This window comes from Apus apus, chromosome 2 (assembly GCF_020740795.1).
Source record: "Apus apus isolate bApuApu2 chromosome 2, bApuApu2.pri.cur, whole genome shotgun sequence".
Lineage (NCBI taxonomy): Eukaryota > Metazoa > Chordata > Aves > Apodiformes > Apodidae > Apus > Apus apus.
The window spans coordinates 115,175,417-115,305,215 of record NC_067283.1 but is presented as its reverse complement, the minus strand read 5'-3'; the positions used below and the strand labels follow the sequence as shown (position 1 = coordinate 115,305,215).

The 129,799-nt window shown below is 37.9% G+C and overlaps 1 protein-coding gene across 6 annotated transcripts; it reads left to right on the top strand.

Moving 5' to 3' along the window:
- Positions 1 to 26,768: 26,768 nt before the first annotated feature.
- On the top strand, positions 26,769 to 72,250 carry PCMTD1 (protein-L-isoaspartate (D-aspartate) O-methyltransferase domain containing 1). Of its 6 annotated transcripts, none has more exons than XM_051609373.1 (7): positions 26,931 to 27,022; positions 29,061 to 29,177; positions 47,251 to 47,677; positions 51,679 to 51,781; positions 63,121 to 63,292; positions 64,694 to 64,817; positions 69,612 to 72,250. In XM_051609373.1, exons 3-7 carry the CDS (start codon positions 47,371 to 47,373, stop codon positions 69,980 to 69,982), a joined length of 1,077 nt encoding a protein of 358 aa, XP_051465333.1. In that variant the 5' UTR covers positions 26,931 to 27,022; positions 29,061 to 29,177; positions 47,251 to 47,370; the 3' UTR covers positions 69,983 to 72,250. The 6 variants fall into 6 exon arrangements, with proteins under 6 accessions (XP_051465336.1, XP_051465332.1, XP_051465333.1 ...); XM_051609370.1 differs by lacking the exon at positions 26,931 to 27,022 and adding an exon at positions 28,463 to 28,621; XM_051609372.1 differs by lacking the exon at positions 29,061 to 29,177 and having other exon boundaries at positions 26,925 to 27,022.
- The last annotated feature ends 57,549 nt before the right edge of the window (positions 72,251 to 129,799 follow it).

Here is a 129,799-nt window from a genome sequence, read left to right as displayed (position 1 = left end):
TTTTTCCATGCTAATCAATAGCTGCCTGTCCTGCCACCAGGCCAGAGGTGTTCACTAAGTTGTTCAGAGGCACTCGTTGAATTTAATGAACATCTAGGAGGTGTGTGGTAAGCAAAAGACTTCAATATATTTGGCAGGAACAGCCAGTACAAATTTTCCAGAACTTAATTCAGTTTGCTGTTCATCAAGTTTGTGTCTAATGCAATAAAGAAATTGAATATATTAAACATTTAGAGCAGGGCTACTAAATTGCCACCTAGTGGTCTTGTAACAATGCTAATGTCTTTGGCATGCTGATCTGGGTAAAAAAATACCAGAGTGCTTTTTGCATTTTTATCAGGGTGTTAGTATCAGGGTGGAGGGATGGGAGAGCACCACTTCCCAGCCACGGCATGACTGGACTGCTGGGACTGCTGGGGTGCCAGGGGCATATTGCACAGGACTAAAAGGGAATTTCTAGGCCAATCAGCTGGCCTGTGCACAGGGTCAACAATGCTGCCAGGTAGCAGCCTTGGCCTATTATCTCTATTACTTGTTTATTTTTATTTTTTAACAAAAAACCAAACCAAAACAAAAGAAAAAAAACCCCAAACCAAACATCAAGTAAATTTTTTTATACAAAAGGAAATACAAGGTTTTCTGACTGTTGGTAAATGAGAAAAATGTTAGTATTTTTGTCCTTCCTAGGCTCAATCAGCTCCACTGTAGGAAGCACTTTGCTCTGCTGTGGTACTCTCCCACCTTCTAGTCTCACCTCGCCTGAGCCATATGTTCATCAGCACATGGTGTTTACACAGAGCCAAGCAGATGGGAAACAACGAAGGTAGCACAAGTGGAACAATAAGTTTTGCAGTTCTGGTTTTGTGATGAGTCATGAATGTCTGCACAGAAGCAGACTAAAAATAATTTTCAATGTGATCAGCTGCATAAGCAAAGTCTTTAGGGATTAATGCATCATCAGTCATCTTATCATGTCAGCTTGGGGTGCACCGGACCGCATGTTGACAGAGCTAATGCTCTCAGGTGGAGACAGTAGAGGCCTTGTGTTGGGAAGCAGTCCTGGAGTGGAGGCTGCAGGCTACATCTCTGAGAGGACACACCAGTTGTTTCAGAGATAAGTCAGAGATAAGTCAGTCCAGGGCAGCAGAATTCAAATTCATCTTCCTTCTCCACCCTGTCACTTGCTGGGACTTAGTGCAGTTAGTGGCTGAAGGAGAAGGATCAGCCCTGGGAGACAGACCAAGAAACCATACTGCACCTTCACTGAGGCCAGAGAAGGCCTCACTTGAGTCATGAGGCATCACATGAATATGACATTGATCTAACGCTGAATTACCTGAAAGTTTAACCCTGGCCAAAACACACCCCCTTGCAAATCACTCCTGTCTTCTCATGATAAACTGAAAGCCCTGTAAGCAAGGGCCATCACTTCCCACAAAATAATAAATGAGACAGGTCAAGAGAACTAGCTGAGGAAGAGAAAATGAACAGGGCTGGGGCAAGGGATAGGGCCTGGGTAGCAACAAAAATATTAAATTGGTGACAGGAACATTGTCTTCCTACACTTCAGCTTTTGTAACTAAAGTAAAACTCAGCATATCTAGTGCCATAGTGCTGTTTTTCCTCTCTTATCACTTTCAGATTGGTTGACCTTAATCTCCTTAAAGATACAGTCTGATTTTTATTTTAGTATTTTCCTCCTCTTATTTTGTTTTGCACATCACCTGTAATTCTCTTCATTTGTTTCACATTGTACTTTTTTGTTCTTCAGGATTGATTCAGGATTGATTTGCACCTTGTTTCTTTTTGTTTTACATACTTGATTTGCACACTGTTTTGTTTTAAACACTTATTGTTTCATCAGTGTCTGACCTCACTTCATTAGCTTAATCATATTTTATTTCAATATAGCTCTCTGTAGAGTGAATAGCTATCTCTAAACTAATTTACTTTTTGGTTTTTTGCAAGACCATAGCTTCCCTTTTTTTAGATATTATGGAAGTACAGTAATAGAGGAAGATGTAAACACACTCTGCAAACTGACACGACACTAATCCAAAGTATCAAGTATAATAAAAAGGAATGCAATTGAAAGTCAGTTCACTCTTTAATATACTCGAGGTGATTTGATCTTTATGGAATATACAATTAAAGGTGAAAGGTAATCAATACAACACTGTCTGAGAAACTGCAAGTTTAACCACATACCTGTCATTGATAAAATCATCCCAGGACAGAATGCCCAGCTTTTAAAAAAAATCCATTACTAGTTCCAAACCCCAGAAATTGGTAAGCCACAAAATAACATCTAGATGGCAATTACTCATTTGAACTGTAGTGTGTGGCATGAGTTTCTTTTTACCCCAGCCTTTCCTGAGCTGGTCTCCTCAGGGTTTATCAGGATTGGCTTTGACAAAGGGATTTACCACAGAGTCAATTTGTCAGTTTTCTGCTATCCCAGTAGCCTCCTAATTTTTCAGATCCTGTTCAGATTGCCATGCCAAATGGCATCCACACAACTCTGGAAGACATGCCTTCAATTTCTGGGGCTTCATGCCTGCAGTAGATAATATTGTATGCCTCTAAATACATCTCTTAACAGCTTCTGCTGCTGTTTCCAGGCAGGAAATCCTAGATCCTCCTGTTTTCATCCCCACAAATAGGCAGAGTTAATGACTTGAGATCTTGTTAGATGGATGAGCAGGTACTCACAGATACAAGGCAGTAGTTATATAAAAGAAATTGTTTTCAATTTATAGAATGGTTTTCAGTCAAAGAGATTTAAAAGTTCAAGTAATTGGGATGTTGGGAGTTTAAAAAATAATTTTCAATAAAAATTGTGTGGATGAAACAAGTTTGACCCTTTAAAAGATCAAGTTATTTTTATTTATTAATTTTTTATTGTCCCTGTGCATGCGTGTCACCTCCAGGAACAGTGACAGCTGGGGATACTGAAGTTAATTCCCTTCTGTCTTTCTTTATATGGAGCTGGTATTTATAATGAGCCTCCAGTAAGCTCTGTCATGTTAAAATGAACTACCTGAATTATTGTTGTTCACCTGACTTCAAAATCAGCCCTTTGCAACCCACAATACTGTCACTAACAATCTAACCAAAGGCAAAAACTTCTTTAATATCTAGATAAATTTATGTTGGATAATCTCAACACCTTTCAGCAGCAGTAGCATCTGAATACAACAGAAGTGGAACAAACCGGATGTCTGAATTTTTGAAAAGCTTTGTGTATCAGCTCATCTTTCTCTCCTGCTGAAATCCTGTAATAACTGTTATGTGCTTTTTTTTTTTTTTTTTTCCCCTTTCTATTTCTTGCTATTACTTGCTGTCTTGACATGGATGTAAAGGTTATCAAGTTTTAAGACTGCTTGTCCTTTTGACACTGGAAAGTGTCTTGTTAGAAAGCCAGTGGATTTCCAAAGCTATATAGAAATTATATGTTTAAAAACTTTGATCAAGAAAATTTATCAATGCATCTATCATGTGTATCTCTGTTGTCCTTTTGATGTGGATAGAGCATACAAACTAATTTCTTTTGGAACATGACAGGAATTCAGTATCTTGGGGCTTGAAGTCCATTTCCACTACCATTTAATATATATTTTTCTTTATTTTTCCATTACCACCTCTGCTTACTGTTTTTTAAAGAAATACAGTATGTGCTAGATGGGATTGGAGGAAGGAGGAGGGGTTGCCTGTGCCCCTTCTCCATTCATCATCTTTTCAATCATCTTTTCATTCCCTCTCCTACAAAAATGAAAACCTTCACAAATCACTAGCTAGGTAATACCCCTTCCCATATGTGTACCTGTTGGGGTAAACTAAAAGATAGATATAGATTCACAACAGTTCTTTTTAATAAATTGCATTAGGTATGCAAAACATTAATCATATTTAAAACATAAAATAAAAATTATCCTTATCTCTAATAGCAACAACTGGTAGGGTCCAGGTTGAGATAAACTTTGAAAAAATGCTAGAAATAGGCCTCTGATGCATCTTACCAGGGTAAATCCTTTCTTTACTATCTACTCTTCTTTGTGCAATAGTGATACACAGGCCTAAATTCTGAATAAGACAGGTGATTTCTTTCTATTCCTGTGATAGTGCAGTTCAAGCTACAATCTGACTTCAGTTCTGCTTCAGCACTCACAGGAGTTTTACCTGTTCGAAGAGCAGTACAGCTCATCCATGACAGGACTGCAAGAGCTCTGTCCACCTTTGAAGCAGCTCTGAATGCAACCTCACTACTAACCTCAACTGCTTGTCAAAAAATTAACAAAACTGTAGAACAGCTCTGTCACTGAGCTAGAAATCAGAGGTGAATAAAGGATGCACTCTCAACTGCTATTTCCCCCTTTTAGCAGTACTTTAACTTGACATAAAACATGTGCACCAGCAGAGGGCATTACATGCCTCAATAAAATGCAGCTTGATATCAATTTGAAAGGAAGGGGAAATTATTTTGATAGCCTTCTTAAGATATTGGACTTTTTACATAACTAACCAACAGCTTAATACAAACTGAAAGACGCCAAACACAGGGTCTGTCAGATATTTTTCAAGTGCTCATTCATTCCAGTAGCTCCTTCACTGGGAAAAAACAGTAAATTAGTTCTCACTTGTAAACAAAGGGTGAAACTAAGCTGAACTGAACACATATTTTTCCTTCTAAACAGATGAATCTAAGGAAAAATTAAGAAGAGTATGTTTATTTTTAACCTAGTCATGGCATAGTTTTTGTTTTCATTTCTTCTACCACTTAGTTAACACACTGCAGCCTTTTCCTTAGTGAACTGTGTGTTTATCTGGATTTTGTTTTTCCAGAATCAAGAAACACCGAATTCCATCAGCTGAGGAGCCAGACTTTTGGATGTCATTAGTTGTAGAAATACAGCACAGCTAAAGTAGATTTGTAATATAAAAATTATATTAGAAAAATAAACTTTTCTTGCTTTCACTTTACACGTCTGAAATCTTGTAGAGGATTCTCATCTTTTTTTTTTCCAATATCGAAGAGCTTAACATTTAGACAGGCTCTATACGTATACCTATAAACTATATTCTTCCATTAAAAAAAAAAACAAACTGACTGAAAGACAATGACTGGGGAAAACAAAGGAAACAGCATTTGTAATTTCTGTGTTTTCATCGCAACTGGCTTAATGTTTGCATTTAATATTTTTCAAAGCCTGAGAGTTTTAGCTGTAGTTGAAATGATTTCACACATGAAAACAATTTTGCCATGAAAAAAGAAGTTGTCCATCTTGAGATTAAAAAATAAGTTATCTCACAAACATTTTCTACCAAATAATGTCTTGTTACTTTGTAATACTGTTGCATATCTGTTCTTCAGGTAGAAGCAGGGTCTTTAGGAAGGCAGTACAATAGGAGAGTTCAAATACTAATGCATCAATGCATAATTGCGTGCTCAGACACACGTATACAAATGACACACTGACATTCTGTATACGTTTTCCCTCTATTTCTTTCGGAATTCAACAAAACACTTTGTTGGTTGTAGATGAGAAATGTCCTTGTCCGGCTAAACCTAAAATGCTCTTAACATTCAGAATCATCTAGACTGCTTTACAACGTGGAAGGGCTGTGCTGGGAAGCAAAAGCTAGTTGGTCATGAAAGCAGCTGTCCTGACAAGAATATATATTTGTGAAAAACTATCAGACAATATTAATTCAAACTGTAAGGCTATTATGGCTCTTATTTGAGATATAAAATTAATGCAAACAAAGAAGTGCTTTGTCTTTAAGCGGACTGATGGTCAGGGACTTCTATCCATAAGGTGTCAAAGTCAGCGAACTAGAACACAGCCCAAAGACTGTTTCTGGATATGGGCCCAGCAGTCCCATGCTATCCTGCTGTAAAAGCTTACACAGGTGGCTCTGAAATTTGAGCTATCAAAGTCAAGGAGACTGCTCACAGGATTAAAAAAAAAAAAAAGTGTGTGTTTCAAATTGGAAGGAAGAGGAGGCAGGGAGCCTTAAAAATATCTTACATTTCCTACTTTTTTTGACACTTTTAAAAAAAAATATCAACTCCATATCACAAACACTGTGTGACCCAGTTGGCATGCAAAGAGCTTAATTTGCCTCATGTAAGCCAATGCTTCTTATCTATAAGCTTCTGCAGAAATTATAAAAAAAGACTAAGGATGTATGTGGTAAATTTTCATCCATATTTTAACCAGTAATAAACTTACTGAAAAGTTGTGCTCTCTAGCCCAAAGGTTGGTTTTCAACAAATGTTCCGAATAGTTATTCATACTACACCATTACCAGATCACTGATTTATGAATGTGTCAGGGGGGGAGAGGGCTTTTGTTTTTCCTTTTAACATGATTTTTCCTTTTTTTATAGACAACAGATAAAAGGGAGTTGCCAAGAGTCATCCCAGATAACAGCAAAGCCCAAAACAAAAGAGAAATTTAGCCTAAACCACATGGGGAAAAATACACTGTCACTACTACTGGTACCAAGATTAGAAACTGCAGGTCCACAGTAGCAGCTGGAGGGAGTCTAAAAAAGACGTGAGAGGATATAAGCCACTAGTATGATCAAGGGAGAGATGCCTCTGCATCACTTGTAAACAAGGACTTGAATCATGTTTGCTACTTCATTAGCCTTTGAACAATTCTTAAGAAGCTGGCTTGAGATACGAAAGATGGTTTTAGCTCTCTTCTCTTTTATGCAGGTCCTGGATGGCTTTAAGCAAAACACTTCTCATTTGAATAATAAGGATAAGAATAAAAACATTTATCTATCTATCTATCTATCTATCTATCTATCTATCTATCTATCTATCACAACTGTGAGAATAAATTAGATGCTCAGATGCTATAGTAATGTATCCCAGTAAGTTATAAAGAATTTTCAAATTACTCACACAAACTATTTTGTAGATACCTACAATTCAAAAATCTACTTTTGGCAATCATCAGCTGTTTGTATGTAAGCAAGGAATTTTTGGATGGTTAACCCCAGAAATGTGAAGAACACTTCTCTGGAAATAATTCAGCTAGTTGACAGCAGAATGTATAAAGAGACTATTAAAATATTAAATGACCTACACTACAGCTTGTCATATGCAATTTTGCAGCTGGAGGTGAAGTCACTGCAAAGATGCTTAGTTTGGTCTCCTCAAAATGTCTACAGAGAGGCTCTTGTTTGAGAAGTTATTATGTAAAAATAGCACTTCCTACTCAGCAGATCTGTTCTTGTATGCTTTACTGGGGAGAGGGGAAAAAAAAATCACTGCATGTCTTCACTGCTGAGCCACCATATCTCTGAGGTAAGAAACTGCATTATACTCAGTTTATGCAACTTCATCAAAATAACCAATTTAAAGCTACAGTGTACCTAAGCAAACCTCATCATTGCAAAACTGTGTCCTTTGAAATCAGACCTGTGTAACCTCATTACCTTCAGCTGAATGGAAATGAATTAAATGAAAGGAAATAAATCCTTCAGACTGAAAAATCAGGACTGGATTTCCTCCAGTTTCCTATCATCACCCAAACTAATCAAACAATTTCTCCCTCAGGTGGAAAAAAGAAAAGAAAGAGAAAGGTAATGTTTCTTTTTTATATGTATTTGGCAGGTAGTCTCAAGAGTGTGGAGCCCATATAAGTTTCAAGAGTTTACATGAGGACCACAGAAGGCTAATAGTATGATAACAGCTGCTAGCACAAGGGTGTAAGCAATGCAAAAACCAGACTCATGCAATTTGGTCTGCCTGTTGCCGTGGATGTCAGACTCTGGAGTGATGGAGCAGGTTTTGCCACTATCAGCTGCTTCCAAAGGATCAATATATCACAACAAATGTTCCTCTTTCAGCCTTTCAAAAGAAGACCTCTTTAACAATCAGTGTGATTTTTTTTCCCCAAAAAAAATAGCACACGAAGAGGCTCTTGTAATAATAATAATAATACAACTCTTAACACTGGAAAATACATACTTAGTATCTGTCTAGAGATTTGAAAGGATACTTTGATCATTCTTGCCAATTACATACCTGTTAGAGGCGAGTATATTTACATATTTAATATTCAGCTAATCTCCAAAAACTCCTTTGATCAAATAGACATGCTATTTATCCTCAAATGCTGTGCCAAAATCTCATCTCTAGATAGCCTAATGTGTGAAGTGATGAATTTGTTTTCAAGTCTTTTGCAGTATGCCTTCCATTTTTCACTTCAGATTAAAACGCCTACCCTTTTAACACATGTATCGCCTCTCCTGAACACTATCTTTAAATTTTAAAAGAAACCACACCAAAACGGTTCCCTTAGGGTTTTGCCTTTTGACATTTCTCTACTTAGAAAACTTCTGAGAAGCAAAACTAGTGGCACTATGCTTGCAGACACAATCCTTTTCTAAATGAACAGAAATGTCTACATATTTCTTCTTCCCATATACAACACATTCTAGTGTGCCTTACAGACATAGATCCTGAATGACCTTCACCAACTCCCTGAAGCAGTGGACTTCGAAGCGTGACTAGCCCTAAAACTGCAAGTTCTGAGTTAGGGCTTCTGTGCTCATTCCAGGTAGAAAGATTACTTCAGAAGTTGGCAGGAAAAAACACATGGGTTCTGACAAGTCAGACCAGTAACGGAGGTTTTGCAACAGAATCTGGACTCAGGTCTGTTACGTTACAGTTAGACATGGCAAATTCCAATAGCCACATATTTTTGTGATCAAATTTTGTTCTTAGAGAATACGTTTCCAAGCAATGTCAAAGCTTGTAATTATTTTCTCTTTTTTTCTGTACCAAGCTTTCTCTCAAATCTCTTCAAAAAACTTTCCCAGAAGGAAAATCCACCTAAAAATGTTTTATTCAGCAAAGAAAAGGGATGCAAACACAGCATTGCAATTGCTTTATGTTTTTATGCAATTTGCTTTGAACCTCAGACTGGGTTTTGGAGACATTTAAAAATGGTCTTCATGTTTATTGAGCAAGTACTGGGCATTCCTCTCCTTACAGTACTAGACATTCTAACAACAGAGGGTTAAGACCTCTGGCCAGTGAGGCATACAGTCTGCTAACTAAAATGCAACATATATGGAGTCACTGTCAGCAAAGCATTCCTTTTTTACAGTCCTACAACTGAAGCACCAGGACAGAGCCTGTAAGGAAAACAAAACAAAAATAAAAATAAAACAAAACAGAACCAAAAAAAAACAAACCAACCAAACAAAAAGAACAAACCAAAACAACAACAAAAAAACACCCTGCAAACCAAACCAAAACACACTGTTAGAGACACAGGAAGGTTTTTTCTTCAAGAACTACCAGAATTCCTCTAGTATTTTTGCAGAACACTCCCTAGTGTTACCACTTTGGGCAGCAAGTGCTATAGGCTCTGCACAGCTTTGGTCTATCACATCACAGTAAGCTGGGGTCCACCATCAGCAGTACACCTCATAAGAGGCATGCAGGACTCAAAGGAGTAACTGATTATCTACTTAAGAGAGCTCAACTGAGGCCTACAAGGATGATTAAGGGACTGGAACACCTGTCTTACAAGGAAAGGCTAAGAGACCTCGAGCTGTTTAGTCTAGAGAGGAGAAGACTGAGGGAGGATCTAATTAATGTCTATAAATACATGAGGGCTGCACATCAAGAAGGCAGGGACAACCTCTTTTCACTTGTGCCCTTTGATAAGATGACGGGCAACGGACTCAAACTCGAGCACAGGAAGTTCCACCTTAACATGAGGAAGAACTTCTTTACTGTGAGTGTTATGGAGCACTGGAACAGGTTCCCCAGAGAGGCTGCAGAGTCTCCTTCTCTGGAGACTTTCAAGACCTGTCTGGATGCCTTTCTGAGGCATCTGCCCTAGTTGTGTGTGGTTTTTTTGGTCCTGCTCCAGCAGGGGGGTTGGACTGTATGATCTTTGGAGGTCCCTTCCAACCCCTAATATTCTGTGATTCTGTAATTTTATACAACTGTTTTCAAGGTGTGAGATGTAACTGTATTGACTTATTTAATCACGGACCACAGAAAAATAAAATACAGGTAAAATGCTCTTTTTTTAAAGTGTAGCAACTGTTTTATCCTCACCTATCACAAAAATATTTTGGAGGTTGTGAAGTATTTTTTTCTACCAATTATGAGATCAATAAACAGTAGAACTTACTGTAGAGCTAGAAATAATATTCTTTAAAATTTACAAAGATAAAATCAAGTAGCCTTCAGAGATAAGGCTTTTTAGGATTTTCTCCAAAATCTCTCTCTGTCCAAAATCACTACATCCTTTTTTTTTTTTTTTTTTCTTTTCCCCTTTAGTCAGAAGACTCATTTTCTTTGCAAAAATGTTTTTTCTACCTGGGACAAATGTGTAGAAACAGATTTACTGAGAAGAATTCTGACACTTTCCTGGCAACTGGCAGTGATGTCTGGTGAAAGTAGCTAAATTTTGCTGTAGAAGAAATTTACAAAAACTCATGAAAACAGCTTTTGAACTCATCCAAATCTCATCTCCCTAAAGACAAATCTGAATAGAAATGTCAGGATTATAATTTTTTATTCACTTCCAGAACCTCATTTGGTATATTGCCTATACAGTTTAATATCAAATTTTTTTTGGGGGGGGGTTGGTTTGGTTGGGGTTGTTTGGTTTGGTTTGGTTTTTTAATGGAAAAAGCACTGACTTTTAAGTGCTGGTTGTATTTTTCCTTTTAAAGCTGCCTAAACTGGATACCTATCATATACTTTCACCAGGAGACTGTTTTGCTTCTAAGGATTTCAACTTGAATTTTCCAAAATTTGGTAAGATCTATCAAAGAATGAAAAAAAATAAATAAAAAAAAGACAAGTGTCCCTGTTTTGCCAAACTTCTCATAATCAGACACAAGCAAGTAAAAAGGGTTCGAAGAAAAGCTAAGAGTTCTGTCTCTGCCTGTCATGTAGTACATCTCACTGCCTTCACCCTGTAAGGAATGTAAGGCTTGTGGTACAAAACCTACCAGATGACATCTCCAGTATTTTGGCCTCCTTACAGTAACTGAAAACGTGTTCTGCTCAGAGGAGCCTAGCAATACCACAAGCTGGGTCCTTTTGCTATATAGTCACATTTTTTCTTTTATTTTGGTGAGTGGTCCAGTAACGAAAAGAAAGTCAAAGAGTAATCTGCATCCAATAGAGCAGCATGACAGGGACTTTAAACTGTGCATACCTAACAAAACTAATCTTCAGTGCAATGCTTTTAATATCCCCTGTCTTAATAGTTCATCTCCTAAATGAACTTTAGAAGCCTTTCATTTAAATTCTTCATGGGTATAACCTGTTAAAAGGTGCTTCAGATGACAGCTTAATAAAGGCTGATCTTGTGAAAGCAGAACAGAACAAGATGACAAGAAATTAAGAGTACTATTCTTGGTTTTCCCTTTTTTTCCTAATTCTAAGAAATTTGTTTAACCTTGCTGTGCTTCATTGTACTTTATATAAAATAAGGATAATGATACATGCCTATTCTACAGAGTTCTGGGAAAACAATTATCTTTACATTGAAAAGCTATGGAAATGAAAAGTATCATTACTTTACTGTCATTTAATTGTATTAAAAATTATCCTTCAACTTCCATTAAAGCCTTTGGTATTAAATATAACAAGAGTGGGCAGAAGTAATGAATATCATAGTTCTTTATTTTCTCTATGGGTAAAGTTATTTACTTGTACAAATTGATTGGCACATCTAAGTCGTTTTAGAGAAACAGAGACTCTCTTCTCTTTGAAGGAGGAAGAATCCTTATCAAATTCATATCACCTGTTTACTTTGGGTTTTCCCCAGCCATTTGGTAGTGTTTCAGGTCTGGAAGCCTTTTTGGTTTTGCTAGCATTACAAAGCTGGTCTAGTAATTACACTGTGAAGAAAAATTATCTAAAAATAAGCTAAAGAAATCAAGCTCTCTGGTGTTAATGTCCCAGAATGGAGGAGAACAACATTATGATGCTGACTAAACACAAATCTCTCTGCAGCTTTTTAATAAGCTTTCTGCAATACAGTTTTGACATAAATAAGGTGTTTCAGATAATTTTTTTAAAATATGAAGCTTATTTTAACACGTATCCTACGTCCCACTGAATATTAGTAACAAGTAGGAGCAGTGTGACATACCTCCCTCCTCTCTTTGTGCTGACTAATGACTGTGTTTCTGAAAGCAACTCCAGCGAAATCAGAAGAGTTCTCAGCAGAGAGAGTACTACATCAATATCAGAAGGTCAGAAGCTATTTGATCTATTAAACTGGAGCATTGTGGTAGTTGAGCTACACAGGTGAGACAGACTAATAAAACATTCCATATTCACTAAGAATTTTCACTCTATTATTAGGCAGAGGAAACAATGAAGATTTTGGATGTTACTGACCTTTGAAAAATTCCACCTTCAGGTGTTACTGACTTCCTGTGACCCTTGCAAAAGCAAACACACAAAAAAATGTGCAAGAATAGTCCTAAGAATATTTAGAGGGTGCTTAAATAATAATAATCAAGGAAGAACTTCACCAGAGCTAATTTAATTTTTACTTTTTTTATATATTTGTATTTATAAAGTCTTTATGGTTTCAGATCAAATGTAGATATTGAGTAAGTTAGTTTGAAATTTTGGAAACTGGTTATAGCAGGTCAAATTTATATTCTAGCATACTGGAAGGTTTACATCATGTCTTACTAAGAAAGGAATTGGCATTATTTGAATGCTGGGTCTTTTTCTTTCTGTGAAATGAAGTGCATATTGACTCTCTTCCTTTAAATTTCTTCACACATTACAGTCCCCTGCAGCTCTGAGTCACAAATCAAGCACTTATTACAGTCAGGACTCTCAGTACCTGATCGTGTTTTGATTCCCAAGTTCTGACTGAGATAAATGATGTCGCTCTTCTGCACCAGCTAAATTAGTTTTACAAAGCCACACAAACACTATATCCATTTACTTACTTTGTTTCTGTTGCAGAAAACTGGTTAGGCCATGACAAAAGAAATTAATTCTAGCATTTGAAGTCAGTCAGCGACTGAATTAAATGAATGTTCTGTAAACTTCTCTTATATTTAATCACTAGAACAAAGACGAGCTGTTATCTTCTGAAATGATCCTTCCTGGCTGCAGGGTAGAAAGTAAAAATAAAAAAAGGCAATACATTGACTTTATTAATGTCAGTGATAGCAAAGGTAGTAGCAAATTAAAGGCCACGAAAAAAGCCTCAGGGTCACTTGACTACATGAACTTGGAACAGCAGTGTATCCACGTTACAAAAGCAATGAAGCTACACAGACAGTCAAGGTCTAACGGGTTCTAAGGAAGAAATTTCACATACATTTTTAAGGATCTGGGATAAAGTTGGACTGAAAAATGTCTAAGGCTGCTTCTGTGTCATAACAGAAAGGAAAAAATCCTAAATTAGAATCCAAGAAAGTGTGTAATTTGTAAAATTATTCAGAACAGCTCTTAGATGTCTAAGATGCATCTTTCATTGTGGCTTTCTAAAATCTGTTTCTAGTGAACTCTTCCAGAAAATGAGATGTTTCTACCCTCTCCTCCTCACAGCTGAGCTTCTGGAAATTACTGCAATTCCTTTTTCCTTTATAATCCTAAATATTCCTCTAAAAATTCTGGCAAATTTGGAAGGTAAAAACTATAATAAAAAATATAAAGACCTATGCAGTAGCCTTCATGCAATTATATTTTTTTATAATGTTAAAAGGTGAGTATGAACAAAGTGGAGCGTGAATTAATAGTCTTAGCTGTGTGGGGTCTTTCTCTTTTGTATATATATTTTATATATATCTGTGTAATTTTACCCTTATTACAGACTTATATGAAGAAACCCTATGAAACCAGATGGATACCAAATAATTTCATGTGTCACGGAAGTTTTACTTACTTGTTTATTTACATTTTGCATAGTCTCTAGTGGCTTCTACTGCCATAAAGACTTGAAACCATTTGGATGTTACTCTGTTTGTAGGTATTAATCATTGCTATCTTGCTATTATATGCCAAAAATATAAGTGGCTTTATTCACATGAATTAAAACACAGTGAGAGAAAGTATCAGTTACCTCCTTAGAGACAGGAAAGCTCTTGAGTTTTATTTCCTCTTCGGCAGCATAAGCCCTCTTCCTAGAGAACAAGTGTTAAATCAGCAGAACTTTGCAATACTGACTACTTAGAACCCAAAGTGAGATTTAATTGTAAAATTTATTCATTGATCTAAGTTGACACTGGTACAAGCTAAATATGCATGTTTACCTGCCACAGATAGATTTACCTGTAATCTAGAGTATGCTTGGAGTTCTACTTTTTCAATAGGAAATGCCATTTACAATAGTAAATGGCACAGACACAACTGAATATTAGCTAGATACAGACTTTAAAAACAGGAAAGCCAACAGAAATAATTAGTGGGCATTCTCCGATATTAACACATTGCTGCTTATACACAGTAAAACATTTTCACAAGCGCAGATTCTGATCAATTATATCCTAAAAAATGCAAAAAAGCACAGCAATTGAGGTAAATACAGTTAATCCCTTCGGGAGGAAAACCAGGTCTCTATTATTCTTGCATTTTTCCCTGCTTCAGTAGCAGTGTAGTAAGTCATACAGAGGCAAACTTAGCATATAAAATAAAAAACGGTATTAATTTTCTTTAATATACTGAGATTTTAGTTGTTTCTGGATCAGATTCTGCCACTGTTGTAACATAGGGCATGATGTTGAGAGAACACTTTTTCTACCTGAGTCCAGTACAGACTCTCTTGCTGTTGAAAGGCTCAACACACACACAAGAAATGCCATGTAGGTATACCCTCACACTTGCATGCACTCCCATTATTTTACTTGAGAAGTTGAACCATTTAGCAGAGTAATTTTCACACTATAAAAAACAACAAATAAATCTTCTCTCTCATACCTAGGTTTTCTTCAATGTATTTTTTCTTTTCATGTAATTGCATTAAAAAATCAGAAAGAGATGAAGTGAAACAGTTAAAGGCATTAATTCCCTATGAAGATTATAACTTTTTTTATTGCCAAATACTGGATTGTTTAGTTTTTCTTATTTCTTTCGGTTAATAGAAAGTTGGAAACTGGCAGGAATCAGGATGAGACAATCTTTCACATGATTTAAAGGATGGAGACTTAGGCACTTACTCAGACCTTCTGAGTACAAAATGCTCAGTCCTGTAGTTACATGTAAGAATGGGTTGGCTTTAACAAGACCTTCCACTATTATCAATAAACAGAAAGGGGAAAACACTAGGCTTTGGCATTTAATCAAGGCTTAACACAATCACTGGTCTGATTACTTGTCCTTGCCTTGCACCTTACGATATATGCATTAGGCCAAATAAAACAAATTAGAAAGATCACAACTCTATTTCTTATTACAACAGTTAGCCATATAATTTTTACAAGAGACCGAATGCCTACCCACTGTAACCTGAAACAATCAGAAGCTTTATAAATTGGCATAACTTAACTATAACTGATCAGTGCAGTCCTAATCTGGTTATTACACCCTGCACTCCTGTACTCACTACAAAGTTTGGCCTGCCAAGTGATGTCATGGAACCTTTCTATTTGGGCTTAGTCAGCTGAAAAACTCGATGTCAGGGCTGAATGCACCAACAGTCTGTAACGGCCCTGAGGAGCCCCACCTGGGACCTCCTGTCAATGGCCCCAGAGGATCCATTTAGCCTCAGGTTTCTCTATGCTGTAGGTGTATCTACCATCACCACCCCTGCAATGCTGTTTGGATTTCCTGGATTCACCTTAGATCTGGCTTGTTGCTTTGCTTTTGCCTTGTGATCCCTGGACTGTTCATGTGATCTGTTGCTGTCACCACCCTGCTTTGCTCATCCAGCTCAGGTGCTAGTGAACTGTCCCCTGGCAATGTGAGCACTGCTCATCCTGTGCTGTGGATGCTCTCAGCTCTTGGTTCACATTAACCTCAGAGTTCTGCTCTTGCTCCTCATCCCTGGTACTCAGTACTCATCATTCCTACCAAAAGTGAATCTCTCTTAGGAATGAGGCACCTGAAAGCACACAGCGTATCATGCAAATAGGTATGCATGGAGGAGCCCAAGTCTCACTACCAGCATACTTAGAAGATCTGCCTTCAGTATATTTTTTCTTTCTCTTCCTTCTTTAGCTGCTCTTGTTTTTCAGAACCTTTCTAAAATGTGCTAGTGAAGCTTCCTCCATGATGCAGACACTATGGTCTAGCTGTCCTTCAATCTCTATGGCTTTTTATGAGAACATCTGAAAGCAGGAAATACCTTGCAGTAAGTTCTAGAAGAAACAGCTGCAGAAATGGCCAAAGAGAGATTTGTGTTTGGAAAAAAAAAAATATTAAAATACTGCTTTGTTTTGCACTATTCTCATAAGCTATTTTATGCAACCTTCTGTAACTCTTAGATCCTAGTTTCATGTCACAGCCTTTCTTCTCTCTCTCTTATCCTTTGTTTTCTGCCTTGTTCTTTTATCCATCTTTCTTCATGCTTCACTTTCAACTTCCCCTAACTACCTTTACATGCATTAGCTTGCAAAATTAACATAATACTTGCTACTGCCACATAGTTCACTCATATGCATATTGTTCCCCATATCCATATTAAATGGATTAACTGCAATAGTAGTATCTTACCTAGCTAACCAACTCACAATTTTTACCTTTCTCACCATTGCTTCAAGAATCCGAGGAATAAAAAAGGAGAGAATATTTAGGACACTTAATTTCTTCTACTATGTACTGAACAGTGTGTTGTCCAACTACAGATGAGGGATTCTACGAAAGCACCTTAATTAATTGGCTGAGAACAGACCTGTCCCAGAGACCCTTTACATCTCTCCTAAAAATCTAGTTTTGTGTAACCTACTGAATTATGTGCTTCTCAGACACAGTTAAGAACTTTCACTTTTACTGCCCCAGCTATCTGCAGATGTTCCAAGGACTTAACAATAGTCAACTGCATAATCCAAAAAGCAAAATCAAGAAAAAAAAAAGAAAAGAAAGAAAGAAAAAAAAAAGGTGTAAAACCTCTGCCAAATTTGGAGAGAAATATCAACTGCTTTTTTGGAAACCATCAAGAGCTTGGAGGAGGCTAGAAGAAAAGAGTATGTTCTGTTAGAAGACCTTTAAAAAGCAATCTGCATGTTGAATATTAAGCACAAGAGGCTTAACTGAAAAGTAAAATTGCTAAAAGAAAATTGGTTCCATCCTGACTCAAACCAGGACAGTCTGTTAGTTCTAATGTATTCTTTCTCCATGTTTCATAAAAATTACTTACAATATAGAAAATTATATCCTACGAACTTTAAAAAAAAACAAACAAAAACAACAAACCTTAATTTTAATGATCTCTATACAAAATATTACTGTTTCCTTTGCTTTTTGGTAGCCTGTTGGTAAAGGACATTTTTATACCACTCAAAAGAAGACTAAATTAATGTTTCCAAAAACTTAATCCTACCAATTAAAATATTTAAAATCTCTTAGGAAAGAATAATATAAAGTTAACTTTCTTATTTAGCCAAAATATTAAATGTGTTAGAAATGAGACTAGAGACATTTGGATTTTTGACATATTTACAACTGGCAGCCAGCTGTCCTCATCTTTCCTACTTAAAGACAAAAGCAGCATGTAAGAAATATGTACCTAACAGATTGTCACTCTCAGTGGATGGTTGTTCTTGAAAGCCTCTCAAAGTATTACACATAGGACAGATGACTATCAGTAAGAGGACTAATGATAGTGTATTATCAGCCCATTTACAGAAGAGGTTCTGCAAGTTAAATGTTAAGTCCTGGAAAAATAAATCACATACTGTTCCATGTTTGAGTAACAAAATCAAGCAAATTACCAAAATGTATTAATTTCAGCATAATTTTTTTGCTATTATTTAAGACAAAAAATACAGTAACTTCCTTTTAACATGACTCAGTCAAGGGAAGCTCATAAACTGGCTTCTAACTATTAATCACGGTGGCATATAATTTTTCTCAGTTTGGAGGACTGTGCTACTTCTAAAGAAAATAGCAATATAAACTTAGAAAAACACCCTATTGAATTAAACAAAGGATGACACAAAGAGTCTTGTTGTTGACTCACTGTCAGTTACAGCCAGAAACAAATCCACATATTTCCATGGTGAACATCTCGTGCTTGCAGCTTACAATCAGTGAGTAGGACAGAGGTGATAATACATGTCACTTTATGTTGACACATTCATTTTGTATCCTAATATACCTCTGAGAAAGTTACAAGTAGTTGAAAGCAGAAACACCGGAGGAAGACATTTTTCCCATCATGGGTCATGGAAAGAAAAGTAATGTGAGTAGGTATCTATAACCTTTTGAAAGAGAAGAATGGCTTACTATGCCATAATAATTGCAAAATATCAGTACAGATGAATAGGTTACTTCCGTATATAAAAACTAAAATACAAACACTTGGTACCAAATGATAAATATTTTTTTTTTAAACATTTGATTGTGTGACTAGATTTTATTTAATAGTATGTCAACCGTTACCTAGATGTGATCAGTTTATAAACAACGTTTGGTGACTACAGGCCACTTGAACCCTTCTATTGCTGCAATCTCAGGCTTGTTCTTAACAGAAGAAAAAAACATGGAGGCACAATCAGTAAATGGAAAAGCAATCTTAAGAAGGCTGCAGTTAATCATGAGAGAGACAACCCTGAGACCACTGTCTATGGCCACAGATTTAATTTAATTTCTAAATCAATTTCAGTAATTTTCATCTTTATGTTTTTATATATAATTTGTAGCATCTGTTTTCAATGTTTTAAAATATGAACTGAACATAACTTATGTTCTAACAGTTAAAATAATACTTCTGGCTCTGTGCCACCCTTTGCCCGCAGCCAGCAGCACTCCAACAAGCCAACTCCAGGGCGCCTGAGAGTGCTAACGCTGCTCTTAATAGAGGATTTCATGGCAAGGGAAAAAAAGTCTTCTGCACCTTCCTAACAAGAGGTATGCACATATATCACTTTTGATAACTATCAATGCTATCCCTGCTTACTCAGGGCAACAAAAGAAAAATTTCTGCAACTGTTGTATCGCATTTCATTTGATAAGCCATATATGAGTTGTGATCACTTAAATGGGGCATGAGAGCTGGGATGCATGGATAGATTACAGGCATCTCAAATAAACGCATGTGACTTGAATCCCCAAAACATTTTAATTGGAACTGATTATTTGTGCTTCAGAGGAGCACAATTGTAATCCACAACCTGTGTAATACTGTTCAACTGCTTAATGCAATGCATCTCCAAGAAGAGTGTACTTCAAAATCTACAGCAATGAAATTCTCTATTCCTAAAAATTACAAATGCCTTATCAAGGTTGCAGTGCCAACTGTCTCTCTGAAGGGGCCAAGAAAGAGACAAGAGTGTGCAGTACTAAAAGAAACTGAAGTGGCAAAGAAGTCTTAAAGACCAGTAGGAATATTCTGTGAAGTAACCTGGCACACAGACATGGCCTTAAGTAAATTATGATTTACTCCTTTTAAAGATGCCTTTTTCAATCAACAAGTTCTGGAGCTTTTTGGAGATGTTACTGTGACTTAAATCTTGATTAACAACCAACCACTTTCTCTAAAACCATTATGCCACAATTGACCCAAACTGTAGATTAAGAAGGCCAAACATGCAGAGACACCAGAGCTTGCATACAAAGACCTTACCAGTCTTACAGGTGAAATCTTTCAAGTCTCACCTGTCAAAGCAACACCATACAAATGTGACTAAACCACTTCCAGAGCCAGGCCACACCTGAAAGCAGTGAAGCTGCATTCCAGTTTCAGAGGTCCACATCAACAGCATACTGAGCCAGCTGGATGTTTCACTGCTCATTGAAACTGTGGGTTATGATGTGTCGTGTGACTGCGCAGGCAGACGAGTCAGTTACAGCTTAACTATCGGCTTCACTGGGTCGGTGCTGTATGTGCAACTGAACAGACTCAGCCTGGGTTTGGCACCCTGTGGGGGCTGTGCCAGTTCCTTTCCTGGGAACTTGAACACTATTTACTAGAAATCTTTGGAAAAGGTATGCTGGGGTACAGATGAGAGCCACTGAAAGTACACTCCATCTATCTGGGAGCGAAGAATGGAAAAATAAAATACAAGTATGACAGGCAGGCCGAACACTAAAGATAAAAGAAACTGCTTTCCAGCAGTCATTTCATTATGTTTCTCTTTGTGCTACTTTTTCAATAGTACAGTATTTTTTTGCTCTGAGACAAGGTGTTAATGTGGGCAGACCAGGCCTGCAAGACAGGAGAAAGCCACTGTAGCACTTCTCCATTTCAGAGCTCTCTTTCTGCAACAGGCTACACCAATGACAACCAATGTCAACAGTGTGAAGTACGTGCTTCCGGTATCCAATTGCCAGAAGTAATATCTACCATAGGGTGTAGAGCACAATATTGGAAACCTGTAACTGCTACTTCTACAGCACATGCTTTTTGTGTTCTACACCCATAAAACCAGGTAGTCAAAGCTACTCAAGAAAGAAAATCCACCAAAAATAAAGGAAAAGAAAGAAGATAATGAAAAAAAATAAAAAGACAAAGAAAGAGCTCGGTGCATATATTGTATGAAGGCAAAAACATCAGGAAAATATCAATGAGAAGTTATCCGAAACAGACGTAGTACATTAACTACAATTTTAAAATGCATTATAATTAAAGATGAAAGAGCAGAATGAGACTAGATTGGAGGAAGGAAGTCGAGTAAGATTGTGGAAACTAGAGAAAAAAATGAGTCACATGTAAAACAAATGAGAAACAGGATGTTAGACAAAGACTCACCAGATGTTGGAAGTTTTATAAAAGTATATGACTGTTCAGTGCAGTTACTGCACTAATGCAGTTACTGCATAATACAATACCACATACATTTTGCAGAATAGAAGGAAAGCCACAGCTTCTGATCTTCTTATCAGTCTAAATATTGGACTAAGGCTAAGTTCAGAAAGCAATGAATTCTTCTCATCCTACTCATGGCTGCTGCCAGTGAAACTCTGTCCAATTCTTCAGCTCCAACATTTTTAGTTTCTAATGACTGGGCTACATTGGCCATGTCCCTCTCATGAAAATAATAAAAGAAACAGAAACAGCAACTACCATTAACTCTGAAAACTCTGGTCCTACCAGAGAAAAATTATTTGTTCCTGCTTCATTGGCATAATGGAAGATGATGGGTATTTTCAATGCGTAAAAATATGCGAAAAAAAAATATGCAAGAATTTACAATATTTAATCTTTCACAATTATTTTATTCAGTTGAACCACTAACAATTCAAATTATTTGCTAGATTAGAAATTTATAATATTAAAATTTCTCAGAGTTGCTTTAAAAATTAGTTTCAATTTTTGCCTGCCTATGATGTAATACCAGGTACTACTTGTATCATCCCACTCAAGCCAGTTAAGCTGCATATATAGAGAGGGTCTATGCTTTAAACAGAAATTGAACCTTAGCTTTATGGATCAGGTTATCTATTTATATTTCCACATTTTGATTGTAAAATATTCTACACTGGTTCATCACTATTTTACTACTACTCTATTGGGGCATTTTTTTACATGGCCTTTCCAGACGACATGGAGATACAACACTACATCCTCTTTTATTTTTTTATTTAATTTTATGGCCTTCAAAAAGCATCAGTTGAAAAACTCAGGTAGAAGTAAATTCCAATAAAGAATGGATTATGATAATTTAGATCTCAGAGCCAACATCAGTTACTTCTTAATTATATTTTCTGAAGCTGACTTTATATACTATTTACAACAAATGTGGTTGAAAAAGTTAAGTGCTGACATTCAGAACACATATTCAGATGTTTGTCAGCAGTGAAAACAAATGGCAACTAACCCACAGAACAGTAAATATCCATAATTAAAACAGCTACATTAGTATTTGTTTTGATGTCTTTGCACACAATGTCTTTTTCACCCATCTAACAAAAGGGAAAGAATGAAAAATTACCAGAAAAAAACCTTATTTCATTAACTACAGAAAGAAGTAGAATCAGGAGATTACCACTTTTTCACAATGCTAGGAAGTTATTAATATTTTCTAAAAAGTTGCGTCAACATTCAAACACATGCACCACAATGTGAAGTAACTGTGGAGCACCTCTGCCATGAGGACAGGGTTAAAGAGTTGGGGATGTTCAGCCTGGAGAAGAAAAGGCTCCAGGGAGACCTAATAGTGGCCTTCCAGTACCTGAAGGGGCTACAGGAAAGATGAGGAGGGGCTTTTCACCAGAGAGGGCAGTGACAGGACAAGGGGTAATGGTTTTAAACTGGAAGAGGGGAGATTTAGGTTAGACATCAGGAAAAAATTCTTCACTGTGAGAGCCAAAAGGTGCTGGAATAGGTTGCCCAGGGAGGTTGTGGAAGCCTCCTCCCTGGAGGTGTTTCAGGTCAGGTTGGATGAGGCATTGTGCAGCCTGGTCTAGTGTGAGGTGTCCCTGCTCATAGCAGGGAGGTTGTAACCTGATGATCTTTAAGATCCTTTCTAACCTTAACCATTCTATGATTCTATGAAACAGGTGTAGGTCTCATACCCTTCTCCTTGAATTAACTTTTCATAGCTATACAAGGGAGCAAAGAAATTATTACTGGGTATGAATAAAAAAATTAAGAAATTACAAAATCCAACAAAATGGTATACTGTTATAACTTTATTAAAATTAGACTGTATTGTGGAACATAAATATTTTAAACACTGTCCGCTACAGCTCTGACAAAAATTTTACAAGCTTAATCTTTATTTGATTACCAAAATGACACGTATCTCTAAAAATAAAACTTAAAAAAAAATACTTGTTTTATACATATACTTCCTGTAGCATTTGAAAATATTTAAAAATGCTTATTCAGTGACATAGAACATAAAGTTGAAACTGACTCAAATTAAGCCAATTTAAATGCAGGGACATGTAAATGGTTTTCATTAATCTGAGATGTGAAAAAAATATAAACAGTGTCAATTATACATTATTTGTTAGTTCTATGTTCAACAAGGGCAACTGTAAGAGTTTTGTATCTGGGGAAGAACAACCCCATGTACCAGTACAGGTTGGGGGCTGACCTGCTGGAGAGCAGTGTAGGTGAAAGGGACCTGGGGGTCCTGGTGGACAGGAGGATGACCATGAGCCAGCAATGTGCCCTTGTGGCTAAGAAGGCCAATGGCATCCTGTGGTGCATTAGAAAGGGTGTGGTTAGTAGGTCAAGAGAGGTTCTCCTCCCTCTCTATCCTGCCTTGGTGAGGCCGCATCTGGAGTATTGTGTCCAGTTCTGGGCCCCTCAGTTCAAGAAGGACAGGGAACTGCTTGAAAGAGTCCAGCGCAGAGCCACAAAGATGATTAAGGGAGTGGAACATCTCCCTTATGAGGAAAGGCTGAGGGAGCTGGGTCTCTTTAGTTTGGAGAAAAGGAGACTGAGGGGGGACCTCATCAATGTTTACAAATACGTAAAGGGTGAGTGTCAAGAAGATGGAGTTAAGCTTTTTTTCAGTGATGACCAGTGATAGGACAAGGAGTAATGGATGCAAATTGGAGCATAGGAGGTTCAAGGTGAATATCAGAAAAAAATTTTTTACTGTGAGAGTGACAGAGCACTGGAACAGGCTGCCCAGAGAGGTTGTGGAGTCTCCTTCACTGGAGACATTCAAAACCCTCCTGGACATGTTCCTGTGTGATGTACTCTAGGTGATCCTGCTCTGGCAGGGGGGTTGGACAAGATGATCTTTCGAGGTCCCTTCCAACCCCTAGGATTCTATAATTCTATTAATGGAATTTGCACCACTCTACTTTTAAGCTAATGCCATTTTAAGGAAGGCCAAAATACTGTTTTAGTCTAAAGAACAACTTTTTTCTATATAAATAAGAAATAAAATATACCTTACTACTCAACATATATGACATCAGCTTTATTTGGCAAAGTTTTCATTATAAATTGCTGTGCATACCTGATTTTCTTTTCAGTATAGTAACAATTAAGACCAAATACTTAACCTTATTTTTTCTAGTAGCAAATTTCAAATAATCTAAAGAATGGCAGTCTTGAGTACATATTTTTCAATATATACTTCACCAGCTGCACAGAATAAAGACAAACTGGAATCTTCCACCTAATTCAGACTTTCTGTATTTGCATGATCATGAAAAAATAACATAGTATCAGAAAGAAATGAAGTACAAAGAATAAATAGTGGTTAAATATGCAGAGACAGTAAAAAAAACCACCAAACTTTGGCAGAATAACGAAGTTCTGGGGAGCATGTTAACCTACACAACCTATTGTTTTATGAAGGTGAAAGAATGTTCACTGTGCTTCAATCAAGAAGAGCTCCACATGAGTTTTGAACTCAGCTAACTTACACAGAGCTTTGACAGGCCTGTCGTCTAAAAGCTGAGATATATTTTTTTGAGAATATTAACTTACACTCAAATGAAAAGTTATGCACATCTCACATATAAAATAATGGGGCAATAAGTATCTTACACAACAAGGTGAAGAAGCTACACACTGAAACAGAAAATATGTACCTTACTTCTGGTTTGATGACAGACGACATGAGTTAAGAGCAGATTTGAAGAATCATACATGCTTGAGCAGAATTTTCTGCTAGACCTGAATGCTGAAGCTTCTTTTAAGCTCTGAAAGAAGACAGCAGAATGACTTTCTGAACTGGATGTCCATGTGTGCTATAAATGGAAGAACATGGTATTGGTTCAAGCATAACATAGAAAAAAAGGGAAAACGATATCTGAAAAATTTCCTTAAAATTAAGTCAGTAAATATGGCCATAACTTCTGTCCTGAGTGAATACTGATTAAGTGCAATTTGTCTGACAGGAAATTAGTATGTGTTGGTCATGCATCAAAAGATCTAGGATGTGATGGAAAGATAGGGAATAAAAATCAGGAAACCATCACACATGCAATAAGCAAGAAATTATGCACACTTGCTACAGCTGCCTAAAACTTCTCAATAAGAAAAATATTCAATACAAGCAAACATTATTTAAATTTACTATCAGGGCAAGCCATATTATTTATTTCTCCTCCCCTCCACTTCTCTCATGCAAGGGTTCATCAGTTACAGCAGTAATAATATGGCCGTTTCTAGCACTTTTTGAATCCCTCAGTCCAAATAACAAAAGACAGAATTGTTGGCCAGTGGTAGCCTAGCAGAAACTCTCCCTCTTATGTTGCCAAATTCCTCCACCTCAGTTGTTGCCATGTATGACCACTGTGAGATGCAGGTATTAACTAATTCCACCCCTCAACAGAGTAATACTCACTGCAGGCTTCTTACCAGACACATTTTGGTGTCCAGACTTGGAAATCCTGTTCCACCAGTACTCAGACTTTGTCTAAAGCTCAAAACTTTATGTCTCTCAGCTGCATTTCACAAAACTCTCCATGCTTAAACCACTCCAGAATAAATTATTATTGTAAATGTCACCGAGTTACCTAAATTGCTGTTTTTATTGTTACATCCACTCTAGATCTTCAGGTTTCCATATCCAGCAGCCTGAAAACATAAACACTACACCTTTTGTCAGATTATTTGGTGAATATCAACTTACTGCTCCACAAACATGACTGTCAACCATTTTCTGATACTCCACTGTTTCTCATTCTTTTCCTTAATGACAAACTGATTAGCCAAGTTACTGCAATTCCTAACACCTGTGCATTTTCCATTCTTCAAAATGCCAGAAGCAGCCTACTTTCCTCCGACTCCTGAAACGTCACGTCAAATCTCCAGTCTCCACTGAAACCCAACATGAGACTTCACTTGAGACCAGGCCTCAGAATGATCGAATAACTTTGAATCACCTTGGACGTCACCACTGGGGGCCCAGGCTGTCTTGACCTCCACTTACTCCTAATTGTTCAATTCCACAGTACTTCCTCCTCGCCCGAATTCCTCTTGAGCTTTCTCTGGGATCTCTCTTCCTCCCTGTGGTTTTTCAAACTATCTCATCTTGCCGAGCACCGGCACCACCAGAGCCTGAAGCCGGTTCTCTGGGCAGGAGGCGGTGCCACTTGCTGACTCCCCTTCGGAGAGGCCCTGCACGAAGGGGATCTGAGGAGGCGCCGGCCACCCCCTTGGCGCTGCTCGTTGCAAGGCGAAAACGCCATAAAATCAGGAGGCCCGGTAAAGCAGCGCAGTTTCGGATGGGCATCGGGCACCTTGAGCATTTTTTTAACAACCAGGCCGGAGATGTCCTCCTTCGCCCTTCGGCGCCGCTGCTGCTGCTGCTGCTCCTCCCCCAGCGGCCTGCCCCGGCCCCCCGCGTGCCCCTGCTCTGCCAGAGCCGCTCCGGCTTTCCTTCCTCGGCGGCTCCCGGGAGACAAGCGGGCCGCCTGCCAGAGGCCGCGGGGACACGGCCCGACCCGGCCCCGGGAGGAGGTTTCCAGCCCGGGGGGGGGAAGGGAGAGCCGGGGACCGGGCGCTCGCGCGGGGACCGGAGTCCCCACCACCCCAAGCGACTGGTGACGAGGCCGCGGACGCCGGCCTCCCATTGGCTGCCGGGCTGGCCAAGGGCGGCCAATGAGGGCTGGGAGCGGGGCCCGCCTCCACCCTCCCCCTTTCCAGCCGCCCCGTGGCGCGGAGGGGGTTTGGCCGCCCGCGGAGGCAGGGTCACGTGACCCTGTGTTTACATCCTCTCAGCTGTTGCGGCCCCTCCCCCCGTCTCACACCGGCACCAACGGCCGCCGCGACCCGCGGGCCCCGCGACGTACGAGCCCGGCGGCGGGTGACGCCGCGGGCACGTCTTCCTCCCTTGGCGCCGGCTCTCGCTCCCTCAGTGATCACCCCCACTGCGCTCCGGCCGGGCGACTGGAGCGCTTTTCCGCCTGTGTTTCCCCCCCCCTGCCCGGTCTCGCCGCTACTGCCCCGTTCAGGGTCCGGGGCCCGCTGCAGAACGGGTGAGTGCCCCTGGGGAGAAAAGGAGGAGGCCGGGGGGCGGGAGGGGGAGGAGGGGGTACAACTGCCGTCCTCGTCCGCGCTGTGCGGCGTGGATGCCGCCGTCGGGCGGCCGGGAGGGTGAGTTGCTGTGGGGAAGGGGCAGGGGGGAGCGCGGGCCCTCTGCCCCTCTCGCCTCCCCGGGCGCTCCGGGTCCCATTGTCCGTTGGCCCTGCACGCAGGCGCGCGCCCGGCCGGAGCGCGGGGGGGTGCGGGGGGAGGTTGTTTTCCCGCAGCTGGGACAGGGCGAAGGCGACTGCTGGTCGCGGCTGCGGGGAGGGACAGGACCGGGAGACTCTGCATGCGCCCTCGGCAGCCCATTCCTCCTCCTCCTCTGCCCGATTCACCCCCCTTTCGCCCCCTTTTCCCGTGTCCTTTCTCCCACTGCGTAATAAATAATCTCTGCCAAAAAGGGGTGGGAGGAGAGGTGGTTGATGTAGCTGCCCTGAGCCCGGGGCAGGTGTGAGGGGACGGGGATTTAAGGGGGTGTAGGAGGGAGGGACTCGGACGGGAACAAGAGAGAAGGTTCCAGCCTTGAGATCCAGGCGAGTGGTGGTAAAGGCAAGGTGAGGGCAACGCTGGTCTCCCGCAGTGGCTCTGCGGCCTGCCTTCTCCCTGTCACGGCTGGGTTGTTTTTTTGCCTTTGACGAAATGCAGGGAGAACGGGAGCTTACATTTCATATTTTTGCCTTCTTCCTCGAGCCCTTATAGCCTCAGGGTCTTGTGGGTGCTGCGTCTTGCAGGCCGAGAGGTTTTGGGGAAGGCAAAAGAGGGTGTCAGACAACATTTTGTTTTGTTTCAAGAAAAACCTCTTAGCTAAGACAGGATATGTCTCCTATCGGGATACGAGGTGGTGTGGCAGCAGCGAAAGGAAAATACCTTGTTTACATAAATGAAGCGTGTAAAATGCCCAGTAACTTCGCTTTTTGCCCCGTGAGCCAGGGCGGGTGGGTGGCGGTAGGAATCGGTGAGCGTCCATGGCGGCAGCCGGGAGGGACGGTGGAGGTGGCCGCTGTCCCCAGTTCGCCATCAACGCACATTTTGTCTCTGTTTACATTGTGGTCTCTGTTTTGGCTGGGAGCAGTGTAAGGGGGAGGAGCAGGAACTCACTCCGGGGCAGCCACCTCCTCCCCTCTCTGTTTTCTTTGTTGTTATCAGTTTGGGGGAGACGTCCTGGGGTCACGTCTGCCTGTAGCTGAGCTGCGGTCAGGGGTTTATGTGATTCCATCTCGGCCCAAAACCTTGGGCCTTCTTCTGCTGTGCGTGTGCAGGTCTTGTCCGTCCTCCGTCTTCGCCCTCCTCCCCCTGCCTTCGCAGTTGTCAGCGACTCGCAGTGAAGTTGGAGGAAGGGGAAGGGAGGGCGGAGGGGGGAAGGAATCTTGGCATTTATTTGATACGCAGTCAGCAGCTTGGGCCTGCTTTGTGCAGCCCTGTCGTCTTTGACAGCAAAAAGGAAAAAAGAAAAATCTCATATGGTGGAAGCGGGGTGCGTGTGTGTGTTAATTTTTCCTGGTGGAAGACGAAGGGAAACTTTTAGAGTCTGCACTGGAGACGAAATTGAGGTACTGAACTATTGGCAATGTGTGGAGAATGCTTATGTCTTGGCAGTACTTAGCAGTGCCCATGTAGCCACTTTTCTCCTATTGGGTGTTTTTTACTTCTGTCAAATAAGTCAAGAACAGTTGAATTGCAGATTTTAGCATGGCATTAAGTTGTTAGTTTGTTGTTTTGTTTTTCTTTCTGGTGATGAGTAAAAGTTTAAGACACACACACAAAAGAGACACAGGTAAGGCTAGTTGCACTTCAGTGAGTTAATGAAGTTGCCCAATCCCTCTTGGCCATATGTCCACTGTATTGTAGAGAATGCTTCTAAGATGTAAGATGCAAAAACTCTAATGCTTAAAGGTAGTAAATTATGAGAGTGTGTTGTGAGAATTCCTTTGTAACCATAATTCTCTATTCTTGCAAATAAATTGTGTGATACATTTTTTTCCCCCACAGGACCCTTATCTTACTCTGAACAGACCACCTCTGGAAGAAACAGGCATAGATAAATGGAGCTGTCTTCTGCAGAACTCCTGTCTGACTTGTTGGGAAACTGAAAAATATTTTGGATATGTAGGTGAACAAATGTGTGAAAGATCTGTTGGTATTTATCTGACTTTGTATCAACAAATCAAATAATAGGAATCACAGAAGTACATGAATGAGATCAGAGAGCCACAATGAGGGAGATGGATGCTTAGACAGATGTTCCTTACAACAGTGTCCCTCAGAAATGCAAGGAAAAACAATTAGATTTTGTTTGGAGGTCTGCAGTGGGGAGAATGTCACGAAGTCACAGAAACAGAAAAAAAATATGTAATATTGGACAGCCCTGGATAATCAAATGTTATCACTGAGTCTGTGAGCGGTTCTTTCCCTGCAAAATCTCCAGTCTTCATTTCAGAATTCTTTCTGCCGCTCCTACTTGGCTTTCTCTCTGGGTTTTATTCATCCAGTCTGAGACTTCATGTTGTGACTTGCTTTAGATACTTGACCAGCCAGTTTCAATTTTACAGTACTCTTATAAATAAATTTATGAAATCTTGCCATTTTTATAGTCTCTATCTTAGCAGATTGGTGATTTTTGTTGCCTAGTCTTCTGTTTGCCTCTCAGTGACTGCCCCAAGCTGCAGCAGCTCATTTTGAAGAGGCTTCTGCCTAATGGGAGACTAAGAATAGGACCTGGTTGCAAGACGTGTTGTAGTTTTCCGTGCCTGTGCTGCACCATACCAGAGCAGTCACTTGGCTGTGTTTCTGTAAACTTGAAGTGCAGTTGCTTTGAGAGAGCATGTATTCTGAAGCTAAAGGCAGGCTTAAGCATGATGCCAGTGCAGTTGGAAGTCTCTGAAGTCCGTGTTGGCTGTCACTTCTGGGTTTTTAGGCAAACTTGAAACAAAAAACAGTTACACAGAGATCAAATTTGAAGTTCCTACTGCAAGACATTGTTAGTAATACAGGGGTTTGTTGTTTTTTTTTTTGCAAAGATGCTCCCAAAACTCAATATAGTCAAGGTAATTTTTTCATTTCAAAAACGTATGTGCCAGGAAAGTTTTAGGAGTTCCCCAAAACAAATGCATTAAAACAGCAATTCTGAAATAATTGAGCAGTATAGGAATGCTCATCTCAGTCTTAGCACATGGAGAGAAACAGCTGAGAGTACAGTCATTGTTTCTAGATGAGAAGTGTCTTTACACATACCTGTTGTTTTTATTTCCTGCTTTGTCCCCATTTTCAGCAGGAATGTCTCGAAGATCTGCTGTTTTGCTCTGAACTGAAAGTGTTGCTCTGTACTGATAATTAATTAGTTCTCTGTGTAAGAAAAGTGCCTTGAAGTCTATGGTACATGGCAGTCGAATGCAAACATCATAGAATGTTATTTTGTTTATTTTATTTATTAGAATGTAAATTCCTTAAAGCAAAAGCACAAGTAATAGATGTGCCATCTTGTTTTGCAAATGAATAATCAGGTATGTGACTGGCCTGAAGGCATGTGAGGTATCTTCCTGAAGGGTCAGAAGCTGGAGCTGAATGCTTCAGCTTCTCTAACCAAGGAGTCTGGATTTTTTTTGATGGAGAATTCTTTTTGTGTATCTGCTTTGCAGAATTGTCATCACAGTGTTACTTTTTTTTTTTTTTCTTATATTGAGTTCTAAGGAGTAAAGTGAAGTAGTTTATATTAAGTATTGCAGGTATAATTACATTAAAACATCAGGAAATAACTGCTGTGCTCCAGTTCCTTTGGGACCTGTTTGTATGCAGTGGATGTTAATGGGAGCCTTCGGGTCTGCTTAATGCAACCTATTAAAACAGTTGCTGCTGCTAGCTTAAGGAAGTTGGGCTGGACTTGAAGATAAGATAGAATTTATAGCAGTTTAGGATGCTGAGTATTATTTTTTGCAGGACTGAAACATTAGCTGGCTGCCATTCTAAATAGTGTTAGCTGTCTGTCATTCTTGTTTTGGTACATCATGTGGACTTCATGTTTTGGAATTAGTGTTGCTACTTTGAAGTTGACAGTGATGTTAACTCATCCTAAGGAGCTTGAAATCCTGTCAAATGTAATTGTGGGGATTCTTCTAAGCGTACTCCTGATTAGAAGCTTATTGGAAACCTTGAAATTAAGAAGTAAAATAGAAGAAAACTGGAAGTAAAGATTTATTTAAAGATGACAGATAGTCCTAAGAAACTGATTTCTTAAAACAAGAGGTACTGGAAGTTATCTAGAGAGCAACTGTGCCATCCATTATACATGTGACTGCAACTGATATGTGACTTATTTCTCAGTGAAATTTATCTGCCCTTTAAATTGAAGTGGAAAAATACAAATTGTATCTTGTTCTGAAGAGAAAATAAGGGTTTAGAAGTCATAATAGAACAGTTAAAAAAAAAAAAAAAGAGAAAACGCCGAACTTCACTGTCTTAAAACAGTTTAGGGGTGACATCAGGAGCCACTGTGGTAAGTCTCAGGCTACAGGTTCTAGTGTGGAGGAGTTCTAGAGTGACTGTGGAGCTGGAGCTAACTGCTCTTCTGGTTAGAGGGCTGTCTTGTGGCAGAAAAAGAGTAGGATCCCACTGCTTAGAAGATGAAAGCTAATTTTGGAGTCTGTCTTTGTTTTGTATATTGTTTAGCAGAGAAAGGATATAAAGGTCTAATCTGTTACAGGGGCAGATAATTGAGTTCTATGAGTTTCATGGAGCTGGAGATGCTGCAAGTGTTGTTAAGGAGATATAAAATATTGAGGCTTAGAACTTCCCTCAAGTGTTGAATTTCACTCCCGATTTTCTCCAGATAGTATTTGCACAGCATACAGTTGCAAAAACAAATTCTGAATTTGGATTTGCATTGGTTTATGATGTAAAATAAGGCAAATAGAATAAATGTTTAAAAACTTGAGGAAACAATCCAGAGCTTGCCAACAAAAACTTAAAATTTGGTTTAAAAACTGATTTAAAAACTAACAGGCTTAGAGCAAGTGGTTTGCTAGCAACGTGGGATGTTTGGAATCCTATGGGATGGACATTTCTATGAAGGTGTTGTAGGGCATCTTGTCAGCATGGAGCTGCTAGATATGAGATGCGGTTTACTGAAGGCCGAATTCTTCTGAAGTTAAAAGAAGATGGCAAGCAGGATAAATTTAAGTAGAGGTAGCTGAGCAGTTAGAGGAGGAAGTCTTTGTCTTGCATTATAACATGCATGCTTTACTGGTGTTTATATACACACATGCACAAGGAATATGTGCATAACCAGTTGTGTAGCAGCACAGTGACTGTGAACAGGATCTCTGTCCTGAGAGTTCTTAGAACCTGGTGATGACAGACTGCACCAGTTCTAGTTAAAAGTCAGGTGTCTTCAGGTTTGTTGTTTTGGTCTCTCTTCTTAGGAGACTTTTGGCTGGTGATGCCTTAACTTTTATCTGGTTGCTTTTCCAGTTTCCAAATGTTGACTTCATTTCAAAGGACGTGTCCCTGAGCTTGATGTGGTTTCTGCTTTGTCTTAAATCACACAAACAGCAGCTCTTCTTGCAAGGAAGCAAGGACAGGATGTGGGCAGAAGAGTTTTCTGTTGTGTTACTTCACACTAATTGTTACCATATAATTGGCCAAGTAGTCTATAGTTAGCATGAGCGCTTAAAATGGCACTAGGGTTCTGTGTTTAAGCACCTGAGTCACATAGCAAGTATCAAAGGCTTGGTGTTACTATTACAAAAACATTTTCTTTGCATGCTTTCTAAATAGATAGTGCTTATTAAAGCTGTCAGTAATAATGATTATTTCTTCCTTTTTAAAAAAAAAAAAAGCTTGTTAAAGTCTTAAATGCTAGGTGCAAATTTCTAATGCCAAGCAATCTTGAAAACTATTTTCAGGACAAATAGCAACAATTTTGTGATAATGGGTCTTGTTCCACCAGGAGGCATCTGACTGTCATTGGGAACATTTTTTTTTCTTTTCTTTTGTAGACATCAGCTGGGAAAAAAAAGTTTTTATAGATGTAGTGGTAGGGGTTGGAGTCAAGTCAGAGTTCTTATACAATAATAGTTTAAGATATAGTGAAAGGCAGTAGACAATAATATAGTAAACACAAAATACATGTGCTCCTGAACGTAATTATTAAAAAAAAAATTGTTATCAGGTCCTGTTTTCTTCCGGATATAAGGGAACTAAATTTCAAAGAGAGCATCTCAGAAATTACCTTACTTGATTCATAGTTCACATATTTATTTATTTTTTCAAGTGTCAAAAAAGCTACTTCTCCAGAAAGATATACCTGCATTAATGTATGGCTTCCATAAGTCAAGTGATAAAGTTATTGGAAAATTATGGTAATAGTCAGCTAGTGAGTCAAATCCAGCCATTAAGGTGCCTGTGGTGCCCCTGTCCCAAACAAAACGCTTGATTTCCTATAAATGGTTGTTTTAACATTGAAAGAGGACTTACAGCCATGTGGTTGGGACAGAACGAGAAGTGGTTACTATTCTGAGAATTTCTGTTATTTCTGTAGCAAATGTTTTCAGTGGATATTCAGGAATTACCATGTGGTTTTCTTGACACATACTTGAAAGAAAAAGCCGAGTAATACTCCTCAACCCAGTCAGGACCACTGGTGCTGTGTAATGGTCTGTGTATGTTGAAGTTAGAAGAGAGTTGGAGCCACTCTTCTGGTAATCGTATTTTCAGCGCAGTTCTTCTTGCATGATAGGTATGGTTAAAATGTGTGCAAGTTAGCAGTTTTGAATGAACTCTGAAGTTCATTAAAGGAGATTATTAATTTCAGCAAACAAAAAAATGAGGTTAATACTCCTGCAGTAGTAATAATTTCAAGTAATCAGGGAAGTTGTATTTCTAGTATGACAGCAGTTTGCCATTAAAGAATTTGATTTCTATCCAAAATACTTTTCCTGAGACCCATAAACTTCTTGTTTATTCTTATTGTTCATGTTGGATTCTGGCAGATGGGACTGTGGTGGCTCTGATGCTGGGGCATACGACCCTGCTATTTCCTTGCAAAACTCTACCCTTGTGAGAATTAACTGTGATTTTTTTTTTTTTCCATCCAGTGCAGACACCTGCTCTCCAGTTTCTTAAGCTTTGCAGCGTTCTTCCTTCACAAAACTCTAAATTTGGCATTATACAGTCAGGAGGTCAGTGAAACCGGAAGAACACAGAAAAATTTGAATTGCTGACTTACGTTGAGTGGACAGTTACAACATTACAAATCCCATAGGCTTTAGTCTCTTCTTATTTACTTGAGTTAATTATGTATTCCTTATGACTAAGACTCATTACTGCTGAGTTTCTGAGATTCTTTGATGTTTTCTGGAGTAACTCAATTGTCAGAAAATGTCATTATAGGATTTGACTTCTCCATTCAGGGATGGTCTTGATAAACTGGAGTTCATGATGCAACTACAGCAGGTTATGTGACACTAGCAGCCTCTTGTGTTTGCATCTATAAACTACACTTCTCTCCGGTGAAAACCCTGTGTTTTACATGACTGAAAAAAATACGGGTGGGGTTGTAAGGATGAATATACATTTATGCTGTGCAAGTGCACAGCTGCTGCATCAAGCCATGGTGGGGTCTCAGCATCCATTTGGTGAAATAGTTGTATGGATATCTCGAAATGGTCACTGTCACTAAAGCTATCCCAGATGCTCCAAATCCCTTCTAGACCACATCTGCTGTTGTTTGTACTTTAAGTAGGACTTTGGAGCTGTCTTTGCAACAGTACTAGATTCATACCTGTAGACAGAAAAACAACAGTGCAGAAACATTTTCAAGTTAAAAAATGTGCTTATGTAATTTAGTTTTGACTTTAAAAGAAGTCCCAAAAGGAGTTTTGTTCAAGTATTTCTAATTTGTAGTTTAGGCATGTATGGCTCAGTTCCAGACACTAGCAAGGCTAAGCATGTATTTTCAGTAGCAAAGAAGCACACAGATTCAGCATGTGTGAGTACATAGTTGGCCACCACATCAATACGGAAAATGCGGGACTAATGCAAGCACAAAAACAGCGCCATTGTCTTTACCCTGTTGCTCTTCTGAATGGTGAAGCTGTACGTCTGCTAGTGGCAAACAGATGCATGTATATAGTATGGATCCTTGCAGTTACTGTGTTTAGACACCCATTCTGCTCTGAAGCTGGCTCTTGGATCTATTTCCCATTGCCTCTTGCACACCCACACTCATGTTCAGGCACCCTCCAAACACCACAGGTTTTCCAGTAGCTTGCTTGGACCTCCCTTTTCCTCCAGCAGTCAACTCCTTCAGTTGTTTCAGTCAGTATGCCCCATCCCTGGTTCCCAGGCCATGCTGCTAGTTTGCTGGCTTGGTACTCCCTGTGATTGCACCCTGACCTGCAAAACTTCACTCTCTCTTTTGATGGCACCACAGACCCATGGGCCCATGTGGTCCGTAGTCTGACTCTACTTGTCAGGTAGACATGCATGCATACTGAGTAGAGCCCCAGAAAGAGTAACAAAAGGAGATTAATGAGTAGACAGGACAGACAATGGTGGTCTGGGGCAGAGCACAGCTAGATACACATAGTGACCTGCAACCTCTTCACAGGTGACCTATGCCTCTTGTTGCTGTAGACCTAGTTTTCCCCTTGCTGTTCCTCCCCAAGCCACCTCGGTCGGTTCCCCACTTTTGCTTCTTCCCCTAAACATGCTATGACAGAACATGAGCAGTCTCCAAGTTCCTTTCCTCTGCATTCTGTGGCAAATCTGGTAGCCCTGTAAGCAGTCATACCTCTCAGTCTGAAAAGTGCCACAGAAAGGCCTGGTGGTGATGGGGATTTGGAGAATGCAGATGGTTCTCCTAAGACAGCCCTGGGCGCAGCTGAGTCAAGGGTGTTTAGGTGGGTTTCCCTATCTGCAGGTGTGCCTGTTGCTCCTTTGTCCATGTGCAGAATAGCTTTTTATTGCAAAAACCAACAGGGTTAACTTTGATATGTGCTGGCAAATCTGTTTAATCATCTGCAAGCACAGTTGAAAATTTATGGTAGAAGTTACTGGCTGGCAACAGGTGTGAGTTAAAGGGATACTGTTACAAAAGCAATACTTTGAAATGTTACCTCAATGAAGAGTATTTTAATAGCAGTGGGAACAAGGAGAATGCTAGAATGATTGCATGAAGCTTTGTGGAAGAGGCTTTGATTATAAGCTTTGATAGCAGTATTTATGCTGTAGCCTTTTCAGTTGGAAGATGAGGAGCTGATTATTTTTTCCTGGGTGACTTGTATTTGTGTAGAGACGACTTTGGTAGATTTTTTTAGATAAACTTAGTTCATATTTGATATGTGTGTTCTGAAAGTTTTGATAAATCCTCACTTTCCTTCGGTAAGAACCATGAAGGGATAGTTAATATCTGTTTAATATAAAGTAAGCTTTGGATGTCTTAAGAAATAGGGTGGACAAGGTCATGTAATCTTGGGGTTTGCTGTTTATGTCTGGAGAATGAGGCAGATTATGACATGGTCTTAAAGTGTGAGGTGCTTGGAGATGCAGAGTTGCTTCCCTCTGTGAGAGATCAGGTTTCTGACCACCCTAGGAGCCTGAATATACATGAGCTGTTGAGATGCATCCCAGAGTCTTGAGGGAATTGGCTGATGTAGTTGCTCAGCTGCTTTCCACGATACCAGAGAAGTCATGGCAGTCAGGTGAAGTCTTGGGTGACTGGAAAATGGGAAGCATTGCACACATTTTTGAAAATGGAGGAATGAAGGACCCTGGGAACTTGGAACTTGTCAGCCTCAAGTCTGTGCCTGGGAAAGTCATATAACAGATCCTCCTAGAAGCAGTGTTAAGGCACATGGAGGACAGGGATGTGATGCCAGCCAGCATGGCCTCACCAAGGGCAAGTCGTGCCTGACCAACCTAGTGGCCTTCTGTGAGAGAGTGACTACATCAGTGGACACAGGAAGAGCAATAGATGTCATCTATCTGGACTTCTGTAAGGCCTTTGATATAGTTGCCCAACCCGTCCTTCTCTCTGAATTGGAGATACGTGGAATTGATTTATGGACTGTTTGGTGGACAAACTTCAGAAGTGGGCCTGTGTGAAGCTCATAAGATTGAACAAGGCCAAGTTCAAGGTCCTGCACATGGATTGGGGCAAACCTTGATATCAGTACAGGCTGCAGAATGAAGGGATTGAGAGCAGCTCTGCAGAGAAGGACTTGGGAGTATTGATGGAAAAGCTGGACAGGAGCCGGCAATGTGCCGTCACAGCCCAGAAAACCAGCCCTGTCTTGGGGTGCATCAAAAGAAGCACGGCCAGCAGGTCGAGCAAGGTGATTCTGCCCCTCTATTCTGGTGAGACCCCATCTAGAATACTGTGTCCAGCTCTGGAATCTCAGTACAGGAATGACATGGACCTTTTGGAGTGGTCCAGCGAGGGCCACAAAAAATGATCAGAGGGATGAAAAACCTCTCCTATGAAGACAGGCTGAGAGAGTTGACTGTCGTTCAGCCTGAAGAAGAGAAGGCTCTGGGGAGATCTTGTTGTGGCCTTTCAGTACTTGAAAGGGGCCATTAAGAAAGATGAAGACAAGGTTTTTAGCAGTGCCTGTTGTGCTAGGATAAGAGGTAATGTTTTTTAACTGAAAGAGGGTATATTCAGACTAGATAGAAGAGAGATTATTTTTTTTTTTTTTTATGATGAGAGTGGTGAAACATTGGAACAGGTTGCTAAGAGTGGTGGTGGAAGAAGTCCCATCCCTGGAGACATTCAAGGTCAGGTTGGACAGAGCTCTGAGCAACCTGATATAGTTGAGGATGTTCCTGCTCACTGCAGGGGGGGCTGGGCTAGATAACCTTGAACGGTTCCTTCCAACCCAAACAGTTTTATGATTCTATCTGCAGCGTTTAGGGATTAAAAATAAGGAGGATAGGTACAAGTAGATAAGCATCACTTTTTTTGACAAGATTAAGTGTCAGTGTATGTGTGTTCTAGTAAACAAGTTATACTTGAAACAACTGGTGAATCCAGTGTAATGCTTCTGGAAGGTTACATCAGTGAAAGAATTTTCTTTCATGGTTCTGAGGAAGAGAACTAGGAAACAGGAGTAGGCCTTACTCATTGTTCCCTCTTGAGGATTACAGGCCTAAGTATAAAACTTCTCAGACTAAACCGTTGTATTGCACGGGACGATTTTAAGAATCTAGTAAACAGGATGAGGACTTAATTTTTATTTTTTTTAGTTTTGTTTAGCATCTCATAAGAGGATGCATACTAAATAAAAATTGAGATTCTCAGGTTGTAAAAGTAAACTTTTTGATTATGCACTATTAAAAACTTGTTTATGCTGTGATTATTGCATGCTGTTTTGATGCTTTTAGATATATTTCTCAAGATCAGAAAACCCAAAGGTTATAGTGAACTTGGAGCTTGATAAAGTCGGTTGATATTTTTCGGTTTTATTTGGGCCTTTTTTGTTGTTTTTTTAGAGACTGCATAAATGCATAGCTCTAAGATGAGGTTTCAAGTGTCAGCAATGTAACCATCTCCTATTTTTACACTTGACCTCGTTTCTATTTTCTTTTGCTAAAGGCAACAGGCATATGTTGTTCTGTTGCTGCTGGGAGTTATTTAAATAACTTGAAATGTTATTCTGCAGTAAGCTTTTGAATTTTAGCATTGTCTGAAATAGTGAATATTTTGCTGTGGACCACATTTCACTTTTATTAGTCAAAGTTACTTGAAGTCTCACTTGATCTGTTTCAGAACTTCACCTGCAGAAGCTACATTTGTGGTAAAAGGTTAGGAAAGTATGCTTCAGTTCTTGTACTAAACCTGCTCTGCGTTTCATTATAAAAGAGGATTCTCCCCCTCCTCCCACAGCTGTTACTGCTTGCTCTCTGAAGTAGATACCGAAGGCAAAGGAACATCATATTTTTATGTTTTGTTACCTTCTGGTCATCGCAAACTAAATTAAGCCTCTTATGAAGAGAAACAAGTTTTCTTTTAAAAATGTTGAGTATTTGGCTTATGCTTTATGTCAAGTTGTCTTAGTTGGCTTATGATCAGGATAATGTTAAGATTTGCAGAAATGTTAGGGTTACTTGTATGTCTTCTGACTTTTCAGACTAAGCAGGATTAGATGGTCTAGAAGTGGTTCTTTTTGCATATATCTACAGCTCTTCAAAACTTAACATTTGACTGTTATGCCTTATGTAAAACTGCTTGAAATGAGTATTCTCTTGTTAAATACCATTGTACAAAGCTGTGTATTGTGGCAGTGAGTTTTGCAGCCTAGTTGTTCTGTAGCTCACTAATTCCTGTGAAATATGTGCACAGACAGCAGTTTCTCTTTTGAAAAACAGGTGCATGATACAGATTTAATGATTTATCAGACATCTCTATGTATTAAGCATCACTGTCTTGTGAAGTCCTGATATTTCAGTCTTGCTAGTGAGCAAGCCACTGTTACCAGATACCTCCTGTTTCTGTAGGTCTGTTAGGCTCCCTAAAGAAGCTTCTCACCTTTCTGTTTTCTCCCAGCCAGTGATAAAGCAGAACTCTTCAGCCAGTTTATACACTTATAGTTGTAGCCTGGGAATAGGCAGAGCTGTAGGCATGCCTCTCAGGAGCTAAGACCTTTAAAAAGAGTGTGCTGTGGCTACTGCATTCTTTCATGGACACTGCTGTCAGAGGAAAGATAGGGGATCTTCTATATGCTGGACATTGGGTTAAGCTGACATCCTTTGCTTATGAGATCTTTTAGTGGAATTTGACAGGAGCCATCTTGGGCTCCCTGGAGACAAGACCATTTTATGGACTGTCTTACAAATAAGCAGCACCAAATAAATGTTTTGGACTGGTATGGGTAGAGAAGCAGTATTAATTGTTTTGAAATCTACAGTTGATGGGTTACTACAGGGTACACAAAATAAGTCAGAGCTAGTATTCATTTACTCATAAAGTTATACATACAACCTTTTGAGATGTAATCACCAGTTCGCATATGGGTGACCTCTAATGGTAAGCAACAGACTGGCCTCTTGTTTTGTTGACATCTTACCACTGTGTACTGTGGAAAAAAGCATGTTGTTACGCTCTGATCAAGTGCTATTACCAGGACCTGTTTAGTTTTACCACTCAAGCTGTGTCATATGCTGCCATAGATATCAGTTCTTACCATTGTCAATCAGATGTTCAAACTTTAATTAGCAGTTCACACTGCTCTCTGAAGCTACTGAAATAATTTATTTTTTTTAGTCTTGTAGACAGTATCACTGGACTGACACATAACAAAATTGAGGTTTTGGTTTTCTTTCTGTTTATGCTAGCTAACAGTATCTTGCTGCTTTGGGAAATAATTTTCTGGGCATGTAAGAGGCTGTTTTCTTATCAGCACTTCAGTTTATCATCTTCAGAATATAAGGAGGAACTGTTTATTAATGCTGTTCAGTAATATAAGAGCATTTGTTAACAAAAGTGTTATGGCAGATACTGGCTAAATTAAAACTTACTGTGACATTAGATATTAACAAAACTTTATAAGAAATGAGTGTTTCTGTGCTTGGTCCCAATTTAAGGTTTTTTGTAACATGAATGGCTAGATTCAAAGTTCTCATGCATTTGATGTGGGAACTGGGGGGAAAGTAATCTTGTGTAGATGATCAACAGGTACTCGTTACTAGTGGTTAATGAATCAGTAAACTAGGGCAGTGAGACAGCTGTTGTGTCTCTCAGGAGGGTGTTTTTGCAGGATATGATTAAGAAAGGTCAGTTAGTAGCCCAGTGGGCATTCTAGGATGTGAACACTGAAGCTGGGTATGTGCTGACCATAGCGACAGCTATTGGAGAATCAAGCACAGCCCTAAATAGATAAGAGACCACAGCTGAGGACTTGCTTTCTGAGGGCATAGGGCTCCTTCAGAACTTACTGGGCATAGTTCTACACCTTTACATTTTAGAAATGTAACTGATAACTCTAGGTTTCACCCCAGTATGGCAAACTACACTGCTAGCTATATGGGGTAGAAATAGTGAACTCTTATTTATTTTGAAGTAGGCATTCAGAATGTTTGTGGTGTCACAGGTATGACACTTAAGAGAGCGAACTGATTGTGAACCTGGGAGGCTCAGCTTTGCAAACATTTTTTTGTTGCCCAGATTTTAAGCAATAAGGAGAACTGAGTTAGGATATGGTGTTAAGCTATGCATTAAAAGTGCCATTCCAGAAATATCTTGGATTGTATTGTTTACTTTGTAATAAAAGATAATGAATTTTAAAGTCTTTATCAGCATACTTGAAAATAGGTCTGACACGTAGAACCAGTATATTGAAAATTATCCTTTCAGCTTCCAATTGTTCCTACAGCTTGGAGGGTGTGGAGAATTTCAGATGAGAAAAACTGTTTCAGCGCAGAAGAAAACATAGACTCAGAAATGAATGAATCCCAGTCCACAGAAAGAAAGAAAAAAAAAAAAAGCGGGTTGGTTTGTTATGTTTTTTTTTTTTTTTTCCAGGAGTGAACAAGCAAAAAATGGTGTTATTTTTTACTTAGTTCCTCTGAACTGTCTCTGTTAATTGATTTTTTAAATTTTCTTCCCTTAAAAAGAAAAAAAAAGTTTAGATGTTTGCATGATTTGTCCAAAAATTACAGCCTTCTGGAACTACCAAGGTTAAGGTAATTTGATTATGAAATCTGTACTGAGGTGCTTGTCACTTCTCATATACTGATGGAGTGCTGTAAGCTTCAGTGCATAGAGAAATGCAGTACCACGTACACTGTTTGGTGTGTTGAGGTGACTGGAGGTGGAGGAAGAATGAGAGCAAGCCCACACCTGGAATCTTGTATAAACAGCTGTTGAAGGCCTGAACAGGAGGATCAAGGCTTAAGCTTACATCAGACTTGACAAACGTTTTCTGCCCAAGTAGGTCAATTCAATTCAGGTTAAGTCAGTAGTTGTAGCTGTTTACATTCATTTGGCTTAACTTTAATCCTGTGATCTGTTCCTTGTTCCATTGCTATATTAACAAAGAACCTTGAAGTATGCTTTGTGGAGTGCATTATGTTGGAGGGCTGACTGTACTTGTTTTAGTACTTGGTTCTGTTTAACTTGAAAAGCTTCTTGAAGTGATACACTGAACAGTAGGTTAGGATTTAATGTTTTTGGGTGAGGTAAGTCTGTAGAGTACAGACTTCAAAAAGGTGTTTCAAAATAAAATTTTCCTAAATAAACCAAGTAGTATGTTACTATGTCCTGAAAACAAGTTTTCTCTCTTTCTAAACTATTTGGAGTAACAAAACATAGCTGTAGAAGAGAAGGCAGTTCAAGTAGCAGCTGATTTTCCAAAGTACTTAGACTTCTGATTGCCTGTAGTAGCAGTTTAGCAGTGAGGCATATGTATAAAAGTTTAAGAAAGGTAAAGACTTCATTCTGAACCTGTGTCCCACAGTTTATTCTGATTTTTGTAGTCACCTACTACAGTTGCCTCCAGCACACACTTCATATTTTGTTTTGGTTTTTTTCCAGCCTTTGCCTGGTGAAGCTAATGGTACAATCTCTCTTTTCCTTACATAAAGCAATCAATCGTTCTTTTTATCCTAAAGGTCCTGATGAAATGTTACACTCAGCTCTGCAATTGGAGTTGAATTTCCTCTTGCGTGACGGTCTTACAATACTTGGGAGAAAAGGGGAAGCTAAACTAAAAATGAAGTCAGTTTCTTTTAGGAGTTGCTGGATGGGATGAGGACAGGCAAAACATGATCTTGAGTTCATTATGGCTGCAGGAGTGGCACAAATTGAATCTGAACAGAAGCAGATCTAACACTGGAATGTTGGCCCTGGAAACTTTAAACCTCTGCTGAGCAGAGGAGCGTTGCTGATTTCTTCCATGAGTAAACTGTTAAATGGATTTAAGTGTTTCAGGCCCTCCTGTGCTTTGGTGGTTAATTCCCTCCTATAGCCAGTCACAGAATATTCCTTTTTCGGAAAACTTAACAGCTGACTCTTATGGCTGTATTAATGAGTGGATCAGTGGTTTATTGTTCTCTTCCCCTTTTTCCCCTCCTGGATAAGGGGTAAGGTTCACCAAGCAGTTTTGCATGCCATTTATGAGATAAAAGTAATATATCACAGTCTTGAATCAGTGTGGTGTATTCCAAGTCAATCTCTTAGTGAGAATAGTTCTGAGGAGACTTCTATTAGTTCTGAGGAGCAGACTTGAAGTATGGCTGATCCTATTTTATTGTATTTTCTCTTCCATTTTTCATAATTTGAAACAATGCAAGTGTCAAGTTAGTAGGCTCAGGTAATTTGTATTTTTAAGGAGTCATCTATTTAGTCAGGATGTGTCAGTATTGCAAGATACTAGATTTGTAAGATACTTCACATTGTATGAATTTAGCAGAGGCAAGGTTTTGTCTGTCAGATTAACTGGATACCTTGCTAGCATGGTATTTAGTCTGCAAGAGAGAGTGCACGTCCTTAGTAGCCCAAGGAATTAACTTGATAGGCACATGTATTTGTAAAAAATCTGAAATGTGCAAAACTTGAGTACCTTTGAGAGCGAGAAAAAAAAACCTTTGCAAACCTTACATCAGGTTACTAACTTCTCACATAAGAGTTGTACATAGCTCATAGCATGGTGAAGAATTAAAACACTCAAATTGTCAGTGCTTAGATTCACATTCACATAGTGAAAGGTACTTGTTCAATTGATGTGATTAAAAAAAACCAACAACCCAGAAATTATTCATGATTGGGAATTACAATAAAATTGGTTACAAGTTAGACCAGAAACAGGTTAGAAGTGTTGTGATGCAGTTGTGTGTTGTTTACAGAAATTGGAAAGTATATTGACATTTTATTGTGAATATAAAAATCTTCAAGATAAAGTGTTCCAACTTAAAAAAATATATTCATCAATAGTGTGAAATGAGAAACTAAAGTTTTTTAATTGTAGTTGGCTTTAATCAGTGAATTATTTTTTATATTCAAGAGTATATTGAAATTTTAACTCCTGAACTACAATTTCCGTTGGGTTCTGTATTCCAAAGATTCCTAAGGCTAAAGGCAATTGCTGCATTTTGTTAACATTGTGCACCCTCCCCCTTTCTTCTGAAATACCTGTACTTCTTGGTATAATAGGCATCAGAATGCTTTTTATACTCTTCATGAGTATGTATTTCAATGTAGGTATTGGTGCGCTTCACAGGATGCTTTCTGTGAGTTTTACAGCTATAAAAAGTTTTTTCATACGGTCTACTGTCTTTCTTTCGGTCCTATCACAAGGAAGCTCTGACTAACTTGTCCTTTTTCTCCAGCTGTGCTAAAATAGCTTGTGGAGTGGTTTCTTCTCTGTGTTTGAAGTAGTCCAAAATGTATCTGACTTCATACATCTGCTGTCTGTTAGAAGCAAGTAGCTTTACTTTCATAAGATAAAAGCCTACAAACATAAAAAAATTGCTGGAAAGTTTTCTTTCTTTAACTTTCTAGATGGCTTTTTGTTTTTTAAGCAAAATACTTTCCACTTGTAGCATTTTTGTTTACCTGTAGCTGTAGAGGCCAGAGTAGAGTACCACCATAGTCCATAGTCAAATAATGAAAGCAAACCAAAAGTAGGATAACTAAAAAGTAAACAATATCATTATCTACCTAATGTCACCTTTATCATCCTGAGCAGTGTATCCAGAATAAGATACAACCTTTAACCCCACTTCCAACTAGCAGCTGTGCTCTGGTTTCTAAGCTTTACTTTCTTGAGAAGAGGCACCCTGTTTTCTCTCCTATTTCCCACAATGTCATGCTTTGTACCAGGCCTTTTCTGTTCTTGCCTTTTTGTAATTCTATGTGATAACCATTAATGAAGGTGAAGCACTTGGTGGATGTCATGAGTAGAAAATTTTGTAATGCATACAGTAACTGTAGCTCTCAGATAATACCAAGAAAATAAAACTTAAAAAAAGCAGAAGAAATTAATTTTGTTTTAGCATAGTGACTGTATTGAAATTAGCAAATATTATATATGGGCACGAAATGTATGTGAAATGAGTGAAGACATCTTGCACGAGAAATGATAAAGCTTTAGGTTGGAGGATTGTTTTTTTCCGTCTGAAGGGTTTGTGTATTTTTTTTGCTCATTGGAGTGTGGATAGTTAGTAAAGCTCTCCATCTGCTGGTGTGAGGTGGTGAATGCACTCTGCAGGCAGTGCTAGAAGTGATATTTCTGTTTCTCGGATGTAGCAGCTGCATTAATCTTCAAGAAACTTAATTATTCTATTTACTTTTTAATTAAAATTACTTCCAAGCATATCTCAAGACAGTTATGAACTTTAGGCTAAAGGAACGGCAAAAACCATTGTAGTTGTAAGCTATTTAACTGTTGTTTGTTTTAATAGTTCATTGAACTTTTAGGTTTGATGCAATTGCAGGCAGGTGAGCAGGGCTGAAATATTTTTGCTAATTATTTTTTTTACTTAAAAAAAACCCCAAAACCTTCCTCAAGTTCCACATTTCCTATCTAAATTTCTAAATTCTTCTTTTTTTTTTCTTTTTTTTCTTCTTTTTTTTTTTTTCCCCACAAATAGAAAGGAACATTCCTGTATGATTAAACACACAAGGGTGTACTTATTCTTCTGTGGATCTCTAGGATGTTGAGAAGTGCAGTTTTTCTACTTTCACCAGAGGTTTTCCTGCTGATTGATAACTGTGCCTGGTGACTTTTTTTCCTCCTACTCCAGAATGTCCGTGACTGTTTTGCCTCAGAAAGAAGCACAGAATTTATTGTGAAGTCATAGCAGCCCATAGCATTTTCCCCTGCCTTTTATTAAGTGTGTTTGTAGTTAAGGAGAAGCATTGTGACTTTACGATCCAACAAGTTTGAAATTTTGTGCTTGAAATTAACTACTAAACTGATGTTTAGTAGTTCTAGTACTCTCTTGATTCAGAGCTTGATCTTCAGAAATGTGAATTTACTCATTGGGTTACAGTCCAGCATGGGACCACATTTTTTGCATTTGCAAGGATGCTTCAGTGCTCTACTTAAGAATAATTGCTGTTTGCAGTTTAATTCTTCAGGAAAACGGTTCAGACTCTAAAATTTTTTGTTTAATGTTGCAATGAGGGGGGAAAACTATAAAATTGCTACAACTACAAGTTGCTTGTAGTTTCTGGCAGTTTCCATTTAGTTTTATGGAAAGGTTGATTAGTAATGTTGTGTTCTGAGAAGGTTCTTCATTTAACGTGTTTAACTACAAAGATTTGTGTTGTGGTGATCTGCATATAGTCTAGAAGAGGTGGTTTAAATTTTTTTGTTTTTTTTCTTCAGGCTTCTGTTGCCATTTTACTGGTAGTTCATGCAACATTAAAATGGTAACATCTGGATCTTACAAGTTTAGTGATTAATAATGTAATAGCTGCAAATAAAATACAGATCTGCAGGAATTCTTTTCAAGTGATTATGCTGTGTAGATTTAATGAAACTTGCTAGTCATGTAAGAGCTGGCAAGCTCTTAAAAGCATCTAGGTACTTAAGGAATTAATACTTCTCTAGTGGATATGGCAGACATTAGGAGGAACTCAGATACTCAGAGAGGCTTCCTGTGCTGAATCCAGAACAGAGCAACGGGTGATTGTGTGTGCGGTTGTGTTCTGTTTCAACTCAAAAGTGAATATCTGAAAAGCATTTCCAGGACATCACTACTGACGTGACATCTCCCACTGTGGGGTGATTTCAGAGCATGTGAACCTGTTGCCTTTCAAGTGTAGCTTAAGTTGGTACGTGAGCTAAATTCTGTTGAACATGTAGTTCTCAGGAGGGGGCTAGAGATAGCCCAAAAGTAATTGCAGTTTGTGTTTGTGTCATCATCATCCCAGGTTCCCTCTGCCCCAAGTTTATAATACAGGAGATAAACTCTTAGGACTGTTTTCAGTGCCTGTGTAAACTGTAACATTTCATCACTTGCTAACGTAGGCAGCTCATGTTGACATATTAAAGCTAAGCTGAAAAATGTTGGATTGTGTTAAAATCTGAAGGGCATAATTTTGATTAAGTGCTAGCTGTCCTGACTCTTAATAGTTCTGCTTCATAAAGTGATCCAATACTAACAATTATTTCATCACCCTCTAATAATTGTTGGTTTGTTCCTCTCGTGAAACTGAAGTTATGTAAACATATCTATTTTCCAGGAGTCGTTTGTGATGTGCTTCTGAAAGAAGAACTGAAAATCCATTACATACTAAAACATTTGGGAAAACTCTCCTCCTAATGTATTTTGCAAACTAATTGAATTGTCATAGAAATTCAGCATGGGAGGAGCTGTGAGTGCTGGAGAAGACAACGATGACCTAATTGATAACTTGAAAGAAGCTCAGTACATTCGCACAGAGAGTGTGGAGCAAGCCTTCAGAGCAATTGATCGTGGTGATTATTATCTGGAAGGATACAGGGACAATGCTTATAAAGATTTGGCCTGGAAGCATGGAAATATACATTTGTCAGCACCTTGCATTTATTCTGAAGTCATGGAAGCACTGAAGCTTCAGCCTGGATTATCTTTTCTAAATCTGGGTAGTGGAACCGGATACTTGAGTACAATGGTGGGATTAATATTAGGTAATTTGAACATTTTTATTTTAATATAGTGTTTCTCCATATTTTTGGAAGATTATAAAAGCCCTGTAAAAGTTTACTTCTTTAAAAATGATAGTACCATACTTAAGACTGGGTGTGTAAGATATTCTGTTAAAATACTCTGTTACCGACAAGCTGTTCACTGACACTGCTGTTCAGTAACATTTCATGGAGTGTTTTGGAAGAGGCAGTTGTTCCTTCTTGCCTTTTTGTAATCTGAAATTCATGTCTGAAATGAAGCAGTCCCTTTGTTGTTTAAAAGGAAAAGGCATAGGGGAACAATTTTTGAGGACTAAAACTTTAGTCTTCATTTGTGCCATGTTCATGTTGTTACTCTAGGTTATTGTTTTGATATTCAGCTTATGGAAAGAAAAATCTAAATTGTAAAGGCTAGTGGCTTGAAGAAACTTAATTGAAAAATCTCTACCAGTGTGCAAACAATTTTTTAAAAATACATTTATATAACAATTTTATTAGTGAAAAAGTTTTGGCATATAGACTGATAAGACCATTAAATATTGTAGGTTTTTTAAACTATTTTAACAGCACTGTGTTTCTTTCTTCTGTTTCAAATACATTTCCTGTATGGAAAAGCAATGGAATAAAATATTGCTGAAATTTGAAATTTTAAAACCTACCTTTGGAAGAAAAATATTTAATTCTCTCCCCCTGCCCAATATTTAGAATATGGAGTATGTGTACCAACAATGTTATTTTTTACATTCATTTTAGTATGTTGTTTTCATAGATACAATTTCATTGGCTGTATTATGTGAAGTTTTAATATTTTCTTGGTTAGAGAAACATTGCTGACAAGTAGTATACAGATTGTGGATGCATTGATTTATATACACACCTGAAGTGTGAAGAGTTGGTTTGTTAATTTTCAGTTAGTTTAGCTTTCTTGTAATCTGTTCTAATTTATTAAAGAGTAGAAATTATCCCTAATAGTAAATAACATCACTTGTTGGCATCTCCAGCTGTGTCTTTTGTTCCAGTTAATACCAATACATTCAACAGATTCTACTGATCTCTTGTGGAAACAGTAATTGTGTTCATTCACAGGTATTTAAAAAAAATAAAAATAAAAATGACTCTTAGAGTTGCTTTTTCCTTTTGAATACTGTTTCTGTTTAAAAGATTAGATATTTTTATTTAGATTATAATATTTTAAGTTCTGTATTCTATTTCAGTATTAAAACAAACAGATATTGCTGCATTTTCTTCTTTTAAGTGTTTGCTCAGGGTAGTGAGTAATGTATTTATTTATCTGCCTTGTGGAAAACTTTATTTATTCTTTCTTAACCATGATGTTTAAAAAAGAAATTGTCTCATGTAAATTGCACTTGTACTTGTGTATTTATCTAACCTATTTTGAGTAGCTGTTGGTTGGCTATTGAATGCACCTGGGCTTGATCTCTCCTTATCAAGCAGAATTCCTATCCTTGAGAATATTATATACAGAGTTAAAGAAATTAAACAAGAAAAGACTTGTCCTCTACAGAGGGTGAGGTTAGCCGACAGCCTCTGAGAAGCATGGTTATGCTGCAGGTGTTCCCACAGAGCCAGCTCTGGTGCTCATACTTCTCTAGCAATGCCAAGGAGCCTGGAGCAGTGACTGCTCAGCTACCTACAGAAGCAAACTTTCCATGTTTCTGTGGTGCTGTACCTACTCTCCAAAGTCTGCCTAGTGTTGTAACGTAGTTGAGTGTTAGACTGAGGCATGGAAGATGTAAGCGCAGTTTATGTGCCTTTATTTTCTTACTCTGCTCCCTTTCATAAAATAAGTCGTTACATATAATAATTTTTCTTTATTTTAGTGTTTGTTTTAAACTAGGGAACAGCTGCTTTAAGAAAGAAAAATAAACAGACGAAATTTTCTGACAAAAAATAAACCATATATGTTTTTAAAAGCTCTCAGATCTTTTAAACTGTTTTCAGTGTGCACTGAAATTAGTAACAGAGCCATGTGTTTTCTGACAGTAGTTGGATATCTATCAATTTGACAATGTAGTGAGTAGTATTTCTGCCATGTTGACAGTGTCAAAATGACTAGATTAAATTAGCAAATAATTTCAAACTGGTAAGCACTTAAGTATAGTAACATACTGAAAAATACCCCTACACCACTCCACAGAGATGCAAATTAACAGTTGTTACTGGTAAAATGTAAACATAGTTCAGACTACATGGTGTAATTGCTAGTTTGTTATGCTGACAGAGGCTAGTCAACTTTGGAAACTACCAGAGAAGTTGTTTTCACTGACTCTTTGAAGTATACAGCTGTGACTTTTCTGATGAAAGAAGAGGACGTAGTTCTTGTATTTCTGTTTGAATTATGAATACTATGGTGTATCATGGTTGGTGTCTTGCATTCATAGAAGTAATTGCAAGCTGTTGGAGCAACTGATACTTATGTGTTTGTTGTTTTTTTTTTTTAGTTCCTAGTATTTAAAAATCTAGTATTGAAAGGAAAGTTTCTGTGAATTTTGGGAGAGAAGATGTTGATGCATTTTAAATTTATTTTAGATTATGAGGACAAAGGAATGGTGATTAATTTTTAATTAAAGAAAACATACCTTGGATGCTGCTGCATACTGCAGCACTTTAACTACACTGGTTAGAAACATAGTAGACTATTACTGTGCAAGATAATATTAAATTATTAAGCAGCTAGGAAGGAATGCTAATGCATTTCTTAATGTGATAGATAATACATTTACAGGAGGTGTGTGTGTCAACAGGAGGTACACATTTTCACAAGGTCTAAGAACATCCCTTGGACAATTTACTTACCTCTTGCCTGCCATCAGAGAGGTCTTACAAGCACTGCCTTTAGTAAGCTATTGGATTGTTTTTATTTCACCTAGTAGAAAGTGTGATAAAATATTTGAAGGATTGTAGTTGATTAATTAGCTTAGTGCATATATATATATACTATTTTTTTTTTTCTTTTTTTCAGTAAAATAAAACCTTCTTCAGTAAACCTAGGTCTGTTTTGTTAGTTGGTGTCCTAGAAAAGACAAATTGAATTATGTTTCATTGGAGTAACATTTTTGAGCTAAATATTTAGGAAAGATTTAGAATGCAGTAGACGATATAAGTGTAAGTTTTGTCTAATCTTACTGATGTTTACTTTCCCTTCTTCCCCTTCCCTCTCCCTTTTCCAATTCTGTGCTCCAATGACTAAAGTCCCTGGGCTATGAGTGCATGTTAAATATAGAATCCTCACAGCAAATGTGACTATCTGATTTAGATTCCTTCCTGATGTGAATAATCCTCATAATACTGTCTCAAGATTTTTCTCATCCCTGAAAAATAGCATTAACTTTTGGTACACAGTTTGAGTTGAAAATATATTTGGATTTGACTGCAGGAGAGCAGTGTTGCAGTTGTGATTGGATTGTGATGAGTGAATGTAATGTGGTCTATTTCAATGTTCTAGATGGATATTATTTATTATATTGTTAAATCAGGAGCAGACTTGATTTTGTAACCTGCAAAATGGAAGAGCAAATGTGCTTAAGATTTACCCAATCTCTGAATTGGCGAAAGCTGAAAATTTTACCATAAGAAAATAAGGAAACTTTTCAGAATTTAAATACCAAAATACAAGCTAAATGATAATTTGAAATTGTCGTATTCCAACTAAATGCTGTGTAGGAAAGATCTTGCTCAGACTGACTTAAATGTAGTAAAATTAATTTCTTTGTTGCTTATGAAGAAAATTAATTCTTTGAATTTGTTTTGTCACAGTTCTGTCCATGTTCTTTCATTCATCCTGTGGCCTTTCACCTTCCTCTTAAGCATTGGTAATACAGACATAAAAAGTTACTTTGTCTGTCATTATTGGAAGACTTCTATGTTTTATGTGGTGTTAGTTCTTTCACATATGAAAGATGTAATGCTGTTCCTTGCAGTTGTGCGATGTAGAGAGAAAGAAAGAGAGAAAACTAAAAATAGTATGCTGTTTTTATTTACAGGACCTTTTGGGATAAATCATGGAATAGAGCTTCATTCAGATGTGGTAGAATATGCCAAGGAAAAATTGGAGAGCTTCATAAAATATAGTGATAGCTTTGATAAGTAAGTACCTAATTTGTGTAGTTCACTTTGCAGCAGTATGTTTGTTTTTAAACTAAGTGCGTCATTGCTTATGAGTTTAGAGAAGGAAGAAGAATGACATCACACAACCAAAACATAAAACTTCCAGTTTGTGACACTAGTTCATGAGGTAAGTAAAGGCTTAAGGAAGGTCCCTCTATGTGCGTGGGAGTATTCCTGCTGTGTAATACTTAACAAAATTGATTTTCCTGCATTTTGGCAGTGCGTGTACATATATACACATGTATGTATATGCATGTACATGCATATATACATATGTACTTAAGAGAATTATGTGATATGCAGGTATCTTTCTCTGCATGTATAGAGTAATTTGTATCCATTACGTCAAGTTTTATTAGATAATAGAATATCATCTTTCTGTACACTATTAACTTGTAATGTACCTTTGTTGATCTAGATATGAGTAAATTTATCTCTATTCATGTTGATTATTTGAACTGATGGTCCTGTCTGCCTCTGTGAAAGGGAAAGGAAAGTTCTAGCTAGGGCCCTTGTCTGTAAAGACTTTGAGAACTTGCTATCTGTACAGAACAAACAGTCATTATAATGTAGCCTCTGGAAATGCAGAGAAGCTCTTGAATTGTAGCAGTAGGCAAAGAATTGCGTGTTCTATACCTCTTCTCTTCCCCAACAGTCAGCAGAGAAAACTCTTTCTATCCCTTTGCCTTTGTTGTAATGTGCTTTATGAACTGCCAAGCTCTTGGTTATGCTGGCTAGAACTCAACCTGCTTTTTTTCCTACTCCAAAATTTGGGAGTTCTGGTTTGCAGGCCTTCCTCCTTATGTTCCTAAGTATCAGAAGGCTCTTAAGAGTATAAAGTTAAGGTGTCATCCTAGTGTTACCTGTCTGAATTAAATTCTGTACTTCTGATACTGCTTAGATGATTTTAGTAGTATATTCCCCCACTAGAATAAATAAAACTGTGTAAGAGAAAATATCTGTTCTTGATTGCTACTGTCTTAATTTTCATGCAGACGCTTATGTTAGCTGAGGTTAATACTTAACAGAAGATAGAATACATAAAAATGGATGCACTCTTTGATGCACTTTGTATAATCTGTCTTAAAAAAATGTGTGTGGTATATGGTCACTTGTGATCAGTAGTAATATGTCATTAGTGGCTCTATTAAGTTAGATGTACTGCTACGTGATCAATTCCTACACATACCTGTATTTTGCATTCCTGTAGGTGTGGGTACTTAGGCATACTAAAAGCTGGTTTTGATTGAAACGTCTTTCCAATCTTGTGATATGTTTATGTACAGAAATTAAGAGAAATTGAGTGAAGGGATAGCAAGGAACTGTTGCTATTCTTTAAACAAAAGCTAATAGAGATAGGGTATTTATGTAAATGAATATCAGAACATGGGGATTTACGCTTAAAATTATTCAAGAACTGGAAAAAAACCCAACAAGTTGCTAAATATGATGTAAGTGAATGTCAATGTTGTATGTATATGGTGTTTGAATGAAATAAGTGATTATATGTAGTAAATGATCTAAATATCCTTAAAGGAGGAGAGATGTATTTTCCGCTAATTCAGTGACGATTAGCTCTGGTGACAGTGTTAGAAAGGTTTTGTGCTATTTACAATGGTAGTTAAATTGATCTTTAGTTACACAGTGTTAATCCAATGAGGGGGAAAAAATGTCAGCAGGTTGGTGAGTATGCTTTAAAATTTATCACTAATTTGTATATTATTTTCTTGGCATATGCTGTTTAACAGTCCACCTTTTCCTTGCAACAGTAAAATACTAAGGAACTGCTACGGAAACACCCTTCTCACTAACTTAACAAAAATTATACTTCCATGACAGTGCTTTTTGATACAAATCTACATGGTTATAGCTGCACTGCAGCTCATGGGATACAGATTGGCTGTTTGGTGTTTGTGTTTTGTGGGGGATATTTATAACTTGTCCACATAGCTGATTCTGGCTAACTGCTTTCTTTGTAAATACTTTGTATATTAATGAAGATGGCGTGTGAGTTTTTCTGTGATGGAGTCCTTCTATATGTTTTTTTAATATCAGTGAATTTAAACTGCATGTCTTCAATTTTTGTTTGACCCAGAGCACATTATTTTGAGGCAATAAGTCTGGTTTTGATTCTTGTTTCAGTAACTTTTTCCTGCATCTTCATTTATAAGTGGAAGATATTTATCCAAAATGGTGTGGACTGTGGTATCTAAGCTTAACAACTAATTTGATCAGCTTAGTATTTGGATGAAAGATAACACAAGAAAAAGGTGTGCAGTGTCTGTCCATGGTTGAACACTGGTGTATACCTAGCAGGTGTTCTTAACTTTTTGAAAACATTTTATGTGGCAGACTGGTATGAATGAAGTTAATTGTCTGAGTGGGTGTGTATGTGTGATAGGGAAAAATACTTGACACTTGCCAGCAGCTTCTAATGAGACAACATGGGGGACAGAAGGATCACGGAGACCACAATCCATTTTCCCGTCAGTAACAAGAATTATGCAGATTGGGAATTATGTAAAACTTTGCAGCGCCACTTCTTTTCATTCATTCTTTACTGTATAATGTTCTTAAGTCTGGTCTGAATATTTTAAGCAATGTTGTTTTGAAACAAAAACCAAGGATTTTAACCTTAGTGGTGGGTATTTGGAGAACTTCAACCTAGATCTTAAATAATTTGTAACTGTGGTGTTCCTTTGCTTGGAGCAGTAGGCCATTGTCTTTGCATCCGACTTTCATGGAGTTGGTTATGATGATTTAGGTGGGTTTTTGTCTGATAAATCAGGATGGAATATTGCTTTTCCATTTGTATGGGGAAACAATCCAATGTTGTGTGATTTAACTTCTTTTTTCTTGGTTCTTGATAAAAATGTTGTTGAAATATAATTAAAAATTTACTTCTCTGTGATTGGGGTAGAGGATTGACTAAAGACTGGAAGCAATGTAGAAATAACATGTCCGAGATTAGAGGCACTCTTTTCCTAAAGGGAGGGTGGTCTACCTCTGGTAGCTGGACTTCTCTCAGTTTTCGCCTCTTGAACTGTTCATCAGATGAAGAGCTTTTCAGATACCGGTTTCAGAAAAACAAAGAATTCCAGTAGTTACTTGTGTCTGTATCCATATCTCACCAATCTACAAAAATCGCTTTCCTCTAAATGGAAGTGGAATTGTTCATTCTGAGAGGTAGAATGTTGCCTTGATTTTGCTTGACGATGTAGAATTGCCATTTGAACGTGTCTGAAAGTATCATCATGGTTGAGGTGCAAAGATTTTTTTATAAAGGCTAAAGGAAGTTCTCTGTCTGAGTCTGAAATATGTCTAAGGCTCTCTTCTTAGAACCTTCAGGGAATGCATGTGAATTAAAGGGGAAAATAATTCCATAAGAAGGCTCTATCTAAAACACATATGTGCAAGTACCAGGCCCCGCTTCATCTGTTTATTGAAGGGGAATGTGTTGTCTTTTCTGCTCCCAGTCAACTTCTAGACCTAGAATACCCAGCTCGGAGAGAGAGCCACAGGGCAAGGCTAGGTTGCCCATCATCTAGCACCCTATCAAAAACCAAACCTGGGTAAGCTGGTGAAGGCTCTGCTGTGAAAGAAAATCACGAACCCTTCTCAGGATTAAAAGAAACCACTTCAATGGTAAGTGATAAGAACCCTAGTACTACTTCTGGGATAACTGTTATGGGTGAATATTCTTCTGAAGTCCTGTAGTAGGTTGTGTTGGCATCAAAAACATTGAAAAACACTACAGAATACTTGTCTTCATGAAAATTCAGGGCTTCTATGAGGACTGAAGGCTCATTTTCTTTTCATTAAAGCAAATATAAGATAGCAAGTTAAAAAATGTGCAAAGGAAATAAAGCTCCTTCCTGCCTGAACAGCTGGTTAACGATTGCGGTAAAAATCTAAGCAGAGAAAGCAAAAGGTCTCCAAAACTCTCTGGTGGCTTTCTGAGTTTAAATCTTACTGATAACTTAGTCTTAGTTTCAAATAGTGTAAATTATGGTTTGTTTTGCTTTTCTTTTTTAAAAACCTCTTGTTGAAGTTTAGTCTAACCAGAACACCACAGGGACTACAAGAATTCTGGTGGGATTCTTTGATGCCAGAGGTTATGTAAAAAAGAAAAGGAAGATAGACTTTTGGAATTTAGATGTAGTACATAATGAAGTTTAAATTTTGTAAACCACTCTTGAAAGGAGAGTGACATTAGTTGTATGTATATTTACAAACTAGTGTTTAATTTTTTCTTTAGAAATAATTAAGAGTAATGTGTTTTGGTCCACTTTAATGAAACTAACAAGAATGTCATAAGTTATAAACAAGATAGCTGGGTTTGCATAACAGGAGAATCAAGACAGTTTTACTCAAAAACTGGAGATGGCAGATACAAGCAAAGTAGAGATTTAGGTTTCTCAATACCCTAACAACTGAAAAAAGTTTAAGACAGAATTACTGAATAGAAGTTTTATTGGCATCACTATTACATAAAGCCTTGTCAGTATTGACCTTCTTTTTTGATTTTCAAAGAAGTTAAGTTTTATATTAGTTTAAAAGTGAAAAAAAAGACTAAGTTATCTGAAAGGTTCTTCAGAGTTTATTTTATAAACAGGTTCTAGGAGTACTTTGAGTAAGATTATTGCTTTATGAAATTCTTGTTTGACATAGGAGAAGCTTTGAGAGGATTGTCTTTTTAATGCAAATGGCAGAACCTCCTAGATTAAATTATGTGTAGGTGTTTGGTCTGTGTCTTAAAATATTCACAGGAAACATCATTTTTTAACTGCTGTAGCTGTATTTTGAAAAGATAGCCATGGTTTTGTTGGTGAAAAGAGTAAGAAACCAATCTGCCAGAACTCTTTTTCCCTTCTCCATTCTTACCCCTTTTCCTGAAAATATAGTCAGCAGTATATTAGAATTAAGACAGCAGTATATTAGTATAGGACAAAAGTAAGTGTTAATTACTTGTCACAGTAGCTAAAAAAAGCTTAATGTTTTGTCATATGTTTTCAGAATCTACACATTTTGCAGATTAATTTCAACGTCTGGTCATTAATGTATTTGATGGTTTAAGGGAAGTTTGATACAAAGCTAATTTCATGCTATCTTATGCTGGATTTACTGTTCTATTTTGAAATATGTATTTAAACCTGAGATTTTTTTCCGTGAGGAGTTAGGTGTGAAATTTACCTTGCAGTGCTTTTGAATTCTTAGTTCCAGTGTAGTGTCAGTGTAGTTCAAATGGCAAATGCTGAGAACTTCCCAACCTTTTCTAATGTCTTATTGAAGAGTAGTCTCCTTTGTGCCCTAAATTTAAATACATTTAAATAAATTTTCCATTATAAGAGAATTACGTGAATTATGTGAAACAGCTTGATGGTACTGAATGAGGGTTTGATTTCTTGTAACATATTTTACAGTTTTCTTCAAGACAAGCCTGTGGACACTGAAAGTTGTTTTTCCTTCAAATTATTTTATTTTTCTCCCAAAGTTTATTGAACTTGTTCCTTTTTAAAGAATCAGGTATGTATACCACTTGTCACAATCCGATGTTCAGATACGTGGCAATTTTTTACAATCTTGCCAGGACAAAACAAAGGTAACACAACCTCGGGTGCACAGACAGGCAGCAGGGCTGGTGTGCAGTCTTATGAGAGATTGGGCAGAACCCTCTTGCTTTCTAACACTCCTCACCGCAGTGGGAGGCTGGGTGTGCTGGATTCTGCCGTCCCTCTCCCGGTATAAGCCGCACAGCAGCTGCACCCTTTGTTGTCTGGCAGGATCTGAGAAGAAGTTTAAAGGTGATCCCAAATGGTGAAATTAAGATGAAAGGAGGTCAGATTTCACACGCACAACAAGCTTTTATTAGAGTAACACAGCAAAGTCCCTAGAGCGGATAGGACAGGGAGAAAAACAGAGACAGAAGAGAAAGGAGAAAGCAGAGACACAGAGGACAGCAAGCGGGAGCATAGTTACCACCACGGTCCAGCAATGTCATCAGTGGGGAAGTGGTTCCTGGTGAGGAAGTGCTTCAAGTGCACCCGTAGTGTCCCAGATTTTTATACAGTTCTTTTCCACTGCACCCCCACTTTTCTCCCTGAATAAGGGAGAAAATCCTTCTATCTTCTCCGTGCTCCTCCGAGATAGCAGGGGGGTAGGTATGGCTCCAGGGCTATGTCCTGCAGACAGGTTTAGTCTTTGTTTGGCTAAGTGTTAAGACCAGCCATTTCAAAGAGGAGGTTGAGACAACTGGCACCACAGGATTAGTTTATTGCAGTGGAGTTTCGGTCCTAGGAAGTGGCTTGAGACCGGCAGTGTTTGTCTTGTCCTGCTAAGTTGGTGGTTTTCATGAGATATCATATCAAGGCCTGGTTATCACTGGATATTCTGTTCCTAGCGCCAGCTGTAGATCTCCTTTTTCTCCAAGCTCAGCATGTCCCACGCTAAACTCCCCACTTCTCAGGTACTCGTCGCAGGAGGGGAAGCAAAACAGTTGGGTGGGTTGCTGAGACATCTCTTTAGTCCATCAACAAATGTTGTTTAACTCTTGAACGCCACAAGACAGACAACAGATATCCTGAGTGCCAAAGTCCATCACTTATCTCTTGGATTGTTCAAGACAAGCACTATACATCCTGAATGCCACACCACTATAGGAAAAAAAAAAGACAATGCCTACTTGCACCTACTTTTGTATTCAAGAGACGTCAGGATAACATCTTGTACATCAGGATAAAGGTTGTACAGATAGAAGACCTTAGCCCAAGGAGCATCCTGTACATCTTCAAAGTTGAAAGTAATTAAAGGGTAGGTTTTGTGGGAGGGTACTATGGTAGGATGCCAACCAGTGAATCCCCTTGTAAAAGGACCCCTGCTATTAGGGGAGTTTATCTTACTGTGCTCTCTTATTTTTCATTAATATCTTGCTATCACAAAAATACTAGATTGGTGGATATGGATACAAGAGCAACAAACTTTAATCTTAATTCTTTGCTATAAATGTTCGGTTTTGTTGTTTTTTTTTTAAATAGGTGTTCCTTTTATTACAATAGTAGATCTTAATTGTGTTGATATCTCTGGGGAATCTTACTTAAAAGAATACGGGCCAATAACAATCTATTACTTGATAATTTTCTTAAGTTGTTTCAGTGGAGACAGAAATGGACTTTAAATTCTACAGAATTTTTTTCAACATTTAGCTGGAAGAAAAAGAACTGCAGCTATGTTGAAGATGAAACACCCATCTTTGATGGATAGATTACAAAAGTGCAGAAGATGGAAGGGCAGAATCAGGTCAACAGGTGTTTTATGTGCTTGAAACAGCTTGATTGTCCTGGGCCATTGGTAATCATGACCTGTGTGTCCTTAAGTTTATCCAATGGCAAGTGCTCATGTAAATAGACATTTTCTGTTGCTATGATATCTATAGTGGGAGCTCTTCATTTCTGTTACGTTGGCTGTTGGTTCTCTTGTAATCAAGGTACCAGATTGAACTGAAGAATGTGATACGATCCAAATGTATCCTGATTGTTCCAAAATTTTATTTTTTGCCTTTTTTGGTGTCTGATTTATTAAATAACCTAAGTTTTTTCATATTACCCATATAATTTTCTGTAGAGCCGCTTTTGTTGCTTGGTAAAAGTGAACAAATGGTAAATAACTCTTGGCATTTCTTAGTTCCATTTTAACTTGGTAACTGAAATAAAAAGATTTAAGTAAAGTACTGTCTCATATTCGTAGGTAGCTTATGTGATTGTCAATACTGCATGTTAAAGAAATAAACCACTTATTTTTAGCAGTGTCTGTAATCTAATAAAAGATAATTCAGTGTAGCACAGAAGGAAATGAAATGTCTGATCTGTTTTGATTTTTGAAAGGCAATAGGAATAAAAGAAGCTTGGTGGACGTAGAGACAACGAAGACTATAAGAATTTGGGTTTGATTAGGTCAAATTCTGTTGTAAGGCAATGTAGTTGATAGAACTTTCACACTGTAACGCTAACAACTTCCTTGCTTATTTTGAAAATAACTTGGGCAACTTAGTAACACATTCTCCAAATCACACTTTAATCTCTGTTGGAAGGTCATCAGAAATTGTATTGCAGAAATACAAGAAAATGGTACATGTATTTATTCTTTCTGATGTCAAAGTGTGTGGAGCTTTTTATGAAAATAGAATCAACTGAAGATTCGGGCTGCAGGGAACAAGACTTGTTGTGTCACTGGTGAGGTTTACTTTACGTGGGAGTGTGGAGGAGTAAGGTTGATTGTTGTACAACTTAAACTTTTCAAACCTAGCTGTAATTCTTTACTAAGTGTTAACTTTTGTGCCTTAATTTCTGGTATTTTGTCAGTGTTCATACCATAATATATGAAGCAGTTTGTTCTGTGGGCGGTCCAAATGAAGAGTTTTGGCTTCTGAGCTTGGATCTTGCAGTGACCAGACACCATTTTTAACCTTTTCCTCCCATTTCTTTTATATACTGCTTCAATTTAGCTTTCTGGGAAACAGGAAGCTACATATGGCAATTCTTGAATTGCCTATGTTAGAGTGAGCAGCCAGCATACCAATGCAGGCCAGAATGGTGTGTGTTACCATTACATGGCCAGGTGAGCAGAGTAGACCCACTTGTTTTTCCTCTGACAAGGACTGAAGAGATTTCTCCAGGAATTACGTGTACTCTAGTCCATACAGTGTTCAGGTTTGCTGTGGGAAATTAGTCTTTCAGGAAACTCCTGCTGTTCACAAATAGGGTTGAAACTAACTGAAGCTATGTGAGGGAAGAAGGTGTTTTTGAAGTACATGGCCTAACAAATGACTGCCTATTTTGGTCTTAAGCCGTGTGTCTCCACAAAACTCTGCTAATAATGTGGGGCATAGTCCAGCCAATTTAATGTTCCTATAGACAGAGTTGTTCTCTAGTGCTTAACCCATTTCATTTTTGTAGATATAATAGGAAGTTGCTTCTGTGTCTTCATTTGCACTTTGTACCCTTCTGGTCGCAAGCTATGGAGCTAAACAAGAAATTCTCTTCAGCTTTTACTATCTTTGTAAAGACCACTGTGCATTTTCATCCACAGTTTACGTATAGAGTATTGATTTTTTGCATTGTATTGTATATTTGATGTCTTGGAGAGTGTTTCTCTTTGTTTTAAGAGGGAGTGACCAGAGGCGTCATGAGCTTTAGGCTGGTTTCTATAGAGGAAGTAGGTTGGTGCTTGTCATCTTTCAGAGGAGCATTTGGAGATCAGAAGAAGTTGTAAAAGTTTCCAGGTTAGGCAGGCAGTCTGTCTTCATTTTTGTAAAACTAATCTAGGACTGTCGCAAGATTTAAAACTGCATTTTAAAAAAGGACTGTGTTCTTTCTCTCTTTCCACTTGCACCACCACCTCCTTTCTTCCCCTTTCCTCCCCCACCCGTGTACTTTTGAAGCCCACAAAGGTACTTTGCTTAAACTTTAAAATTAAATTGTCTTGTACTGTAGGCAACTTGAAATTAAAACTACAGCATGAACTGCCTGATTGACCTTCACTGACTCAGTATATTATAGTCCAAGTGCTTACAATATGAGGTCTCTTCTTCAGCGAAGTGATCAGTGCCTTGGGTTTCATTTTCTTCATAGAATTTAACCTTGACTGATGTGTTTCTAGTTCTTTCTGTATTAATCTGAAATTATTTCAACCACAGTTCAGGCTAGGCTGCTGCCCATTTGTGTGCAACAAGGCAATCTTTCTCCACTCCCCCTCCCTTTCCTTTTTTTTTTTTTTTTTTTCCTATTTAATCTCCTGTTGGTAGCGTTCAGTTTTTCCTCTGGATTTGGATGAGGAAGCCACATTATGGACTGTTTGGCCACATACAGCACACAAGAGAATGTGCAGTAGTTGGTAAAGAATTCTGGTGTCTTTGAGAAGGAAGGATTGCATTATTTTCAAGATCAAGCATTCCATCTTGTAGAAAAAAAAACATACTTCAAGCAAAAACTTCAGCTTAATAGAATTATGATTTGTTAATGGCAGTGCTATAGATAGGATTCAGCCAAGCCTTATAGGCAGCATCACTAAGCACTGAAAGCTGCCAACCTTCAATGTTAACTGAAGAAACATGGATTTGAATGTTGTTGGCTCTTGTACTGGGATTTGCTACTGCTAGCCAAGTGAAAAAAAAAAACACAAAAAAACAACCAAAAACCAACAACCAAATTTTCAATGACAGCTCTAAAGTTCAGAAAATGGCTACATGTATTTGAAGAAGTTTCTAGCAAAAATCATTGCTTCTGGATGAAGTTTGAGATACCTTGGATTTTAATATTGCCAAATTATTTTTTTATGAACTGTTTAATGTAGCAGCAACACATGACGGTTTTTTTCAAAGACAACCATAGATTCTTTCTATAAGCTATGATGTGACAACCTCTCAATTTTAAAGTGCTCGGGGAAAATGTAAAGTTACTTGCTAAAGCTGTTTTTATTACAAAAAGGTAAATTACTTTTATTATGTTGTGAGCAGATGAAGCAATAAGGTGATGCAAACATTTTTCAAATGTCAGAAAATACCAGTGTAATAGAAAATATATGCAGCTTTGGCAATAAAGCTCTGTCCTGTTATGTCTTTCCTTTGGTATTTTATGCAGTGACAAAGAGTACTTAAAATCCTTGCAACTTCTCCTGTAAACTTAGATACACTTAAAAGTGGTTACATAACTTCAATTTCATGATGAAAGTTAGAGCAGATGCTTCTGACAGTCTTTTTTTTTTTTTCTTGCTTTGAGTGTGACCAAAAAATGGTAGACTTCTTGATTAAATTCTTTTTTGGGGGACATGTGGATTGGGCTCAAGGTGGAAAATGGGGTGACAAGAATACTAATCTTTTAAAATACTATTTTCAAAAACATTTCTAGATGCTACTAGGAAGTTAACTGTTTCAATATTTATTTAACAGCCTGGATACTGCATATTGTTGATAAATGTACTATTTTAAGGGCACTTTTATTCTATGGCTTGTAAGGTTTTTTGAGTCAAATCTGTTTGCATGCTATTAGGAAGTCTGGTCATGCTTTGAGGCCTATTCTGTTTTGCGTAATACATAATTATAACTGCTTAACAGTTCTTCTTTGGTTTGTGATGTGGCAGAAAAATACAGTTATTTTTCAAAGTAGAATTATCGTAATACAGATTTTGGAAGTATGTATGGTAATATTTCTTCATTACATAAGGGAAGTTACAGAAAATATTTTTCTGTCTTTATTAGGGCTAGCTTTTCTTAAAAATCCTATTTTTAAATGTGTCCCCTCTTCTTTTTATTTTCTTTCCTTTAGATTTGAGTTCTGTGAACCTGCCTTTGTGGTTGGTAATTGTTTGGAAATAGCCTCAGACAGTCATCAGTATGACCGGATTTACTGTGGAGCTGGAGTCCAGAAAGACCATGAAAACTACATGAAAATTTTATTGAAAGTTGGAGGCATTTTAGTAATGCCGATAGAAGACCAGGTGACCTAATGAGAATTTCCATTTTTTATCTTTCAGTATGAGAAATACATAAAGAATGTTTTTAAATGTTTATTTGACTAAGTTAATGTTCAGTGATATCTTGATACTGTATTGCTGCAGTTAAGCAGGTGTCAGTCTTTTTTAATTAAGTCATTTTTCCCTTAAAGCATCAATACCCTGCTTCCAACAATCTGTGGCAAAACTGTGTCTTCAGTGAAACAAGAATTCCATTCATAGTATTTTCAGTATATTATACCAGTCCCAGAAGTGCTTTGAAATCTCCCTGCAACACAGATGTTTACAAAACAATGCAACCACCCTCTAGACCAAGATGATTTATTCCAGAGAAATGTAAAATACCTGAGATTAGTGGGACATTTTAAGAGGAGGAAAAAACTGAAGGAAAAAATATGCCGTATTTCCACGGGGTTTCAGTGCTTTTTTTCCATGTTAGATTAAGTGGTTTTCAGACGGATGTATTATTTTAATTATACTCGGCAGTTTTACAACTTCTAATCCTTAGATGTCGAAATTATCACATTATTTATCTGCGTTCTCAAAATATCAAAGTGATTGAAATGTAGCCTGTGTGATTCCGTTCCGTAAATAGTTTAATTGGATTAAGATACTGTCAATTGAAATTGCTGGAATCGAACTGAAAAGTAGTCAAGATTTGAAAGCAAAATTAAAATGGAATATTTGTACTTTATATACAAATGGTTAGGAGACTAGAGCATGTAAAACATAAGGAGCAGCTAGAAGGTCGGATTAATCTAGTCTACAGAGAAACAGCTAAGGGAATATTTATTTCCTTACTTGGTTTCCTAAAGGGGTGGAGAATTTACTTCATAGACAGGAGTCCAGTTTTTCTCACATGTGCACAACAAGCTGAAAAAAAAGTTACAGATGGCAGCAAGAGTGCATTCTGCCTGTATATATAGAGGAAAAAGTTCATAATGCCAGTGCAGCAAGTTGCCTGGACAGGTTAGGCAATCTCAGTCCTAGGAGGTCTTTAACTTCATTGAAAAAGCTTCTGAGTTGCCTGATTTAACTTTGAAATTGGTCTTCTTCAAGCAGGAGGTAGGACTCCAGAGATTGCTTCCAATCTAAAGTATTCTGTGATCTGTGATTCTGTGAAGAATCGGAAAAAAAGCAAAACTTACCTTGGGCCTTAATTTTCCAGCTGCATTTCTTCCCATTGCCAAAGAACTTTATTCGGTACTCTAGTGACCAAGTAATATTTCAAGGACTGTGAACATATCTTCTGTTAATTAAACAGCCTTTATAAATGAACTTTTAAGCAAATCAGAGTAACAGTGTTTTTGAAAACAAGCCTGAATAGTATTGAGTATGACAAAACTGTAACTGCTAATTTGTCATTTTGGTTTTGTTTCTATGCAGCTAACACAAATCTTGAGAACAGGACAGAACACATGGGAGAGTAAAAACATCCTTGCTGTTTCATTTGCTCCACTAGTGCAGCCAAACAGAAATGACAATGGCAAACATGACACTGTGGGACTGCGTAAGTGTAATTTTGTGTTTGCTTCCTTTGGCCTGCTGGTAGTGGTCTGGAAGTGGGGAGATTATGCTATACAGATGTACTATGAAGAACATATAGTTAGCAAAGCAGTAGCTCACTGTTAATTTTTGTGATCCTGGCACATGTTCAGTATTGCTAAACGACTAGTGTCCTTAATTAAAATGACGGTGTTTCCAGCTTATTCTTCCAGACTTATTTTCCTTGTAGGTTCAGTTTCTCTTTTTCTAGTGAACTATAGATAAAATACCAAACTAATATTAGGTCTGTCAGGAGTGCCAAGTTTCTGATGGCATCCCAGAGAAAAATATTTCTTTTCTTCCACCTGAAATGGAAGGAGCAGGTCTAAACTGCACCTGTGGTATGGTTATTAATAACTGAGTGTGCTTGGGTCCATCTGCAACTGATACAGATGGTTTTTTGTAGCTATTTGGGTTGGCTTTCTAGCTGCAATGCTTCGAACTACGTTAGTAAAGATACTTAGAAAGTCTCTGAAAGTAACATCTGTTGCCAAGATAGCATAATAAGAAGAAGGGGGGAAAAGTGGCCAAGAATTGTGTAGTGCTGAAATTTTCTGTCAAAGTAGTCAGGACTAGGGAGTAGAATAACACAGAGTTTCAGTAGCACGTGGGAACTTAAAACCAGCAAGGAGCCTAGAAACTAACAGCTTTTCTTCTCCTGTTTTGTTCTGTTAACATGTAACCAAAGGAACCAATCCCTCAGTTATAGTGTTTCTTACCTCCGTGCACATTTTTAAACTGTGAAACAGGTATAAACCATTCAGTAGTCCAGGATGTCCTATGAGGTTGCATTTTCCATAACTGCTGATCTGGCTATTAATTTTGAGTGGGTGTGTGAGCTTGCCAAAGATAGTTCCTTATTATAGTTACCTTTACTTTCTTTGTCCAAAGTATAGAACGTCCTTTCCTTCTAGTTCTTTTGTTCTTCAGTTCTTTTATAGAAATTACTAATTTTCTTTATTTTAACAATCGCTTTTTGAGATCTCACAAGTTGTTTCCTGAAATTACATTGTTAATACAAGTTTGGTTTTTGTTTTTGTTTGTTTTTTGTTTGTTTGTTTGTTTTTCTGTTCTTTGCTTTAGATGTAGTCTGTAATGGACTGTATCATGACTAACAGTGAAGTACAGAGGTGACTTGTCAAACTTTCTGGTCTTACTAAGATTTTATATAATTTAGTTTGGTAGAAGATACAAGAGAATCTTTGGATGGTCTCTACCATCATTCCTGAATTTTCAGAATGAAAATAGTGCAAACCAGTAGTGTTCAGATCTAAACTGTAGTATACTAAAGGTGTTTCTTGTAAGTAGGTTAATCATAATTTCAATATTACTTTTTAATAAGAATTGGAAAATAAGTTGGCTCTGTCTTAAAAAACCCCACAACGCTAAGGGCTTGAAGTTGCACTGTGAACTGAAATCAGTAAGATATGCTTCTTTCCACTGTTCAGTCTGGTCTAGTTTTATCATGAAGTTAAAAAAAAAAAAAAAGTGGGGTGGAGGATGTGAAAGGTAATGATCCGAAGCTCAAGAAATAAAAATTCTAGCTAATTTCTCTTTTGTAGTAACATTGTCTATTTGTTTCAGATCCACACACCTATGAATTATCTTAAACATTCAGAGTAGTCTAGGAAACATGATCCTTCTGGAAACTTCAGGCAGAAATTGCAGATATCACTACTGAGTAAACATGGAGTCTGTGCCATACTTCAGACAACCTTTCAACAGCCCTTCTGACACATATATGATGTTATATATAGATTTACAGTTGTAACTCTCATATGTACATAGGACTTAGCAAAATATCTGTCAGCCAATCATTCTTGAAGTAGAATCTTTTTCTTACAGAAAACTACAGAGGTCGTGCTAAAAGGATCATTTTACAAACTTTAGATTGGTTATGACACAGTTCATTTCTACTAGATGACTGGAAAGAAGTGGACATGAAATATACAAAAATTAAATCCTGTTCCTCTCATTAAAAAAAAAAAAAAAAAAAAAAAAAATCCCTGATGTGAATAGTTTGATTAATTCTTTGAGGAGGAAAACTAAGATTGACAGTAGACCACATTAAGATTCCTAAATTACATGTGAATTTAAGCTGTGTTATTCAGCATCAGAGAGGTTACACCTGTATGGCATGTTGCAAGCAAGGATGAACTCTCTTTGGACTCTAGGCTATGTGATAGGATCAAGCACCATTAGTATTGGTAAAGGAATTATTCTGCATCTCAACCATGTTACATTTGAGCAGAATGTTAACATGGTTGCATAGCTTCATGCTTACCTTTGTGTGGGAAGTAAACTTGTGTTGACCCACAGAATAATGTAAGTACTAAAAACTTGATTGTGAGTCCTGTATATCACTGATAAGACAAAATTATCTAATTTTCATTTTTATTTATTCCTAGTGAGGGGGAAAAGATGAAACTTCTTAAATGCAGTTAAATTTTACTGTATGTTTTATGTTTCGTTAGCCTCAAATGTAATTTTTAGACATCGAGCAAGTTTGGGCAGTGTTGGGTCCTGCACTTGGGCCATAACAATCCCATGCAATGTCACAGGCTTGGGGAAGAGAGACTAGAAACCTGTCCAGCAGAAAGGGACTAGGGGGTTTTTATTAATAGGTGACTGAATATGAGCCATCAGTGTGGTCAATTGGCCAAGAAGGCCAATGGCATCCTGGCCTGTTTTAGAAATAATGTGGCCAGAAGGACTAGGGAGGGATCGTCCCTCTCTACTCGATATCGGTGAAGCCACACCTCGAATCCTGGGTCCTGTTTTGGGCACCTCAATACATGAAAGACATCAAGGTGCTGGAGTATATCCACAGAAGGGCAAGGAAGCTGGTGAAGGGCCATGAGAACAAGTCTTACCAGGAGCCTCTGAGGGAACTGGGGCTATTTAGTCTGAAGAAAAGGAGGCTTAGGGGAGACCTCATCACCCTCTACAACTACCGTAGAGGATATTGCACAGAGGAGGTAGGCGCTGGTCTTTTCTCACAAATAACTGGTGATAGAATAAGAGGAAATGGCCTCAAGCTGCTCCAGGGGTGGTTTAGACATTAAGAAGAATTTTTTCACTGAAAGGGTTGTCAGACATTGGAACATCCTGCCCAGGGAGATGGTTTGAGTCACCATCTCTGGATGTGTTTAAAAGTTATCTAGATGTGCTGCTTGGGAATATGGCTTAGTGCTGGGCTTGGTAGAATAGGGTTAATGGTTGGACTCGATGATCTTAAAGGTCTTTCCCAACCTAAATGATTCTATGATTACTTAAAAGAGAAGTGAGTCATGTCTTGCTCTTTTACTACTTTTGTTTGAATTCTTCCCTAGATATCCTCCTGAGAAGTTCTTTATTACTCATTTACTTTGCATTAGAAAGCTTTCTCACTGTCTTATTGTAGGACTTTCTAACTAACCTTCCTACCTATTGACATTTCTTTTAAATAAATAAATATAAAAAAACAGATCTTTGTGTCTGGGATTATTTAAAACAAGTACAGGAGCTTTAGGTCTTTGTTGAAGCAGTATGAATGGTTGGCAGCTACCATTTATAGCTTATGATCTGGGATATGACTGTGAGTAGCTTACTTTTAAGCTTTTACATGCTGATTTCAAAATCAAATAGGTAATATGATTGATTTTTATTGTCTTGCAGGATAAGAAAGCTGAGAGCTTACTGCATTTACACCTTTTTCAGGACAGTGTTTCAAAGTTTTGTTCTGTCTTTTGAAGGAAATTTTATTTTTTCCTTTCTGATTTTATTGGGTTTGTGCAGCCTGGTCTAGTGTGAGGTGTCCCTGCTCATAGCAGGGAGGTTGGAACCTGATGATCCTTAAGGTCCCTTCCAACCTTAACCATTCTGTGATTCTGTGAAGATTCTTTATATAGTTCTGTATATGGGATGAATGCTTGCCATCCTTTACTTTGCCTTCAGCATCATGCAGCTTGGTGCTTGGATTTACCATGATAACCATTCAATCTGCAATAATGTTTTTTTTAGCCTGATCTTATAAATGCATTTGGAATTACTAGGTACAGTTTTGCTGTTGGATTTTGAGTTGGTTTTACATTAAACAAGTGGGGATTGGTTTGGTTTTGTGCTGGTTTTTTTTGTTGTTGTGGGATTTTTTAGTTTCTGTTTGCATTAGCTGAAACCAGTATTGCAAGTCATATCATGTTGCTGATCAGCTGTTAAGTTTACATGGCCCTCCCTCATCATTTAGGTTCAGTAGGAAGTAGGAAAAAGTGAGTAGAAGACAAAGGTAGAAGAAGGGCACTTGCATAAACAAATGTGACATGGGGCTAGAAATTCAGTCCTAGCAGCAGGATCTCAAAACAGTGTCAGCAGTAGGTCCTGAGATTTGCCAGGTGCTAAAAGGTGACAGTATTTGTTTTATGCTTACTTAAATTTATATTAATAATCTTTTCATGCTTTTTGCTTCTCTTGCATATCTGTCAAAAGAATTATTAATTTATTTGACGGTGTACATTCTCTAGAAGACTTACTGTGTTCCAGAAGCAGTTTTGAGCATGAATGAGTTGTTCATGTATGTCTGAGGAACTGAAGTTTTTCAGTAGCAAATATGCCACAGGGTTTGTCAAGATGGCACTATTGACCCTTGTTTCATTTGTGTATTGAATCACATATGAAAATCTTGGTTGTTCTTGAACATTACTCTTGTTGCATAGCAGCTTATTTTTTTGCTAGAAGGAAATTTCACTCCATGGTTAAAACTTAACGCTCTCTTTCCTTTTAGCTCCATGTGCCGTTAGGAATCTACAGGACCTTGCTCGAATATATATCAGACGCACCCTTAGAAACTTCATAAATGACGAGATGAAAGCCAAGGGTATTGCTCAAAAGGCTCCTCCAAAACGAAAACGGAGGAGATGTCGTAGACGCAGGATTAACACCTATGTTTTTGTTGGCAATCAGCTCATTCCTCAGCCTCTAGATAGCGAAGAAGACGAAAGAATGGAAGATGACAACAAAGAGGAAGAGGATAAAGATCACAGTGAGGCCTTGAAGCCAGAAGAGCCTCCTCGAAATCTGTTGAGAGAGAAAATTATGAGTCTACCATTACCTGAATCTTTAAAAGCATACTTGACCTATTACAGAGAGAAATAACTTGTTTTAAGTAGAAATAATGCCTACTGATAGTTCCTTTATTCTTGAAAATGTAGCATTTATTAAGAAGTAGGTGGACAAATTATTATTAGTCTTTCATCAAGACTGAAGTACAGCTATAAATCATAACTTGTCTCTATCTTGTATTTGCTACAAGGAAGACTTGCTTTCAACAGTAGAATTCCTTTTTAAAAATATATTTTTCTTTAATTTTTGAAAATGCTGTTCTAACGCTGATAGAATTATATATTCCATTATGCAGCACTAATCAATATTTTGCATGGTAAGTCTTTTGATCCCTAACAGATTTGTATTGATAAAAGGATGAGTGAAATTTTATATATACTAAATAATTGTTAAACATGTGCATCTGACTTGATGAGCAATTTGTCTGTATTTATTATTAGGGGAACATTTTAAACATGCAGACACTTATCCTCTAATGTCAGAATCAGACCCTTTTAAAGTTTATTTTACTATGGCTTTGTTGCAATCATTATTACTTCGTTGGTACAGATGTATTCCAACAACACAAGTGCAATAAATGTATTCAGACACTGAATGAGCTGGCTTTAATGAAATATGAAAATACAAGTTCTGAAATGTCAGATTACCCTGCTACTTCTGCATTTGTCTTTTGCCAAAAGATCTTGAGAAAAGTAACAGCTTCTCTCAGAGCCTTAAAGAAACATCATATTTGATAAAGCAATGCTTACTTCAGCTCTGCTTATATTTAACTCCATTCTACACTTTCAGTATTTCTAACTAGAAGCACTTCCTTATTTGTGGGAAGTTTAGGACAGTACATCTTGTTTATTTCTACAGCATTGAGTCAAAATGTTTGGTAATACACACTTGTAATTTAGATTTCAGTCATCTATATTTACTGCTTTTAAGTAGAGGTAGAATTTCCATGAAGTTTAGTTTATATTGCTTATTGAGATAGCTATAATAGTAGAAGTTAGAATTTGTTCAGCAAATGCACTTTAGTAAGTGAATTTTATACTTAACATGCATCTCGGAGAAGGTAGACTTATGCTAGCCTGTATTTTGTTTCTGAGCATGGCTCTTAGCACAGAAACATTTCTAAAATCACATGCATCTTTTGGAAAGCTAAGGGTAGCAGTGAAACTGTGGGGACCCACAATAGTGCTGATTTAAATCCTTCCATAGTTTTTCCTCTTCTAGTTGTGAAGTTACTTGCAGTTTTCATTTTTAACTTTGTTTGCGCTTACCATCTTGATTTCTTCATTCTGTTGTAACATAACCATGAGGGAAAACACTGTTCATAAAGAACTTGGCATGATATGCATTGAAAGCCACAATCGTTGAAATGCTTGTTGGACCCAGTGAAAAACATTCCTCTTGAAATAGGCTGCGGGATTCATTTTATAATACTGATAACATTTTTTGTGTGATAACAATAAAACAAAACCCCCCACATCTTTCTAAAACAGTAAATCTTCCTAATCCAAGTATTTATAACCAGCCAATATTCATGCGGTCTACTAGTCAAATACTGACTTGAAAATATATAAGGATTTTGTTGCATCTGAGAAGGATAATAATGCATAACCCCATGACACTGACTGTTGATGCTGCATTTCATGCTGTAGTCCTTGTTTTTTGAGGTACGTAATAGTACTGTGTAAGCAGAACTTCATGAAGGCCTGTTGTACCAGCATGTGGAGTTACTTTCCGCAATATACTCACAGTATAAGTAAACAAAACTATTTCAAATAATCTGACTGTATTTTAAAAGCAGGAAAAACTAGTTAAGAAATAGTTTTCCAAAATAAACATAGTAATAAAGTAATTGTGATGCTTCAGCTATAAGAATTAAACATAACCTTGATTTAAATCAATTATTTTAGATGGAGTTTAAATAATCTGAAGTTTGAGATGTTTTTTTGTCTCCTTTTCTTGGAATCTACATGCATAAGCTCGAGAGTATGAAATTACTAAATATTAAATACTTTAAGGACTATACAGGATGCTCTTGGAGAATAAATTTCACCATTCTTTCATGCCTGTATACTTGGAAGAATGGACAGCGTATGACTTGTCATGATTCTTTAGTATGTAAGTTTTTTTCTGGAGTCACTGAAAGAGAATGTTTCTTCTGTGTTTTATATGTGGATTTATTTTACACTCTTGAATTTATATTTACATAAATAAAAAGGTAGAAACACGAAATGGATTGAAACTTAATTTTTGCCATCTCAATTGACGATGGGGACATTGTTGCAATAAAACGTTTTTGGGTTTTTTTGTGGTTTCTGCTTGCTTGAATTTCTGTGTTCCTGTGCAAGTATTTTCAGTTGTTTGGAAATTCAGATACTAGTTTTTTCATAGATCAGTAACTTCCTAATAAAAGCTATTCTTGAATTTCAGAAATAGAGTAAACATGTTTTTGCTAACTTTTGGATTTTTGCAAAGGTAGGAAGACAACTAATAACACAGGGAAGTTGTTTTGGGCTCAGCTTTACTTTTGAAGTGCTCCTGTGGGAAGTTAGTTTCTTCTGGAGTCCAGAAGCTGTACTTGAGCTATATACTCAATAATGATTTCATGGAGGTGTTTTTTTTTTTCTTAAATACTGAGATTTCACCCTCAGCAAAGCCACTATCTAGTTCAAAGTAAATAAGGAAACCTTTGATGTAAGAACAGGGAGGGTGGTGAGCAGCTAGCAGCTCCCACTTCCTATTGAAACTCCTCCTTGATGCAACCCAATTTTGTTACCAATTAGAAGAAAAATAAAATGTGGGTAGGCTAGGCTGACTAGCAATGCTGTAATTGTGATCACTCTGAAATGTGTCAGGAAAGATGTAATTAATTTAAACTTCCAGGGGTTTTTATTTTCTTGGTCTGGAATAGGACTCGAGACCAGTGCAGTTGTTTTCAGGAGACCAGGAGATTTTAAACCCTTGTTGTTTGGGAGCAGCTGGACAGCTGCCCCTCAAAAAATTGGGAAACTGTTTTCATTGAAATAAGTATGAACAGCTCTGTTCGGCCCAGCACTGTCTCTTACTTAAGTGCTTGAAACTTAGTTAATTTCATTATTTTTATTAATCCTATCATTTTTTCCTCTACTTTTTTAATGCAGCTTTGCCTGTCAGTTTGAAAACAAATAGGGAATGTAATTGAATTTGCTGCTCTGACTAAAGCTGTTTTAACTCATTAAAAATTAATCTATATCTCCTCAAAAGTGTCTCCTTCTGTCATTAATGTAATTGAATAAAACTGAAGACTTCCACCTTTGTGTGATTTATTAACCAGTTGTAAAAGATTGTATACATAAGATGTGTATATATGTAAGTTGTGCTGCTTATTATTTTGACAATACTTGAATCACGTATGAGGCCATTTCCGTAAGTAAGGCTTAAAAGTTGTGTTTCTTGATACTGTTTAGTAAAATTAACCAGTAAAATCTAGAGACTGGCTTGATAAATGCCTGTCTCTGGCTTCTGTAGTTTACCAGTGTACGTGTCAACTTGCTGAATTACTCAAAGTAAAATTGGGTTGTTTAGCCACAGGCTTGCACCATGCTTACAGTCTGTATGTCACCAAGAATCTAATGCTGATTTAGCAATGGTTTTTAAGAATGTGATGGTAACATTTTCAGTCTTCTGATTGTCACTCTTTGTAGTCTGTGATTCTTCAAAAAGATGTATTGGGGAGCTCAGGAAACGTAGACTTCCTTGATAAAGCTCTATCCTCTGCTGCAGTGTAACAGCTTGCCATGATATTTGGCAAAATATTTCAGTACTGGAGAGAAGTGGAAGCACTCCGTTGTTTTCTCTCCGTGTGCATTTGCAAGCAGCCATACTAATTGTAAACCAGAAGGAGAAGGAGCAAAGGGCAACAGTGTATTCGTACATGCTAAAGTGCTGTTTTTCTTTATATGAACATTTTGTTGCTGTTTTGCTGGCTTCTTCCTCTTGACTGTAAAGTAATTCATTAGGGTTTCCTGATTTAGGACCATATTGAACTGTCACACTGCTCTACTTCCTACTTGACTGCCCTGCTTCAAACATGTTTAGTACACATGGGTGATCTCCATGAACTGGGAAGTGTTCCTTGCAGACAAATAGACCCACAGAGATTTTTGTTGATCCACACTTTGGTAGTCTTTTCTCTCGGACATCCTTTTGAGTTCTTGCACCAGTATATTCTGTTTGATGATGTTTCTCTATACTTTGATTTTGAAGCGTAGTGGCTTCTATCCATGTCATTTCTGAAAATCGTGCTATTTTAAGTAAGGAAAGTAACTAGTTAAGGAGCTTTACTTTAGACTGTTGCTTCTGAAATTGTGTTGGTAAGTTGCAGTTCTTTATTACAAATTTATATGATGACCTATGTGTGTCCAAGGTAGACTCTTGCCCTCTTACACAAACCATTGTGAATGAAGTCATCATTTCTCCAGAAGCTTTCACAATGTTTCTGGTCAAGATCTGAAAGGTCACTAATCTCTGCTTCTAAGAAGGAGGTAGATACTTGTGGGTTTTTTTTCTCTTTGGAAGGTGTTACATTAAAAAGTCATTATTTTAGGCAGAAGGATATAAATATATATTAAATACACACTTGCAGAGCTCTTAACACTCCAATTTAAGACTCATGGTTAGTCTAGATCTAAATATTAGGAAATCATAGTGCAGTTAAGAGTAATTTCAAATAGAGGGGAAAATCACAGTAATACAATTAAAATTGTAGCACATGCACTTCTTTCTGTTCCATTTCTTGGAGTTACACCTGGCTTTGCTTTGTTTTCCCAGTTGTTAAATCCACACTTTGCAACTGCTGGCAAAAGTGGCACTGAGTTCTGTGCTTGTGCTGTCCTTCAAGGAAAGAAGATATTGTTGCTGGTTCCCTCCTGCTCTCCCAGGATCAGCCTGGGAATCATTCATATGTTGCACGATCTGCTTTTGCATCTTCTTTATTCATTGTTCTGTAGCTCCAGGTTGTATCCAGATTTTCTATATATGATAATCTGCATCTGTTAGATACTATATTTTGTTATTTCTGAGGCCAGTTTTATCAAGCTTCAGGTCTGCGTTACTTTAAACTGGCCCTTATAGAGCTGTGCACAGCTGAGGGATTTCCTGTACAGAGTGTGGGCTCCATCTCTTGCCATTCCATGCCAGTATTCACCTGTGTCACCTCCTGCATCCTCACTTCTCAGAGCTTCTATTCTCATACCAGAGTCACATTTGATATCACATAATTACAAATACCAGGTTTTACCACCAATAGTGGCTTATTACTGTTACCTATATAAAACTAGGATTGTACCATACAAAGACAAGTATGAGTGAAACAGGTTATCTGTAGGCACCAGGTCAGCTAAAGAGATTACTGTCACATCCAAACTGAGTAGAGCTACAAGCAGGTGAAGGAAAGCTCAGATGTATCCAGTCCAGTGTCCTTGCAAACTGTACAAAGTGTATGGCCTGCTGTTGGCCAAGTTGGTACCATATTACAGGGTTACACAAGGGTGAAATCAAGCTTTCTCTCTACTTGACTAAGTGATCAAAAATCATATATATATTTTTGGGGGTTGTGACAGGAGTAGGGAATAAAGGAGTGAGAGGGTGGAAAGTTTATAAAGGGGGAAGTGACTGGTAAATAAATAGTTCCTACATATCAGTTTATATCATTACAAAAATTAGCAAGAAGTTTTTGTTTCAAAATCTGGAATTTCTGCCAGTTCCTACGTCTGTACAGTCAATAGTCTTTGTATATGTTGGCTTGAAAGGAGGTTTTGCTTAGTGAACTTCTTTCAGTACCTTTTTTTTAATCTAACTTTAGTTTTGGTCCCAACCTTCAGTTTGTCTCTATACTAAATGGTACAATGAATATTTGTGTTGTTGCAAATATATAATTCTCTATTTTTGTACTGTTTGCTACACATCTAACAAATTCTGTAACATTGGCTTTCAATATTATGTTAACATAGTGACCTTTTTACATTAACATCCTGCAAAACTAAGTTTGTTATTGATACTACTTCATTTGTTTCAAGCTTGTCTTTTTTCAAAACTCAAAGGATCGGATTTCTACAAATTAAATAGTATTTCTGTAATAACTTCTTTTTAACCTTGCCGCGGAATGGTATCAAGAAAATTGTGTATAATAAATTAAACCAGAAGAGGGCACTGTTGCCTCACGAGAAACTTAAAGGTGTGTGCTAACAACTGATAAAAATCGCAAAATCAGATCTACACTTGATGTTTTTATAATGACATATGTCTTTAAATAACTTGCTTAGGTATTGATCGGAGAGATGTGGAATCGTTCTTTGAGCTTTTTTTTTGCTTTTTTAGGGGTATAGTCTAATGTTTGGGGTTTTGTAGGTTTTTTGGGGGGGTGGTGGTTTCTGCATGGTGGTTTTGTTTGTTTGTTTTTCTGAGCCGTGCTTTAATGTAATCTTATACTTTTCCAGAGTTTCTGGTGTGGATAAAGCCTTCCTTTCATAGAAATTTAAGGTACCATACTGTAAAAGGATCTGTAAGGGCTTGACTAGCTGTGTAATTGGGCATTAGATGTCTTCAGCTGCCAGAGTTGTTTTGGATTTCATACTCATGCTTACTTGAGACCATATGTGAGGACTGCACATTTGGGCATGTGGGGAGAGCGTGGCTGTGCAGAAAACTGCCACGCATGACCCCATCCCTACCTGTGCAGGACTTACAGACATGGGCAGCACTGTAGCCAGCTGCTCCTGTGCCTGCTCTACGCTGCTGTTGCAGACTCCTGAGTCAGAGAGCAGTGTGCATTGCAGGGACATTGGCTGGAAGGGAAGCTGTAGTTGTGAAACAAATAGGCATTAAATGTTATGTGAAGCATGTAGTGCTAAAGCCAAGCCCCAGAGGCAACATTTCTTAGAGGAAGAAGTATGCTTTGAGAGAAAGCATCTTGGAATGCTACTGGCTGCAGCAGGGGGCCCTAACAGGAGTTTTGTGCATTCCAGATCCTCTAGCTATGCCACAAACAGATCCCAGTCCTACATTCAGTGTTTGCAGGAGCAACCAAACTAGCTGTCCAAGCCTTTAGATTATGCAAACTGGCAGTTTTGCAGTCCTGGGAGTTTATAGTCTCTGGCAGTTGCTGATTTACTTCTGAAAATTGGGAAAAATATGAAATGATGGCCAAAAAAGCAAGTGTCATATTTAAAGCATGAGGCAAACAGATTTATCATACTGTTTTTACAGCATTACTGGGTTTTGCTAATGATGCCAGTGCTGAGATGAGCATTGGCAACAATCTTACTCAGATGCAGTTTCAACTTCTCCTGGAAAACTAAGCACATGTCTAAACTATTGTGATAGCAGAGGGACTACATGAATGCTGAATGTTCAAAAACCAGAGTGAGGTTTTGCATGGATGCAAAAGTTGGCAGGCTTGTTAGCACAAATATCACAAGGTACACAGAGTGCTACTAAGCAGCTTTCAGACCAGAGTTCGTACGTGCTGAGATGTGAGAAAGGGTTATCAAGAGCCATGTCTTTATAAAAACCTCTAGTGCTTCATTCTACAGCACCTCTTTTCTACTTTCAGACACTCTAAAATAGGGATTGTGTGAATACATTATATGAAGCTGTTATAGGATCATGATTTTAAGCACCTGCACTCGGTGACTTCTCCCATATCCAGAAGCTAGGATTTTAGGTTTTCTCTAGCTCTTACTAAGTCTTTTTATTAATGACCTGCACCTCCATGGCCTTATCTCACTTAAAAAAAAATAAAGAAAAGTAAAGCTTTTTTTTTTTTTCCCCCTTTGAGCACAAAAATGTGTTTTTAATTATTTTCTTTCTGTGGAGAAGGGGAGATAACTGACATTTTGGGAAATGATAGTGTTGGTGATACTAACTTGAGATTAATGATAAATTCTGATGTAACTCTTTTCCTGTAGTAGTGTCTCCTTTTACTGCGGTTAAAATCGTCACACTAACGACCTTTTCTCTGCAGTGGTGATAGCAATTGGGGCAAGAAAGAATTAATTCCATCACAGTAACCTTGCTTTTTTTATCCACTGCTGATCTTTCACCTTGTATCTAATCCACGAATTCCACTGGTCGCTAATTGCAAGACACTGCGTAAGATGCTGGGAGGGAAATGTCATATCTGGGAACTGATTACAGATAAAACATTGAACGCCGGTGGATAATGAAGTTCAGATCCTTTTCAGGCAAATACAAATTTTTTTAAAAAATCAAAGAACTTGCAAATTGTATAGGCAAAGGCCCACAAAAGAGTTCAAGTATCCACATGTGACTCAATGAACATAAAATAAAAGTTTGTGTGTCTGTATCTTAATTCAGCTGCTACCTCCAATTCCCACCTGCCTCCCATGGGATTTAATATAACTCCTAAGTCCTAACACAGATCTGTCACAGACTAGAGTGGAAGGTCTTAAGGTTGCTTTTAAAAATTACTGACAAAGTGATCAGGAAAAGGTGATTTTTAATATAGATTTTTGAAAGTGTGACTTAACAGAATTCGATGGCAAGGTTCACTCTCTTCCTATGTGGAAGGGACATGTGAGAGTTAGAAATACATGGGAGTGATTTATACAGGGATTAAGGAAAGTGATTGATACAGGTATAGGGAAGACTGAGTTGAGGATGGGCTGGAGTGATTTTAGCAGGAATCTGGGACAAGAATGAGGAAGACCCTCTTTTGAGTCACAAGGCTCAGAGTTGACACCCTTGCTTTCTAAACTCCTTCAGAGAGGAGTCTAGGTGAATCCACTCCTAGTCCCAGACTTGGTCAGTGGTTTACAGCTAAGGGATTTCAGATGTAGGGCTTTCAGTGTAGGGCTTTAACACAAAATCATAGGTGTGGTGTGATATGAAAAGCAGTAAGTTAAGATGTCTTAGCACTATTACAGTAAATCAGAAGGTTAAATCATACAATTCTCTAGTAGCTTAAGAATCAGTTATAATCAATACAGAATTAAAAAATTTAACACAGTTTCTAAAGTCAATTGTGCACAACACTCACAAACATACACAGATATTGAAGTTAATGTGATAAGATTTTAAATCTTGGTACATAATTTCATGGAAGAAGTTTCATTCATCCCCCACCAATTACCCAATGGAGTCAGATTGATTTCTGATATGATTTGATTTCCCCCATACCTAAGAGAACGGGCTGGCAACTTACTCTTTCAGTCAGATGAACCATCTTCCTTCATGACATGTATGATGCAGACCAGCTTGGTACGATCCAGAGCACTCTGAGGAGCCTCCCTCTTAATACCAGTATTTATAGGGTCCAAGATGGTAGACTTTGGTCAGTATTTTTCTGTGATAGCCACTATTTTACTTAGGCAATCTTTGGCAACTTTCAGAGTGGGCCTGTGTTTGAGCAAGCGGGCTCTGGTATGCTCTGCAAGCAGTTTCAGATATGGTTTAGTGTTGCGATGAGTCCAGCAGGAGCAGGGCCGAGTAACGACACGACAAGCAATATGGCCTTACATATCGTTCCACTTTATTGCCAGTGCGTCTGCTACTTACATACTCTAAGTTGCTGTCCACGCAGCTGTGCATGCGGACAGACACCTCATTTAATTAGCTAAGCATAACGATTCACGTGGCAGGCTTCATTTTGCTATTGGTGGTGACTACATGTGTTACAAGCACTATTTTGTTACATTCTGCAGTTTTCTCATCCATCTTCACATCCATCCTCGGGCGCCCAGCCAAGATACGCTTCCTCGTTCTCCCAAGGCTGAAGATAATCTTGTTGCAAACAAGATCAATTGTTAGTTTCATACTTTGCTGTTACAGCAAGGATTGTCAAGCCCTCCCAGGCTCCTGAAATCATGACCCTGCTGTGTCAAAAATTCCTCCACAGATTAGGGAATGCATAATTGCCCCAAATTGCTGTATTTGCAGTAGGGCAGAAAGGCACCCAGTTATGCAGGCTCACTGTTCCAGTAGGCAAGATCAGAAAGTGTCAGATGGCATCAGCCTATTGCACTTGCTGTTGAAACAAGAACAATGTCAAACCACTGCACTTGTAACTAAAGCAAGGTTGGTTAATATTGATGTTGCAACGTGGCATAGTGAGCAGGAGGGTTTGCAGCACCACAGGATCACAGAGCAGGTGTTCCCCAGTTCGGTTTGTCCTGAAAGCTCAAAGCACTCCAGATGAATTAGGCCTTGGACCTTGGAAAAGATGAATGATAGTATTGCAGAAAGCAAGAGATACTGATGCAAGTGCTTTCTCAAAACCAGGAAGACAAAGGTTTTCAGTGAAAGTTCCCCTGTGACACATATGAGATCTAACATCCATGTTGGGAGAATTTATGGAAGTGAATGACAGCCATCTTTTCCTCTCTTAGGCTTTGATACTTGTGGCTGGTTGAATTAGTTCACATGTGATCATGCTGACTGCTGTGAATCCCATGCTGTTCCTCACAAGTTACCTCAGATGTGTCATGGGCAGTTAGCAGGATACCAGTTCTCACTTAATTCCTTCTGTGGGAAAAAAAAAAAAAAAAAAAAGCCCCACTATGGTCTTGGCACCATGGAGTCAAATGTGTATTTGCTTGCACATGCTCTCTTGTTAGATTAAAATAGGGGTTTTTTTGTTTGTTGTTGATTTTTTTTTTTATCCCCAGAGGTAATAGTTTTTCTAAGTCAATTACCTTCAATGCTGCAGCCTTGCTTAGTTGCTAAATTGCTTGGAAATTTCAGAATCAATATATATACAAAAAAAGGCGGGGGGCGAAGGGGGAGATTGAAAAGGCACAAAGAAAGATAGTAAAAACATCAAGTATGCTTCTCTGACAACTTTTAAAGCTCTGTCTCAAAGCAATTTCCTAATTAGTGCTTGGGGATACAACTAAAGACAGACAATAAAATCATTAACAAAAATAGCTGAACAGCAAGCTTCTCACTGTACTAGTATGTGAGAGAACAGAAATAAATATTCTAGAAACTTTACCTTCTCAAACAGAATATGAATTTCTGACTTGGATTTTACCTATAACTTCAATGTGATACTAGTTGCAAATGTAACTAATGTATTTTGATAAAGAGCAGAAGTCTACTCAGCGGTAACTGTGAAAAAGATTAAAGCCTGTTTCCATTCAAGTCAACAGGAGTTCAGCTATAGCCTCCAATAAATAGTAGATTTCACTGTTCCAAAAAATGTTCCTGTCTGAAGAGTTTATTGTATAAGACAAAGAATATATGAAGTGCGTAGGAAAGGAATGTGGTACGCAAGTAGTGTGTAACCAATTTCATGTCACATTAGTTTTTACATTTTATTTTTTCTTAGAATAATTCATTCAATTTTAAAGTGCGGCCTTTTCTGGATTAGTTTGAAGTATGCAAAATGGATCCTCCATAAAAGCATGAAGGTTTCACTAGGATGCAAGAGGAGGAGGGTTGAAAGGTGAGCAGGAACTGCAAATAATGGGCACAAAGGATGTAGCTGGTTTGCTCTGGGATTCTACTACTAGGAGAGGATAGAGAGATTGGGACTAACAAACAGCAATGAAAGAGAAGATGTAAAATGCCGTTGGTAGTATTGTTGCTGGCAAGAGCAAGGTGCTGGTTTGCATACCCTGCTCCTGAGGTTTTGTAAGCCTCCAAAGCCCCAACAAGACCTGGTGGGTGGTGGCTGGGCTGCTATGGCACAGCCTTGCTTGACTTCTGATCTAGTCTGACCAAACAGGATACTAATTAATTCCCTCAGATCTGTCCAAGTAACTCAGGAGATGGCAAGAAAATTTATTTGGGCGCTCATACCTTTCACTTACATCCTTATATCTAGAGTAGGTCAGTCTCCTTCACATTGAAACCCCTTGGTTCTGCAAATTTCTCCAGCTCTCTTGCTTTTGGGGTTCAATCTGAAAAGTATTTAAGACCTCAAAGAAAAAAAAAACACTAAAAAATAGCCGACTGAATGTATGTAGTTCACCCTTGCACTCCTGTGCTGGATTAGAGTGTTTGTTTGAAAATCCTCTTTGTCTTTTCAATATCCTAACTTTTGAGCTGTAGATTATTCTGTGTGGAAGATTAAAAGAGACGTGATTTTTCTGAGACACTACAGCTGAGATTATTTTCATTTTAATGGAATAATTTAGTAAGCATTGGGTCAGAGACAACTAAAAAAGATGGGTTTTGTGGCTAGGGTCCTCACTGGGGAGAGAAGGGACTTGAATTTCAACCTGCCATCCAATGTATTTTATTCTAAGCACTCTCACAAGGGTGCTTAACTAAATAAATAAATAAATAAGATAGGCTTTCTATCCAAAAAGGGAGGAGACTGAGTTGGTGGAGGAACAAGGGCTTGGCTGAGACATCTCTAAACGCAGTTCCTGGGGGAGGATGGGAATGTAGTAGGAACTGGGCAGAGGCAGAGCCACAAAAATGAACAGTTCTGACTGTAAACATAAAAAATGGCAGGTTATGCAGAGACTGGGAGAAGAGGAGTAGGGGAAGATCTGTGACAGCCCCAGAAAAAGGAGTATGATTAACTCACTGGCAGCCTGCTCTCTGTGGGATCTGGCCAGCCCTTCCCCAGACAGGGCTTGCCATGACCACCCTGTTAAATACCAGTGAACCATTCCTGTAGTAATTCAACTACTGAGGAAAGAAAGAGCTGATGTTGGCACTTCTTTTTTTTTTTTTTCCTGAGAAAGGAGCAGCACAGGCATCTATTAGGTGAATGCTCAGCCCTTTCAGTCTCAGTGAAGCTGAATCATAGGACTCAATGAAATACCCTATTTATTAAACAGTAACATTTCAGATTGACCTTCCACTCCGAACTTCTCTTCAGCATTTCCTTTTAGCTGAAGACCGTTGTGGTTCCCCTGCCCCTGGCCCCAGCCTTGATTTTGGGACTCAAAGGCACAGAGGGAGAGAGAGGGTACTACATGTGCTTTTACATCTACAGTTAAACAACGGCCTGACTAAAGGCAAAGAGAGAAATATATATATTTGGAATGGGACACAAAAGGACACAAAAGGAGACTGTGAATAAATACAGATGCTTTATGCCAGTCCAAGGGAATGATACTAATTTCCTCTGAAGATGCCAGTCTTCAAAACACAAAACTGAAAACAGAGAGCCTGTCTCCAAAATTTTCTTCTTAAAACTTTGAAGCGTTGCCTGGCAATAGGAGCACTTATAATCTCTAGGCAACGTGTCCAAAAGACAGGGAACACTACACAATGTTAATACTAAAACTGTGAGATCTAAGCTGTTTTGTGGATCTAGCCATAACTGTCAAAATTCTGCCAGCAGATCTGAGGAAACACCCTTTCTTAATAAGAGGGACACAAGAAATCTAGGGAGGAATTGGAGGCTCCTTCTGTGGTCTCTTGGTGATTATACATGTCATTAGGCCATGCCTCATTTTACCCATTGGGAAAACATGCTCTGTGTCACTGAATCTCTTTGGCAAGTGCTTTTACAAGAAGGACTACTTTGATGTAAGAGGCACTTTATTATTTAAATTAAACCTTACCCAGCTGGGCCTAGATCCTGGTGCAGGACAAGCAAAGTCAGCAAGCTGCTTTCATCCTAGTTTCAGAAAGAAAGCAGTGAAAGACAGAAGACTGAGCAAGAGCAAAGGACTGGGGGTTTGCCTGCCCAGGCTGCAGAGCATGTGATGGAGCTTTTACGCTCTGCATCTGGGTAGCTTCTTGCGGGTTACAGCCTGTTATTGATATTATCTCTGAGGAATTTTGGAAGCAGACTGTAATTGACAGCTCTCCTCTTGCAAGACAGTTTGGCATCAGCAGCATTTGCCCCCTTCCCTTGTGGATATGTGCGCAGCTGAATTGTCCAGGCTGGCTTCCATTACTTTTCAGGTGAGAAGAAGCTCTTCTTCTGCCTCCTCTCCTTTGAAAAGTCTCTGCGCCTGCTGCCATGCAGAAATCTTCCTCAGATGTTACTTCAGAGTAATGGCCTTGCTCTGCCAGATTTCAGGAGAGCCCAGGGAAGGGTCAGACTACAGGTTTTTGCCTGGGTCGGAATAGTTTGAGTGGCAAGGAGAGATGGGGTTGGGGGCAGTGGGAAGGGGAAAACTGTCCCAGCACATGAGCAGAATCTCAACATATTTGAATTTCTGGAAATATCAAAGGTGAAAGTGCAGCAGCTCCAAAACACCTTGTGCTGACAGGATCTTTGAGCAGAATAAGAGGCAGCACCAGCAGGACAGAAAATTGTTTGCATAAATGAGAAGTGCTTATTTCCGCACCATGTGGCTGCATGACAAGGTGCTCAGGTGCCCTGGCAGAATAAAAAAGCTGCTAGATACTGTGATGGTAGAAGTAGTAGGAGATTACTTAATACACATGGAAGTTGAAACATATTGAATGGCAGGCATGAGGCTGCATGATGCAGTTATTGGTGGAGGAGGCTGATGGGCATTTGAAGGTTTGGGCTTTGCTGGCTCTCCTTGCTGCTGAGTCAGGGTGACTTTTTCTCAGCTCATGAGAGAAGCCTTCCACACTAGTTTTTAGAGTGAAATTCACTGCACAGCCAGTAGTGGCAGATGTTTTTCAGCTTGATTACTTCTACTGTCATTTAGTTAAGGTTCAAACATGTAATTTTTGCTCTCCTCATGTTTGTACATCAGAAGGGAATGCCAGGAAATGCTTGTTTTGTGGGAGGGTAATATGAACAGGAAACACAGGATAATTACTGCAGCCGTATGCAATTATCAAATTACTATTATTTCAGAGTGTATGCTTGCAAGTGATTAAGTTTTTGAGCTTGTCACTTCCTTGTGAGCTGTTTAAGATGAAAATTTGTTTGTAACGGATTAAAACCTATTGGACAAACATGCTCCATTTGCCTCTCCGATTCTGTGTGCATGGATGGGATGATCTGAACCAAGAATTTTGATAGTTTGCCTTCAGGAAAGAGAGATGACAGTATTGAGAACTTTGTAATAATTGTTTTTATCTTTATAACCTCAATAGCAAGATGCTTTTTGGAGCCTGGGAAGCAAGTGGCAGTTTATTAAATGGATGAACAATGGGTGGCTGGAAATCACAGGGGAATGAAAGAACTTTGGGTTGGATTTTATCACAGTTGAATTAATCTTCTCAAATACAGTGTATTACCTGAAGCTGTTAAGAAGTAAGTTTTATAGGCACAACACTGAGTGTTATTCCTTCAGATTCTTTCCTGAAGCACAGATTAATGAAAATTTCACCCTAGCTCACCCAGTTCTCCTACAGAAAGAAAAAAAGAACAATTTACAGTCACAGCACCTACCTACAGCTGAATGCTGGAGACCTTAGTTAAGAAGTCACCTGTAGGTTATATTGGAAGTAATTTATGAATTACAGCAGTGTTATAAAAAATACTGCTATTGTTGCTTGTATTCTTCAAGTCACTAAACATTCATGAAGAACACACATGTCAAGCTTGTTGCAAAGTCCGTGCACCAGTTTGCAGTCTAAGGCTGGATCCTGCCTCCATGAGGGAGCCTCCTCTGTGGAAGGCAGTGCGGTCCTACTTAAATGCTGCCGGGTTCCTGAGCAGCGTGGTTTGCTCAGTCAGAGCCAGGGACCTGGTGGGGTGCTGCCCACAGCTGAAAGAAATGTGGAAATGTAGTAAAGGGGGTGGAGTAGTCCTGGAAAAACATTATATGCACAGTATAGAAGAGAGCAGCCAAAATGTCTATAGAGAAAATCACTGAAACCTCCCTTTTCCTCAATGGATACATTTTGAAATTCTGGTTTATCTGGAGAAGATGTGACTTGCCAAAATGTTGTTTAGAATCATTCTTGTCCCAGTGCAATTTATTTTATGTCATGGATAATGCAAAAAACTATCGGTTGTTTTTTTTGCTAGAAGCTGTGTCACTTGGGAGGGCACCAGTCCCCTCCAGGCTGCTGCATGTGGGGGATTTACTATCTACCATAACAATCATTGCTGTTGCATACCTTCCACAAGAAGGAGTATGGGTTTATCTTTGTAGTTCTCTTTATAGTTTTATAGTTGTATAATTAATCAGTGTTTTCCGCAATAATAATATGGGTTCTTAAAAGAGAGTTAAGACCGTGGGCTCCACAGAAGGTGGAACATACGTAGAAAATTAAAACCTCTGGGAGCAGAAAGACTTGTTTCAGATTATTCACATTAATTTAAAGGTAACAAAGATTTCCATTGTATTACAGTCAAGGCCTTGAACTCCCACAGTGTATGGTTTTTCAGGCACATGACCTGAAAAAAGGTACAAGTGATAAAAGCTGTACTCCGGACCAGATCTGCTTATTTACTATAAGAAAAAAAAAATAATTAAAAAAAAATTACCCAGCACTGCAGATGTACCTAGAAGCACACTAGGGGAAGGTTTGTATGCATTTAATTGACCCTGTTTATTTTTATTTTAAGCTATAACCCTATTCTGTCAAAGCATACAAAACTGGGGCTGTTTAAGCATAAGCCAAACAAACTCAAGATAAATGCAGAATTATATCTGCCTGGAATCTTATCCTGTATCTTCAATATTAACTTGGTTATACATGCATATTACATACTATTGAAGTCCCTCAAAGAGCATGAATTCCTATATCAACCTAAAGGGTAAAAAATACAAAATTTCCCTCTTTTTGAAATGGGTGAGAGCACTGGGAGATTTTAAAAATCCTGACCATGAATGTAGGGTTTTTTAGATGCAAACTGACTGCTTGCTAACAGAGAGTCTAACATTGTGATAAATGTTTAAGCTGAGTGCTGTGCATCTTTGCAATATGTCATGCAATTCTCTGGTGAACTGTATGGATATGTACATAAAATATAACAAGTAAAGAAAAAGTTAAATATTTATGTGCACTATTTGGTTTTCATTTGAATATAGACACTGTTTCTCATATGTAAATCTTAAATACCTGTTAAAAATATATTTATTTTTTTTTAACATTCCTTTCATATATTGTAGGATGCATTTGTCTCACTTGGATTGTGTCAAATCTATATTTGATCTTTTATGTCATATTTTGCTTAGTGTAGAAATGAAGATTTCCTATTCCAATGAAGAAACGAAACAAACCATAAAAAGAATGAGGTTAGTAAAAAAGATACTTTCCCATCTTGAAGAAATAATTTCTACTTTGTCAAGAACAGAGTAGGGGTTTTATTGGGATTCAAGCTGTTAACCTGTGCATTTTATTGGATTGGAAGTAGCTCATTTTTCATTAATGGGAATGGTGATCAAATGCAGGGGTTTTTTTAATGTCTTGGATGATATGACTAAAGCTGTAATCAAGTGTGTGAGTTGGAGGGTTGTTTATTTCATTTTGTTTTGTTGATCCTTGAGCTGGAAGCCCTTTGATTGTGGCCCAAATTTCTTTTTTTTTTTCCTTATTAAAGCACTCAGTTGTAGAAATGTAGTGAGCTTGGACCCAATTCCATACCTGGCTTCCTGAACAAAGTCTGCATTCTTCATCTGCCCCTCTCCAGGTGATGTCTTGTCAAACCTGCCACTCACTGATAACCATTCAATAATTATTTTAAATTTTTAATATATTAATTATGTCTAATTGTGATTCTCCCAGTAACTGAGCAATCTCTCATCACAAGCAAATGTAGCGAATTTGAACTGACTTCAGAGGGAAAGGAAGCATAGATGATGTCTGTCCAGCCTATGGTCTTTTTCTTTACAGTCTGAAGTTTATGATGAACATCTCTGATGTCTTACCTCCTCAAAACTGAAAAAAGTAAAGATGACACAGCCATTTCATTGTAGGGGTAACAGATATTCAGGTTTGAGGTCCTTCAGAAAGGTCAAGCGATGTTTGGATTCTGATATTTTCTTCTATGGAACATGCCAACAAAAGTGTCATTAAATGTTCATTAAATGTGTATTTTGATATATGGTATGATGTAGCTGTACAAATTTGCTTTTGCATTGTAACTGTCCTGGACTGTGGGAGAGGTTGTCAGATATATCTCAGAAGAAGTAGCATGCTTTGGCAAATGTGTACAGAAACAAAGGACATCTATTCTTAAAACTTCTGGATGTACCTGTTTAAGTAACATTCTGTAGCCCTTAGCAGTAAGACCTGGCAGATTGGAAGTCTGCTCTTCTCTCCAACACCCTATCTCAATTCTGAGAGTTTCTGAAAGCGTTCATGAGTTTAAACGTGACAAATTGGTTTTAGAAAATATTTTGTAAAACAATCTCTTCTGTTTTTAATAATGTTTTGTGCCTTTTTTTTTTTTTTTTTTGTAAGGAATATCCTGTCCTTGAGTGTAAGGATTACTAATACTCAGAATGGTTCTATGTAAACAAGACCTAAGAGACTCCTGCTCTAGTCTTTTCCCATCTATTCTTGCAAAATATTGGGATACATGCAAGGCTTTAATCTACTGGTTTCCATTCAGTTTCCATTAATGAATGACAGCAAACCATTAGAGGAAATTGTATTACTGGGAATGCAATGAACCCACTGCATACATTAATAATCAGGTTCATAGAAAAGCTGCCTGAATCACAGGTCAAATTTAAAATGTAGATATATGAATACATTTAAGGAAACTTCAAGTATACTTCCTGCAAGCAAGTGACTCTGCGTAACCTCTCCAGATATTGTATGCTCCTGAATCTGTGTTAGATTTTCTTAAAAACCTTCACACATTCTAAAGCAAAGCATCAAGGAAAAATAGGGATTTTTCCAGAACAAACAGTTTCTCACTCTATTTTGCCCTGTTGAGAAAAGTTCCTTGTAAAGTTTCCCAAGTCTCTTAGAAATCTATTTTTCATTTATCTTTTTCTTGGCTTGTTTTCTAAAAAGAAAAGAAAAAAAAGAAATTTGTGGCTCTAGGATTCATAGGATTCATCTTTTTATCAGTCAGTGAAAACTGGTTGCTTATTTCTGCCTTTGAAAAGCCCTGTAAAACAGTAATCTGATTTGCTGCAGTTATAGCTCTAATGAACTGCACACAGCTGACGCCTGGTATGAGGAGCCTGTCATTCATGAAGAACATAGAAAATAATTCCAACATGCTCAGCAATGTTGCTTTGAAAAGAATTTCATGACACATTTCCTTTTGCAATATGCACCCAGAAAAATCTGATGCAAGGAGAGATGGATAGCAGAGGTATTTCATGACTTTGCAGGAGAATGCTTTCTGTGGAGAAAAGAAAATATTTTAGCCAAACTTTTTGATGTAACTATGCTTGTAGAACAATGTACTGCATTTTTACACTCCCTTTCTTTTATGTGTATTTGCGTTCCACAAAATTAAACTGCTAACAGTTTTTATTGAGTAGAATAGGGGCAAGTGCAGTTTATTTTCATTTTTATGTAGTTCACTGGAAATTACTTAAAGAATATTATTTCAGAGCAGCATTCAAAATTTGTCAGCTACCATGCTAGTTGGTAATGACCTATAAAATTATAAACTTCTCAGTTTCTGGAAATTTATGTTCTATTGGTTTGAATTCACTACTTAATAAATTCCTTTATAAGTACTTTTTTGATACAGACTTTGTTACTGGGTACAGGTGAAGACAGGTTCATTGAATACAGAAATAACACCAAGGCTCTTAGAATAGTTTGTATAGTCTTTTTGAGGTGGTCAGGCTGCTTTTTGGTGTAAGGAGAAAACTTTTTGTATCAGGCTGTTAATCAGTTTCTAAATATTGTTAGATGGGTTATTCCATCTATTATTAGATTTGTATATATTTTTAATAATACTGGTCCAGTTGTAGACAAATCCAATATTGATTGCACTGTCCGTCTGATCCTACATGATTTCCCATTTCATGTTTTTCAGCTACCTTCCATCCTAAACTGATGAACAGGTAGTCATTACCCGCTGCACCTGATGGTGAGTAACTGCGTACGCACACCTCTTCCTCTGAAAAACTGAAATAAAGTGATGTAGATTAAAGCTTTTTTTAATTGAAATTAATTGAATAGAAGAAAAATCACATACGCGTTTTCATATGTTCTCATTTCACTTAATGAGAGGAGTATAAAGCAGATCTAGTGTAAGTAGAGATCCCATTAGTATGTGCTACTGCAAATGGCATTAATGCTTGAAAATTCATTCCAGCTTCAAGTAACAGTGCAGCTTCCAGCCTCAAATAATAACTAGTTTATTCACACATCACTTGCAAGTTTGGGTAGGGCTTGTGACAATTGCCTCAAAATTAATTGTTATTCTAGAAAATGTGACAATTTTCTACACAGTTTTGCCTGACAAGATAGCATTTCTAATGACAGCTATGCTTACTGTTTTGTTTATTCATGTCATAATATTTATGGGTAAGTTAGTCTGGAAGAAAATTCCTGATTAAATAAAATTTGCACAAAGCTGGGCTGGAAAGTACAGAAGTAAAGGAAGCACACACAGAGGACACTGCAGATTCTGTTCCTTTGATTTCTGTAAAGGGGTAAGCCCCATATCCCAACATATCAGTGCTCATCTGTGCTAAATTACCTTGTATTTCAGAGGTTTGTTTTTTGTGGGTTTTTTTTCAAAATATAATGGCTTGTTTAATATGAAGTGGGAAATCTTTACTTACAAACTCTGCTATACTTCGCTTGGTGTTCAGCAAAGCCAAAACGCAACATGCTTTTGCTGTTGTTCTTTTTATTTACTCCTTGTGACCTTTTTGATGATGTTTTTGGAGCCTTATACAGATTTTGGGACAGTAAATATGATGTCAGACTTCTAAAATCTTCTAAAAAAGAGCAAATTACTGCTTTGTGTACATAAGCAATGCCAAGGATCACATGTCTCTATCTGCAAGATAAAAGAGTGTGGAAACAAAATAAGATAGACACTTAAGTGTCTGAAAGGGAAATAAGGGAAATATCTAACAATAGAACTGTATGACAACTTAATGTTCAATTTTCTTGAATATCTCTTAATGGAAAAGTTGTGTCTAATAAGCAAGGCTAAAATAATTTATTTTGTTATGACTAGAAACACTAAGTTTCAGAAAAAAAAATATTAGATCTTTCTTTTTTGTTTTGCTGTGTTGTTGTTTTTTTAAATAGAGAAAGGAAAAATTATTAGTCATTTGGACTGAAGAGAAAAAGAGAAAAGGCTATGGGTTTATGTGAAAGTAGCACTGACACAATAAGAGTCTTAACTGTTAATCCATCAGGGATTAACATCCCCATCCATCAGGGAGACAGTGAATTACTGGACTGAACAGATGAGTATGGACAAGGAATTAAACATTAGATTTGTGAGGCTTCAGCATGGACTGTTTTATCAGATTATTTAGGAAGACCTCGTACATAACTCACACCTAGCAACAAATATCTCTCTTGTACTTTTTACAGGAGCTACATTTCAGAGCTGTGACAGAACATTTGGGTTCTGTGATTCGAGAAATTGTCCCATTTTACATCCTTTTAAAAAAAAAAAATAGTGGAGGGGAAAGAATTTATTTTCCTTTCAACTTGAGTTTCTTTTTAGATGGTAGAACTCTGATTTAGCAGCTAGTTTAGTAAATCAATTTTCTTGCACAACCCTATGCAAGGGATAAAGTCTCCTAAGAGTGTTTAAATATTACTATTTCCCCCAAAAGAAAAAAATAAAAAGGAAAAGAAAAAAGTGCCATTTATAGGATGCAGGCATGTCCTGTTGAATCAAATCAAAGCTTTGTTAGAGACTAGCAGAAGTCATACTGGATCCCAAATAAAAATATATTAAAACTTTTCCCTGTTCTACACGAAATCTAGTCCCATTAGAAAAAAACATAGTGTTTAAAAATACAATAGTCACAATCTCTGAGGAACTCTTACATCTTCCTCTATTTAAACTGTTGACAGTAGCCAGGATTAACATGTCACGTTTTACTAGATTCTAAGGTCTGGAAGAGAAAAACACTGTGTGCACCACCACATCAGACACTCTATCCAGAGATTTGGCCATCAAAGGTCCAGGCCCCTCACAGACAAGTCTTGATTAGTTGATCTATGGCAGCTTGAACTGACCAAAGTGTACATGTCTATGCCTCAGGCTCACCTGCTGATGGCCCAGCAAAATGCCTTTTTAACTGTTTAACCTGAATAACAATTTAGGAATTGGAGTAGCTCAGGTGTTGCTGGTCATCTCTGGCAATGAGCCAGATGCCTGCCAGGTGTTTGGAGAAGATAGTCTTCAATCACTGGAATAAGAATCATCAGAGGAACTGCTGGATCTTGAGTAGAACCTTTATGTTAACAAATAACACTCTATGGGAATGAAGTGTTCCACTTGCTGGTTCCTACATGGTATTAGAATCTTAGCTGCTGGTACCAGCATAATTCCTATTGAACTACATCTGTCCAGCTTTTCTGGTAATTAGTTGGAGGCAGCATGATATCAAATTAAATAGCAGAAAGAATAAGTGGATTACTTCAGCAAAATTTGCTCTGTGTGTAGCCAATGGTATGTAAACAGACTCCATTATTCCTTTTTCTTTTAAATTATCTGACTGATTTGGAATTCTATTGCAATTTAAACCTCAGAAGAGCAAGGTATGCTGTATTTATCCAATTTAAGTACAATTTTTGCTTCTCTCCAGACAGACATTTTACATTTTAAGTAAGTTGTGGCATGCACTTTGTACAGTATCAATAGCTTTTACTTAGGAAAATTTCTGCTCCTTTTACAAAGGCTGCAAATGGTAATTCTTGTTCCTTTCATTAATGAAATCAAATATCACACAGAAGAGCACAGCTTATCCCCTGACTTACTTAAATTGTCTCATTCCATTTGCAGTGTGAAGTAGGATTAGCAGCATTAGTCCATATGGTACTTCTTTACAATGTTGTAGAGACATAAAAATGCATATTATTCAGATTACCTGACTGATAAGAATTTGATTTTTAAAATTATTTTTCTTTTTGCACATTAGGGTGCTAAATGGGAAACTTAGTTCAATATCCATACAAAACCTATTTTCATAGCACTTGCTAGGCATCTTTTTTTCTTTTTTTCTCTCCTTAATTGTTGCCAACAGTGTGAGAGACCCAGTGATTTTTCACACCACTCAAGAGGCTTATACTTACATAACCTGTCCATTATCTTAGTCAATCAGAAGGTGGGGAAAAAACATTAAGCAATTTAGAAATGATACCTAAAAAATTAAATACGACTTCTATCAGGATATTATTATGTGAGAATATGAAAATATACCTTTCATTTATATGTTTTCAATTTTTTAAGGAAGTCAATTGTATGAGGTTCAATAAGGCCCCTCACTACAAGAAGACCATTGAGGTGCTGGAGAGAGTCCAGAGAAGGCCAATGGAGCTGGTGAAGGTTCTAGAGAACAAGTCATACAAGGAGCGGCTGAGGGAACTGGGGATGTTTAGTTTGGAGAAGAGAAGGCTGAGGGGAGACCTCATTACCCTCTACAACTACCTGAAAGGAGGTTGTAGGGAGATGAGTGTTGGCCTCTTCGAATCCAAAGTAAATAATTGACAGGACCAGAGGAAATGGCCTGAAGTTGCAGCAGGGGAGGTTTAGATTGGATATTAGAAAGAATTTCTGTACTGAAAGAGAGGTTAGGCACTGGAACAGCCTGCCCAGGGAGGTGGTGGAGTCACTGTCCTTGGATGTATTCAAGAAACGTGTAGATGAGGAACTTCAGGACATGCTCTAGTGGCTGAGATTGTAGGTTGTGTGTTGTGGGTTTTATGGGGGTGTGGGATTTTCTGTTTGTTGGTTTGTTTTATGGTTGGACTCAGTGAACTCAGAGGTCCTTTGCAACCACGACTATTCTGTGATTCTGTGAATAGTTTTGGTTTATACTGACAGAAGCTTCCAAGTGAAGGCTAATTAAATGATGATAACTACATTTTAAAGCTCTGTGTTGCTGATCACATTGCACTTTTTTTTTAATGTAGTAATGACAAAGAAAGGAGAATTTGGAGGCTTTCTTTCTTTATTGCAGATTCTCATTGGATAGATCTGAAACTGTACATGAACCAGTATGTATTGTGCTGCTGGATGCCAGAAAAAAAACCCCAAAGAAATTAACAACCAGAATGAAAGAATGAGGTGTTAACAATGACTAAAAGGATTATTTGATTTCTTTCTTTATATTTAAGTAAGCAAGAAAGATTTAAGCGAGATAAGTTTAATACAAATTAAAAAAAAAAAAAAAGAAAAGAAAAAGAAAGAAAGCAATGACAACAAAAAAAAAACATCAAAAAACCACCTCTCAAACACCAAAGCACAGGAACGTGAGATTTGTAGATCTCAGAAGGAAAAAGAAATCATGGAAGATTTTTAGAATGAGCTGAAGTTATTGAAGAGATAATAATAGTACTGAAAGACAGGAACATAAGTAAAAGTGCAGCAATTCTGCTGTAGTGGATTCCTGTGATATCCAGTGTTGAGGCTTGACAAAGAAAGTAATTAAATTTGTGATAAGAAATCCAAAGCCAAAGTTAGGCTGAGCGTTTGTTTGTACACTGGAGACATGATAGTGAATTTTAAGAACTAGAGCCTAGAAGCAGAAAGACATGAGGAAATTATAGTCAGAGGCCACAAAAATAGTGTTTGTGGTTGCATATAAAAAAAAAAAAAAATGATGAGTGCAAAAGAGAAAAAATACAATCTGAACAGTTTATCAATTGATTGAATCAACTTGGAGCAGGAAGACCAGAGGGGTAGAGAAAACCCATAGAAAAATGCAGATCTCCTCTTTGAGTTGAAATATATTCTGCCTCTGAAGTAACCCATCACACACCTTTTACTGGTACATTTAGTAAAGGGGTACAAATAAGCCCTATCCTAATCTTGTAAGCTGCTCACTATCAGAGATACTCAGTCTACTGCATTCATGTTTTTGCCAACTGTATTGCCCATTTCGACACAAAAAGGAGACTCAATTAAGAGACTTGTCCTCAGCAAATTTTCTGATTACATAAAATTACAAAAGTGGCTGAAACTGCAGAAGGCTGTGCTGCCATTCAGTGTGATATGGACAGGCTGTAAAGTTGGGCAGAGAGGAACCTTCTGAGGTTCAACAAGAGCAAATGTAAAGTACTGCATCTGGGGAGACACAATTCCATGTATCAGTACAGGTTGTGGACTGACTTGCTGGAGAGCAGCTCTGGGGAAAAGGACCTTGGAGTCCTGCTGTAGAACAGGCTGAGCACGAGTCTACAATGTGCCCTCACCACCAAGAAGACCCATAGCATCCTGGGTTGCATTAAGAAGAGCGTGACCAGTAGATCGAGGGAGGTTGTCCTCCTCCTCTACTCTGCCCTGGTGAGGCCATATCTGGAGCATCATGTCCAGTTCTGGGCTCCCCAGTTCATGAAGGACAAGGAGCTACTGGAGAGAGCCCAGCACAGGGCCACTAAGATGATTGTCACCATCTGTGGATGTGTTTAAGGGTTGTTTGGATGTGGTGTTGGTGGATATGGTTTAGGGGAGAACTTTGTACAGTAGGGATGATGGTTGGACTCAGTGACCCCAAGGGTCTTTTCCAACCTGAATGGTTCTATGATTAGTGAAAGTCTCAGAGCTGGGTCTGTTTAGCCTGGAGAAGATGAGACTGGGGGAGGATCTCATTGATGCTAGTAGAATCATAGAAACATAGAATGTCTTGGGCTAGAAGGGAACTGTAAAGGTCATCTAGTCCAACACCCCTATAGTAAGCAGGTGCATCTTACACTAGATTTCTCAGAGGTCCAACAGTACATCCCTTTGGATAGAGCTGTCAATTTCTTGTCCTAAGAAGTTGTCATTGAGGCATTCCAGGAGTCTCCTGGATTGCCTACAGCTTGCTGTGCTACTTTTCCAACACGTCAGGGTGTTTGAAATCCCCCAGCAGGATGACAGACTGTGATTGTTACAATATAAATATCTATATAATAAATATAAATATCTAAGGGAGGGTTTCAGTACCAGATGGGACCAGACTCTACTCAGTGGTGTCCAGTGACTGGACAAGGGGCAATGGCCACAAACAGCAACACAGGAGGTCCAACCTAAACATAAGGAAAAACGTTTTTACTGTGAGGATAACAGGGCACTGGAACAGGCTGCCCAGAGGAGTTGTGAAGTTTCTGTCCCTGGAGAAATTAAAAACTCATCTGGATATGATCCTGTATGATCTGCTTGAGGTGAACATGCTCTAGAAGGGGAGTTGGACTAGATCATCTTCAGAGGTCCCTTCCAATTCCTACCGTTCCATGGTTCTGTGAACACTAGCCCCTGTGAATCTCTTCCCCCAGTAGCTCCCAGTACTGGTGCTTGTGGAGCCTGACAGGACCAGAGGCCCCTCACCAGGAGCTGCTGGGGAAAGAAATGGAGGCCTTGATTATACTGGGTAGATACACAGAACTGCATATGAGCTGGCCTGAGGGCTTGAGAACAGCTTTCCTGTTCCTGTTTCTGGCAGCAGTCCATTTGGCATGGTTGGTAGAGCATATACTTTAAGCAGTGTTTGGCTATTTCCGTAGTGAAGGAGATAGAAATCCAATTTTTTAACTGTCCAACAGGCTTGACACTGAAGTTTCACAAATTACGTTTATTCAAGGTACTTGCTGGTGGCCATGTGCACTCTGTCAACCAAGGTTGATATGAGATCTTTCTTTGGGAAATCTAATCACTGTAATACCAAGGCACTGGGCAGGGCAACTGGCTTGACACATAATACCTCCTCTGATACCAAGTAATGTGTTATTCCATATCATTGCCAAATTTCTGGCTTGAATTTCACATTCTTTATTTTGTCTCAAAAAAAACCTCCCAAGTATCTAAATCTGTAGCACTGCTTAAAGAGTGCAATCACCTCAATTCTCCCACATACAATTAACATGGTAATTTTTTACTGTAGTGTGGAATTGAATTGATTGAAATCACAAAATCTTATAATGTTGTAAAAGGGAGGGAAGCAACACTATCTAAAACAGCTTCACTTCTGAACAGAAATTATTTTAGTACTTCTTGAAATACATTAGTGCTTTTCTAATTCTTTGTGTGTGTGTTTGTATTTGAAACATCCAATGTAGGGTGGAGTACTGAGAGAGTTTATGAGTAATTTGTTGTAATATCTGACTTTTTGATGTAGATGTTTAAGTTAGTATTGTGTAAGTTTCAGTTTTCCTAGCCTTTTTTTTTTTTTTTTTTTTTCCCATGCCAGGTGGATGTTCTGTATTAGATAGTGTGGTTTTATTTTTATACTTTTAAGTGCTTTAAAGTTTCTTTGTTTATAAGAGTACTTCTCAGGGACAGAGCTCTTCCTTGTTTCTTACAACCAAGTACCCTCCCCTCCACCTGCTCATTTAGAGCAACATAAATGCGTGCTGCTACACTGAGGCACAGGAGAGCTCCCATCAGCAGTAATTGTTGACCTACCACAGTTCCAGTCCGTGATCAATAGATACTACTTTGCTGCTCAGCAACAACGCAGAGATATTATAGACCCCACTGAGAATTTGTTTTCAACATGCAAAGCCAGCTGATGGCCTTCAACTGTAACAGGTGTCAGAGAGTGACAGGCACCCGGGGGCACTGTTAAAGTACTGCTGGAATTTGACTGGGGAAAAAAGAACACTATCGAATTAGTAAGTGAATTCTAACCAATCACATCAAAGTGGAGAAAAAGCCTGAGCGGAAGAAAATTACTACTTTCATTTTCTTTCTTATCTTCTGCTCTGACACAGTGTGTGTGCTGCCTTATGCAATGCTATCAACTACTGTACTAATGAGCAGTTCAGCTACATGAAACGATGAAGCTTTTACAGTACTGGCAAAGGGGTTGTGTGGCAGGAGAAACTGGAGAGATTAGGATTAACATGCACTCCTAGGAATGCATGCGCTAACTTTCTTACTTCTGTATATGTAGATTCTTAAGTGTGAATATTTGCTAACATTTTATCCTTAGGTGGCTATGTGAGTTCAATTAAATATTACATTTTTTTTTCCCCTTCTGGTGTTGAACTTGCATGTGTACAATATTTGGACCTTCTGTTTTGCTTATTTGCAATGCCTTTGTTCCTGGATATGTTAATTCAGTGTCAGGACTGGTCTGGATAGTATGTTTTTTTAATTAATTGATAGCTTTTGCCATAACTATGTGGATATTATCAGCAGAATTTATGAGACTGAATGTGCATATAATTACAAAATTACAAATGCATCGAGTCCATTTATGCCCAGAAAATACTTCAAATTCAGTGAGCCAAAAAAGTATATTAATATTTAGAGAAATTTTGTCTCCAAAAGAAAGAAAAAAATCTGGATCTTTAAACAGATTTTTACCATTTCACCAAATGTAAAGAGAAAATGTTATTAAAATGTTCTCTTGTCTTTTAAATATGAAGCCCCTAATGTTGTTTATACTTATGTAAGCTCTATGCACACCTCTCATGTATGAAAGAATCATAGAATCAGAGAATCATAAAGGTTGGAAGGGACCTTAAAGATCATTAACTTCCAACTGCCCTGCCGTGAGCAGGGAACCCTACCACTAGATCAGGTAGCACAAAACCTCATCCAACCTGGCCTTAAAAACCTCCAGGGATGGGGCATCAACAGCTTCCCTGGGCAACCCATTCCAGTTCCTCACCACCCTTATAGTGAAGAATTTCTTCCTAACATCTAACCTAAATCTCCCCTTTCTCAGTTTAAAACCATTACCCCTTGTCCTATCACTATATTCTCTGATGAAAAGCCCCTCCCCAGCTTTCCTGTAGGCCTCTTTCAAGTACTGGGAGGCTGCTGTAAGGTCTCCCTGGAGCCTTCTCTTCTCTAGGCTGAACAGCCTCAACTCTCTCAGCCTGTCTCCAGGTGCTCCAGGCCTTTGATCATTACAGACAATGGAACTAGCATAGTGCTTCAAATGAAAGCCATACCTCTGTCAGCAAAATAAAAAATACATCTAGGTAGATGGTGTAGTCCTTCACATTTTTGCCCTACCACAGCCTGGGAAATATGAAAGAGGCCATTTCCCAAAAGCAGCTTTCCCAACAGAGGTCTAAAAAGGAGTTACATGCTATGCAACTGATCCTGTTGGCTGGGTTTGGGATATGCAGAGCTCAGCATTGGCCTGTGCTTGGAGTGATCTTTACTCTGAGCAAAATGAAGAGCATCCGGTTTGCAGCACAGGTGTCATGCATGTGGTGGGTATGAGGACAGTGTATACTCACTATAGTCCCAGAGTGGGCAGGGTTGGCGCCTGTTGGCCCTGCACAGGATGTTCAGAAGTTCTTCAGAAACAGAAGCAAAACATGCAGCTGGACTGAAATCTAGGGGGAGTGCAGAAGTTTCTATGTGCTTAGAAAAATGTAAACAGATAATGTGGTATGAAACTAAGCATGTATTTTAGACTGTAGTCCCAAGCATGCTCACATAACATTTATATCTAGATTTTCATTATGATATGACAGACTGTTGTTTTTCAAATAGTCATATTGTCAGAGGAAATCGTGACCTGCTCTTTTGTAAAGAGATTTGTGAATGATTTCTACTAATACTTTCTTTTGATGTTACTTATATATAAAAATAAATATAAAAATAAGTATATAGGGCAGACACATATCTATCTGCAGACCCCAGAATTTAGTGTAAGTATAATAGAAATATTAGTAGTTTAATTCAAGCACCATCATTAGCCTGTATCTAATTATAAAGAAAAACAAAGAATAGTGTAATTAGAATACTGATACAGTAGATATCACAATAAGAGTAATAATACTATTAAAACTACAACATACACTTCTTCCTCTTTTCCTGGGATTGTGCTCACTTTTCCCCTACTCCACTGCATCCAAAGGTCGGTGGCTTCAGTCTAGTGTTTGGTGTGGGGATGGGTGTCAGGGCGTGTCACTAGCATCTTGAGTCCTTTCACCAACAGGAATATGATGTTCATGTTAGTGGTTTCCTCTCCACTTGGGATCCACCATTTGTGTATTTGCTAACACTTCTTACATTTTTCTTTTTCTTCATTGCTTTGCAGCTCAGGTTTAAATCCAGATTTACTATATATGGTACTCTTTGCATGTATTAGATCCTATTTCTTTGTTCTCTTTGTTACCCCAAAGACCAGTTCTGTCCAGCTCCAGAATTTCTTTTATGTGTTTGGTTGGTTTTGGTTTTGAACAGACAGAGAGCTCTGCAGAGCTCTGGGGTCTCCCATGCCAAATGCTGGACCCATCTCTTGCCATCCCCTGCCAATATTCGCCTGTGCCATCCCCTGCTTCCCCATTTCTCAGGCCCTCTGCTCTCACACTAGGGCTATATTTCTCTGCACTACTGCATTGTGTGAGAATCATTAATATCTCATTCTGCCAACAATAACTGCTTGTTACAGCTCTCTATAGAACTAGGTTTTTATCATACAACCATACAACAAACATGAGTAAAACAGGCTTGCTGTAGACATCAAGTCAGCTGGAGAGACTGCTGAGTAAAACAAAGCTACAGACAGGCACAGCTGTAGCAGTCCAGAGCCCATGCAAACTCAGTACAAGAATGTAATCTTGCCACTAGTAGTGACAGTACCCTATTACAGGGCTAAACAGTTACAAAAATGAAAGGTGCTTTTGAATACATGTGGCCATTTTTAAATGGTCCTTATGTTTCTCAAAATTCTTGTCATCAGCCTAACTCAAACATTTGTATTGCTTAAAAATCCCCTTTGTTTTGGATGCAAAAACTGTACTTTTTCCCCAAAGAAGAACTTCAATTTACAATACATTGAAAGAGCACTGCAACCCTACTCAGATGTCTTAGCTCAAGGAAAGCTTTTCTGTTAGCATTTTAACACCCTCCACCCCCCACACGCTCTGATAAACTTTAGCTTTTAAGACTCTCCAGCTGTGCCTTCAGCAGTAATTGGAGTCATTAGTCTTTGCCTCCCCAGGCTAATTACCAGCACAATCCAAATGTTGTCCTCTAAAGAAATGGAGCTTGAACAGGTTAAAGGCTGCACCCACATGCAGGTAGAAATGAAAGGCAAGAGAAAAGATAAGTCAATGTTATTTTCTCTGCCTGTCTGTATTTTGTCTTCTGTCTTAACCAGGAAATTGTACTTTTTTCTACAGGCTCTGTTTACTTGTACGCACTCCTAAACCTTAATTTTCAGTGAGGCAAGCACAAAAGAGATGTTTCTGTCCCAACTATTTTCATACTTAAATTGTGTGCCTCTTAAGTATAGGTTTTAACTACAAAACAAATCTGTTGTACTTTAGTATGAATGGCACTACATTCTAATTCTAGTATCTAGTAACCTTGGTTCTGGCCTGGTGAAAACTAAGAGATATTTCCCAAGGTTGGCCAATGTTTAAATTTTAAGCGTGGGCTGGAAAAGCCACAAGAATGGCTAATGCACTGTGGTACTGACTCTAATTTTTAGAGTCAAGTTTTGAAGTCAATCTGTGAGGTCCTGTATGTAAAAGTAGAAGCAAAGAGAGAGATGTAAAAAGAATCTTTCCTATGCAGGAAAGATTCTAGTTTTACCTCAAAGTGTAACATGAACGTTCAGATTTTATAGTCAACTTGACGTCATACTGAAACATAAAAAGCATTTTGGCTTGGCAGGTATTCTTTATTTGTGACCTGGAAAAAAATTGAATGCTGAAGTGCATTACTCTGGTTAATGGAGAAGAAGTAAGTTTTTGCCCCAGATCCAGAATTTTCCTCTAAATTTTTGGTTACGGTTAGCATACTGGGTACTTAGTAACAGGGTAAATCAAGGGTTCTGCCTGCTTCTCAAAGCAATTCTGAGGAAGTTCAATGTTATCACCTTGTGCTTCAGATAACTTAGAATCATGGTGATAGGTGAAAATGATTCTATGATGAAAAAATGCAAATTAGTGAGTGTCTAGGGCAGGATTCCGGCTATATTTGCATTCCTTTAATAAGAGCATTAGACGGGAATGTGCACTATGCAATATGTTTTCCCTAGATAAGTATACAGGGCTCTCCTGTGTAGTTGATACTGGGGACTGGACTTTAAGGCAAGGTTTTGGTCACTGAGGAGTAGATTTAGCAAAGCTGCTTTAGGACCTTTGGCTATTTGCTGCATTTCGTAATTCAGAGCTACAGCTTCTGGAGTATGGGTAGGTTTCGTATTGCACTGTAATGAAAGGGAAAGGGGAAACAGATCTTGCTTTTATGTAGAGCATCTGAACTTTTCATTATGTGCTGTGCAAGCAACAAAAAGAGATCAGAGAGCTGGCTTTAAGCCTGCTGTTCAGGCTTGAAAGAAAAGGCTCTGCAAGAAGGTCTCTGTAAATTAAGGAGTTGTACTCACCTAACCACTTCTCCATTTGTGTTTGCAGCCCTCTTTCAAGTTTCAAGTATCTTCAGTTCACACAGTTTGAACATCCTTCACCCACCTGTCTCTGGTGAGAAATGTGGAATTTTGTGAATGGAATAGTTAAGCAGTTACGTGGGAGATGTGACAAACTCCCTATGTACTGAATGCCAGAGCTGGGAATGTATGTAGATTTGGAAAAATCTGTAGCAAGTATAGTATATTCACAGCTTGACCAAGTCCTTTATTATAGATTTATGATTACAGCTTAATCAGACTGATCTTTTTGACAGAAAGTGTTATGTATAACAGAAAGTATAGACTGTATGGATAGATGGATAACAAAGACCTGTTCAGGTCCCATCACTGCTCATATTCTAGGTGGCTGAATGGTACAACTTTTTTTGCTCTAAAATTTCTTTAGAAAATGGCTTCTCAGTAGTGAAAAAATTTCATTGGTGACTTTTTCTGTAGTTGAAGAACCACAAAAACATGAGCATGGAACAATGACTAAGGGACAAGAAAGGGGCAGGAGATCTTTAGGTGGAAGCTGATGAGTGTAATATATGGCTTATAATGAGCAAGGGCCTTGTTTATTCCCAGTGCTGCAGGTCATGGGTCTGGGAGTAAAAGTTAAGGGAGTATTTTCAGAGTCCAGGAATTCCTGAGAAACCAGGAATGTTTAGCAAAGATGAAGGTTACAGCCCATGTGCCTGTTTCTTCCTTGTTGGGTGAAAGATGAAAGCAGGTTGAGGGGCCTCCCTGCCAGCTGGGGGAGGACAATTTTTCCCCACATGTGAGAACTGAAAAGTGGAATTGATTTAAAATTTTCTGCTGGAATTATATGCAGAAGTGCATATTCTCCCAAATTAAAATTTTGTTTGAAAATATTAATGTTTTTCCCCCCTAAGATAATTGACATGGAGATTTTCCAGCCTAGTACTGCAGCTGTACTGCAGAGGAAGCAGAACACTCCATGCCTTCTCCTGTGGCTTGGATGGGGAAATAAGCAGGAAGTGTGGGAGTTACTCAAAGGCATTTGGAGCAAAAGCTTTTCAGTCTCATTTCTCAAGAAAACAAAATGGAAATGATAAAAGTGTTTCACTGGGAGTCAGCTAGTGAGCTTTGAGTTGTGTGTTGCTTCTGCAACACAGGCATTTCTGAGAAATCCTGTTCGCAGTATGTTCTGCAGCTTTGCTTATTGCTGCCCTTGACACTTTTTGAAAAAAAACACCATTTCATTTTAGAACAAACTGAGATGTGTTGTTTCATGAGAAATTATATTTTGTTTAGTGTTTTAATAACTGACATAATTTATTGTGTCTTTTTGTGGGCCACTTAGACTGTTTGCCTGAAAATTGTCATATTTTTTTTTATTGATATTGTTTTGTATATGCTTAGAAGTATTTAACTTTTCTTTGTAACAAATTACAAAAGTGCACTTTGAAACCTAGTTGAAATTGTCTGGAAATACTTTTTCTCTGTAAAGAATGTGGAGGTACAGGTTTAGTTTTGTTTTCTTCCCAACTTGAGTTTTTTTAATTATAAGTTTGACATTCATTCATTTTTCTGGACTGGTTCTTTTCTGTAATTGCAAACCTGAGAAGAGCTAGAACTGATGTTGCTGTCCTACCAATTCAGATAAAAATTTCCTGTTCAGGCATCTTTTTTTATTAGTGTGGACAGATTGTGTCACAAATGGTTCATTACCTGGAGACAATTCAAGTTTTATTTACAGGCAAATGGAGAGACTTTTCAACAGAAATAATACAAATCTTTTATCTAACTCACTTGAACAGACTAGAAGTGGCTATCAGGCTGGAGTTCTGAATGAAGTTCCAAGCTGAATGCAAATTCTGAACATAAACATCATTATGCATTTTTCCAGTTAATTTCTCTCATGTGGTAATTCTGCTTGTTACCCCTTCTGATTTATTATACAGGTCTGTCAAGAGGAGAAAGAAATTAGAAATCAACAAATGTATTAGGCATGTTTATATGTGTGTGCATGCATCTGAGACTAAATTCTTGTGAAATACTGGACCAGATCACTGAGTTCTTAAGAAGATATTGATGTCTAAATCCTTCGTTGCATTCATATGTGGCTACACACCACCAAAACAGGAGACTTTTGGTGAAGAAATCTTTTTCTGACACTTTTGTTTTACAGCAGTTGAAAGTATCACTTTCCATGACAAAATAATCTTTTATGGCTTTGTCACAACAGCTACTGCTAAATCCACCTCACTGACTCCTCTGGAACTCTCTTTTGGTGGAGAATAAAAAGGTAAAAAATTTCCAAATTGATTTCTCTGTTGCCCCTTTTAACTACCTGTGGAAAAACAATGTGTGAGCAGTGTGTTCTCAAGCTTTGATGATCCTTACTTGACCTAAATAGTATTTGAGATTGCTTTTAACTTAAACTGAGGCCTGTCTGTGGTTTTGGTGGTACTCTAAAGACACTGTTTTACCTCTCTTCCTCTGTGCTAGATATTCAGGACTTGTTCAAAGTACTGTCTGAATTACCAAAATGAAAGAGGGTAGATTTAGATTGGGTATTGGGAAGAAATCCTTGACTGTAAAGGTGGTGAGACACTGCCACAGGTTTCCCAGGTAATTTGTGGATTCCAGCTCCCTGGAAACATTCAAGGCCAGGTTGGATGTGGCTTTGAGCAACCTGGTCTAGCATGAGGTGTCCCTGCTCATGGCAGGGGGATTGGAACTAGATGATGTTTAAGGTCCCTTCCAAATCAAACCTTTCTTTGATTTCCAGATGCTTGGTGTCTTATCTTCCTAAAGAGTCAGGAGCATATCAGGCCCTTCCCTATTGATGCAGTCAGGGTGGCTTCTCGAGATAAAATTCAGCTGTTTTCATCTAGCTATTAGAAGAAAGTGATAATGGTCTTTTTAATGCAGCTTGTACCTTGAAGAGATTGCATTGCTTTTTCTTGGAAGCTCACAGCTTCTTAAGATCTCTTGGACATACGAAGAGGTTTGGCAATGAAGGGAGAAGTTGAACATTTAGAAAGGACAAAACATCTACTTGTTTTCTCTGCTCTGTTGTAAAATGGATTTAAAATGTCACTTTGAGGATTTTTTTTTCATGCTTTAAAATACTAAAAATAACAAGCAGATTGTTACTACTGCTCTTTAAATAAAAGTTTTATTTCTTTCATTAGTGCTATGTGAAAAAGCTGCAAAAACATATGACATCTTTCCTCTTCAGTTCATTTTAAGGTTCTCTTTGGTGTATTAATGGTAATAGTTTAAATGTATTTTTACTCATGTCTTCCATTTCAGAGGTAATAGTTTATAAGTAACCACTAATAAGAGGGTATTTCTGGTGAATGTGATTGCTCATTAAGTAGGCCTTCCCAAGGTGCCTCTACTAAAAACATGTTGTTGATCACTGAAATTAAATTAAGAACATTTATCAAGACTTCTAGAAGCTATTCCCCTTTTAAGGCACAAATACTTTCTTAAATCCCAGTGTTCATAGGCATGTATTATTTTTTTAAAAACTATCAGCATGTAACTTGATTATTCTTGACAGAGCTTTATTCTTGTGTAGATAGCTTCTTGTTGCTTATGAAATCACCAAGCAAGTGTTGTTGTGGGCAAGCTGTGCTTTTAATCTTTTCCTTGCAGAGGAATGGAGGAGCCTTCTCATTGCAAGGAGATATGCAATGTAAAGCAAAGTCATAGACTTATTTTTTAAGTGTTCTTGGAAAAAAATATGTTTATCAAAAATCAAGTAATTTTCTACTCCCATAACTTGTATAGCTTGGCTTCAGGAAACACCATTTTTTGGTGCAAACAAGAAAATTTACTACTTCAAAAGGAAGAGAAAGATCACAATGGCTTTAAAACTTTCTCTATTCTATACCAAGCTATGTATGACAAACTCAAGCTCCAGAAAATTTTAGTGCAATTAATTTGCATGACAAACATTCATCTCATAGGAGAGAAGAAGTGTTATCTGCATTTAAAATTCTTTCTAAACGTGTTATATTTTGGGAAACTGTTATTTTAGACATGCAAGATAAATGAGGTATAGAGAGCCTACACAAAACAATGGGAAAAATTGTTACACCACAGGATATCATATAGACCTTTTCAGGTAAGCTTCTCATGCTAGCATCCTGTTGCAGTTGAGAGTAGTGAAAATCCTCCTAGTCTGACCTATTTTTAGTTGACTGCTTTAGGATGAGATGAATCACATGCTAGAAGGCACTTATGCACAACATGGAGGAAACCTCGGCTGACTAGCTCAGATTTAAATGTCTGTGCTGTAAGATTACGGAAGAGAAATCCCATTCCTCTTACCTTTTTTCTTTCTGGTGCATGATGGTAACATTTAACAGGTAGGTGATTCTGTGGACAGCTGTTGAAAATACCCCATTTTGCAGCATAAATGCCTTGATTCTATTGTCAGTAACACTGCAAATAAAGATTGGTAGCTTACAGGCAATATGTATGTCTCTGGCAAATCACCTTCAGGGGAATGATCTTACCTACAACCTTGGAAAGAGAAATAGCTTAATGATATACTTCTGCTTGACTGATTTAATATCCTTGTTTTATGAGTATCATGCTCATCTTCTTGAGGTGGTTTTTACATTCTTACATAGCATTTGTAAGTCGACATGTTTATCCATACAAAATCGCTGGAAGAAATGGAAAAGCTACTTTTCCACTTTCTAGAAATGAGAACCTTAAGCACAGACAGACTTTGCCATTGTCAACGTCTGACAGCAAATCTATCCTGCATGAGGAAACTTGAATGCATCTCACCCAGGTCCTTGGCTTTATTTAGTTCAATTGTTTTTCTCTACAGCGCATGTTGGTAGGAAAGTTCATCTGTGTCAAGTACATGTATGTGATGGTCATTAAAAAACACAGTTCTTGATGTCAGGAACTGGATTTTGTTTATTATAAATGCAAGACCTTGCTGATGAAATTGCACTGGTTCTTGAACTGGACTCAGTTTATCGCTGTGTAACAGTCTGCCAGAAACATATATAGAAACATACTTTGCTTCAGAAATAACTCACATATCCCTAACATGGTGCTGAACTGTGAAGTAAGTCCTAAAAAGTAACAGCATGGTAATCCTTAATACTTCTCAAGGAGTCTGTACTTATAAACGAGCTTGGTTCCTTTGCTTGTGAAGAGAATTTTTAACTTAGTAGATTAAACCATAAAAACATTTAAAGATGCCTATAATTACAAACCAACCCCCCCAACATTAGTAAACAGCACAGCAGCTTTCTGCATGGATAGGTAACCCAAGAAAAAAACAAATCAATGTTGCTAGTTACTAGTCTGTCTGTGTGTTCTTGTATGTATGTGTATATATACATGTATTTATACACACATGTAGGACTTAGGACAATATTGGAGCTTTCCTGTGTTTAACCTAGCTAGCTCAGACACTGGTAGTATTCTAGCCGAAGGACTTGAATCAGTGCAGGCTGCAGACAGGACTTGCTGAAGCCGCAGAGAAAGGTTTTGGATCTCTGATGTGCTCTCAGTTCTGTGTCTGGACCTGTACAGGTGTTTGAATAAATTAAGTTACATCTGGCTTGTCATTGCTGTGCTACATCTCAGAGTAAACATCCTTTTGACTGATGCATGATAAATGTAGTTGAAATTTTCTGACAGCACATGGTAATACATTATTGAGTTGATTTTTTCTGTGATTCACACAGTCTTACAGCATCTCTCTACATTGCTTATGCATGAAGCTGTTTTTGCAGGCTAATAGGAGGTTCAATCCCAACCACTTTAGTGGCAAACGGTAAAGAAAAAAGGTCTGTCCATGTGGTTAGAGTCAAATTCTAAACATTGCTATCCTTCCAAGTAAGGATTGAGAATTTGTAAGCAGGAGACAGAGGAGTGCAGAGAATTGGTCTTGTCAATGAGAAGGTATCTCAGACATTATGACGAACCACCTGCTGAAGGGTACTGATTTGGCAGTAGGTCCCTGCCACAAAGGCATGGAAATGCATATTGCTAGTGCTGTTTTACAGAAAGACCAAAGCAAGAATGGGTTAACATGGAGGAAATGGGGTATTTTCTTCTTTATCATAATTCTGATTTTATTTTATTTTTCCTGAAGCAAGTAGAACTTCTTGTAATGACAAATCTGAATATCCTAATCTTTCCTCTACTGAAATGGAACATACCTAGTTTTCCCATGACAGCAGTGTTAGTCTCAAGAGGAGGTGTGTGTTGGACTGTGAGTTGCTTGTGAATGCAAGACAGAAGCTGTGCTTTGAGCCCAAGCCTCTGTGTGGAGAATCCCTTTCAAAATCTGTGACAGAAGCAGATTTTAGATTTCCCCCTGGAAAATGCACTTTTGTTTGTTTTGGTTGGTAGTTTGTTTGTTTGTTGTAAATATGTGAGATGCAAGACAGAGCCTTTGATAAAGATTTTTTTTCTATAGTTTCCTGACAAGTTATTTAATTTCTAGACTAGAAATCAGGTCAGAGTGGAAGCTGCCCTGGTCATGCCTTCCTCCCTAAAGAACCGTTTTTCCATGTGTAGATGTTCATATTGTCTGGGGACCTCATTGTGGGACCTTGGCATCCTGACTGAGCCATCTCTTTTTCTCTAAACCGTTGAATAACTGAGTGTTTTGTGAAAGGAAGATCACTTCAATGTAGAGCCTGAGGAGGACAGGCCTCAGACAAGTATTGCTGCATGTATTTTTGAGCACTACCAAGTCCCTAACTCTTATTCTTTCTCTCCTCCAGCTTGGCCAGTAAAAAGGTAACTTACTGAAAGTTCAATGTAAAAACTCATCTGTTTCTTAAAAAAATTGCAGTTTTGATACAAAAGTGGTTTCAAGGGGAAAAGAAAGAAAGGAAAAAATTAATTCAAAGTCAGCTCTAATTCTCATGCCCACAAGCAGTTCCATTAGCTTCACAGGGATGACTTGTGAGTAAGATCCACTCCCAAAATTAACATTCTTGCAAAATTGAGTTTTAAATCAACATTTTTTCTTTTCTAACAGACAGACACCCTGAGGAGTGAGAAAACAGTCTCTCAGGACAAATTGATAGTATAGATTTCTGCTGTAGAAACAAATACTTTAATTTGTGTTTGTAGCAAAAAACATTTTGCTGCCTGACACAAACCAAACTTGCTCATGAATGCTATATTCTATCAATAACAATCTCCACCAAATAAAGACCAGGTTTCCTTTTAATTTCATAGTGCTTACAGTCTATAGTTCTTTTATTATTATTTTTTTTCTTTCTGAATAATATTATTACTAGAACTAATTGCAAAAATTAAATAAGGTAGGTTTCGTAAGCCATGAGTTCATGCAGTTTTCTTGTTATGAGTTTAATTTGCTGGTGTTAATATATGAAAAATATAATGTAATATATATAGTACATTTTGGGATATAAATTTTAATTTTTATTTTTTTTCCCCCATTTATTCTTTCTAGTTTCAGACAGAGTCTGAGAAAGTACCTGGATGAGTTTGGGTTCTGTTTTTCCTTCTAAGGAGGTGAAAAACTGGTGTAGATAGCCAAAAAAGTTGAAGAGGAAATTTGAAAAGGAGTGGAAAACAACAGGAATCCTAAATGTGTGTGTTGGATGACTTGAACACATTCTGTGAGACAGTATCTCAGTGATAATTGCTTGAAGTTTTGCACCTGGGGGCTCTAATATGCTACACTGAAACTGGAGCCCTGAAATTCTGGATCACAAGGGAGTGCTCAGGTAGCTGCTGTTGAAAGAATTGTTCTTTTTCTGCCCAACGTAATAAGCAGCTGCTAGGAAGCTGTGGTCAGTACTCACTGACCACAGTCTCCAGTGTTTCAGAAATGGAGCTAAGGACAAACTAACACAAATAATACCTCTGCTTTTTCTGTGCCCAGCCCCCATTTTCTTTCCCCTCTCAAAGTAAAACTATCAAAAGTCTGGATCCAAATAACCTTGGTAAAACTTCAGTCTGAACCTGAATGGGCAAGTCAGGCCTTGGGGCCATGATCTAACAGTACTTTGATGAGCCGAGTGCCTGGATCCTCTGCCTGAGATGGAATGTTCCTTGAAAGCTTACAGATGTCCTGGTAGCAGGGGCAGCCTGGCTGCCTAAAGAAATAAAGATAATAATTCTCCACTAGCTCATACTAAAAAAAATTAATCAGGCAAATGTTGCAGCTCAACAGGACCATAGTAGAGATCCTTGAATTAGCTCTTAATAAGTATGGGGACTGCTCAAGCTATTAACTTACACACATCACCTTAAAAACATAACCATACTGCTTCTGAGAGGTGTGCCTGGCCACCTTCATGGGCATTAGTTATGTGGTCAGTATGTATTATCAACCAGCATAAGCTCAGGGACTTCCGCACTCTGCTTCTCTATGAGGAATAGCATCCCTAGAGAAATCAGTTACCTTCAATTATTGTGTCCCATTACCCAGTTGAGTCACCAAAACAGTTTGAAACAAACAAAAAAAATTGGGATGAGGATAGTAGTGCACATAATAGGGAACTGGAGCAGGCATTATGAAGATAAATGTTGTTTTGCTCCCTTGTCCCCAGAGGAGAGTCGTTCCTTTTGTCTTGTGGCAGAGTATGCCAGCAGCTAAAAAAATAAATGCATCTAGGCTGGCTGTTACCCTAGTGTAACTTAAAAAAAAAATGTACTTTTTCCAGTTGCAGAAAAGCCTACTAGTCTTGATCACCAATCCCAAATTCCCCAAGAGAAAAGTGCTTTCAACTAGCAAGTGGTAAGGAGGACCTGTTGAATGCAGCAAGGCAGATTGTATTCAGTGTAAGAACAAAGGACTCTAGGAGACGGGGTTCTTGCTGAAGGAGAACAACTGAAGATGGAAATGGTTAGTATCTACTGAGCGTTACATCAGTGAATGTTTTAGGAACCTGTTTCCTGGCAGTTGATTTTTCAGCAGTGTTTTGCTCAGGAGCAAAACTCAGATGGCAATTTTATGAGATCCAGTGTGGCCTTCAGATCGGGCCTGTGTGTGCAAATCCCTTGGCTGCAGAAAAAGGACCTGAGTATGCTGGTTGACAGCCAGCTGAATATGAGCCAGCAGTGTGCCTAGGTGGCCAAGAAGACCAATAACATCCTGGCTTGTATCAGGAACACTGTGGCAAGCAGGAGAAGGGGAGTGATTGTCCCCTATTCTTGGCACTGGTGAGGACACACCTTGAATACCATGTTCAGTTTTGGGCTCCTCACTACAAGGACATTGAGGTGCTGGAGCAAGTCCAGAGAAGGGCAATGGAGCTGGTGAAGGTTCTGGAGAACAAGTCTTTAGGAGGAGTATCTGAGAGAACTGGGGTTGTTTAGTCTGGAGAAAAGGAGACTGAGGGGAGGCCTTATCACACATAAAACTACCTGAAAGGTTGTAGCGAGGTGGGGATTGGTCTATTCTCCCAAGTGACCCATGATAGAACAAAAGGAAGTTGTGCCAGGGGAGGTTTAGATAAGATATTAAAAGAAACTTCTTAACTGAAAGGGTTCTCAAGCACTGGAACAGGCTGCCCAGGGAGGTGGTTGAATCATCATCCCTGGAGGTGTTTAAAAACCAAGTATATGTGGTGCTTAGGGATATGATTTATCACTGGACTGAGCAGAGTTATGTTAATGGTTGGACTCAATGATCTTAAAGGTCTTTTCCAACAAGAATGATTCTGTGATTTTGTGACTGAGCATGTTTGTGAATACACTGTGTTTGCAATGCTTGTTTACTATTGTATTCTTTATTTATTATCCCATTTTGCTCATAGGTTGGAAATGTACAGCTTTACTCCACTGAATGGCTCAAAGACCAGGAGATGAAGAATTCTTGCTCTGTCCACTAAATCTGTGCAGCAGCACAGTGGCAATTGAAATGCCACTTGAAATGTAGATTTAAATTTTGTATGGCAACTACTAGAGCTGCTCTCATTTGAGCAATTTGAGTTGTTCAACACAGCAGGCTAAAAACTCTACTGCTACTTCAAAATATGAAGTCTTATGCCTATATTTTTAGCACAAAGTTTCCAGGGAATATGTCATGGTTTAATGCTGTGCCTGTAATTAAACAGATGACAGATGCTCTCTATTAATCCCCCTCCTTTCCCAGAAAGGGAAATAAAAGATAATAAGGACAGAGACTTATGGGTTGGAAACTAAACTGCACACCTTTAATGAAACAATAACAATGAAAAAGAAAATAAATGTATACAAATATATACAAAGCCACTAATATGCTCCCCCCCAGTAGCAGTCTTGTAACCACTGAGGCTTCAGGGCAGGCCCTAAGAAAGTTCCCTCCTGGAATCAGCTACAGGTGGAAGCTGGATGCAGAAAAACATGGATTCAGGAACTGGGTTGGCCAGGTAGGACTGGCCCTTGGTGAAGCCATGTTGACTGTCTTGTGTCATTTCTGTGGGCAAAATGAAGTGAGTCTGATTATCTTGACTTAAAAACAAACAAACAAAAACAAAGCCAAACTCCAGACTGGCTATTTGTTTGCAGGTGCTTATTCACAGGTATGAGAGTTGCTCTGTGTCTTTCTTTTCCAGTTTTGTAGTTTGTAATACTGCCTTCTGATCATGTGTATGATGACAACAGAGGTCTTAAAGCCTATATTCTTGTGTCTTCCTTTCACATTTTAGAACCACAAAAACTTCTTAATCAAGGTTTTTTTTTATCCAAGCTACCTCTCTTCCCAGCACACTATACAATTGTTGAATGGGATAACAGGTCCTAATGCCAGACCTTAGGAAACTATGGGCTCTGTAAAAGTGATGCTGACCAACCTGAGATCTGCATTGCAAGCTCCCTTTACCAGGGGCTTCAGGAGTTATCCTTGGCAAGGGTGAGCAAGGACTGCTAGGGATCCCTTCAGCTGGGTTAGAGCTGTGTGCTTCAAATGACACCAAATGTAGCCAGGGAGCTAACTGGGATTATACTGACCAGAGGTTTAAATTCCTCCTCTTTTCACGTGGTGATTTTGTGGGAAGGCAATGGAAAATCTGTCACATTTTGATGTTTCATTCTCTTGTGTGATACCCACATAATGTGTGATACGTATATTTGAAACACCAGGACATACTATAGAGGAGATTGGTGTTATAACAGGATAAAGCGGGAGTTAGAAAAGAGTTGCTATTTACACTCTGCATTCTGCTGGTGAGAAAAGTTGCATTTTCTGATCCTTGTTGCTTGAGAGGTCGCGAGTGAGCAGTCTCATTCCTGGGAATCTTTTGGCTACCCTCCTGGCTAGTCCCTGCAGGGCAAGGTTTGTGTTCTGCTTTTCCATTAGAAGGGGAGCAGTGCGTCTCCCTGCTGATAATCATGTTGCTTTTCTAAGTCACAGAATTGAAAATTTGCTTAATTTCTTTGACAGTGTAAAAAATGTGTGGAAAGCCAGTGGATTTTTTTTCTCTAGGTTGCTGGCAAAAGCCACATGTTTCCATGTGGGCTGATTTTTGAGCTCAAGACTTCAAACCTGTTTGAAACTTGTCAGCACTGTCATTCTGATTCTGCAACTGCTCTCTTGCAAATGGGACTGTCAGGGATGAACAAGAAGCTGTCCAGGAAACAAAGCTGGTTTTGCTGCCTTATTCTGTGTTTCAGGTGTACCCTGTACCTGGGTTCAGCAGTGCGCATTCTGGTTTAGCCAAGATTCTCAGTTTTAGATTAAAATATTTATTTTTGTTTTATTCCATCTTCCTATGCTGCAACCCCAATGGGACAAAAAAGGCCTTTCAGTTTTCTGGCAGAAGATGCCTGCAAATGAAACAGTTGGCATAAAATGCTCATGTGTTGAACAAATGTAATTTTCCCCTTTTTAGGGCCAAGGTTGTCACCTGTGATGTGTCTAATTGCTCTGAAGCTCAGGCTTTACAACCTTTGGCAGAGCATCTACAATGAAACTCTTGTTTCCATGAGCTAAGGCAACTGTGTTATCTAGTGCCATATGTGCCAGTTGGTAGAGAATAAACACTTTCTGGGGAGTCAGCGAGATAATAAAACGTTGTTCCAAATGCAGGGAAGTATGCCTTGAAGTGTCAGGCATATACTAAATACTTGGCTAATTACTTTATTTCCATTTCAGCAATTTCATAATTTTGTTTCTGATTTTCTGTTCTCTGTGTGAGTCAGTGCACTGTTTATCTGCAATACAGATTTAAAGAAAGCTAGAACTAGTTTTTCGACACCTTGTGCTCCTTGTAAAAATGATTCTGTAGCTGAATCAGTTCTGGTTTCCAACTTTACCTTATTAATGGACTTGCTAACCCTAGGCATCCAGGAATGTATATTAAATCTTATGATTTAAGTTATATGTTTGTTGACAATCATATTTTGGAGGAATTTCCTGCTTTTTTTCTAGTTCATGAATTTAGGATATGCCTATATAATAGTATAATGGAATAATGTTTTTAAGTTTTAATATATAATAAAAAATATTTTAGATATCACTAAGGAAAGACTGAATTGTTCATTAATGTGGTTGCATAATGGGGTCCTGAGGGCTGGTCCCTCACAAAGCCCCATTTAAAAATACCTGAAATTATATTCATTCTATTAATGGTAAGTTTATCTCTCTTTTCTGCTGCTATGTCCTGCAACTTCTACTTACCACCTTTGTTTTGGAGTTTCAATTCTAGTGTCTGTTGATTTAGGAAAATAAGCCTATTCTATTAGAATTTCTATTAGAAAACAACTTTGCATTTATGTTCTGAATGGGACCAAAACTCATTTATTTTCTTAAAATGTTTTTTTCAAAGACAAAACCTCTGAAGAGAATACAAACCAAATGACAAAACAATGTGTTTCAATTTCACTTGAGTGGTACTTCTTAATATGAATTAAGAACTGGAGCAAAGTTGTGGGGTAGAACTTTTTTTCCTTTTTTTTAAGTTTGTTTTGGTTGTTTAGTTGATTTCTTGGTTTTGTTTGGTGCCCACCAAAATGTTCATAACCTCTGAAGTATACTTCTTGACTTATTTGGATCTCAATAGGCTACTTAGTCTTTTAAAAATTAAGTTATGAGACTGGTGTATGAAAAATCTACTGAAAATGTAATTTATTACTACTGTCTGGGAGTCGTGTTTCTGCAGAAACTGCTACCTCCCACTTGTTTCAGGTAATGATTCAGAGCATTAAATTAGGTGCTACTTGAAAGAATAAGATACTGGTGAAACTTGGAATAAATTTAGACAACAACCACAGTGAGAATACTTGGTAAGTTTAGAGCTGATCATGTATTCTTATTATCTTCAGTGATAGTTCCCGAACTCACATATTAAAACAGAGAAATCAGGAGCTTCTGCTCTAAAGATAAAAGTTATATATGCTTGAATGAGTGCCTCCAGGCAAGCCGGAACACTTGCCTGTCAGCTTTCTGCATTGGCACAGAAGCATTGAGATGGTCAGAAATGCGGATGCTCTTTATCAGCACAGGTGGATGAACTTTGCTAACAATTAGCACTGGGAGGTTAGGTGATGTTTTTTTCTCTAAGGAATACATTGTTCTCTCAGAATCTGAAAGCGAGCTAATGACATAAGCCTTGAGCTTTGTCTGTGCTAATGCACTTTGCATATAACTAGAGCTCTTGCAGCTGAGGTGTCTCCTTTACATTCATCAGATACCCTTTGTTTTCTTACTTAACCCGTCTTCTCAGAGCATTGATCACGTCTATTTTTATATTGCTGCTCTCTGCTTTATTCCTCAGTTGTTTGTTTTCTTCCTTCATTTCTATTTTTCTCTTCCTCCTAAGGAAATAGAAAACCAGAACCAGGTGAGTGGTCAAGTGCATCTGAAATAAAGCAAGCTGATGCATATGGCATGGATCAGTGGATGGAGCATTTTATTTTGCTTCAGAAAAAAGTACTTTCTCTGCCACTTATCTTATTTTGCAGTCCTGAGCAAGCTGTTTCATCTTAATTTAGGCAGCAGTGAGACAGGAATGATGCTATGTGCCTTCTTTTGAGCACTTTGAAATTCAGGTTTGTAACACAGTTTTTGTTATTGGCATACCTTTCACTTACTGTGGGAGAACTGAGTGGGTATGTTTATGTGTGCCTGACATAAAATAGAACGGCTAACAAGGTAATTTTTTTTTTTTTTTTAACTGCTTGTCTATGGAATATGTTCTTGTCTTTGATCCGTAATAGTTCAAGCTTGTAATGTTGCTCAGATAATCTCCCGAAGAACAATTTAAGATACGTGACAGCTAAGCATATAGGTCATAAAGAGTGCAGTACCTGTGCATCTCTCTGCAGTGCTGTTAGTCATGCCCTGCTTCCTACTGTCAGAAGTCCCATGAAACAAGTGTGCTCTACAGGACAGAACTGCAGAGCAGTGCCAGCACTGGTGCACCTTCAACATGCGACAGTCCTGCTGGAGTTGTGGACATCTTACGCATCTCACAGTCACTGAGTGGAATGTTGCAGACACATCCAAGTGACTTTACATGGAGTGAGTTCAGGCCTGTTTCGGCATATTAGGTCTGGCCTGGCCCAGCATTTGGTGGGCTGGATCTGAGCTGGTTTGTGCAGAGCCACTGATGCTCTTGTACTAGAAGTGCTGCTACGAGAAACACAGTGAAGCTATGAAGTAATTTGTAGGCTGCTAGTATGTGTCCAGAAGGGCTTGATGATTTCAGGATTTTCTGGATTACAGTAACTGCACTGACATGGTGTTCCACCTGATTTGATAAATTCAGCTGGACTTTTTTTTTGCAGTGAGAGCCTAGGTCAATGAAGCTGCTCTATAGCAGGCTGTCATTTGCCGTGCTTTAAGTTGTTGCCATAGTAGTTATGAGGGGGGCAATATAGCCTAAGTTTGGTGGATTTTTGTTTATTTTATGTTGACCATATGATTGGCTTGGGAAAAAGACAAAAAGCAACAGATAAGATTTGGGCCAGGAGCCACTCCACTTCCTTTTCCTTAAAAAAATCCAACAAAAACAACAACAACAAAATAATGTCTCTCAAGAAAGATAAAATCTGCTAAGATGAAAAAATATTATGTTGATAAAACAGTGTGCTTGAAACAAAAGAGTATTCATTCTCTCTGGAACAGATGGAGATCAGCAAGAATATTATAATGGACTACAAAACGTGGGGTTTTTGAGTTCATGATTATATAGAACTCATAATTGAGACAAAGAGTAATGAGTTGGCCTCAAATACATTCACATTGGTATAAAATTTTGTACAGAATATAATAGTCTCTGAGTAAAAAATAACTTAAATATGTTGACTTTTAATGTTATACAAGGATACTTCTCATAAAACACTTCAAAAGCAAGTATAGAGAGCTGAAGTCTAAAGAGTCAAAGAAAAAACAAAGCGAATCTGGTAGTTTTTAGTTTGTGAGATACCACTTGATGAATACTTCCTTGTAGACTGATCATGAAAAAAAAGTGAGAGAAATAGACTCAAAGTTTCAGCACTGCAATGTGTGCTATGACTCATATGTAGTGTTATGAAGGTGCTGGAATAAAAGAAAGGAACTGAATGTTCTCGTTGGAATTCCCTTGACGGATGAACAGGGAAACGGTTGTCTCAGTAAAGGATGGTATCACAAAAGAAATGCAATAAAGCATCAGACTTTTTTCAACTGCACCATCCTTTTATCTTGCAGATAGTTACAAAAAAAAAAGTGAGATCATACATTAGAAATGTGTTTTTTCTCCCTTTGGTCTAAAGGAGGTATTGGCAGATATAAAGTCTAGACAAATGTTTCAGTTCTTTTTGTTCTGTCTCTTGGTGGCTATTAGGAGGCATTCATCTTAAGAAGGATATTTTTCTGGTGTGATACTACCTGGCTTGGGACTTTAGTGTTCTGGCACAATTCCTTTTGCAGATTTGCATGAACAAGGGGTTTAGGACTTTACTAGGAAGCCCTGCTCTTATCTGAACAAAGGCAGTGACTGATGTTTTGTCTTGGGGACAGCTGTATTCAGAGCAGCCAGGTGGCTTAGAAAGGATGTATAGCTAAAGCTGCTCAATGGTGCGGAGTCTCTGGCCACCTGCACATCAGTAGGTGATTGCATTTTTCTCTTGGCAAACTGGACCATTAGCTGTTGTGAGGTGCTTTGGTTACTCTTGTGTTCTGCCAGGGTTTCTGAGTGCATTTCCTGTGGCTGTGTCTGAAATTGTTGCTCCTGGCTAGGTTGGAGAAGTGTGAATATGTGCTGGCTGATATGTCTATATGAGCAAATATCTAACAAAGTAGAGTTGTCTATGAAGAGGATGATAGCTAATTAGCCTTAGTATAACTTTACCTACCTGAACACTTCATGTGTATTTTTTAGCTTTCTGATTTTTATAGAGATGAAAATATACTAAACTGTACAAATGAAATTCCATTAACTTGATGACACTTTTTTCTTGATTTATTTATGTCATTTCATGATTTCTAACCTATCAGTTGCCATTTATCTATGTAAACCTATAAGTTAATTTTTCAAACTTGTAATTGTTCATGGACTTTCAAAAATGTAAATACCTGCAGAGGATCAAATAAATGTTTCATTTTAATGTATTTATGTAGAACATGTTTCTGAAAGACTTCAGTTTATCAATTCACTTTCCTAGTATGTCACTGATAACAAAGCTTACAAAGCTACATCTGTTTTGATAATTATGTACTTTTCGGATTGCAGAGAAGCACAAAGCTGCTCTTTTTTAAAGAAAATATGATTAATACTTTAGAAAACCTATAAAACAATTTTCAGATTTCTTAGAGAAGCAGATAACTGCAAGTCCATAAAGTGCTGTGTAAATGGACACAAAAAGCAGAATCTTTGAAGAAATACTCCTTGTATATAGGAAGAGTAGAACAGAGCTGCAAACTGTGATTGATAGGAGGAAGAATTCCCTAAAATTCCTTAAGCAAAAATAAATGGATCTTCTGGGAAAAAGAAAATTCCTTTCTTCATAACATATGAAGACGGATGGTAAGTTCTATTGCAAGGTAAATAGATTTGGTTTTGAAGGAGAGAGACCTTGACATCTTAGAGTGGCTCTTCTCATTAGGAATTCTTGATGTTTCATATTGGACGTTACCATAAAAATCCTTTAAATAACTGTAGAATGAGGTTAGCATTACAATTAATCTAAAGAAATGCAAATTTCTGCTTTTTTTTTAATAAGGAAAATCTACAGCTACTGAAAGTCTCTGCCCTCCATCAGTATTTACTTTCTATTGATTTTGTCACTATCACCAAGGATCACAATTTTTCTGGAAAAGCTTAAAGCTTAGACTGCCTCTATCTTAGATCCCACTTTAGCCCCTCTAAGTGTTTAGAGGATCAAACTGGAAACTTTGTGTTCATTTGATTTTCTGTATATAAAAAACAAAAGTATTCAAGTTGACTGATTTGTATATGTATTGTAGGATTTGTTGGAAGTTTCTTATTCTTTAATGTGCTGCAAAACTTAAGCCAAGAAAACAAAAGTTTATTGTGGCCATTTAATTTCCTAAGAGAAGATAGAGTAATTATTTACTTTTTGGTATCTTATTTAATGCTGACAAGATTAACAACAATATCCCGGGCCTGATACTATAGAGTAGGCTCTTTCTGTGGACAACAGAGTAGTTCTTAGGTGAAGCTAGTGTCTGGAAAAAGCACGTCTCTCTTTCCAGTTTGTAGTTTCAAATGGCTTCTCAGTCTAGCACGGCTCTTACGCTGCCCTTTTGAGAGCTGGGCTGTGCAGTGGTGCACCTGATATATAGGAGCAGCCTGGCTTGGGGATGCTTGTGCAATTCAAGTGGCAGCATCAGGAATTTTTCCCCTGTTGAGTGAAGGGCTGCTGAACAGGATGTAGCAAGAGCAGGGCTTTGTGGAGCTCACTTGAGACGCTGGGTGGCTTGTGTATCCCACAAGATGCATATGATGAGCAGTGACCCAAAACCATGTTTCCTCTCTCCTGCCTTATGGGAAAAAAATAAACACCTTGATGTGCTTGTTAGGTCAATTTTATTTGCTGTAGGGATTCAGCCTGCAGCATGTGGGCTAAAGCATGAGCTGAAGGATTTGAAAAAAAAAACAACTCAGTAAACTTCTAACAGTATTTTGAAATTGAATCTTACTAAATGGATTAGTTATAAGAGGAGCAACATAAAATGTGGCACGTTGAAGAGAAAAGGATCTTCTGTTTACCACAAGCTTCATCATGATATCTTCAAGAATATATTAATATGAGGCAGCAGTTGTGTTGCTAGCATCCCAAGATGCAGCTGTCAAGTAACATCTGCCAAAAAGGGTCTTGCTTCATTACCTTCAAACCTCTCCATTGCTCATTAGGTCTCACCAGATGGGGATTCAGTATTTTGAAGTCAGTCATCCTGCATGAAGTAGTTTGTTCATGACACTGATGAGCAATTACCTACCCATACAGTTGGGACTTTTATGCTGTTTATTTCAGCTGAGTGTCAGTACAGGGCACAACTTTAGCTTTTGATGGTAAGGATAATTGAAATACAAAATATCAGTTTAGCTAACTGCTTGAATGAGATTGAAACTTTTCTATAATAATCTGTTGTTAATTTCCCTGATAAGAATTTATTATTATAACACCTCATAAGGTTTTGCTACATGTTTTTCATTTACTTTTTCAAGTACTGAAAAATACTAATTATACATTGAGAAGCATTTTTCCAACCCATCCAGTGGAAGATAAACTGCTGTGCACGATAACAGTTGTATTCCTGTTGGTTGATAAATATTTAATGGTTTGTTAGAAAACTAATTGTCAGTTTAATCAGGAGAGTGACAATTATAACTCACTTAAATATTTGCATTGTCACCTGCAAAGATATGATCCATTCTAAATACTGCATATAGTCTAACGGATATATGGCAGTCCCCTTGAAATGAATTTTCAGTCTCTATTAAAATGTTTCTTTTCTATTTTGTGTTGCTCACAACCCTTGTTATAAAGAGAATAACCCAAAACATTGTCCCTTGGGTCATGTGAATCATTGATCTGTGAGGCATTGTATTGATGACTCCATGTAGCACCAAAATTTAAAACTGTTTAAAACCCTTGAATGATAATTGAAACCAGCTTTTTTCTTTCCCCACACCTTTCAATTAACTCAAATCTTAGAGGCAAATATGGGAAAGATACGTGTCTATACACACATACATGTACAGATACATGTATATATATATATTTTTTAAATACAATAGAAAGTCACAGTGGATTTCAGTTTAAAAGCAAAACAAGTTAAAATAGTTTCCTCTAAACTTAATAATATTCATATTTCATTATCAGATGCTGTCTTGTTTCTATTGTTGAATTTTCAGTGAATCCTATTTGCATTGACTTCAACACGAAAAAGACTTAAGAAGATAACCCTGAGGTATCTGTGTCACCACAGACAGCAAGAGGCAAACAAAACTTTTCATTGAAAGTGTACTTATGGCATAACTGTAAAGTTCATTTAAGGAAATATACCAGTGTACTTAATTAACTGCAGCAGTAGACTGAAATTTTAAGATCCTTCCTTGGCCCTAGTGAAGGAAATGGAGAAGGAAGCTGTACCAAAAGCCTTCTTATCCTTTCATAGTGTGATGGATCAGTGGTTTCTTTCAATAGCAAGAGGATTTGCACACTCATTTATGCATCTTTCTGGGAACTTTTCAATTGAATGCATGAGGAGTAGCAGAGTGAGATTCCCCTTATGGTATGATGGAAATTTAGGTCAATTTATGAAAAATTAAGCTGTCAGCTTCTTCCATTGTTTTCCAAGTTTCTTGGAGAGCATACAGTAAAGAACTTGCTTTGCAGTTCTACTTTGAGCACATGCTCAATAGAAGAACTTTTTTTTCAATTTCTTTTTTTCCCTTCTATCTTCATTTAACCAATACTGATGCTTCTACCATTGAAGAACAGATTTTGTGGTCCAAAGCAGAAAACCAAAATCTTTATTTAAGGTTCTGGAATTAAATAGATCCTTACAAATCTTAGTAATGTAAAAGTAAGCACATAAATAAATAAATAAACAAATAAGTGTTTTTTACCTTAAGGAGCTCTAAGATGAGCCCAGGTTTTCAATGTAAAACATCTGGGAACTACAGAGCATTTGAGGATCATGTCTTTCCAGCAAAATAAACACTTATAAACAATATTTCTATAGGGTTAGTTAACATGCATATATAGGTACAAACATCTAAAAAACCTTAAAAATTTATGATAGAGCCAAGGAAAAATAATTTTACCATGAACATTTTTCTTCAGGAGCAGGATGAAAATTATTCTCTAATTCAGGCTTTAATTTGGCAAGTGGCTCCTACACCTTTCTTGAAGTTTCAAGGTCAGTATACTACTTAATATATAAATTCAAAATAAAAAGGATTGTTTGTCATGTGCATTGACTGAGACAGATTTATCTCTTTTGTAACTGAGGAAAAAAGCAGTATCAGCAGAAAAAATCCTAAATCTGTAGCACAGAGAAAACATGCTGAAGTGGAATGGAAAGAAGATAGCTCAAGTTGGCAGATAGCAAGTTTGGCATTACCTTGGAGTGGCGAAGAGACCCATGTTTGACAACTCCTAGTGGGACATGGTAGTTATTTGCTAAAATTTTACAGCCTTCTCTTTTCATAAATTTCACAAGAACTGCATATAATTGCCCCTTACACATGGCTAAATGATGAGCTTTTTCACAAGAACTGCATATAATTGCCCCTTGCACATGGGCTAAATGATGAGCTTTTATGCATTGTGTTAACAAAGTGTAAAGAATGCATCTTTCCATGCCCCTCAGTATATTACTATCAGCAGATTATCCCTTGTAGTGTTTCCAAAGTGATGGAGGGGTAACTATTCTTCCTTGCTAGTGAAATCTAGTGAATCAAGGCTTTGCAGATTGGACATGCTTCCTCAAGAAAATACGAGGATTTAATCTCATTTCTTCATAGATATGCTACATTAGGGGGGCAGTAAAAGCCATAAATTGACTTCTGCAAGCATCAAGAGTCAGGGCATGTTTTTCCAGGTAAGAAGTGTTGGTTCGTGTATTGACAAAGTCTGACATCTTGGTTTCTTCTGGACTAGTATGCTTTATTGTTCCATATCCTGAAGGATGGGATGTTGCTTGACCTGACTGCAAGATCAATGTCAAATAGAAGAGCTAAATGCAACTATTCTTCAGGCCAGTAAAACCATGTGAATTTCAGTGAATTCTAGTGTTTTCTGCTGCAAAATAACTGGTGTACATTCCATCACCTTTTCTAAAAATGTTTATGCCTGTACTGGTGGTACAATATTTTTGTGTTTGTGCGTGTTCCCTCTTTTCAGAAATCTTTCAAAATGTATGTAATGTATTTGTACATTTGTACATTTGGAAAACTGACCCCCATGAATAGCAGAGACATCTTGTGAGTATTTGCTTAAAGCTGGAACAATATTTCTGTGCCTATTTACTTTTGTTGAGAATCCGCATCTAAAATTCAATACTGACTTGGTAGCTCTCAGCTGCCAGTTCCCTCTAGTTAAATACCAGGTTGCAGAGCACTGTTAGTTTAAAATGTGGTCTTGTCTCGCAAAGGTGAAGCAGAAAAACTCTTCTTATTTTCTATCTGCATGCCAAAAAAATGGTATCAGCAGTTTTGGTGTTGTGGGTTTTTTTAATTTAGTTGAAAGTTTTTAATCAATTTTTATTATGAAATAAAGTCGGTTGTGATTAAAATACAGGCTGTGAGATTTGGCAGTTTTACTAGCAATTTGTAATACTTGCCTTTTTTTTCTCCCATGGCTAGACTGTTTCATGTATAATTTACTGTGACAAGACACTGGCCCTACTTATTGTCCAGAAACACCAGTCCATCAGAAATGGGTCTGGGGTGTAGGTTTTTCATGGTTGTGTAATCTTCTTGGACCTGGAGTTAATGGAATAATAAACAACTTTTTGGTTACAAAAGGAATGAAATGGAAGTGTTCCTTCATAAAACTGTTTTATTGCAGATGTATGGATATTTCATGCTAAGCACAATAATTTTTACCTACTTACAGACAAATACGAATTCTTCTCACCTCAGTCATATGAATATTTTTGAAGATGTTAGGTTCATCTTATGATGAGCAGGATTGGGCTGTGTACACTCACTGCATAAAGAGTAAAGATTGTCACTGTAGTGAGCCTCTTTATGAATCTGTAAGTAGTGCCAATAGAGATGTGAATTGGACAGATTTTAATAAATACAGATGGTTTCCTTCCATACACAGAGTACAGAAAAAAAACAACATCTATGACATATGTGTAGGAGGTAGATAAGTATGCAGTACTTGAGAAAAATCCACAGTTTATAAAAAGAACAAAATGTCATTTGCTGGCTTTGTGCCATTTCTTAATTATAGAGCTGCAAAGTTAAGAAGAACTCTGAAATGAGCACAGTGGAAAGTCAAGTGTGCTAAAGAGATCACTCCAGCTGTGATAGCAGTTAAAAAGAGAAAAGAGTGGGCTTACTTGCTTTTAAAAAATTATAACCAAAACAAAATCAGAACAACTTCTATTTCTCTCAAGCAGAAATCTCATCAGGAATATGTTCACAAACTCTCTGTATTTCTCTGTGAAATACCTGTCTTGGACTAGTCAAAAGCAGTTAACCAAGATCATATACCCAGGCCACAATTCTCAATGAATTATGAATTTGAATAGGAAATCTGTATAGTAAATCTGAGTATTTATTATGTAACCGAGTCCTGTATAATAAGGTACAATCCTATTAAATAGAGAAAAACAGGAAGTGTATATATAAAGGAATTTAAAAGAATAAACAGCAGGGCAAATAATAAATGACAAATATTTTGGTGATTTGGTATTCTATTTGGTTTGTGTGACAAAGTTTTTTTAGTGGGAGCTTACAGGGGTGGAGTACGCTGGAGTAGTCTGTTCCTGAAGGGCTGCATCCTGTAGGAAGGACCCACACTGGAACGGTTCATGAAGAACTGCAATCTGTGGTAAGGACTCACGTAGGAGAAGTTAATAGAAAATTGTCTCCTGTGGGAGGGACCTCATGCTGGAGCAGGGCAAGAGTGTGAGGAGGAGGAAGGAGCAGTAGAGACAACATGAGATGAATTGACTGCAGCCTCCATTCCCTGTCCCCCTGTGCTGCTGGACTGGAAGAGGTAGGAAATTGGAAGTAAAGTTAAGTCTGGGAAGAAGGAAGGGGTGGAGAGAAGGTGTATTAAGATCTGTTTTTATTTCTCAGTACCATACTCAAATTTGACTGGAAATAAATTAAGCTGATTTCCCCAAGTCAAGTCTGTTTTGCCTGTGATGGTAATTGCTGAGTGATCTCTGTCCTTTTCTGAACCCACATGCTTTCATCATATTTTCTCTCCCTGGTCCAGCTGAGGAGGGGATTGATAGAGTGGCATCCAGCCAGGGTCAACCCACCACAGGTATCTATTTACTTCTAATGACTTTACCTTCTACAACCTAGAAAGCAGTCCCAGTGTCTGTGTGAAGTTTGACTACAGTGCTTTGAAAGTCACTTTATCTAGTCTAGATAATCTCAAATAGATAATTATCTCATAATTCATTTTCGTAGAATCATAGAATCACAAAATAGCCGAGGCTGGAAGGGAGCTCCCACTGCTCAAGCAGAGCCACTTACAGCTGGTTGCCCAAGTTCATTTCCAGATGGCTTTTCAATATTTCAAATGGAGACCCCACAAGTTCTCTGAGCAACCTGTGCCAGTGCTTGGTCAATGTGACAGTCAAAGAATGTTTCCTGATGTTCAGATGGAATCTCCTGTGTTTCAGTCTGTAATCGTTGCCTCTGTTCCTGTCACTGGGCACCACTGAAAGGAACCTGATTTTTCTAATTTGCAGCAAAATAACTTCCTCCTGAGCCTTCTTTTCTCTAGCCATCTCAGTTCTCCCAGCCTTTCATCATGGAAGAGGTGCCCCAGTCCCTTAATCATCTTTGTGGCCCTCTGCTGCACTCCCTCTGGTAGCTCCATATCTATGTTTTATATTAGAAAGCCCAGATCTGTAGATAGAAATGTTCCAGGTGTGGCCTCAGTAGTGCTGAGGAGAGGGGAAGGATCATGTTCCAGGACCTGCAGGCAGCACTTTGTCTAATGCAGCCCAAGACACTGTTAGCCTTCTTTGCTGCAAGGTCACATCATTGGCTCATGTTCAACTTGGTGTCCAAGTCCCTTGAACAGGTCCTTTTCTACAAGTTTGCTTCCCAGCTGCTCTGCCCCCAGAAAGTACTGGTGAATGCAGAGGTTTCAGCCTGTAGCAGCGAATATTCCAGAACCCCTTCAAGCAATGTATTAAAGAAACTCCTTAAGATTAGACAGTGTTTTCTTATTCTCATGTAAATTAATCTTACAACATATTGAGCTCATAGTTTTAATGCTCTCTCACATTTTGAGATGGAATTTATTTCTCTCCAACTTTTAGCAGTAATTTTATATATTTCTACATTTATCACATCCTTTCTCAAGCTTCTTTTCCAAATAAGTAATTCTAATTTTCCCAATATTTGGAAATACATATAGGTCATATTTCCTGGATCACGACCTAGATAATTTTCTGATAATATCTGTGGGTTTCTTTTTCCTCTTGACTTTCTCTCTTGGACCACACTTTTCTTGAAATTTTAGTGTTACCAGTTAGAAGCTATAGTTGTTGCAGAGGGAAAAAGTAACTTCTATATCTTGCATAAGACATCCCAGTTTAGATACCTCAGTGTGACATTTACCTGTCTGTCTGTCTGTCTGTCTATCTATCTATCTATCTATCTATCTATCTATCTATCTATCTATCTATCTATCCATCTATCTGTCTACTTCTATCAATAGTACAATACCTTGTTTTATTTCCTGTTTGTGATCTGTCAAAGCTCCCTAGATTTTTGTTAAAAGCAACAGCTGCTTGGTTTTCATTTTGTACTTAAACAGTTCATTATTTTTGGTAAATTTAGTATTCTACACACTATTTGCAGATCCAAAAGTTGAGAAACTTCTTGTCAAAATCATTAAGCCACTTGATACATCTCCCTACACTGCCATTGGCAATTTCACTAAAATTGTCATTGGAAATTATTCTCTTTTCACATCTACTTCATGCTAATTTCACTTAGTCCTATGCTTGCCTTATCAAGCTTTGTAACATTTCAGAAGCTTTTCCTCCTTGAATTCCTCAGTCCTACTTTAGAGATGAGCAGCAATTCACAACGGAGATGATTACTACCTTCTGACTTGGTGAAACTACACAGTTAATGAATCAGCTTTTAGAAGGGCTGTTATTTACGAGACTCCTGCTTTTGGGCCATCTGTGAGGCTTTGAAAAGTTCTCCTTTCTCTATTCAGTGGAATTTAAAAAGCTTGTGATACATAAATATGTTTGATGTTGCAGTAAAGTAGTTTAGTGGGCTGAATAAAGCATAGCCCAAGCAAGATATGGTTCAAATTATCCAGTCAAGAAAGTTATGTATTGGCTGCCGAGTTTTAGCAATCTCACCATCTCTTTCTAAGTCTTCAAGAAGCACTTGAAAATATATCTATGTTAAGAAACTTCACAAAATGATCACTACCAGTGCAATCAACCTCCTTAGCAGACAGCACCACATTCAATGTTAAAAGTCTTTAGTGCAGTTGATAAAACTGCACTAAAGTGAGCTGCAAGAGTTGTTTGTAAACTGAACTCATCAGTTCTGTCAGTTTGCTATCTGATTGTTAGAGATGAGAACCTTTGTCCTCTGCAACAAAGGGGGTTGGAAATCTGTATGAGAAATTGTACTTTTTCTACAGAAAAGTTTGCACTGGTTTCCTAAGCATACAGCTCTGAAGCTAGATGCTGATGTACAAAATAGTAGTTGTGCTGGACTGGAAGATAATCCTGTTATATCTCTATACTAGCAACTATCACAGAACTGATATTCTTGATCAGACAAGATTGTATTTGTATAAGTCTTTGGAGTTCTAAAGCAATATAAGACTTGTTTTGGACTTAGGGATGTTTTTTAAAACAACTTTTATGCTTGTATGAATTTTGTCATTTTTATTTCCTTTGTGTTAGTAGCATACCTGTCTTTGAAATATCAATTAAAAAATTGAGATAAACAAGTTTATTTAGCAAAAATAAATTTTCAAACTAATTTTGGACATTTCATGTTTCATTGAGAATACTCAAAAAAGGTACTTCAAGGAAAGGAGGATGGAGGGAGAGTGAAATAGAATTGCACAGAACTTCATATACATTAATTACATGTACTACAATGGAAGAAGGGTAAATAACTGAAGTATGAAATTGACACATTCACCAAGTAATATCCTTTTCAAGCTGTTTTTTCAGATTTATTTTTTAGTCTCAAGAAATGTAAAATTTTCTTTTGTTGGCAATAAAAACCTTTGGTGCTTGGAAATACAGCTAAGTGCAGAAAATGCACACTAGGGTGAATTTAATTTTTGTTGTTGTTACTTTATTGATACTAAAATAGCAAGCTGTAGAGGGATAACAATTTTCTAGGCAGTCTAAAGGGTGTAATGGCATAAAATAATATATTATATATATATATGTATATTTTTAGAGAACCATATAATGGTTTCGGTTGGAAGGGACCTTAAAGATCATCTAGCTCCAACACCCCCGCCACAGACAGGAGAACCTTCCACTAGATCAGGTTGTTCAAATCCCCATCCAAACTGGCCTGGAACACTTCCTTGAAGGGAGCATCCACAACTCTCCTGGGAAACCTGTTCCAGTATTTCACCACCCTCACAGTCAAGAATGTTTTCCTGATATCTAATCTAAATCTATCCTCTTTCAGTCTGAAACTGTTCCTTCTCGTTCTATTGCTGTATGCCCTGGTAAAAAGTCCCTCTCCAGCTTTCTTATAGGTACACTTCAGGTACCTCACCTCTTTTTCCATCTGTTGTCAAGTATGTTTGACTCTAGTAAGACTTGCATTCAGACCAAGTACACGACAGGGATATGGATAGAAACTTTATCATCTGGCTGTGAAAGAGGTGCTGTTTTTCAAAAGCCATCTGTGTAATTATATGCTGAAAAAACCTCTATGAAAGAGATTTATTCCTCAAAAAAACATGCTACACAGCATTAAAATACCAGTTAAAGAATATTAATTAATCGGATGATTATAAAAGAAGCTGTTCAATTGCACTGAATAAAATATTTCTGAAAACATTGCTTAAATTTTTATAATACTATTTCTTTAAAAAAAGGTCAGTTAATGAAGATGTGAGGAATACAAGTTACATTTACATTACATTAAATTCCAGTTTAGTACATCTATTGCTTCATTCTCTAGCTTATAAACCACTGTAATTACAATATTTCAGAGAATATCATGGTTTGATGAACTTTATAGTACTAGAAGTTAGCACTTTTAGTGGTACTGCCATTTTAGTTAACCACCATTAACGGTTTTACATTAATAAGTAGATTTAAAATTTTGTTGTAATCAGTTTGAAAGCTGTGCAAATAATGTAAATATATTTTCCCAATTCAATGGGCATAATACCTTTTGATGTCAAGGACGGCATGGCATTCAGAGTATACACTCTAATGTCTAGCACTAGCTCTTTTATTTTTCATTTTAATGTTAGACACATTTCAAGTGATTCTTAC

Excerpts from the sequence above, each read along its gene's own strand:
- PCMTD1 (XM_051609372.1), top strand. The coding sequence starts at position 47,371 with ATGGGAGGAGCTGTGAGTGCTGGAGAAGACAACGATGACCTAATTGAT. Across the intron at positions 63,293-64,693 it reads TAATGCCGATAGAAGACCAG|CTAACACAAATCTTGAGAAC; the intron begins GTGACCTAATGA and ends GTTTCTATGCAG. Across the intron at positions 64,818-69,611 it reads ACATGACACTGTGGGACTGC|CTCCATGTGCCGTTAGGAAT; the intron begins GTAAGTGTAATT and ends CTTTCCTTTTAG.